Here is a 144179-nt window from a genome sequence, read left to right as displayed (position 1 = left end):
TATATGCAAACATATAGGCCTAACCAATGGACACAGACACCAGGGGGGTGAGGAAATAAGCGGGGGGGGGGGGGGGGGATAGGGGGTAATGTGGGGATAAGGACACATACGTAATAACTTAATCAATAAAGAAATTTAAAAAAATAATAAAGTCTTTCCACTCCAGGATAAATAACCAGAATTAAAAGGAAATAATCTTGATGTTTTCTGGCATATGGTAAAGGGAGTAGTAAAGACCTTTCAATAAAACCCAAAAAAGTAAAACAGTAGTTGACTCCAAACTAGAATCATGGAATTTTGAAACTAAGGATCCAGAAGAATATTTGATCCAACATCTCCGCTTTGCAGATAAAAAGTCTGAAGCTCAGAAAACACTGGAAAACAGAACCCAGAAATCAACCCAAGCCATTATGCTCAATTAATATTTCACAAAGGAAGCAAGAGCATAAAATGGAGTCAAGACAGTCTCTTCAATAAATGGTGCTGGGAAAATTGGACAGATACATGCAAAAAAAAAATCAAACTAGACCACTAACTTACCCCATACACAAGAATAATTTCAAAATGGATCAAAGACTTAAATATAAGTCATGAAACCATAAAAAGCCTAGAAGAAACTATAGGCAGCAAAATCTCAGACATCTCTCATAGCAATATGTTTGCTGACACATCTAGGGCAATGGAAACAAAGGGAAAAATAAATGAAACTACATCAACATAAAAAACTTCTGCACAACAAAAGATACCATCAACAAAATGAAAAGAGATCCCACTGTACGGGAGAACATATTTGCCAATGATACATCTAATAAGGGGTTAATTTCCAAAATACATGAAGTATTCATAAGACTTAACAAAAGGAAGACAAACAATTCAATTAAAAAATGGGCAAAGGACCTAAATAGACACTTCTCCAAAGAGGACAAACAGATGGCCAAGAGACATATGAAAAAATAGTCACTAATCATCAGAGATACAAAATTAAAACTACAATGAGGTATCACTTCACACCTACCAGAATGGCTACTATCAACAAATAACAAGTGCTGGAGAGGATGTGGAGAAAAGGGAACCCTAGTGCGCTGCTGGTGGGAATCAGACTGGGACAGCCACTATGGAAAACAGCATGGAGTTTCTGCAAATAATTAAAAATGGAACTGCCATCTGACCCAGTGACCCAATTCTTGGAATATAGCCTAAGAATCCTGAAACACCAATAGGAAAGAATACATGTCCTCTATGTTCATAGCAGTGCTATTTACAATAGCCAAGATCTGGAAGCAGGAAGCCCAAGTGCCCATCAGTAGATGAGTGATTTAAAAAAAAAAAAAAAGACGTGGTACATTTACACAATGGAATAATATGCAGCTGAAAGAAAATAAAGATCTCTTACCCTTTGATACAGCATGGAGGGACTTGGAGAGGATTATGCTAAGCAAAATAAGGCAGTCAGAGAAAGACAAGTATCACATGATCTCATTTATATGTGAAATCTAATGAACAAAATAAACTGTTGAACAAAATAGATCCAGAGACATTGAAACATGCAACAGACTGATGAATTTCAGAGGGAAGGGGGTGGGAGGCAGGAAGAGATTAACCAAAGAATGTATATGCACAGATGACAGACAATAGTGCAGTAACAGTAAAGGCCTTGGGAGGGGGCAGGAGAGGAGGGGGTCAATGGGGGGGAGTAATACACTGTAATACTTTCAACAATAAAGATAAATTTAAAAATAAAATAAAAGCTGGATGTGAGAAAAAATGGGCTAGGTTTATTGACAAATTACTATACATCACATGGGCTAAGATTTTTATTTATTATCCAATCTAATCCTCACAGCAATGCTATGAAGGAAGCACCATTATTATTCCACTTACAAACATGAAAACTGAGGTTTAGGAGAGGTTATCTCATTCAAGATCACATAGCCAGAGGATGACAAAATCAGGACTAGCACCTCAGGACTTCCGCCTGATCCCAAAACCTGTGCTCCTTATCATGGCCATACACTGTGTGGCTTGATGGGATGCCAGCCTGCACCATACACCTCTGTTTCCTGGCTGTTTTATAAACCTAAGGGCCGTCGATAAATTGGCAGTTCTTAAGCCTGCCTCTTCCCCATCCCCCTAGGTACACTGAGAATCTTCCAGGGCAGGGCACTCTCCCTTTTCCCGCAGACCCACAAATATATACAATTCCAAAAACTCTTTAAAATTCTGATCTTTCCACAGAACTTTGTTCACTGTCTAAACAGAAGAGTATCAGTAGATAAATTAACAGCAATAAGCAGGGAAACAAAGAATATGGAGTGCTGAATGCAGAAGGACCCTAGAGATCAGCCAGCTCTACAGCTTCGTCATACAGATGTGGACACTAAGATCAAGAGATGAGAGTTACTGCCCAAAGTCACACAGCTGGTCAGCAGCAGCATTCACCCCAGGTCCCCCATCACCTCCCATATAACTGACTCCCATTCACAATCCAATTTAAAACTCAAAGTTCAAAATCTTAAAGGATTTGCAGCCTGCTTTTCCTCTTCTTTCAGTAGTTGGAAGCCTGTGACCTATCACAGCTGCTGTGCAAGGGAGGAAAACACTTAGAGCAAGAAAATGCATTCTTGGTCTAGAAGAGGGGAAGGTGCCAAGGATCACCAAAATCAAGTCCTAAAGGCCATCATTTCAAGCCAATCGCTTAAAACCCTTCCAGGGCGTCTGGAGTAACACTGAGATCCTACAGGCAGGGTCTCCCCAGTGGAGGACCCATGTCTCAGGAATGGCCTTCCTCCTTAACAGCTCACAAAGCCAAGCCAATTAGCCTCTGGGGGTGGGTAAAAGCCAATGCTTTTCCTGAAGTGTGTTGTTCTCAGAGGCAAAAAGACAAGTGAAAATGCTTTCTATGAACTGCAAATCAAGACCTATTTTGAACATATATATATTGAACGCCAATCTTGAGACAAAACAACTCAAATTTCCTACCTATCTCTTTTATGTCGATCTTTTTCTTTTTTTTTTTTTTTTAATCAGACAGCGAGAAATCTGAATAACTCAAGTTTATACTCTGCCTCTGGTGCTGGGGAACTGAGCAGGGATTACAAACTAATCCTTCAGGGGACCTGATCCTGGGTAACAGAAAGCCAGGCCAAATCTTTAAATATGTGAGGAGAACAAGCAACCTAAAGGAATATCAGGTACTAATATGACAAGTAAATGTCATATGCAACTGATATACCAGCTAGCAGTGGCTGCCTGGGTTGGGGGTCCACATTGAAGAACTTCATAAGACAGACCATCTTGATTGATTAGCCATGTCTGTCAAGGCGCCAGATTAGAGAAATGGGGATGGGTGATAAATATATGAATTTTTAAAGTCAACAAAAGGGAAGCAAAAGAATTCTGGTAGAAATGCCCACACACTATTGAAAATGGCAACTTGCGGGAATCACACATTTGGAAAACATTTAGAATAACACAGAACCATAAAAAATGAATAAAGTTGCTGAGTAGAGAAAGGAATAAGAACACAGCCAAAACCTTGAAGAACATCATATTTAGGAAGCAAGACAAAGAAGTTTCGGGGGAGATGGGGGGGAGAGCCTAACAACAAGAAGAAAATTCAGTGACAGAGAGGTCAAATAAAGAAACGAGTTTAAGTTAAACAGTTAAATGCCACAGAAAAATAAAAAGGCATGAGGGCTGAGAAGAGGATGTCTCATTTGGTGACAAGAAAGCAGGTTCAGTAGTGGCTGGCTGGAACCAAGGAGTGGAAGCTGCTGAAGAAATGGAGGAAGAGAGAGAGAGACCGCCATGCTGAAAATCTGGTGGCAAAAGCAACAAAAAAAGTCAAGTAGGGGCTCATGAAATTACTCAGGGAGTAATTACAAGACTTAATTATGTGATTATTATTGTGGGGTAGTAGGTAAAAGAAATGAAATCAGATCATCTTTGTGGGTAGAGAAACTGATTACCAGATAGGGATTCTTTGATGAGTCAAAATCAACTGATGGAGCCAGAGCCTGGACTACAGAGGAGACATAGTAAGGAGGGAAGATGGGTGGAGTTAGAGACCATTTGAGAGGAGAGATGGGAATCTAAGCAGCACCCGTTTGATGGCCTCAACCCAGGGCAGAGGGGCATCTAGAGAGAGAGAGAAGGCAGAAGTGCTGGGAATGGCAGCGGGCAGGGAGGTCCAAGGAATGCACAGAGGACTCTAGCGAGTGTGCTGAAGGGGCAGCGAGAAAGGAGTGTGGACGTCCTTCCAGGTAGTGATGCTGTCGGAACTTCCCAGGAATGCTCAGGCTCTGAGGAAAGATACGCTGGTTCAGCAGGACAAGAGGCTCAGAGACGAGCAGGACGGCAGGCATGACAGAGAACGGCTGTTGGGACTGGCCGCTCTCGGGCCCTGTGGGCAGGAGGGAAGGCAGCAGAGAGAATGGTCCTTGGAGAAACTGAGGGGCTGGAGAGCAGCAAAGAATATGTTCAGGGCCTTCAGAGAGACCTCGTGGAAGACATGTATCTTCTCTACAAAAATACTTAAATGTATGGGAGAAACCTCTTCAAGAAGGTGCAACTGGTCAAGAAGACAGAGGTGAGCATCTTGGCAATGGCCCCACCGCGTCTTGAAGAGACACCCGGAAAGACACATGCCAGTCACCAAAGCATCATTGTGTTCCAACTTTTAGAGCACCTGTCCTGTGGGGAAGAGCAGGAACCACTCTGGGCTGTGCTGACTTTGTATGTCTCCTCCCTCCCTCCCCCAAGCCCTGGAAACACTCCCCCCAGAATCTTATTCGTACCCAAATCTCCATCCCCTCCTTCAAGGAGGCCTTCCTGGACCCCCCATCATGTTCACTCTGCTCTTCCCCTATTCACACACCACATGCTTGTAGCCCCTGTACAATCTGATTACCTGTAGACAGCTCTTGGATACCACTGTCTCATGCATAGCACATGGTGAGCCCTCACTATATGGTTGCTGAAAACATGCAAGAACAGGGGCAAGAATCACACACACGCAAGTTCTGTCCCTTGTGCCTGATCACACACTTACAAACTGTTTAAAAAGAAAGCCCAGCAGCAACTAGACTCATATTTGTTTACCCTTGCTGTGTGGCTCTTCCTGTGTAACCACAGCCTAGAAATTGGTTTTAAAAACCAAGCCCTTGAGTCTGGTATCAAATTACATGCATACATAATTTGAGCTAACTGTGCAAGCTAGAATTATAAAATTTTAGAGGAAAACACAAGAAAATATTTTTGTAATTCAAGGGAAGACAAAGATTTCTTAGGTCAGAGAAAGTAATAACCATAAAAGAAGGAAGTAGTAAGTTAAACATCATCAAAGCCAAAAACTCCTGTTCAATGATACCATTTAAAATAATAAATGAGCTGCACACTTGGAAACAAAATTCTAGCTGGTATCCAGGCTATATAAACATCACCTATAACTCAAAAAGACCCCCCCCCCAAAAAAATCAAAAGTTTTGAACAGACACATCACAAAAAGACATACAAGTGGAGAATAATATGTACAAAAGTGCATAACATCAGGGAAATGCAAGTTTAAACCACAATGAGATACCACTACACACGCACCACAATAACTGAATTTAAAAAAGACTGGCAAAACCTACTGTTGGCAAAGTGGGACAACTGGAATTGTCATTCGTTGCTGGCAGAATCGTGAAATGGCCCAAACCAATTTGACAGTATATGGCAGTTTTTACATGCTGGGCTACCACCTAGCCCAGCAATTCCATTCCTAGGAATTTATCAGAAAATAAACAAAAACCATACATGCATCTCAAAACAGAAGTTGAACAAGATTGATCATTGAAGCTTATTCATATGATCCAAAACTAGCACTAGCCCAGGCATCCATCAATGGGAGAGAAAACAGTGGTATAAGCAGTCGATGGAATACTACTTGGCGATGAAAAGGTAACTACTTGCAGCCAAACAGCATCAGAAACACAGTCTCAACAGCATGGATAATCTCAAGCACGTTTTGCTGAGTGAAAGAAGAATCAATGGAAAAGTATGTACTTTATGATTCCATTTATAGGAAATTCGAAAACAGAAGGAACTAATCCTCGGTGCAAAAAAAGCAGATCAGTGTTTACCACTGGGAGGGGGCCGGGGGGCGTTGATCAGGAAGGGGTGTGCAGGAACCTTCTGGGTGCAGGAACCTATGGTTCTATATCTTGACAGAGATTTGGATTACACAGGCACATGAATTTGTCAAAACTCAGCAAACACCCCCCCCAGATTTGTTCATTCCATCATAAATTTACCTCAAAAGAAGAAAAAGGTATCCAATATCAAAACTGTTGTAAATGATATGAAGGCTGAACTATGTCGGGGAGAAGTTTCCTGCTCTCAGTGATTCACTTTGAAATATATAAAAAAGATGGATTGATGGGCGAATGGATAATGGGAATGAATAGATGGAGAGATGTGTTGATGTTGATGATAGGATCCAGGCAGCAGAATCACAGCCATTCACTTTAAAATCCTTTCAGCTGCCCCAACCGGTTTGGCTCAGTGGATAGAGCGTTGGCCTGCAGACTCAAGGGTCCCAGGTTCGATTCCGATCAAGGGCATGTACCTTGGTTGCGGGCACATACCCAGTGGGGAGTGTGCAGGAGGCAGCTGATCGATGTTTCTAACTCTCTATCCCTCTCCCTTCCTCTCTGTAAAAAGTCAATAAAATATGTTTAAAAAATAAATAAATAAAATCCTTTCTACTTTGCTGTATGCTTGAAATTTTTCATAACAAAATGTTGGGGAGAAAAAAAAGCACATGAAAAAATCTCTAACAATCGCCGATCATAGAAAATGTTCGTACTTTTAAAGAAGCACAATGAAGTCCGTAGGGGTGAAATGATGTCTGAAATTAATGGATGAACCGAATTTGGCAAAATCTTGGTAATTATTGATACTGGGAGATGTGTGCTTGGGGATTCACCACCCTATTTTCTATTTTTTTGCAGATTACATTTTTTTAAAATTAGAGAAATGTTCAAACAAATCCGTAAGAGGTAGGACCGACATGAAACAAGCGTGTATCTGCTTAAGCAAGAGTTCCCTCGAGGCTAATACGGCTTTGGTCCAACCACCTGGGACAAAACAGGATTTTGATTTAAGCTGATGATAAGTACAGAGCCAACAACCAGAGGAAGCTTCTCCTCTCGCTCACACGCTCAAGTTTGTGTCAGCTGCACTGGGCTTGTTCCCACATGGCCTGCTAGTGTCCTCCAGCCAAAAGGCAGCGAGCTCCCATCCTTAACTGGAGTTTCGCTCTCTTCTCAAGAAATCTGGTAAGTACCCTGTGAATTTCGGACCAAACCCAACAGCTGTGCTAAACAAATCTTCCCCAGGCGCACTTCCAAGCAGTGCAAGAAAACAACCAAAGCCCCTCTATCTTAAAACAATAACTGTCTTTGACCCACCCACCTCACTCCGACCCAAGACTGGGTTGCTTGCATAGCACTCAGTGATTACTCTTATCACAGCATTTCTCCCACAGTATATATTTTGTTTATGTTTTATCCCATAATACTTTTTAAAATATTTTTATTGATTTCAGAGAGGAAGGAAGAAGGAGAGAGAGATAGAAACATCAGTGATGAGAGAGAATCATCGATCGGCTGCCTCTTGCACACCCCACACTGGGGTTCAAACCTGAAACCCGGGCATATGCCCTGATCAGGAATCGAACCGTGACCTCCATAGGTAGACATTCAACCACTGAGCCACACCAGCTGGGCTCCCATAATATTTTTAAATGCTTGTTTATGTGTTGCCCAGACGAGGTTCCTTGGGAGGGGTGGAAGGGGTATCTTGTTCACAACTAGAAAACCAGTCAGCACAGTGCCTGCAACTCCTACATGCTCACTAAAATGGTTTTGGATGTCTACATGAACAATCTGTGAAACACGGACGGTTTACAGAGCTTTCCCAGATGGTCTCGTGTTATTCTTCCTGCAACCTCAAGAGCTAACTGGGGCAGAAATTATTAACTTCCCACCAATATCCCAGAAGAGGAAGTGAGGCCTGGGGGTTCGAGACTTGCTCAATCCCACAGCACAATCAGTGGGTAAAACCAGGACGAGTGCCAGTATAGCTGATGCTTCGAGACGCTCTTTTCATTCTATCAAATTCCTTTGTGAGGAAAACGCAAGCTGATTACTCAGAATATGGGACACCTCTCTTTCCACAACCACAGAGCGTGGGGTTGGGGTGTGTGGCCTCTGACCTACTACCTTTAAGAGCAAACAGGACCCGATGAGCATGGATCTTACTTGGAAAGCAAGGGGAGTAAACAGTTGGATAAACGCCACCGCCCATAAAAGCCCAGATGTCTGGCTTAATGTTTCAACATGTTAAATATATCAGATAATTAATTAAGGTAGAAAGACAACAATTATGCTATACACCATGTTCATTTCCACCAGCCAGCTGACATCAACCACTCAACATGTATTAATTTGTTTCATAAAGCCTCCCTCCACACATGCCTCGTTCCTCATTTCGCATAAATAACCACGAAGGACCGTGTTTTCACAGCCTCTTCCTTGGGAATAATCAGGGACTGGCTAGGCTTCGCCTGGGCTGTCATCTACAAGCTCAGATTACCCCAAGCAGTAGTTCATCAAAGCCAACTCCTCCTCTCTTTGCTTCAACTTTGGGGAAAGAACTGGAAGTCTTGGGTGAATCTATAAATAAACACTGGCCATCGGCTGAGGTGCACTCCCTACTCAAACCTGTCAACATGCGCGTCCACCGCAGCCTGGGTGTCTGCTTCCAGCTGCGGCAGGTGAATGGCGACAACTTGCGTGGGGCCAAGGGGCCAAAGTGCAGGCGGAACCCCAGGCGCAGCTGCACTCTATCTTCTTCGAAAAGTGTCCCAGCATCCTGACATCCCACCCCTGGGGCACGGCCATGCCTTTTCTGTCCAATAAGGAGTTATTGAAATACCTGGAGCTGCCAAGAGTCTTGTGAAATGCTGTGAGTTACCAGACACTTCCCAGTGTTTCTAGAGGTCCCAGTGCCTTGCGCCCCATAACTTGGTGCTGAGTATTTCAGCCATGTCAGATTTTCAATGACAAGGTCTCTCTATGGCCACATTTCTGGGGGCCTTTCCTTCGCTAAACATGGACCTGTCTCATGCTGAGGGTAATGGAGAGGAAGTGGGGTTGGATCTCCTCCTACCCAATACCGCTTCTCCCCTGACTAGCCACAGAAAGGAGCACTTTGGTCCTGCACAGCAGCAAGTAGCAGCACAAGTTGCGCAGACGGAAAACTCCGAGTCTAGTAGCCAATGCCTCATTCAAACACTGAGAACGTTCTCTGCCGCTCGCTCCTAAGCTACCGGTTTTACCATCATAAACTGAGCCCTATTCCCCGTGGCCCTCTGCTGCTTACTTCAGTTCCCGAAACCTTCGGAATTTCAACCCACACAGAAACTACCACAACTCTTATCGTCTCCATCAAAAAAGATTTTCCAATGCAAATCTCCTTTTTTTTTCCTCTGCCTCAAACGAGCTATTTAAAATTTGAGCCAAATCTCCTATAATGTCATTAAAGTAAAAGCAAAATAATTTACACAATGAGTGGAATGATTTTGGAAAAATAGCCTATTGCACTAAATGTATTCCTTCATGTATCATAAATATTTTAAACAAGCAGTTGATTCTTAGGGGCTGATGTCACTGTTACAGGAGCCCCCCCCCTCCCCGTCCCCTCCCAAAAAAAAGTTTAATTATTACCACAACTGAGCAGCTGAAACGAAATTACTTCACTGTGCTGTGTGTTCATAATTCAATATATCAAAGCAGTCTCTGATTTCCTTAATAATTTTTCTCTACTTCTCATCAGATGTTTAGCTTAAGGGAACATTTTTACATGACCTCTTTCCAACTGTACTTCCAATATAGCCTTATCCCTAGAAACTTAAGTTTACTGATAGTAACTTTATACTCAATGTGAAACCCACTCTTTCAATAAAATACACTATAAAATGTACAAGGCAAGGCACTCTCTTATCTCTGAACAAATATCTTGCTTTATATTGATTGCGCAATAACCACTAACAAAAGATCCAGGTTTTGCTTCTTTACTTGACAAACACACAAAGATTTCTGGCATAAAGAACCAAGTTACAGAAAGTGTGGTTTTTTTTATGCTTTCGCTAAAATCAGAACTTGGTAAACCCCTTGGGCTTCTTGAAGAATGCGGAGGATTTAAAGAGCATTTCTTACTAGACCTCCCAGATGCTGGCAAAGTTCTAGGGAATGAGGAGGTGTTAGGAGAGAACAGGCAGATATACGCACACACAATGGGTGTTAACTCCATTCTTGATTTCTGGTAGAAGAGAAGCCTTCTTCACACACAAAAAAGAGAGAGACCCATGAAAATAAAATTATTGGCCCCTATAATCTTTTAAAAGTAACCCTCCTCTTTCTCTCATCTCAAACCCCTGAAGAGACAAGCACCATGCATTTCCATTAGACTGGCTGAAAACTATTCTCTGTGGGTCCATTGCCTTTTGTTCATAAAGGCATCAAATGTGTACACCAATAGATTTGTACTTGCAAAGCACAAATTCAAAACAATATGAATAGTTAACAGTTATCGGGCACTGACTATGTACCAGGCACATAACTCTTTATGTGTACTATCGCACTCAGCCTGCACAATAACCAGAGGCATATAAAAGTCTCAAACCCTAAGGTTGTCAGTCACACTGTAGAAAACCTGGGACTGCTAAGGGCTGTCAGGGAACCAACCAGCTCAGCTGCAAAAGTCTCACAAGGGCACTCATGGGGGAGTGGACTGGGGTCTTGGTCTCTGAATCGCTAAGCTTGGGGTAGTGTCAAGGGTAGAAATCCCCCAGCTTGGACCAAATTCCATCTCTTTCCTCCTGCTCTTCCCTTTGCTCCTCCCCCACCTGCTTTTCTCCTCTTGGTGACCACACTGAGCATCCGGTCCTTCGGTCCTTCGGGACCTAAGGCAGAAATCACATTCCACCCATAAGCCACCCCAGGAGGCACAATTCACTGATAGAGCACAGCATTAGCAGCCCCAGGTACTGGGGATCCTGCCCTCCGCAACCGGACAAAGGAAAAGAACACTTCCCATAAGCCCTCTCGCTGACTGGAACCCGGTCATAACGCCACCCCCAGATGCAAGGGGAACTTTAAAGTCAGGGGTCTGACATCTTTAAGTCACCACAGTGGACAACAGGCAAGAAAGATGGGTTTGGCCCAGCCGGCGTGGCTCAGTGGTTAAGCATTTACCTATGAACCAGGTCATGGCTCAATTCCCAATCAGGACACATGCCCAGATTACAGGCCCAATCCCCAATAGGGGGCTTGTAGGAGCAACCAATCAATGATTATCATGTTGATGTTTCTTTCTTTCCTTGTCCTTTCCTCTCTCTGAAATCAATAAAAACATTTTTTTTTTAAAAGAAGCTGCATTGCATGGGCTTTTATTTTTAATTTTCTACACATTTGAGCTGAGTCATGAGAGACTTAGCTTCACCCTCCTCCCTTCCTGTGACACCCCCACCCCAACCCCACTGGGCCCACCCATGCACAGGCTCAGGGCCCTGGAATTCTGTTTTCTGATTTGTTTGATGAATTTTTTTTTAAAGATGTCACATGGTGTTTTGAAGCCAACAAGTTACCACCCTCTGGTGTCTCTTCTCTCCACATCTGTAAGGAGTTTTTTCAGGTTTTATTTTCAGTTTTAAATTCCCAGGGAGAGAAGGTTCCTGTCATTCTCTAACATCATGTCCCTGGAAAAGACCCTCTGACCAGGGTCCAGGCATTCCCACTCCTCCCAAGAGAATTCAATGGCCACATCCCTGAAGGTCAACAGCATCTGTTAGATGTGGTGACATAATGACCTCAATGACTCCAGAAATTCGGAGCAATCCAAACTCAAAAGAGACATGGAAGTTCATAGGAGTCTCTGCTGTAGCAAAAGTGATGGAATCAGAATTTGGTTCCAGTCTCTCTGATAATATTAATAAAGTCCTCTGCTCCAGGGACATGGCTGATTTCAAAATATTTTTTACCTAAAACACCTCCATAAAGGTCCCAGCATGAGCACTGGGGTCTTCCGGGGACAGATGTGTTTGGAAAGAGTCATTTCTGATGCCTCTTTCTTTCCTCTTCCTCTAAGCTTCTTTCTCAGGTAAGATTATCAACACTAATAAAAGAGAAAAATGGTAATTGGCGTACGACGATACCCTTTTCATTGGCTAATCAGGGCTATATGCAAATTAACTGCCAACTATGATTGGCAGTTAACTGCCAACTAAGATTGGCAGTTAACTGCCAACAAGATGGCGGTTAATTTGCATATGTAGGCACAATGCAGGGAGGCGAAAGGGAAAGCAGGAAGAAGCCCCCTGCCACTGACAGTGATCGGAAACCCAGGGGGGAGCTAAGAGCTGGGGGGCAGGGCAAAGGCGGCCATGATCAGAGAATCAGGTGCCTTTGCCACCCTGGCCAGTGATAGCAGGAAGTAGGGGTGGAGCCAGCGATGGGAGCTGGGCACGGTCAAAGCTGGCAGTCCCAGGAGCTAGGGGTCCCTTGCCTGGGCCTAAAGCGGAGCCCACGATCGCGGGGCCGCTGCAGCTGCGGGTCCCCGCTGCCCGGGCCGGACGCCTCGGCCAGAGGCGTTAGGCCTGGGCAGGGGCGGAGCCTGCAACCGCGGGGCGCTGGGGGTCCCCTGCCCAGGCCTGACACCTCTGCCGGAGTCCTCAGGCCTGGTCAAGGGGCCGATCCAGTGATTGGTGATCAGAGGGTGATGAGGGTCAACTCCTCTGGCCGAGGCATCAGACCTGGGCGGGGGGCTGAGCCGGGGATTGGGGGGATATGATGGTCCCCTTGCCCAGGCCTGAAGCCTGGGTGAGAGGCGTCAGGCTTGGGCGGGGGGTGGAGCAAGCGATCAGAGGGAGATGGGGGTCCCCTGCCCAAGCATGATTCCTGGGCCAGAGGCCTCAGGCCTGGGCGGGGGCCAGAGCCAGTGATCGGGGGGAGATGGGGGTCCCCTGTCCAAGCCTGACACCTCTGGAGGAGGCATCAGGCCTGGGCAAGGGGCCGATCAGGTGATGGGGGTCTACGCCTCTGGCTGAGGCATCAGGCCTGGGCAAGGGGCAGAGCCAGCAATCGGAGGGGTCTGGGGGTCCCCTGCCCAGGCCTGACGCCTCTGTCAGAGGCGTCAGGCCTGGGCAAGGGGCCGATCCTGCGATTGGAGGGTGATGGGGGTCAACGCCTGAGGGCTCCCAGTATGTGAGAGGGGGCAGGCTGGGCTGAGGGACACTCCCCCACACACACACCCAGTGCACGAATTTCGTGCACCGGGCCCCTAGTATGTATGTGTGTGTGTGTGTATATATATATATATATATATATATATATATATATATATATATATATATATATGAATATATATGAAGTCAATATATATTATTGATTTCAGAGAGGAAGGAGAGGGGAGAGAGAGAGAAACACCAATGATGAGAGAGAATCATTGATGGGCTGCCTCCTGCATGCCCCACACTAGGGATCGAGTCCACAGCCTGGGCAAATGCCCTTGACCAAAATCGAACCTGGGACCCTTCAGTCCGCAGGCTGACACTCTATCCACTGAGCCAAAACAGCCAGGGCAGGTAAGAACACTCTTGACAAACCAATCCCAAATGTGTCTGCCATTCAACTCGATTCACTTCCGGGTCTCTGACAGGTGATGTTTTGATAAGGAACAGGATATTCATAGAATACAAGAATATCTTCCCATATTAATCAACTAAAAAGAAAAAAATGGTGGCTTTACAGTGGAGCCACCTGGCAGATCCCAACGTGACCAAATGAGCAAGGTTAACATCCCCCCATAAGATGGGTCATTCATCTTGATCTAATGCACCAGGAGGAGCTTAGCATCCTGTCTGTGGTTTCCTCCGCACAGTGCACAGCCTGAGCTGATCAATAGGAAACACTGGACGAACCCAGGTGGGAGGTGGTCCTACAGAAGGCAGGGCCTGTCAAGGGCATGAGATAGGGGGAAAGACGGAAGAACAGTTCCAGATTAAAGGATACTGATGAGATGTGGTTACTAAATGCAGAACTGTTTCCCAGATAGGATCCTGAACCAGAAAGGGAAAAAAAGACACTGTTGGAACAGTTGGCGAAATCTGGGTGGGGATGTGGATTGCAAGGTGAGTATTGTCATGTCAGTACTGACCCCCAAACGGGGAGGGCTGCACAATGACATTGCAGGAGGAGAGATCCTTGCTTGGGGCAGTGGTATTAGGGTGATGGATCATCATGTAAGATAAATGTGTGTATTGTGTCCTTATGCATATGTAGAGAGAGAAAGAGGGTGACCAAATATTGAGATGTATTGACACCTGGAAAATCTGGGTGAGATGAAATGTACACAGAATTTTTTGTACTGTTTTGACAACTTTTTGGTAGGTTTGAGACTATTACTGGTTTTTGTAAAAACACATATAAGAAAGAGGACGCTGGCCCCAAAGTCACACAGACCTGAGTTTAAATTCTAACTAAGTAATTTATTTGATCTATGACCCTATGGAAATAATTTGAGGCTCAAGTGCAACTCAAAAATTCCTATTATAGCTCACAGAATTGGTCTAAAGATAAACTAGCTAACCAATCATAATAGTTTCCATTTATTGAGGACTTACTCTATATGCTAACATTTTAGAAATACTATTTCTGAACCACTCAACAACCTGGCATAAGAATTATGATTCCCAATTTATAATATGAATAGCCTGAGACTCAGAGAAACGACATATCGTCTCCGCTGGGAAAAGAGCAGAAAGTCAGCTTCAAACCGTCTCTTTCCACCCGGCTGAGCTTCCAGAGGGCTGTGCCGCCCAGTGTGTTTAGGACATTGAAGGGTCTTAACCAAGATTGACTTTTCTATCCAGTAGTCTAGTAGGAGAGCAGACATATGATTACAGGGTTATAATATAATGTGTCAATAATATTATGTATATACAGAGGGCAACGCGAAACTAAAAAAAGAAGAAAGTGATTTTGTGAGGTCTGACTAAGGGGCAAAAGGTGACAAGGCTTCAAAGGCATTAATACTTGAGTCGGGTGTTGAAGGATGAGGCAGCAACGGACAAACAAAAGGCAAGGGGTTTCTGGGAGAAGTTCGGCAGATGCAAAGCCCCAGGCTGCATGCTGAGAAGTGATAAATGAGTCTGGACAGGTGGGCAGAAACCAGAAAGGGTCTCGTGTGCCATGCTCAGAAGTTCACACCTTGTCCTCTTGGCTAGGGATGACGTGGCACATCTGCTCCCACTGCCTCTCCCACACACATCAGACATTACAATTCATAGCACTTCATTACACTTCAGACAGCCCACACTTCAGGCAGCCACCGCCGATCACCTGGAATTGGCGCCTGAAATGGAACCATTTGCCATCCTTTCTCTAGGCGATGGGAGGCTGCAGGCTTTTAACAGGTGGCTGGAAAGACTGGCTCTGTGCATAACAATGCTCAAGCCGGACAGCAGTGAGAGTCAGTCGAGGGACAGACAGCAGGCACAGTGACCAGTGAGAAGGCCACTACCGCAGTCCTGTGCATGTGTAAATGAGAGGCGCACATCCAAACGGAGTCAGACCTGCGTGCAACTTCAAGCTTTTGTCTATTCCTTGCCAGAGGCATATTATGGTGGAGAAAGTGCTCAATGTGCTCTCCAAGCAATAAATCCAGCAGCCAGGGCAAGCTGACAGGAGCGCTCGGGTGACAGGAAGACCCAGGAGACAGGACTGAAGTGGGAGTAGAGCAAGCAACAAGAGAGATGTGAATGTGTCCACTGACCTTGAAATTCCCGGACAGACAGGTGCAACTGACCACAGCAGCACCGTCACTCCCTAGGCGCCGTCAGCTGTTGGTCGTTTCCTCCAACATTTAGGTGCTCAGTGGAGGAATATTATTAAAAGGCAATTACTCCCAGTCTCTACATCAGCGGTTCTCAACCTGTGGGTCGCGACCCCTTTGGGGGTCGAATGACCCTTTCACAGGGGTCGCCTAAGACCATTGGAAAACACATATATAATTACATATTGTTTTTATGATTAATCACTATGCTTTCATTATGTTCAATTTGTAACAATGAAATTGGGGGTCACCACAACATGAGGAACTGTATTAAAGGGTCGCAGCATTAGGAAGGTTGAGAACCACTGATCTACATCATGAAAAAGATGCATGATATTTAAGGACACAAGTTAAAACAAACACATAGATATACCCATGTGTGCACATAGACATATGACACAATTAGGAAGCATTCCAACCCAGAATATGGGGCAAGAAACTGGTTTCTAAAGTTTGAGGAGGAGCTGAGTACTGGGTGCAGTAAAAAATACAAATAAAACGTTCTAGACAGGCCTGGGTTTCATCTCTTCTCTCGGCCTCAGTTTCCTTGACTGAAAAATGAGAGGACTGAAAAAGAGAACCTCTTCTAACGTCATAATAATGCTGCCTCCAAACCCTCCTCTCAGAAGAAAATCACAGAGTCAGGCCACATCCTTCCGTGTGCGGATCCGGGGAGGGTAGCAACGTCAGACCCAGGAACATGGTAACACGATTAAGAAAACCGAAAACACATTGTAAGGGAAGGCCTGGGGAGCGTACACATTCTGCTTTAAGATGCTGACTGTTTTTGAAATAAAACTTTAAAACGTGTCATAAAAAGCAACTATTCCCCGGGGGGAAGAGTGGCCTAGAGTGTCTTTGATTGTAACGATGGGAAAGGCTTTCATCTTCGCTCTTTACGAGGTTAATTGTAACTCTCCCCCAAGCTCAGAAACCCCTCCCTGAATCTGCGGCTGTAATCTGACACGTTGCATGATAAACCTTCATTTTCAACAGGCGCATTCCAGAACGCTCCACGTCAGGCTCAGAAAGCAGTCAAATGAGTGAAAGCTGATAAGAAGCTATTTTTGCCAGCCAGTGTGCTCGTACACACATGCGCACACACACGTGCGCACACACAGCCTGCAGACCTCCAGCTGCATCTGGTGAAAGCCCGTATCTCTCGAACTTCTGCTCTTCTAGGTGATTAAGCTTCACCAGAAAGTTCACCAAAATACCCACAGAAATACGGGGGGGCGGGGAGGGCGCAAGCATAGGCTACCAGGTGTGAGTACGCGAAACACAGAGCTTATTCTTATATCATTATTTATTATTGTATTTATTATTAATTAATCCATCTACTTTTGCCCACCCTGTATAAAACACATAGCACAATGCCTGGCACATGGTACTCCCTCAATAGCTCATCCCTGTTATCATCTTACCCTCCTTTTTCTTCATTACTGCTCATGAATTATAACTCTGCTAATATTCAGCAGTCACTGAGAGAGATTTATTCCCTCCGATGAGGTCACCTTCATGGAATATATAACCGCTGGGCCCCTTTCCCCTCCCAGAATGCTGTTGGGCTGCCTTCTTTTAGAAAGAAGCATGAGACAGTTACCATAAATTCGTTGTCTATACAGATGGCAACCTGCACCGCGCTGCTTTTCACAATTCTTTTAAATACAAGACCTCAGTTGAAAACCGTGGTTCATACTTCCTTCCCAGGTACTAACAGGAATTAATCTCCTGCTATGCTTCCAAGACTCCCTCAGAGGGGGCTCATTAATAACAATTACATGTGAGCATTTATTGATCATTTACCACATGCCAGGTCTAGTGTTCATAGCTTTTCTGCTTATTCACTTCTTTCACCTTCCCGACAACCCCATGAGATGCTGCTGCTAGTATCCTCAGCTCTGTGAAACGGCTGAGACTTGGCCACGTAAATTATCTAAGATCATTCACTCATTCAGGGAGGTGCATAGCTAGTAAGGACTGGGACACGAACCTGAATCCAATGGGCTAATATTTCCCACTAGATTGTAATTACTAAATAAAAGGTTCTTAACTTAGGGTCCTTAAGTGAAATTCAGGGGATCCCTGAGCCCCTGGGAAATTGTATATAAACTAGTCCCGGCCCAAGTCAGAGCTGCTGGTATGTGTGTATGTACCCATTTTCCTTCTACCATAAAATGAAAAAGAGTTCAAGACTCACAAGCAAACAAAACAGACAGACTCGGGTGGGACTCTATCTTATCATCTTTGTATCCTATACCACCACTTCCATCTCTGCCTTCAGCACCCAAAGCAGTGCTTTCTACATGCTAGGTATTCAACTACCAGTTATCCAATTGACTCAGTTCTCTTCGCTGGTTCTTTACTTGTTCATCGCTGTACCCCCAAAATGGAGATGCCATGAGAGTGATGAATTTTCTAAAGCTCTGTTTTCAGTCACGCACATGCGAGAGCTCCGCCAGCACAGCCCAGAGCCCAGCCTTTCACACTGTTGCACTTCACAGCTTCACACTGTGAAAGAGCAAACGAGACCCCGATCTGCCCCTCATCCCAGGAAACCAGACATCTGCTTGTTTGGGCCGAAGAGCTCACCTGCTGAGGAGGAGATGCCCAGCATGGCCTAGCCCAGCACACCTGGCCTTCCTGCCTGGGCTCCAGCTCCATTTTCAGGGTCAGCTATCAAGTAATCCTCTGCTTTATAAACAATCTCACATTTTAATAAAAGCCATTGTGCAAGGTGAGCTTTTGCAATACGTGATTTCAGTCTGCAGCTGCACTTACAGATGGCCCACTTTCTAACTGAACCATGTGCAATGGCTATGAAAATAATTGCCCATAATTGCACTTGTGGCATGCCTACTGTGTGCCAGGTGCTATTCTAGATGCTTCCACCAACCATCCTGCAATCCATACAATAGCTTAGACAGATATTGTCAACATTTTTTCAGATGGAGAACGTGAGGTTCTATCAGGGAGGCTAAATTTGCTCAAGAGTTGAGATCTGACTCCATATTGGGCCAACACCAAAATCCTTATACCTCCCTCTCTCTCCACACCTCCTCTTTCTCGTGGATTCAAAATTAGTCTCATTTTTTAAAAAAAGAAAAATAAAGACTTCTAGGCCTAGCATCTTAAGTAGCTGCAAAACAATATCATTTCACAGCATCCCACTAAAATGGAACAGTATCAATTCTTCCTTTTCACTCTTCACAAATGAAAGAAAAACTAGTATATTTCTTAAACCTATTCTAGATGCTTCATCAATGGCCATTTTGAATCCCACTACGCTGGATAGTAAGTAGAAGCAGTGTTAATTTAGTTGAATATTCTCTAATGTATTCTTTTTATTCAGAATTGCAAAGATGATGGTACTTTAGAAGCACTATAATTTTATTCTCTCCCAATAAATACGTATTATATGTTACATTTTCAATTAGTAAATTGAATCAATATACCAATCCTACTTGGGGTGGTGAACACACAATACAATATACAGATGATGGATTATACAATTGTACACCTGAAACTGATATAATTTTATTAACCAATGTCACCCAAATAAATTGAGTAAAAAAACAAAAAAACAAAATTTTTTAATGGTTTTGGATCAGGAGAGTGACCTAATCAGCTCTATCTTCCAGGAAGATTAATCTGACAATAGGATATGGGTTAGAGGGAAAGGAGTGTAGAAGTGGGGAGACGGGTTACAGTTGTCTGGCTATGAGATGAAAGCCTAACGAGGTGGCAGAAGAAAGTGAAGAGTTAACTCAAGAGACATTTCACCAGGACTCTGACAGGCTGCATCCGAGGAAAGAAAAAATGAAAATCCCCACCAGATAAACACCCTCAAATGGGGTGGTTAGAAAGGGAAATTGCTTGCGAGAAAAAAAAAAAAAAGTTTTTGAACTTTCCAATTGGCCCACGTGCTTACACTTTGGGATTAACAAATTAGAATAATTACGAAGTTTAATTTGCCGTCGGGGCCTGAAAATCCGGTTATTCTGGAGTCATTTTCAGGCCTTGAGTTTGCTGAGTTCGTTCATAACGCTGTTTTCTGGCACAGTCTGGTTTAAACTCTCAGAATCAACAGTAGGAACTGAGCAGTTTGGGAGGGTGTGTTTAAGCACACAAATCACAAGTACAGGATAGCGGGAGGGATGCATAGCTGTGGTGGGTCATATTTGGAGTCTGTAGTTTGACAGGAAGCTTCAGGAGATGAAGATGTCAAGTTCGAGCAGCTCATGAATCCTCCAGACCCACGGCAACTGGTATGTGAGCTCACTAAACACCAAGGCGCTCATAGGAAGGCCTCGGCAGAAGAGAAGTCTTGTTCCCAGTCCCTGGCTCTGAGCAGCTGAGGGAGAGGCAGGAGGCTGTACTGCGCTGGGGCTCCAGGGAAGTCTCTCACCCTGGCTGGGCCAAGCTTACTTTGGGGGAATTTTCCAGATACTTGTAAGCAAACTGAAGATGACTAGTGTAACAAATTTCAAAAACTGTATTTTTTCTGATATTAAATAATAGCACTACATTTGATTTGTGGGAAGGGAAACAAAACCCATTGTTAAAAGGTTGGAAAGTACAGAAGGGTATAAAGAAAAAAAAAAGAAAAAAGCAGAACTCTCCTATGCACCAATCAGTTAGCATTTTGGTCTATTATTTTCTGGTTTTTTCCACCTGTATTTTTAACATAATCAAGAGATTTTTCACCTTTTAAATGTAGTTATCCTGGAGAGCATTATCTAAGAGCTAAGGAATAAACTGACTCATGGACTTGTGAAATTCAAATCAGACCAGCCGCTAGCCTGACAGCAGAGCAGGTGTAAAGTGTTAAAACAACTTCAAAGACTTTGCAAAGGACTCCAGAAATGGATAGAATGACACCCACAAGAAATCACTTTAACGGAAAGGCTTCTCCTGGGCTTCTAAGATATTTCTTTGTGATGGTGTTAATTAAAAAGCCTGTTAATGGAAGGAAGGAGAGGAAAAGACAACCCCTACTCACTCCCATTCTGTCATAAAATACCCTGTAGTATTTTCATAACAATTTCACATCTACATTATTTGAGGTAAGCAAGACTGGTCCACACCAACTTCCAGAAAGTCTGTAAACTGAGGCAAATAGAGGGCACATGACTCATCTAAGGTCATACAGGCGGTTGGTGGCAAAGCCAGGACTAGAGCTCAGCCATCCTGTCCCCCACCCCCTCCAGAGCGGCTCCCTGAGCAGATTCTCCTCACACAGTCAGGAGCCCTCTCCGAGTCAGGGTGATCTAGTCACCTGGCCGGCAGGCAAGAACAAATATCTATGCTCCCTTTCGTGCCTCCTTGTAGTTCTCAAATATTTTGTCAGAACGGATGCAAATGGGAGCCTTGACTCCTGAGCTCTGGCCATGTGCCAGGAGCACTACCAAAACGCTAGCACTTGAGTCCCCACAGCAACACACAGGAGCCTGGGCCCTGGTTTATAAGTATAAAAAAATAAAAGGGACTCGGCAACTTGACTCAGAGTCCACAAAGGCCAGGATCGGGATTCTAATTGGGCTCTGCACAGCTCGAAAACCTTCCTCCTCGACATGTTGCCACACGCGTGACGTTTGGAGGCACTTGGCTCCCAAAGGCTGAGCGAGCTGGAACTTGTCACCAGGAGAGGAGGGAACCCCATGACACGACAGACTCCACTCCACGGGGGCTCTCAGAACTCACAGGGCAGGAGGGGGAGCAGTAACCATGAAAGCCCCCTTCATGCCTCACCCCATTTCCTGGCTGTGGCAGGAAGGCAAGGGCTACATTCTGAGGAACGAAGAACCTCACTCGCAAGGGCAGCCTACAGGTTGGGGACACGGAGCCCTCTCCACCCAGCTCAGGCCAGACTGGCCACAGGCCACAATATGACGGTGCCAAGCAATGAAGACACAGGTGCCCCCAAATGTAGAGCAGTGTGAAGCCTGTAGTGTGAGACACCAAGACAAGAAAATCTCTATCAAAGGGAGCCTGATATTTACTGGGTAATAAAAATGCCCTTCCCCCAGAGGGGCACCCCAAAAAGCCTGAATGTGGGGCCCTGGCAGGAGCGGGGAAAACTATCCAAAGTACATTGCAACACAGAAGGCAGAAGTCCCAGGGTGGGAGCTCCTGCTCCGGCCTGCGGCGCTGGCTGACCATGGCGTGGGGGTGCCCACAGCAGAGCCTCCCTCCAGTGACTTTGTATTTAACATCAGCACAGGAGAGAAAGCAACCAGCACAGAGGTAGGCAAGGATGCTGGCCGGACGTCACTGCGACACCTGAACGTTTTCACCGCAGCCATTCCATTCTCCTACGTTAACGTGCTGGATTGTGAGATTTCTAAAGGATCAGCCTTGAAGCTTCGCTGAGCAGTAACTTGGCAACCTTCCCTGAATTCATTCATTGACCTTCTATATACCAAGTTGGTGATACTTTATGGAGATCCACATTAAAGGCTACCTAGTCCTTGACCTCAAGGAGCTCAGAGTCCTGTCAAGACCAACAAGCATGTATGCTACTTACTGCTTTGATGGCTGTGTTTACATAAAGCTCAGGGGGAGCCCAGAACACTGAGCACCCAAAACAGCAGAGGAAAGCAGGGTGAGGTGAGGTGGCCCTTAGGCAGATGGACCGTTAGCAGGGAAGACATCCAAGGAAAGGAGAAAAGGCAGAGGTACAGAGGTATGACAGAGCAAGGTTTATTTCCAAAGTTACAAATGGTCCTATACTGCTGGAACATAAAATGACAGGTGAGAAGTGTTGGGAGATTAGGCTGGACAAGGAGGTAGTGGCCAGACCTTGAAGGGCCTTCAACAACACGCAAAGGGTTGTCATTTCATGCCGTAGGCGATGGGGAACCCCAGATGAGCTCCAAGCAGGGAGGAGAAGTCAAGGCCAAGCATCTTGAAAAGATCGCTCTGGCCACCATGCGAAGGGCGGATTTGAGAAAGCAAGGGGCCTGTTAGGAAGCTACTGTACCCATTCAGGCAAGACTCATGGGATCCTGAGGCAGGCAGGGGGGTCAGGAGTGGAGAGAGGGACTGACAAGAGATGTTAGCAAGTAGAATTGTCAGGACTTGGAACGCCTGCACACTCCTCCGTGTTCGCTGCTGTTAATGAACCCAGGCAGGCGTTTAGCAAGTATTTCCGATGGAAACCGGGGTGTTGGAAATTTAATTACATACAGTAGAGCAATTGTAGCTGGATCGCACCGAGAGATGAGATTCATTTTGTGACTTGGCTTGTCAGCTGAACAGAGCAGCAATGGGCTTCGGTTCCCCCAACTGCACCTCCTGGCACAGCTGCCTGAACCAGGCCCGAGACGCTGCAGCTCAAAATGAAGCCCAGAGGCCTCCTAGCAGGAGAGAAGGTGAGCTATTCGCAGCCACCGCTCCCTGTCTCTGCCTCCCTTGCCCTTTCTGTTCCGGCAGCTGCATTCCAAAGACTAATGAGAACAAGGTGCAACGGGCTTTAACAATTTTGATACATTCCTTAGCAAAACATAATTTCTTTAGAAACACATAGGCTGCCTTACAGTGACTCCATCAGGCAAGACACATGTCAGGGAAAACGCATGAGAAAATTTGGCAGGTATGTATAATGTGTCAATAAATTAAAGTAAGTTTATTTTCACCAAACCAAATGGTCAGGCTCGCTCGTGGTTTCCTACCAAGGAATAAGAATTACTCCCCAGAGAGAGCAATCAAAGCGCAATTAGACCAGTCCTGGAACTTTTTTAAACATACTATCCTTTCTTCACACATGACTGCTCCTTCATGTTTAGCAAGGGTCCTTAACGCAAAGAAGCAGTAATGGGCTTTTCTAGGTCTGGGTCCTTCTGTGACAACATGCAGTTCGAAAACAAGTTTTTTTTTAAAAAAGCAATTGGCTTACAGTTAAGACTACCTGTCCTCCACAATGTATCCATTCATTTGTTCACTTAAGGAATAACAGCACTGCCTGTTGGGTTGTTCTATTTCAAATGCTGGCAAACAGAAAATCAATTTTCCTAATAAAGGCAATACTTTTTAGCCTCTGGGCAGGAATTTATCACTCTGAGGATATTCCATTAAAGTCCTATTTGAGTAAAAAAAAAAAACTTTTTAAATAAAGAAACTATTGTACTGGGGTGACTCCATATTCTCAAAATATAATAGATGGTCAAAGAATAGAGACACCAACAATGGATGAAAGTATGTATAGTTGGAAAACAAATCAGACTAAAGATAGATATCGGCCTCAGAATTCCCCACCATATTTGCAAAGATTGGAAAGATTTTTACCTGGGACTATCTGAAGAACTTCAGCAAGATTTAACAGTCGGAAGGAGGGGGAACAAAGCTGCCACATACCGTTGAGCAGGTTGTGTACGCACAAGGGAGATGGGGTGATATCTAACAGAGAATTGTCAATTTGAATATTTATTTTGACAATTTCTCAGGAGACAGTAATGGGGGAAATTGTCCTAAGAAACTCAGCGTGACCATTTTCTGGCAGATGGAAGTTAAATGCAATAAGGCAGGGGTGCCTGTTTCTGACGTGCACAGAGGCTTCATATGGACTGGCGGTGGCCCTGGTGTGAAAGTTATGATTCAAGTGATTGAAACACGATTCAAGTGATTCTTTGGAATCAACTGCTGCTTTAAATCAACTTGCCAGCACAATGCCTTGTGCACAAACAATCCATGAATGTTTAATAAACAAATAAAAAGCCACCAACATGATTGTCAGGCATGGTCAGGTCAGGTGATTAACCAGGATGGTACTGAAGACAGTCTCATGATTCTATTGCTGTAGAAGTCAAGAATCCCAGCACAGAGAAGAACAGTCGATCATGAGACCACACACCATACCCCTTAACTCAGGGGCAGACACGTTTCTTCCCCTCTTGCTCATACCTGGAAAACAGAAACTCCAAGATGGTGGAGTTGCATGATGGCAGCAGCCCAGTCCTCTGCACAAAGTCTCTGACTGTGTCTGATTGATAAACCTTTGTTATAAATAATGAGACTTGAGGATGTTTTGTTACTGCAGCATTGACTAGTATTGCCTCACTAATACACTGAGGCAAAGATGGGTGATCCCGCTTCCCCCATCCACGTGCACTCCTCAGGCGTCCAGCCTACCACGACCGCCTGTATTCAGTAATGCTACTGGGAGCGAGGAGGTCAAGGAAGAGCAAAGACTCAAGAAGAGTCTCTCCTCTTGAACCCTCACAGCTGCAGTCTTCGATGAAGAAGACTTACACACTGTGCTACGATCCCTGAAATCATTCTGATAGCATCTGCTTACTACCGGGGGAAATGTCAGGTTCTTATGGTGCATTCGAAAGGGCACTGAATGAAGAGTCAGAAACAACAGGCTTTAGTTGGGATTTTGCAACTTCCTATGGATAAAGTGGCTCTGAAGGTGCCATTTATCTTCTGGGAGCATCAGTGCCCTGCCTCTTCTTCAAAACGGTGTCTTCTCTTAAAGGTGATCATGAGGATTACATTCCAAACTACGCGTACACACATTTTGAAACAAAACGTGAGCATAAAGAAATATTAACTCCCAAAACAGCATCCATTCAAACTTCTCTACATATCCCAGCTCATGTGTCACCTGAACTTCTAAATTCTAAGGAAAGTAAAAATACTGCTATCTAGGCATCTAAGAATGTCTTACTGCACGTGTATTACGTTAGGCTATGCGCAAGGCTAATAAAATGTCAGCCTACATCTGTATAGCACTCCATAGTTTATTAAGTTCTTTCATGTATATTAAATCATGGCAGAGCTGTGCATTTTATGTGCTGAATGCATGGTTTATAAAGCACTCAGGCCTTTGGATAATCGATGTCTACACTATACACCAGCCCACAGTATGTATAGAGGAGTCTAATGCTATTATTCCAGTTATTACATGCTCTGTATTGCTGTATCTGTACTTTCCTAATATATTAATGGCCATGTTTATTACTTATATGATGCTGAGCTCTTTGACAGGGATAACATTTCTAATTAACACTAGACTCCTACTGGGAAATAGTCACTGTATGCTGATTCACTTCACACTGGTTTCCAGATCGTACAGCCGCTCAACCCAGGGTCCTGCCTGAACCCAGCTTGTGAAAATGATTATTAACCAGAGGAGCATAATCAAAGGCCTTATGAAATGTTCTGTTTTGAACTTGCCCCTATAGAATTTATAAGTTTTTTTCTTTTTAAAGGGAAATAAGATCATTTGTCTTTAAATACACAAAAAGCAGTTACAGAATGAAGCTATATTGATTATAATAAGATATAAATAATCTCTCACCCCATCATCTGTCATTGCTTTCCTGGAAAATGGCAACTATCCCACCCCCTTTTAATAGAATCATCTGAGAATGGCTTTGAGACTAGAAAATTAATAAAACAAATAAAATGATGCTGAAACATAACATTCTGTGCCTCTTTCCTTCCCTACCCCAATGCTCTTTAAATGAAACCGGAGCAGACTCCTCATCCAATACCAAACGACTAACTCAATTAAGCTCAAACTGAAGGCCTGTTTTATATGGATATTAATACAGTCTACATTGGTGTTTATAAAGAGCTTAGAGATTTTTAGGTTATTGATGTTATCTGAACCCTAAGTGCTCAAATAGCCATAGTTATTAATGCAGATTTATCTTAGAGAACTTCAAAAATATACATTTAATTTATGGAGATGACCAATTCATAATTAAAATTAGAAAAATTTACTTTTTCAGCCATCATGGGCACCCATGCGTACACGTCTCCTGATACCTCATTCTTCAAATGTTTGGTACTTTCAGACTTTATAAAAAATAAACAACTCAGACATTATACCATTACCCAAAGAACTATACGTGGAATTATCAGATCCACTTCAGACCATGCTGAAACGAAGTTCTGAATCTGAACTATGGCAGTCAAGGGTCCTCTGCATGTAGCTGGTGGCAGCTTCTAGGGAGGACAGCCTGGGGGGCACAAGAAGCTCTTACCTGTCCCGAAGGACCCTCCATATCATGTCTGAGTGGCCAACATTTGAGAGTAACAGTTGAGGAATGGGAGATAAGGGAAGAAAGGAACTGTTTTTGCATATGTACCACATGGAAAAGTTGTTTCTTTACCTACATTATCTTACTTAAACCTTAAACAGCCACCTGGGCAGGTACCATAACCTCAGTTTTACAGAGAGCAGATGCTCAGAAAGATTAAGTACCTGGCCCGAGGCCACACAGCTGCAGGTATCAGAGTGACGTCCACGTCTGATTCCAGATGCCCTCCACCTCCTACTTACCAAGGAGGGTGCAGAGATTTAAATTCACAGATTTTAATTTTGCTTCTAACGACTACCAAATAAACCAGGCCCTGCTTCCTATAGCCTATGATGACAGGCTTTTAAAAGCAAAGAAATCAATGGGCACTTAAAGGGTATCGCATATAACAAAGGCTCCCAGTGAAAATGGTTACCTGAGAGGCGGAGGCAGAGGCCTGTTAACACATCCTAACCTGATAGGGTGGAAGGCTTTGCAGACTGTGTGTGCCGAGTACTTGGTCAGGAAATGAAACCCCCATTAAACTAGATTCCCATGGGAATATACGATTTGCTTTACGCGAAAGCCTCAAGATCGAATGGCTACTGAAACTAGAACTTGGCTGAACACCTTCTGGACAAATGCAACTGGGTGGGAAGCGGGGGCTGCTAAGATCAGAAGTGGCCCAGGCTGAGGAGGGCCAGGAGTCTATGGAGTAACGGACAGGGACGCCACTCACACAGACCTTCCCAGGATCCAGGCACTATTCACTCCTCAGAAGAGCCCTGGGAGACAGGCAGGATTTATCACATCATTCCATTCTATAGCTACGGAAATGAAGCTCAAAGGATGAATCAAGCTTGCCTGCTTCACAGTGTGTTAGCCCCGAGGCTGCCATAATACGAACTAGGTGGCTTGAAATCTATCGTCTCATACATAGCTGCTTCTGAGGGCAGGAGGAAGGATCTGTGTCACACCTCCCTCCTAGCTCCCAGCAGCCTCAGGCATCCCTTGGTTTGTTGATGTTGTTCTATCTGTCCCTACACATTGCCTTCCCTCTGTACATATCTGCCTCTGTGTCCAAATGTCTCCTTTACTGAGGACATCAGTCATATTGCCCCCCCCCCCCCAAGGACCTCATGTGGCCAGAGACCTCTCGAAATATCCCATTTCCAAATAAGGTCACATTCTGAGGAATGGGGGTTATGACTTCAATGACTTCTGAGGGTCACAGTTCCCCCCATAACACACAGTATTAGGCAGTCAGGCTGGCCCTGGTTAACCACTGCTCCATACACCCGACCTCCTCAGGGCGGCCGGGCCTGCTCAGGGACAGAGCAGAGGCCTCCGAGCCAGGGGCCTGGCGAGAGAAACAGGTGGCCGGGAACAGCAGGATGCAGGATGCCACCACCTCGTGAGCAGGTACTATTCTGACTGGTTTTAGAAAGCACCCCACCCGTCTGCGGAGGGCTTGTCTGTGATCACACCTGCTGTGTGTGCGTCACGCACTAACGCCCCAGGAGAAATGCTGTCCTCGGACAGCCTGGGTGCAGCGGCGCGGCTGGGGTACAGGGTGGCGGGTGCACAGGCAAATGCCCTGTAACCACCCTAATGAAAACCATCACATCAAAGACCGCGTGGAGAGGCGCAAGGGAAGTGCACTGTGAAAACACAGAGCAGGGCGTATGCCCACTTCGGGTGGCTTCAGGAGAGAGCAGGCTTTGCTGTGGGCACAATTTCAACACAAGGGGGCACAGCACGCAAAGGCAGAAGGCGAAGAGGACCAACACTACTGAGAGCTCTACATGGGGAGCCCATGCTGGAGGCTCTCCTGGAAGCTGCCACTCTCCATCCTTAAAATAACCGGGAGCAGCAGGCATTATCAATCCCAATTTGCAGGTGAAGAAGCTAATGCTTGGTACATTTCACGGAGGGGACAAGGCCAGAACCCTAAGCCCAACTCAGCTGGAAAACCGAGGTTCAGAGAGCCCAGGAGCCAGGAACCTGTCTCTCACGAGGTAAAAAAAAACAAAACTACAAAATGAGCAAAACCAATCCCTCCTCTTATCATTTCTGACACTAAAACACAGGAGTATAGCCCAGCATGCAAAATCGAAGGGATTTTATTCCAAAAATATTAAACCTGCTCAGATTCACCGCAGTATAAAATAAAAGTTTCCCATAGCCAAGTAGAAGAAAAACTCAGGAAGATATAAAATAGGTGATTTCCCGAAACAGAAGTTATCATGTAGTCGGCGAGGGTGGCTCTGCACATGTGGGTGTGTTTGTGTACGTGTGTTTTTATGTGTACGTTTTTCCCCTTAAGCCATTAAAAACCTTAGGAAAATTTTATGACAACAACGCACCATGTACATAAAAGATGGATGGGTTAGAGTTACTGTTTTCTTAGGATCTGTCTGGCATTTGACAGCCACGCACCAGCGCACTATCTGGAAAGATTTAGGCCCTCTGCTGTAAAATTATTTATTAGTTGTTATTTATACTCCGTGCTCACTGGCAGACCACCCAGTGCTGGAACAACAAGAACAGTCACGCTGCATCTCTCCAAAACAAGCACAAGACCGCAGGGGCCGCCTGGGGGTGTCCCCACTGAAAGATGTGGCTTCCGGCAAGGAAGTAGGTTCCATGTTTTGAAGGCGCTGCCATCCGAACAGAGCCTGGGCTCGGCGTGAGAGGGCTCTGGCTCGGCTATCCCTTTCAGGCCCCCGTTCTGTCATCTGTACAAGAAAGGGCGGCACCCAAGTCTCTCAGACCCCTTCCCCTCTGCACGCTGGGTTTTCCGAAGCCTGGAATCTGCTAGCTGTTACACACCAAGCCCTGAATGTGATCTGGGACCAATCTCAGTGCCTGGGGGCCTCCGGATCCGACAGGCTGCCAGCATCGTGCTGACCTCCAGTTTGGCTTGGGTAAGCTAACAAGGCATATCCGAACGCTCTTATAGGCCTCGAAAGAAAAGCTCGCTGTACAATGCTAACTTTTATTAAATACGTGTATGTCAAAGTTGCGGTTCCACTAGACCATCCAAGAGATTGAGTTTTTCTTTTTGAAATGTAGACAGTAACTATAGAATGCCACGTTTCTACAACATATGCTGATTTAAATAAGTATAAAAATAAACTAATAAAGCAGGCTTCTCCTCCACCCCTACTCCCCACCCAAAAAGCCTTTGGGAATTTATAATTATTTTTCTTGTGCAACTAACATAGATACACAAACATCGTCTCTTTTGGTGCACAGGATTATTCCACATTAATCCCCTCCCTTCTAGTGATCAGCATCTCTCTCCCAGGCTGAAGCTGGCATCAGCCAGAATCTCACCACGGAATAACTCATTCATTCAGGGAGCTCACCAGTGGCATAGTTCAGTGCCCTATTTCTCCAAGGGCGAAGTCAACCTGTTCAACCAAGATCTCCTTGGTCCATGGCCGGCAAACTGCGGCTCGCGAGCCACACGCGGCTCTTTGGCCCCTTGAGTGTGGCTCTTCCTAAGCCTTAGGAGTACCCTAATTAAGTTAATAACAATGTACCTACCTATATAGTTTAAGTTTAAAAAATTTGGCTCTCAAAAGAAATTTCAATCGTTGTACTGTTGATATTTGGCTCTGTTGACGAATGAGTTTGCCGACCACTGCCCTAGGTCTACTGACTGGACTGGAACTTCTGATTTCAAGTCCTGCCCTCAGTGACAAACATCTCCTCGGGTGAGGATTAACAACAAAAACATCAAAAAAAGAAACTGGGGGGGAGGGGGTTTGCCATATTTGAAGAGTTGAAAATGCTAGCTACCTAACTCAACATACATATTTCCCTTCTTCCGTGATAGCAGAAGCTCCAATGTTTGGCTGGGCCAGTCGTGCATGATACTTCTGTGAGTTCTCCCTAGTGTACGTGCTGTGGGTGGGAGAGATTACTCCTTCTTGCTGCCTAGAATATGGATGCAATGACTGGAGGTTAAACAGCCATTTTGGATCATAAGGCAAAGCACTAGAAAGGACAAGACAGAAAGAGCTTGGGTCCCTGACGTGGTAAGCTGCCCTATCAGCCCTGGACTTCTCTTAAGTGAAGGAAAAAATGTTTATCCTTGTGTAAGCCATTGTTATTTCAGCTTTTCTAACACATGCAGTCAACCCTTACAGTGATGTAAAGAAATAAAGGTCTAGCTCTGGCCAGTGGCGCTCAGTTGGTCAGGCATTGTCCCATGCATTGAAAGGTTGCCTGTTCGATTCCCTATCAGGACACATGCCCAGGTTTAGGGCTCGATCCCCATTCGGGGAGCGTATGGGAGGCAGTCAATCCATGTTTCACTCTCACATGGATGTTTCTCTCTTTCTCTCTCCCTTTCTCTTTGTCTCTCTCTAAAAATCAATTTTTAAAAGTTTTTTTTTAAGAAATAAAAGATAAAGTTAATCTAAAACACACAATTCTGAATGAGATCTTTTTTAAGACAAATATGTGGCCTACTTGGGGATAGCTAAGGGGGAAGAGGCAGGTGGTCCATTTGGTCAGGGCCTTACATAGCAATGGGTATGACAATGGGCATATTATGTCTCATATTATTAAAGTCTGTTCCAATATGTAAACATATGCTGGTATACTTATAGAAACTCACAGAAAAGATACATAAGAAATCTAAAACAGTAGTTGGCTTTGGTAAAGGGGACTGGAGGACTATTTGAAGTTTTTAACCATGAACTTGTATTGCCTTTTACATTTTTTTCTTGCTGAAATAAACATAATAAGTTAATGGTACAAATGCTGCAAACTCAAGCCTACATTTTCCATAATGCCTTGAAATAGCATTGATGAAAGGTTTGAGAGAGTCATTTGTATTTTAATATGGGTTCGTTTAGTCAGATTGCTTTCCATCAATAGGCTAAAATAAATGTCCATTTACGCATTCAAATACTTGACAGTGTTATACATTACATTTGTTTAATAAGTTTTTTTAAATGCTATTGAGAGCCAAATATGTGCCATTGCCCTAGCGATGGCGAATACAACAAAATCAGTCATCAAACAATTAAAATACAATTTGCAACTGGCCAAAGAGGGAGTATGGAAGTGAGGAAGCAAGGAGAAGTAACCATGAAGCCTGGGACACAAGGGGCAGGCAGGGTTGGGGTCTCGATGGGGGTCCTGAGCCACAGGACACTGGACTCTTGAGGGAAGCAAAGAGCCAGCGAGCAGGAGATGCCAGGATCAAAGCAAGGAGCTGGGAGAAATTTTCCTGGATCCCACATCTGACCTCTCCGAGTCCACCACACTGACCTTCCAGCCCTTGTCAAGGCTGTTGCTCCAACCCCACTTCGCCTCTCTGCAGTGTCCCTGGGCGAAGGAGAAGAGAAATCAGAAGGGAGAGGGAGGGTGCCCAGCCCCTTTTTCAAGGACAGGCCAGTTCTCTGGGAGCATTTTTCAGCGTGCACACAACTTAGCAACTTGGGTAAACAAATGCTGATCACAGCACCCGAAATATATCAATCCCAGACTGAAAGCAATTCACCCAGCTAACTGATGGATCACTTCTGTCAAAATGGCCACACTCATTCATACATGCAGCAAACTGCTACTTTCAAACAAAAATCCTTATTTTTCCTTCAAATAAACAAGGATGCTTCATTTTAATCAGTGCCGCGAAGCCCTGGCAGACAGAAGTTAATCCATCTTTATGGCCTATAACTTTCCTTCTCTGTGTTCAGAGAATAAAAAACTGATACTGGCGAGATTGCGCTAAAGCAATTTTCTGTATCTGTGGGGGAAATAAAATAATCTTTACATGTGGGGAAAAAAATCTGCCCAATGAAGAAAATAAATCCCAGAAGAGATGACAAAAGTAAAAAGAGAGTTTCAAAATTAAGTCACCCCAAACCGTCACAGCAGAAAACTCTCCAAGATGATGTTGGTTTTAAGCGTGGGGAGCGCCGCCACTTCTGAGATTACAGTGTCAGCTGAAACTAAAAACTCAACTAGGAATACCCAGCGATACAGTGATGATGACATAAACAGCTCAAAAAGAAGCCCCCAGTTGTAAAATGTGGCAAAAGGGATGAGGGGGTGCAGAGGCTTTTTTGGCTCCGTGCAAACTCCTGAGACCACAGGTGGAAGCTATGAAGTAACAGAAGCAATTTGGTATTTAAATCTGTGAAGAGAGGCGTACACAGAACGAAATGGAACAAACATCAGGGAAAACGGAGATTTCTTGTGGTGCTATTCCCCAAGTGGAAGGACTCTGCCCACTAAAACAGCTGTGAGAAGTCTTCACATTCTTGCGCTCTTTCATGACCAAAGCCAGTCAGGTCTCCCTTTACCCACCTCAAAGAGAACAGTCACTTTCTTAAGGGGCAAAGTCCACTAAAATTGTCTGTTGGTGTGTTTGTTTTTTTACAAATAAACATTTTCACTTTTTAAAAAAACCTTCTGTGAAGTTGAAACCTAGGAAGTTCATTTTCACTCGTTCTGCACCTTCCTCTTCCCAGGGGGTCTAAGTGTTTCTGTAACTGAAGACCTCCCCCGGCAGCTGGAACCCGCATTTCCTACCTGCTTATGAATTAGTCTTTCCATCAAGCTCACTTTTTTTTCTTTTTCCTTTTTTCCATCAAGCTCACTTCTGATGGGAAATAAAGATGATCCAGGGGTTACTCATTGTTTCTTTACACCCTGGTCCTATAACAAACTCCATTTAGCCGGGTTCCACACTTGCAGAAACCCCCCGTCTTTTAGAACATGGCCAACAAGGTGGGAGCAAAAGGTTTGGGAGCACCCAAGACTCTGGGGTTACCCTGAGCCCTTCCTTATCGGTCCTAGTCCATGCCCTTTTCTTTATTCCTCTATATGTATTGTTTGGTGAGCTGATGCTCCCGAATAGAAGCAGCTGATAAAGAATTGGGGCAGGCACACTGGTTTTTAAAAAGACAGAATCAATGGGTCCCCTTTTCTGTTATTGGGGGGGAGGGGGAGTTTACAAAACAAATCAAGAAGGTATATAACAGTATTTTAGGAAATTTTCTTTCAAAGAAAATAACATAAGCAATGGACATGGGACACCCTTCCTTTCTCAATAAAACTATAGAAAGGAACATTTTATCAGACCCAGTCACTATGATTATCTACCAAACATTGAATAGTTAATCACATGTCAGACTAAGTACTCTATATACATTATTTCATGCAATCTTTACAATAGCCTCATTTTACATATCAAGAAATTAAAGCTGAGAAACGTTAAAAAAATGCAAGTCTGTCTAACCCCGGCATGTCATCTAACCTAATCACCACACTATGGTGTCCTGCATTGCTATCTGTTTTATGCATGTGTTCCAATTCTATAGATTTTTAAACTCCCTAAAAATAGGAATTAAGTCTTTTACTTATCCTAATAGCGCTATGAAACCTAAGCAAAATTCAGATCATTAAAAAGGCATCTAAATACATGCTGACTGGGCTTCAGTACCAAATAACTTCTTAATTACCTGATTTCTCCAAGTCCTATAAAACTACCCAACGAGGCATTTGAGCCCATTGCCATTCTTTCTGCTGGGAGAGGCAGGGATGGGCACAGCCACAACTTCACCACGCAGTCTGGTCTCCCTCCCTCCCTCCCTTTGCATTTGGGAACCCAGGTCCACGGGTGATGCTAATAACAAAACATAACTGAAGAGGATACGCCCCGGAGCACATGGAAGCTCTCCTTCAACTAGACCGTGTACATGAATAAAAACTGCCAAAACTTTTCCCTAATAAGCACTCATGCTCCTTGTGTTCTACCCGCAGCTAAGTCTTAGATTATAAGATTCATGTCTGAGTCGGCATCTTTTCTGACTGTAGGCAAATTAGTGGAAACTAAAGTCAAAAATAGGATTCATAGGCTTATATGTATATATATTTAATTCATTATTAGCTTTGCCTAATGGAACATGAATAGGTTATTCAACCCAAACTGATACAGGAAGAAGAAAAAAAAGCTTACAAGATTTTTAACAACCAAAGCCAATTTTTTCAAAAACCTAAGACCCAACTACACCATTTATGCTCTTTCTCTTCTTTTTTTCCCCATATTCCCACATTCTTATTAAACCATTTCAAACCTTACCAGTATCCAGGATGGATTTTAAAAAAAAAAATGAAAGAGAAAACAATGAGGCAATAATGAGTTGCTTTGTTTTAACCAAGGCAAGCAAAGAGACGAAAACCAATACAGAAAGTAAGACTTGGAACCTTTGTTTTCACTTATTATGCACTTAGTCACCATATAAGGGATAAGAGCGACTTTCATTTCTTAAACCCTGAGATCTCTTCAGGTGCTTAGAGGGGCTAAGGGTCCTCACCTCTAGCCCTGCCAAATCCTGAGGCCTAAAGGATTAAAATCATCTGTAACAGGTAAGATGGAAAGAGGCCCTAAAGTGAAAAATGCTGCATGTTCATATAGTCTGATTGGTGGCATTAGCTATTGACCTGTAATGTGGCATGGACCACGGGGGCAAGGGGGCACACAGACGGAGTCTGAGAGACAAATATGGCAAGGCCCCCACAGCCCAGTTCCCACGGGAGGCCTGACAGAGGTGCTCCACCATCCATCTCTCACCACTAGGGGGCGCCCTCAGAGCAGCACAGCAGGACCTCCAAACCATAGTGTTCCCCCTGAACAAAACTCAGACAAGCAACCAGAAGGCTATATTTTGGCTTCTACTGTTAATTTTTCTTAAAAGAAAGTACACCCTGGCCAGCAAAAATGAGTTTGTAGGCCCCCTCCACAGATATGTTTCATTCTTAATTAATAAACAGGCGTTTAGGCTAACACATCAATGTCCACCGACCTAGTTAGCGTTAAGCATGCCCAGAGCGACTGCTCTGCTCTCAGGGTGCTGACAAAAAGCAAGATTCTGTGCCAACGAGAAGCACCACCAGGGAATGGTAAGCCATGAGGCTGACTCTGCTATCAGGCAATTCCAGGGAGGGGAAGAGAGGGGGGACGCTGCCTCATCAGGACCCCGGCAACCTTCCACAGCCTCCACCTGGGCTGAAGGTAGCTGAGACGCTCTATGGGCCCGCTGCATTAGATTCCCTCCGGCTGGCTTTCAGGTGAGTTGAATTAAGATCATGGAGAGGAAACAGGCCAAATGAAAGGGTTTGTTAAAGTGTGAAAAGTAACAACACAGCGTGCTGGACACCCATTCAGCACACAAACGGGTTGGCGCCGAAATAACTTTTTCACCTCAGTACCCAAGTCAAGCTGGCAGCCTTTGCAATTCCAGTCCCTTCGACTTTTTGAGAGATTCTAATGCCCTCTGGTGGGAGATAGAAAGGTAACGAGTCCCAGTATTTCCCCCTATTTCATCCAAGGACACTCTGGAGAGAACAGGCCCATCTCCGGGCAAGAGCTGACTGCTCCATTTTGGAACGTGGGCACAGGGCTGTCACATCTTTTGATTTTTCAACTGGAAGCCCACGCTTTTTTAAAATCAGATTTTGCATAATGTTAGCAACCAATTCCATTCTTTAGACAAAATACTGGAAAGGCACCCAGTTTGTGAACTGGGTATTGCATAGTGGTCTGTAGAACAGTCTGGTGAGTCTGGAATCCAGGAATAGCACAGTCAGCGCACAGAGGGTACTTAGCATAGAGGGTGTCAGCACAGTTTGGGGAACCTGGAATACAGGGTGCATGGTCGGGAACAGCTGGAAAGGTAGGGTGGGGACTTGAATAAGTGAGACGTTTGTCCACTGATCACTGGACAACTACCAAAGGCTTTGAATCAAAGCCACAGGATCTGAGTTTTATTAAAAATGCTGTGGAAATAGCATTGTGACTGGTCCCAGCAAGAGCAGGAGTGAAAGCAGAACCAAGGAGCTCCAGGCAGCCCCCACACGTGGCAGAGAACTACCAGATCCTGTGTTACTGGGTGGAATCTTCTTGCTTAGATTTAAGACTTTCTGAGAGGAAAGGCATAGAAAGAGGCTGCTCAGAAGGCCACGGTTCTGTCACAGGTACACCAGATGTCACCTCCACCCCATGCAGGTAGAATGTGGGAACTCCCAGCATGGGGGCTCCTCGGGGGAAATAAAGCCAGTGGTGCTGAGAGATGTTCTCTGCTCCTGTGGGGGTAGGGAGTCAGTGAACATGGCCACAAAGCAGCCCAGTGAGAACTGGGAAGAATCAAAAACTTCCCTTGTGAATGTTAACTAATGCTTGAGGTGGGGGGTGTAGAGGGATGAGAGGTGCTTTCTCCATGAAGGACTGAGAGGCAAGTCAGAGCTCAAAACAGAAGCCACTTCCCACTGACGGGATGGAGGGCGATGAGTGCCGGCATCACATGTCCAGGCTGGTTCTAAACAGCCCTCGCCGAAAACCTGACAGGCCGAATCTTTACCTTCCTTCCTTTTAATCACCAACTGGAAAGATTTGAAAGCCTTAAAATTGTGTCTCTTGCCCTGGCCGGTTTGGCTCAGTGGATAGAGCGTCGGCCTGCAGACTGAAGGGTCCCAGGTTCGATTCTGGTCAAGGGCATGTACCTTGGTTGCAGGCACCTCCCCAGTGGGGAGTGTGCAGGAGGCAGCTGATCGATGCTTCTCTCTCATTGATGTTTCTAACTCTCTATCCCTCTCCCTTCCTCTCTGTAAAATCAATAAAATACATTTTTAAAAAATTGTGTCTCTTTTCCTTGAAGAAACACACTTTTTTGTTTTTGAGATCCATATTCAATGAAGCAGCTACATTTTGTGAGAGAAGTACCTCCCACTAAAGAAACCAAAAAGGTAAGACACCCCTTCCGACGCCCAATTCCATAGGGAGGATTAACCAAGGCCTGGCCAATCAGAAGCCCCATCTGAAAATTTTTAAGTAGAATAAATGATATAAAACAATTAAAGTGGTGACAGTGAAGAATTCAGTCCAAAGGTAGGAACATCAGCAGGGCCAGGGCTGTGTCCAGTGGCACAGGGTTACATCAGCAGATCCTCACCAGAGGGTCTCTTGAGACTGCTTTGGGCCATGGCTCTGGCTTCCTGACCTGCCCTTACATTCCCATCTTCCATCCTTGGCTCTCCAGCCTTCCCAAAAATTCTGTGAGGTGTCCTATACCCCTTCATTTATTTAAACCTACTTAAACCAGACAATGTCCATGTCCGTTGTTTCAACCAAGAATTCTGATAGCATAACCATTCTAGGAACTTTCTTCATACCAACATTACTATCGTTTCAAAATATCCACACCTAGTTCCTAAACCTTCTTATACAGGAACAGAAGCTTGAGAAGCTAGGTACGGCAAAACAGAAACCCCAAATCCCACAGGATGATGACTCAGAGCAGGCGCATCGTGTAAGGTTGGGACAGAAGACATGGAACCATTTCACCACGTTTTTCTTTCTTATTGAATTGTGCTATCTCACTTTTTCTCAGACTCTTCTAATTCCTTTTGGGGAAGAAAGAGCCTTAGTAAAACCCATTTTTAGACAGAGCCATGGAAGAGAAATGAGAATGCTTGATTAACAGAAGTATCAGGATTTTAGGAGCCACCGTGGTTGGCAGCAAGGAGCAAGGGGGGCTTCCAAGCCCAGAGCCCAGTTTAGAAAAGGCTCCAAGGTGGTGCGAAGTGGGATGTGTAAGAAAAGGGAGAAACATTCCAGCTTTGCAATGAGTGTTTCAAAAGTCCATACACTGGTTGTTAAAACCTTGAAATATGTATTTCCCCTAAAAGCATTGCCTCGATGGTGGCTAGAGTCCCAGGCTAGCCCACAAGCCTCCTCCATGAACTGCTACATGTAGACATGATCAGGAAAGGTCATGGAAATGACAGATGCTTTTTTATCCACTACCCAAGGGTCACCACAGGGCTCTCAGCCGAGCAGGGACACCAAGTGAAACGCAGGTTCAGTGGGAACGGTGGATACAGAAAGGAGGCTGAAGTCTACACATGTGCTTTATGTGTTAAATAGAAATGCCTTAACACCCCTCTTAACTTCCTTGGTTTTTCAGGCACATATGGATCTCAGCTTATCTTCATATCACATGTACCCATAGTTCTTTGCTCTGTAGTAGTCTTTCAAGTTCAATCATCATAGTAAAATAAATGCTCTTCCCCTTTTCCAGAAATCTGGGTTTTCAGTGTTGAAAGGGACCCTAGAGATCATTTTGTCAAACCTCCTGTCCGATGCAGGGATCCTTTCCACAGCATCCTGGCAGGCACACAACCTATGGTTCTGCTACAAAATTCTTCTTTATTTGTATTGACTCAAAATCCATTTTCATGAAGTGACCTTCAGTGGTCTTAATTCTACCCTCTAAATAACCCGGAACAAGCGCAGGCCCTCCTCTGCAGAATCCAGCCTTTCAAATGCTGGTGGACTATCTATCCCCTGATCCTATCAAGTTCAAGTTGTCTCACCTCCAGAATACATTCCCCTTAACCTGGCCCTCCTGGTCACTGGCTGGTATCCCCGAAAAATGACATTTCCAAATGGGAAAACATCCTTCAGTTGTGGTCTAACCAAACCAAAATCCAATGAAGTAATTACATCTCTGACCTGGACACCCTCCTTCCCTTCAGCCTGAAACAAAGTTAATGATTCTTAGCAGCCACGTCATAGCATCAGATCATATTAAACTGTGGTTAAATAAAACCCAAAGACCTTTTCACAGACTATGGCCAAGACAAACTTCTCCATTATGAATATGGATAATTGATTTTTCATCCCAAATGTAGAACTTCATGTTTACTCCTACGTTTCTGCTTGGTTTGGGGCCCGGCATTCCAGCCTGTCAAGATAATTTTGAATCTTGATACTATCATCTATCATTCTTGCTATATTCTTCCCATTTTGTGTTTTCAGTACATTAATAAGGGTGACTTCTACATCTTCATCCAAGTTTTGATAAAAATCTTGAACAAGACAAGGCTAACGATGGAGTCCTATGGCCTAGTGCTCGTGATATTTTTCCAAGCAGGCAAAAAGCCATCAAATGACACTGTATGGGCCTGCTTGTTCAATGAGCTGGGTACTACCTGACTATACTATCATCTAATCCATCTTTCACCAACTCTATCTACAAGGATGTTTTGGCAAGAGTCCTGAAGAGGCCAATCATTTCCTCTTCTAATCATTTTTTCCTACCTGTACCCCTATTACACAAAGCAGCCCCCTCCCCCAGATGCCCAGTTTATGTAACCCCAAGGCCCCCGAACTCGGTTGATTGGCCCATAGAAAGAACCCTGGAAGCCTTAGGAATCACATCATAAGCCGTCCCAACCAGACCCTCTTCTCCTTGAAGTGTGGAAATGGTGACTTGACTCTAATTAATCTCCTTGGTTACCTGAAACGAGAAGTGGTGTAAAGCTAGGGCTGGGCAGCCATACATGGCCAATGTGCAGAGGAAGTCAGAGCGCTGAGAGGAAACTGGATCAGGCATGCCCCCAAGAATCCATGGGGCCCAAAAAGGACATTCATTCATTCCAAGTGGCCATTCAATAATTTTTAGAAAATTCAGCTCTGGGACACACCTCCACTTCTCCCTCACTTCTGAGGCCACCAGCAGAGGCTCCAGAAGAACTCTGCAGACACTGTCAGAACCTTAGGTGGGAACTTTTGGGGCCTAGGAAAACACCATTATAGAGTTCGGGGGCTACCTCATTGTCTGATGATCATTAATTTTTTATTTTTATTTTATTGTTGTAAGAATACAACATGAGAGCTACCCTCTTAAAAGTTTCAATGAACAATACAGTATTATTGACTATAGGTGCAACATTGTACTACAGATCTCTAGAGATTATTCATCTTGTACAACTGAAACTTGATGCTTATTGATCAGTAACTCCCCATTCCCCCTGCCTTCAGCCTCCAACAGACCACCATTCCACTCTCTAATTCTATGGATTGGACTATTTTAAGTAACTCAGCTGAATAGAATCATGCAGTAGTTGTTTATGTGACTGGCTTATTTTACTTAAGGTTCATCCAAGTTGTCATATATTGCATGATTTCCTTCTTTTAAGACAGTATTCCATTGTATGCATATACCACATTTCCTTTACCTATTCATCCATTAATAGACATTTAGGCTGTTTCCATATGTTGGCTATTGTGAATAATGCTACAATAAACATGGGAATGCTAATATCTCTAAGATTCTGACATCAATTCTTCTTATAAATACTCAGAACTGGGGTTGTTGGATCATATGGTAGTTCTATTTTTAATTTTTTGAGGAACCACCATACTGTTTTCCACAGTGGCTGAATCATTTTGCATTCCCACTAAAAGCAGGAGGGGGGAAGGGCAGGCACCAATCAGTGATTCTCTCTCATCATTGATTTTTCTATCTCTCCCCCTCTCCCTTCCTCTCCGAAATTTATTTATTTATTTATTTATCCTATCTAATAATAGACAAACATGGTAATTGACCATACCTTCGCTATGCCTCCCATTGGCTAATCAACATGATATGCAAATTAACCGCCAACAAAGATAGCAGCTAATTTGCATACAGCAGGCAGGGCGGGATAGCGCCATCTCGCCTGCCCTGCCGCCATCTGGGCCTGCTATCTGCAACCCAGGGCATCAGGCGTCCGTGTGCGACCTGACCCGGGTTGGCGCCCCAACCCCCGATCGGCCCTGCCGTGTGCGCGACCTGGGGCAGCGCCCCAATCCCCGGATCAGCCCTGCCATGTGCGCGACCCGGGAAGGCGGGGCAAGCACCGAGGGATCAGGCCTGCCATCTGCCACCCAGGGAGCAGACCTAAGCCAGCAGGTGGTTATCTCCTGAGGGGTCGCAGACTGTGAGAGGGCACAAGTGGGGCTGAGGGACACCCTCCCCACCTCACCTCCCCCGCCAGTGCACAAATTTTTGTTCACTGGGCCTCTAGTATATATATGTGTATGTATGTGTGTGTGTGTGTGTGTGTGTGTGTTGTGTGTGTAAAAAGGCAACCTACAGATTGGGAGGAAATACTTCCAAATCATATATCTGATAAGGGGTTACTCTCCAAAATATATAAGGAACTCCTATAGCTCCATAGCAAAAAGAATGACCTGATTTTAAACTGACCAGTGTAGTTCAGTGGTTGAGTGTTGACCCATGAATCCAGAAGTCAGAGTTCAACTCCAGGTCAGGGCACATGCCCAGGTTGCAGGCTCAATCCCCAATAGGGGGTGTGCAGGAGGTAGCCCATCAATGATTCTCTCCCATAATTAATGTTTCTATCTCCCTCTCCCTTCCTCTCTGAAATCAATAAAAAATATATTTTTTTAAAAAAACGATTTTTTAAATGGGCGAAGGACTTGAACAGACACAGGTATGTGAAAAAATATTTAATGTCACTAATCATCAGGGAAACACAAAACACCACCATAATGAGATACCACCTCATACCTGTCAGGATGGCTATTATCAAAAAACAAAACAAAAAATAGATGGGTCATGATTACTGGTTTTTTTAAGTTTAGAGATGTTAAAGAACCTGTACAAGTTCGCAAAGCTTATAATGAATCAAAACCAGGACTCAATTCAAACACACTAACTCACTGCCCCATGCTCGTTCCCTGGTATACCCATTTGAAGCAGGACAGAAGAACAAGGTATTCAACTAAGTCTTTGCTTTTCATTTTGAGCTCATGTTCACAGATATTATGTACACTTTCATTTGGAGAACAGAGTTGAAATACATCATACTTGAAAGAGAAAATGACCAGTTAAGGGGAAAAGTTTTGACTTTTCAAAATAATCATCACATAAAGGATAGTGCTCCTAAAAGTAAGTAACTGACCAGCACAGGCAGAAATTAACTTAACCCCGACATAATAAACTCAGTTTGTTAACATTAGAGAAACTTTTATATATTCTCAATATCCAAAATATATGGAAAAGTGGTTAATTTGACAGCTATTTAGAAACTGCCCTTTCCTTTGAGAGAAACAATCATAGGCGCTCCACAGTTACTTTGAATGAGCTGGTGAAGACGACAATTGAACAGATGGTAGAGTATGCTAGGATTATGCCAGGCAGTAAGGATGCCTTTAATCCCAGGTCATTGCTTAAGACTTGGAAAGCTCTAAACCAGCGGTTCTCAACCTGTGGGTCGCGACCCCTTTGGGGGTCAAACAACCCTTTCACAGGGGTCGCCTAAGACCGTCGGAAAACACATATATAATTACATATTGTTTTTGGGATTAATCACTATGCTTTAATTATGTTCAATCTGTAACAATGAAAATACATCCTGCATGTCAGATATTTACATTACGATTCATAACAGTAGCAACAGTACAGTTATGAAGTAGCAACGAAAATAATTTTATGCTTGGGGGTCACCACAACATGAGGAACTGTATTAAAGGGTCGCGGCATCAGGAAGGGTGAGAACCGCTGCTCTAGACTGAACAGAAACATAACCTCATGTTTGTTTGTGTCCGTCTGAACTTGAGAACTACAATCATTGCTGGACTCAAGTGTAGAGGCTCTGGGAGGCCGAGGGCCCCCAGCTGTGTGAAGAGCAGAGTAAGTCTTGAGGGGTCATCCCTTCCCCACTTAACAAAGTCCCCAAGCACTTACTCGAGCCGCCCTGTTTTAATTACCTGCAGAGCATTTATGATTATCTGCCAGCTGGTAAACTGAATTAGGACTCTCGCCAACACAGCAAGCTCCTCATGAGAGCAGAGGTCTTGTTCGGCCCTTTTGAGGCCCCACTGCCTAGAACAGACTGGCATCTCTGTATTTTACTTATTCAGTAACACCTACCTGGCCTTACCACGGACTGTTCTATTGGTTTACTTAACACTGACTCAACCCTCACAACAACCCTATGAGCTGGGCTCTATTATCTCCATTTTACAGATAAGAACACTGAGGCACCCAGGTTTGATTCTGGGCAAGGACACATGCCTGGGTTGTGGGCTCGATCCCCAGTAGGGGGCGTGCAGGAGGCAGCCGATCAATGATCCTCTCTCATCACTGATGTTTCTCTCTCTCTCCCTCTTTCTTCCTCTCTGAAATCAATAAAACATATTTTTAAGTATATTTTTTTAAAAAGAAAGAAAAATAAGAATGGAATAAAAATGAGATACTTTTAAGGAAATATTAACAAACTACAAATCCATTCAGAAGTTCTAATTGACTAACAGACTTAAGTTGGCCTAATTCAAATATTGTATATTTATTTTAACAACAAAAAAAGGGAAATGCTACTTCTTTTGGGAAGAAGTCTGTTTTATCTATCTTATTTGCCTGCTCAAATTCAGAGGTCACATTCGGAGATATTTAAGGGTCCCCATGCAATTTGCCTCCATGGAGCTTCTGGCTCAAGCACTCATGTGGATGTGATGTCTCCATGTCTCTGAGACCACCAGCAGCTGGAATGGGCCCCTGCAGCAGGTATGCACAACCCTGCCCCTAGCATAAGCTTTCCCTTCAGAGTTCACCGGAAATGCCAGGTCTCTGCTCCTCTCCCACCTAATCCTCCCGCCTACCCTAAGAAAAAGGTACGTACTGTTATTATCTGTTTCACACAAAGACTCAATGACTTGCACAAGTTCACACAGTTAAAATGTGGCCGAGCCAGGATCTGAAACGGGCAGTCTGACTCTAGCCCTCACTTTCCTGATCACCCCAAGCATGTCCCCTCCTACAGTTCTCCCCGCTCCCCACTCCCACAGTGATCTCCTCCACCTCTGAAATCCAACATCACTTATTTTATTGGTCTCATTCATTTGAAGCTTCGTACCTTTCCCCCATGAGACATGTCCCCTATCCAAGTAAAATAAATCACCTGAAGGCCCGTCGAAAATATTTTAGTACCAGTGGAGGGAATGATGTTGAACCTTCCCAAGCAAGATACAATTACACCGGGGGTACTCTAAACTGACCAATTTGCAGACTATAAGATTTGGTAGATCATTTTAACTACAGTAATTTCAATCACTACTAAGTTCTCTGTTGTTTTATAATACCTGAAATTTAATTATACACACTACCATACTCATTTTATTAGATGAAAGGCATATTTGAACAATTAAACATTGATTCTTATATCACAAAAATGCAATCATTTTTAAGGAGATGTAACAACACAAAAAGTGCACAAATTCTACAACTATATTCAATGTTGAAGTGAAAGGGATTCTTTCTTTCCCTTGGCTTCTCTCTCTCTGGAATCTGCTAAAGATAAAAAGTCACCAGCAAGCATCTATTAAAAGCTGTGCTTTTTTTTTTTTCTTAATCAGAATTTATGAAGTCAATTTTATTTAAATTAAAAACAAGAATTCTTCTTGAAACATGTAACATCAAACCAATTCCTCGATTTTTTTCCTTCCTCTTAATTTGTAACAGAGACTCTAAGAAAATAAAATCGAAGGTTAAGGAAATTTCCATCAATGTGAAGAAAATATTTTCCAAAATTAAAATAACAAGTTCCTCCCTGGTTAACATAACTGATTTAAGTTGCAGATACATGGCTGCCCCTGAGATCACCTTCCTCCCCAAGCACGGTGCACGGTGAAGGGGCCAAATCCACATCCTTTTCAGCAATTTGCAAGTCCTCTATGGGACTACCTTTTTATGAAATGCTGTGCATACTACCAACGCTACATAAATATTTCATGATACATTAGCCAGTCCTGGAATTTCCTGCAAGATTGCACAAAGTCTTTAAAATAGTGCACTGCTAGCCGTAAAATAATCAGATATAAAAGTAAGCTATATCAATCCCTTGATTAACTGCTTTTTTTTTTTTTTTTTTTTGCACAAGAATTTCAAAGAAAGGGGGGAGGGGTGTTGCTACATTTTAATCTCAGGAGAGAGATTTGCCACTTATATTACCTTATTAAAAGGCTTTTAGAGTCATACTTTTTTTTTTTTACATCAGATACTATTGATCGATTGGACGAGAGCCTTCATATTGTAATCTGTAGTCAAAAATGGCCCCGTGTGACTAGAAAACAGACCACTGACTATAAGTTGTAAGCTCCAGCCCAGTGTCTGATACACAGGAGAAAAATGAAATTTAATTGATTGACCTAAATCGTGCCTGAATCTTAACAAAATGTGTTCCTGTACATTAAAATGAATCTCAATACTTTAATTTCGTTATCTGTAAAATAAAGGCACTAAAGGCCACTAAGATCCCTTTCAGCTTTAAAAGCTGATTAACATTTCACTTATCTACAGCTCCCCCAAAAACCTCTCCTCATTTCCAATTTAGTAATTTGGGACAAGAACAGCTCAGTAAACAGAAAACATCCCCAGGGAAAAATGGAAGCTAAGATTAAGGAATCAAATTTCCAAACTAAGTAATGCTTCCCATGTTGAGGGACCCCCCAGTAAGATAATAATATGTGAGAAAGTACTTTTAAATTTTTCAAGACACTACAGAAATGTACAGTGGTATAATACTGAAAACTGTGATGGGTGGCATTTTTCAGTAATAGGAAATGCTGGGGGTATTCAGATATAATTGGAAATATTATCCTCTCATACAAAAGTAGGATCACTCCAAACCACCAATGTAGCTCTTGTGTCAAGATAACTAAGTGGTAGAGTTTGATTTTTTTTAAAAAAAAAACTGCTCATTTTACCCTATTTCTACAACTCATGAATATTTTTGCTCATTGGCGCTGATTGTATTGAAAAGGAGATAACATTTTTGGTAATAATTTCAAGTGCCAGATTTTGATTGTCAAGTGGAGTGTCGTTGTGGAGGGACGACAGCCTTGAACTTGATACAGTAAAAAATGTCTGGTTTTTTAAAGCCAGCAAAGCTCATTAAAAAGTTTTATGAGTGGTTGGAATCTTTAGGCTCAGATACTTGAAACACCTTCACTTTGTAATCTATGATCTACTCCTCAAGGTATACCACTTCCTGAGTTCCTCTGGGCCTTAAATACTAATTGCTCATTTTAGAATACTTAATAAGGTAAATCTATAAAGGATTAAACTAAAGGAAAATACAGAACTCCAAGGGTGTTTTGTGTTGTTGTTTTTTCCATTTTAGGCTGGTCGGGTTTAAGAGAGTTGGTTGGGGAAAGGCTGCCATCTTGTGGCCAAAAGAAAAAACTTGCTCCAGGAGCACTAAGGGTTCCCAGAGTGACAACTGCTCCTACAGAAAGAAGGAAGCCTTCCTCTCCAAGCTTTCTGTGCATCCCCAGCATCCCCACTAACAACAAAGTCTTCAAAATTAAAGTTGAAAAGACATTAAAGAACTCTTTGCTCAAACAAAGCTTTAGGACAGGGGTGGGCAACCTTTATGTGAGTGCGTGCCAAAACCAGCAAAATCTCTGACTCAAAATTCTTCTGCGAGCCAACCCTAATTTTTTGAGAACATGTTATGCCTACTTGATATCTCTTAAGGTGAATGTATGTGAAGAACCTTGAAGAAATAATAAAATTCATTCGAGCGACAAAAACACAGTATATGATGATGGAAAATACATTTACTTTTTAATGTATACATGTACAGTGATAGTCTGACAGAAACTTTATGACTCCATTTGATATTGTCAGTGGGACTTTTGCTGCTGCATCACTGATGACAGAGATTTTACATCAGGTTTATATTTCGTGACCTTCAGAGATATGCACGAGCTACTACTTTCATCCGTCAGGCTACTCCTATTACGAGACTTAACAAAATTCATCACTGAGAACAAAGATTCACAAGCATATGTGGATGAAACCAAAACACTGGTCGGATCTAGGAAGGCAGGGAGAGGTAAGGCAGAGGCATAGAAATTGCTCTTCCCCTCTCTCGTCAATCCATGTCTATGGTCTTTAAGATAACTTGTTATGTAAAATTATTTATCTAAGATGCACCTACACTGAATTTATCTGAAAAATAAGAAAGTCGATATTAAGAAAAAAATGTAAATGGAAGATTATAAGAGAGGGTTTCACATGCCAGCAAAAGTTACTGGCGGGCCATGTTTGGCACGCGTGCCAGGGGGTTGCCCACTCCTGCTTTAGGAGAACGATGAAGCGGGTAATAAGAGGAAGAGATGTGGGTTTCTCTCCTTCCCTGGCAGCCCAGGAGCCTCCATTAGTTTTCAGTTCATTGCAGGAACTGAAGCCCAGAGATCAACAGACTCACTCAGAAACCCCAAGTCTCCCCTCTCCCACTGCTGGGCTCTCTCTTCTGACAAGCAGACTTCTTCCACATGATTTACCTCAGGCTGAAAAAGTCAAAAATCATCGACTTCTGGAACTTAGAAAACACCAATAAAATTCCTTTCATTCCATCCCAACCCACCTCAGAGCAGATCTGATTGGGGGGTGAGGACAACGAAGACTTCCAAATAATGAGACTCTCCATGAGTGTGACTTTGTGCCATGATGGAAACGTTCCCTGTCTGTACTGTCCAGTAGAGTAACCACCACACACACTGAACACTTGAAACGTGGCCAGTGTGACCAAGTAGCATTTCAATTTTTCTAATTTTAATGAATTTAGATAAATTTACCACATGTGACTAGTGGCTACCCTACGGGACAGAACAGTTACAGATCTTGCCTCCCTAATCCATTCTGATATTATCACCTTCACAAACAAAAACCTATTCATTCAAAAAGATGCATTTTGACTACTATATGAAGACCGGTGTGTATTCTGCAGCACACACACAAAAGCAGAAAATGCAGCCTCTGCTCTCCAGGAGTGTACAATCAAATGGGGCGAGAGAGCATGTAGACATGGAACTAGAGCCAAGAACACAGGGAGTGGGGAGCCCTCTGATGGGGAGCTACAGGGCAGGGTCAATGGGAGACTTGTGACTGAAACGGGGCCTCAAAAGGACATGCAGCAGAAGGAGGGGACACAGGCATTTTAGAGAGAGGGGGCAGCCAGGACAAGGAACAGAGCTGGGAGGTCATAAGGTTTGCTCAGGGATCCCGGGAAGCCCAGTCTGACTTGAGGGGCAGTTGTATGTAAGGGACTCACGGGAAAGTCAGAAAGGCACGTTAGAACCAGTTTCCAAACATAAAACTGAGAGACCCAAGAAGGGACCAATGGAGATGGAGAGTGGGGGAAGGACCAATTGAAAGATTTCAAAGGAGGAGGGCACCAGACTTTGGAAAAGAGTAAATGCTGGAGATGGGGAAAGATAAGAGATGACTCGAATCTTTAAACCCTGGATAAGTGGAAGATTGTTGGCACCAAAGAAGAGGCAGATAACTGGGGGAGTGGGACAGGTGAATGAAGGCTGTTGATGTTGAGGTTGATGAGAGAGTCAGATGAGTCAACAAGCACTTTCAGAAGTGAAATGAGAGTGAAAAATAAAAAGAGAGGCTGGTGGATGGGAGAGTCAAACCCAACTGTTGACTGAAACCACGGAGCAGAGGGGCAGACGCAGGAGGAGGTAGGAAAGGAGAAGAGGCCTGAGGACAGGCTCTGCCTCTGATGGCAAACAGCCCCTTTCCAGGGAGGAAAGAGGGGCAGAGTTGGGGAGAACATCCAGAGAAGTACACCTTCCTACAGGGGCGGGAGGGCGTCGCCTCGCTGCATATGCCTGCACCCCTTAAACACGCGTCGCTGCCTTCCTCACTAGATTGTCAGCTGTGCAGAAATGGAGACGATGCCATGTACTTCCATCTCAGTGCCTACAACAGTGCAAGGTAAACCCAGTCTGAATACCTCGAGAAGGCAGGAGATGATGCAAGGGGCCCCAGAGGAGGGTGAGCCTTCGAGGTTTTGCTAATTTGGACAATTAGTCCTAGACTAAAACACTGTGCTGGTCCCATCTCACAAAACTTAAAAGCAAGACCCATGTTTGTAATGTGAGCTAGTTCAGTGGGTCCCAGTCCTGGGAAGTGGTCAGAGTCAGCTAAAGACTGGTGCTTGGCCCCACCCTCAGAGAGGATGATTTAAACCACCTGGGCAACAGGGGGCAGTTTAAAGCCCCAGGTGACTCTCATGAGCAGCCAGGGTTGAGAACCTTCCAGAAATGGGCGGGGTTTCTAGCCCAGTATTGAGTGCCCTTTTGTTCTCCTAATGCAGCAGTTCTCAACCTGTGGGCCGTGACCCCTTTAGCAGTGGAACAACCCTTTCACAGGGGTCACCTAAGACCATCCTGCATAGCAGATATTTACATTACGATTCATAACAGTAGCAACATTACAGTTATGAAGTAGCAACGAAAATAATTTTATGGTTGGGTCACAACATGAGGAACTGTATTTAAAGGGCCAGAAGGTTGAGAACCACTGTCCTAATGACTGGTGCGATTTTTTATATTCATGTAACACACTACAGTTAACAAGCAATGTTTGCAGATTTCAAGATGCTGGCATATACTACACACAATCCACTAGCAGGAGTCCCACATACATTAACTCATTTAATGCCTAGAGAATCCTGGAGAAGTTCAGTTGCCTGCGCAAGACCCCACAGTTGGTAACAGCCCAAGGAGCTGACCCCAGTGCCCACTTCTGATCTGTTCCCAGACCAGCAGCTCCCATTTGTCCTGAAAATCAAGTGGGGTGGGGGCATCTCAGACACAGATACAGGCAGGGAGACAGCTACAGAACAGTGACAAAACCGAGGCCTTGTCCCTGGGACCACCTGCCTTTGCCCAGCTTCAGCCAGACTTGGTCCTCAAGGACAGCTGACCAGGAAACACACCTAGCAGGGCCAGGACAACAAAGTGCAAAAATAATTTCTTTTCCTTGCTCTCATTCCATGCTACGCCACCGTGGTAACAAGTTTTACAAACACCTTACACCTCTCTGAGCAATCATTTCTCTTTTTTTCTTTTTTTCTTTTTATTTTATTTTTTTAGAATTTTTGTGAGTTTATTTGAGCCAAACTGTCGACATATGCCAGGAAGCAGAACCTCAAGGAATTGAGATAGTTGAGCAATCATTTCTGAGTAAGAAACTCTGTTACAGTAAAGGACTCCTCTTCCCCAGCCCATCCCCTTCCAAACGCCCAACAAAAGTAACAAGACTCATCCCCAGCTGGCCAGGGGGTTCCTAGCCTCGGCCGCTACTTCCTGGGCTGCGGATAGGGGCTGGGACCATTTGCAACCTGCGCACAGCTCTGGAGAGAGGAAGAGTGGGCAAGGCCTGACCGCACCTTCACCAGCCTGCTGAACGCGGTGCAGAACGCTGGCTGACAGCACCGCCGCCTAGAAAAGGTTGACAAGTGGATGAATCCACCGCGGTGCTGCCCGATGCAGCGGCACAGGGTTAGAGCTCAGCCTGGCTTCGGTGTCAGGAAACCCAGGCTCCAGGGTCCTTGGCCCGGGCGGACGCGGTCACCTTACCCGCAGGAGCACAGGTCGCAGATGCACTTCCTCTTCATCGGGGCCATCGGAAGGCATGCCCCGCCCGTCGCCGCCTCGGAGACCCCAACCGCCTCAACGGGGGTGCTCAAGGTCTCAAGGGCCTTGGCAACTGTTCTGAATATTCACGCCAAAGACAACTTAAATGGCCTTTTGCAAAATCCTGTTGTCTGTTCCCCTTCCTGCTGGCCTTACGCGAGAGAAGCACGGAGCCTGGGCAGCGCCAGCCCCGCGAGCTCCCGGTCATGCACCTAGCCGCCGGCCTCTGCAGGCCCAACTGCGCCCGGAGCAGCTGGCCCGGCCCTGGAAGCCGCAGCACGGACCCGCGGGGCCTCTGTGACGTCTCCGGGGCCAGGAGGCTCACCTCTGGCGGCCATGATGTCACAGGGGCCGTCTGTGAGGTCAGAAAGCTCCTGGCGCCTCACCTGGCAGGCCCAGGACAAGGGCTCATCGGAACTTGGAGAAACTTGAAGTGAAAGGCGAGCCGACTTTGGAAAGCTCGTGGGTGAGCAGGTCAGCAAATGCCGTGGTCACTTGTGCAAAAGGGCTGTCACCACATTGGGTGGCATTTTCTGGCTCTAAGGACCATAGCGCCCTTTCTGATAGAAAGGGATCCTTTGACTTCCGGAAGGCTGGCCTTAAATACCGTTTCCAGGTCTTTCTTGCGGAAATCAATCCCTTTGGCTCCACCCATAGACCCCGCACGCCTGAGAACAAAGCGTCTCAGGGCACCTGGCCGCTGCTCACTGCTCGTTGGTAGGGTGTTCAATCACTTCCCAGGTGCTAACAATGCTGGGGCAGCGGGACCCGGGTTAAGTTTTGTGCATTAGAATCAGCTGGCTTGGTGCAAATACGATTACCAGGGCTCACCCCAGAGCCTCGGATTCAGTAGGTCTGGGGTGGGAGGAGAATTTTGTGTCTAACAAGCTAACAAGGGCTATTGATGCTGCCGGTGGAAAACCACACTTTTAGAAGCACCGCTTTCAAGATTCTTTGGCCTTCTCTAAGGAGCCTTCCCCTGGCATAGTATTTCAGCTTACCTGGTCCTGAGAACCACCACAGATCCTGCCCAGATCTCTAGCCTGGGACCCTAGTTTACACCGCTCTGGTAGGTTGTGTGGAATTAAACATTATGACTTCCTGGTTATAGGAAATGGGAGCTTAAAGTATTGATCATCCGCATGCTTATTTTTCTTTCCCACACTTCCTAACTCTCCCCCTTCGTTTAGTGAAGAAGTGTGTCAGTCAGTCAGAGGATTATTAGACTTGAGGATGCTTAATATTCAGAGGTTATTTGGGGGGGTTTCTGCCATGGTGGGCTGCAGAACAGAGGTCAGCAAACTACTGCCTGCCGGCCAAATTCAGCCGGCCACCTGTTTTTTGTTTGGCCAGCAAGCTAATAATGGTTTTTATGTTTTTTAGTGGTTGAAAAGCATTAAAGGAATATGACATGACAAATGAAATAATAAAATTCAAATTTCAGTACCCATAAATAGAATTTTGTCAAGAATTTGTGAAAATATTCCTGAATTTGCTTCCTGGCCCTCAAAAGTTAAAATGTTTACTATATGACTTTTTACAGAGAGTGTTTGCCAACCCCAACTGTAGAAAGTAAAAAAGGTGGATTAGAGGGGGAGCAAGCTTAATGATTGTTCTTAAGAACAGTGGAGGGGCCCTGGCCGGTTTGGCTCAGTGGATAAGAGCGTCAGCCTGCGGACTGAAAGGTTCCAGGTTCGATTCCGGTCAAGGGCACGTACCTCGGTTGCAGGATCCTCCCCTGCCGACCCTGGTTGGGGCGTGCACAGGAGGCAACCAATCAATGTGTTTCTCTCACATCTTTATTTTTCTCTGTCTTCCCTCTTCCACTCTCTCTAAAAATCAATGGAAAAATATCCTCGGATGAGGATTTTAAAAAAAAGAAAAGAAGAACAGTGGAGAGTGAAGCTGCTCCTTGCCTTCCTGGTAGGAGGTCAGGGTCCTAAAGGGGAGGATGGAAACCTGGTGGACAAGATGGTGAGGTGGGAGGTAGTGGAAGGCAAGGCAAAGCATGAATGCAATCCCTACCCACTGACAGGGAACATCAATCACATGGCCCTTACAGAGGAACTACAGTACTGAACACCAGCCTTCTCTTGGCAGCTGACTAAACATTGTCCATGAATCTTCCAGAAGGATGTCCTCTTCATGCCCCTGGACTGTGATGAGAACCACCCCCAAGCAAACTGCTCTTGTGGATAGCAGCCTTGTCAACAACCCATGGCACTCCCAACTTCTCCCATCCCTGCCCCCAACAGAGGGTGGAGATTTTGAAAGACAAAGGTGGTGCGGACAAATAAGCCTCAACACTAATTCACCATGGGCATTCCTGGAGAGCTGGTGCTAGGCAGGACAACTTCCCCTGCCACCCTTGTTACACTTACTGCCCATGTTTTTTTTAGTTCCAGCCAACTCTAACTCATTTAAACACCTCTCTCTGTTCCAAAATATCCTTCCCTATAAAAAATTTACTGTCTCTTGCTATGCATTATATACTCCGCTACTTTCCCATAAGCTACTTTCTCTTAAAATTAACATAAATCTATCAGACCCATATTACAAGTAAGAACACTGAACCTAGGAGGTAAACTCACTCAAGATGACACAGCTAGCCCTGGTTAGTGTTCTCAATGGTTAGAGTGTTGGCCCATGCACCGAAGGGTCTTGGGTTCAATTCCCAGTCAAGGGGACATACCTGAGTTTCAGGTTCGATCCCCAACCCCAGTTGGGGCTTATGCAGGAGGCAACCAATTGATGTGTCTCTCTCACATCGATGTTTCTTTCTCTCTCTTTCTGCCCTCCCCACACACACACACACACACTCCTTTCCACTGTCTCTAAAAAAATCAATGGGAAAAAAAATTTGTGGATGAGAATTAACAAAAAAAGCAAAACAGAAAAAAGATGATACAGCTATTAAGTATGAGAACTGGGATTCAGACTTTTCCAGGTCTTTCTTTTTAAACTGACCCACCCAAGAAAAAGAGAAAGAATGAATAAGGTAAGCTGGAGATCTTAGAGACCACTACAAATGGTATTTGATCTTAAAATTTTACATTTACTTCTCTATATTATTTAATATTTTCCCCAAAATCTTTTCATAAAATTTATACTCTGTGAAACTACACAAATTTTATCCTGTGGCCTTATAACAGGGGTGGGCAGACTTTTTGACTCGAGGGCCACACTGGGTTCTTAAACTGGACCGGAGGGCCGGAACAAAAGCATGGATGGAGTGTTTGTGTGAACTAATATAAATTCAAAGTAAACATCATTACATAAAAGGGTACGGTCTTTTTTTTTTTTTTTTTAGTTTTATTCATTTCAAACAGGCCGGATCCGGCCCGTGGGCCGTAGTTTGCCCACGGCTGCCTTATAACCTACCCAACCCCAAACTCATTGCTATATACTATCTGAAAATCTACTCTTTGTAGAAAATGGTTGAAAATCTATAGTTACTCCTCTCAGCATAAAGCACTTTAGCAAAACACCGTCTTTTTAGCATCCTTAACTGTTTTAGATTGCCACCCTTCATTGGCACCAACCGAAGACTAGCCCCTCATAATACACAAACTGGACCTCTCCCATTCGACCATTCATTTATTCCACAAACACCCTCAGATGAGCCAGGGTACTGAAGGCTGGAGACAAGGACAGTACCCTCATGCAACTTAGAGAGAGAAGCAGATGACCAAAATATTGCCAAAGTGTATCAGTATAAACTATTGTAAGTATCAAGAGGGAAAAATAAGGAATAAGTGAATCCTATCAAATATTTGAGGAATAAATAACACCAATCCTATGCATACTCTTTTAGAAAATAGAGAAGGGAAACTTCTCAATTCATCCCATGAGGCCAGAATGAATTCCAAAACCAGACAAAATTGTCACACAAAAACTACAGATCAATATCTCTCGTGAATATAAATATAAAAATCCTTTTTAAATACTAGCAAACTGAAACCAGCAACATATTAGAAGGATTATATGCCATGACCAAGAGAAGTTTATCCCAGGAATACAAGGTTGTTTTGACACTGGAAAATCAATTAATGTAATACACCACACCAATAGAATAAAGGACAACAGATATTTCATCTTCTCAATAGATATAGAAAAGGCATTTGACACAATCCAGTGCTCATTCTTGATAAAAATCCTCAAGAAATTAATAAAAGAAGGGAATTTCCTCAACCTGAAAAAGGCATTTACAAAAAAACTACAATTGCCATCATGCCTAGTAATAAGACTGAAGGCTTCTCCCCTGATGTAATGAACTAGACCAGATGTCTGTTCTCACCACTTCTATTCAGCACCCTACTGGAGATTATCACCAGTGGAATAAAAAAAAAACCAAACTTAAAGTCATCCAGATTGAAAAGGAAAAAATAAAACAGCATTTACAGATAACATAACCCTCTATGTAGAAAATACTAAACTGTATTTGCAGATGACATGATCTTATATGTAGAAAATCCTAAAAATTCTTTTTTTAAAAAAAAAACTGTTAAGAAACAAGTTAAGCAAGGCTGCAGGAGATAAGATCAATTACAAAAGATCAATTGAATTTCTATATACTAGCAATAAACAATCCAAAAGTTAAATTAATAAAACAATTTGATTCATAATAGCATCAAAATGATTAAAACATGTGAAATTTAACCCTATAAGTACAAAACTGTTATTGTGAAAGCTACAAACCATTGTTGAGATAAATTCAGATCTAAGTGAATTGAGAGAGATATCATGTGCATAGATCAAAATATGCAATATTGTTAAAAAGGCAATTCTCCCCAAATTAATAGATTCAATGCGATACCTATCAAAATCCCAGCAAATGTTTTAAATAGAAATTGGCATGCTTATTCTAAAATTTTATATAGAAAGTCAAAAGACCTAGAATAGCCAGATAATTCTGAAAAAGAACAATAAAGGGGACTTAAACCACTCAATTTCTACACATTATCAAAATTATAACTAAGTTAATCAAGATGGTATGATATTGACTAAAGAAATACATATAAATCAAGGAAAAGAATGGAGAGTTCATAATTAAATTCTTACAGTTATGGTCTATTGATTTCAAAAAAAGGTAGCAAAGCCATTCAATGAGGAAAGGATGTTCTTTCGATGATGCTGAGATGATTGGACATCCAATACAAGGAAAAGAGAAAACTTATACCATGACATCACTTCAGACAAAAATTAACTAAATAATTCATCACACACTGCCCAGTTGGTGTGGCTCAGTGGTTGAGCATCAACCTATGAGCCAGGAGATCACAGTTCCATTCCTAGTCAGGGCATGTGCCCAGGTTGAGGGTTCAATCCCCAGAAGGGGATGTGCAGGAGGCAGATGATCAATGATTCTCATCATTGATGTTTCTATCTCTCTCTCCCTGAAAGAAACAAAAACATTTGTTAAATGTTTCACATACTTAAATGTAAAACCTAAAATTATAAAATATTTAGATGAAAGCAAATAACTAAATCTTTGTGACCTTCAGTTAGACATAATCCATAAAACTAATAATAATTTACTCTTCAAAAGACCCTGTTAAGAGAATGAAAAGATAAGTACAGACTGGGAGAAATACTTGCAAATCACTTACCTGATAAAGAACTTGTATACAGAATATACAAAGAACTCTTACAGCTCGTAATAACACAACTCAATTAAAAAAGAGCAAGAGGTTTTGAGAGATTTCACCAAAGAAAATACATGAATGCCAATAAGCACATGAAAAGATGCTTGTGCAGAAAAGAGTTAACAAAGCAAGCCTGAAACTGCTATCCTTGGAAAGTCCTTGCAAGAATTGCCCTTGGCTAAGAACTTGGATTTGGGGAGAGTTCTCGCCATTCCCTGATAATAATGGCTCACTGTGCCTAAACTGTTCACAAGCAATGTGGTTTATACTGACCACCTACTTTCCTTCTGGGAACCTGGAATTCTGGTGCATGCTAGGTAAATGGTGCTGGTTAGGCCAGCCCCCAATAAAAACCCTGGGCCATGAGTCCCTAATGAGATTTCCTTGTAGACATTTCACATGTGTTGTCACAACTCATTGCTTGGAAGAATTAAGCACTTCCTGTGTGATTTCACTGGGAAAGAACTTTTGGAAACCTGTGCCTGATTTCCTCCAGACTTCACCCCATTCGCCTTTTCCCTTTGCTATGATCCTTTCACTGTAATAAATCAAAGCCATTAGTATGACAACATACTGAGTCCTCTGAATCCTCCTAACAAATCATTGAGCCTGGGGGTGGTCTACAGGACCCCCAACAAAATGCATGACATTAATAATCATTAAGGATCTGTAAATCACAACCATAATGAGACTCCCCTTCATATTCATTAGAATGCTATCAGTCAACATTGTTGCCAAGGATGTGAATAAAGTGAACTCTCATACATTCCTGATAAGAGTGTAAAATGGTACAGCTGCTTTAGAAAATAGTTTGACAATTTCTTAAAAAGTTAAACATATACTTACCAGATGACCCAGCAATTCCACTCATAGGTATTTACCCAAAAGATATGAAACATATGTCCACACAAAAACTTTAACATGAACATTCATAGAAGCATTATTCCTAATAACATAAAAACTGGAAATAATCCCAATTTCCATTAGCTGGTGAATGAACAAACAAAATACAGTAGTGTATGGAATACTATTCAGCAAAAAAAATTGGAATTTTAATACATGCTACAATATGGATGAACCTCAAAAACTTTATGCTAAGAGAAAGAAGCAAAATTTTTTTAACTATATATTGTATGATTCCATTTATATGAAATTTCTAAATAAGGCAAATTGATAGAGACAGAAAGTAGAAGTGACTGCCTAGGTCTCGGGGTGGGAGCAGAGACTGGTGGCAAAGACAAGGGAACTTTTTTTATTTTTTCATATATTTTTATTGATTTCAGACGGGAAGGAAGAGGGATAGAGAGAAACATCAATGATGAGAGAGAATCAGTGATCGGCTGCCTACACTCCCCTACTGGGAATCCAGCAGGCAACCCAGGTATGTGCCCCTGACCAGCATTGAAGCTGGGACCCTTCAGTTCGCAGGCCAACACTCTCTCCACTGAGCCAAACCAGCTAGGGCAGGAACTTTTGAGGGTGGCAGAAATAGTCTAAAACTGAGCTGTAGTAATGGAATATACACTTATATACATAGATGGATTTTATAGTGTGCAAATTATGCCTCAATAAAACATTTTTAAGTTAAAATTCCTTGCAAATAGTACCCCTCGGTATCATTATCAAAATATCATTTAGTTTTTTATCACCAGGGTGGAGCAAACAGAATTGGTTGCCAGTCAGCCCTGCGACCAGGGAGGGCCCAGCATAGGAACAATAATCCCTGCACCTTCCTCTGGGAGAAAGCTGCCCCCGAGTTCCTGCCCCAGGCCAGACAATCCAGTTCCTCCTCTTATGTGTCTGTGTCCCCCAAAGCCTCACCCTGCTGCTGGAGTTCAAAGGAAGCAGGGCCTTGTAAGTTCAGTTCCTGAGAGAAGAAGAGAGAGAAACATTGATGTGAGAGAGAAACATCCAGCACTCACTGTCGGGAGAGGGATAATCAAACCGCCACCCAGGCGGCAGCAGGCTCTGCACAGGCAAGCTCGTGACTCCGAGACTGAGAGGAGGAGTTGAGAGACAGAGAGAAGGAGGGGAGTCAGAGAGTGCGGCGCACTGTGGGCCCAGGATGAGTCGGCTGCTAAGCAACAGGCAGCAGCAGCAAAAACACCCAGCGGGCCGCATGTGGCCCGTGGGCTGTAGTTTGAGGACCCCTGTATTAGGAGAACACTGACTACACTGAATACATTAGAAAAATCCTTCAAGGTTTGTCAGTTTTGAAAATACACCACATCCTCTCATGGACATCTCATAGCTGGAAAAGGGTTCTAGGTCAGGAATAATATAATTATGGTAATTAAGGATTTTACAACCAAGACATTTAATATATGTTGTAGACAAAATTCTAAAATGTCCCCCCCACCCCATGATTTCCCATTCTCATATGAACAGCTCAAGCCTTGATTAGTTATATTTGGAAAGGAATTTTGCAGATGTAATTAAGAATAATAATCAATTGACTTGAGTTAATAAAGAAATTATCTGGATGGGCCTAATAAATCAGATGAATCCTTTAAAAGAAAGAGCTTTCTCAGGCTTGTGGCAGAAGTCAGAGAGATTTAAGGCACGAGGAAAGATTCAATACACCATTGCTGCATTGAAGATGGAGGGGTCCACATGCAAGGACTGAAGAGTCACTGTATGTGGCTCTGAGACCAACCCCTGACAACAACTGTAAGGAACTGAATTCTACCAACAATCTTAGTGAACTTATGAAGCGGATTCTTCTACAGAGCCTCCAGATAAGATCCTGCCCCACCCTGTTTTTTGGCTTGTGAGATCCTAATCAGAGAATCCAGTGGAGCCAACCCAGATTTCTGATCTACCCAACTGTGAATTAGTGTTTTATTTTAAGCTGCCCAATCTGTGGTAATTTGTTACACAGCAATAGAAAACTATTTTTCATTGATTGATTGACCTGTCAACATTCACTTTTTTGATCTACAGAAATAATGATTTCATTTGGTTCAACCTAATATTATTTGGATGTGTTCAATCTAATACTATTAATTTAGTTGATGGGTTCTTATAGACGACATCTTTGAAAGACAGCAAAAATAAATGTCCACAGACTTTACTATCTTGTCCTTCATTCCCCAAAATGCATATGCAAAAAAAAGTATATATGCTGATCTTGTCATCAGTCCTACACCAGAGAAAATGTCTCCCACCTCTTGTCATGTTATTTTTAACTGCTGTTGTTACCAATTATGAGCTATATTATAGTTTGTGCCTGTCCTCAAATGTGATCTTCAAGTGTTTGAGTTCAGAAACTGTATTTCTGTTTCCAGTAGAGTACTTAAGGTAATACTCATTTAATAAGTGAAAAAGAAATTTAAAAAAAATATCATTTAGTTTTGAATAATTTAAGTCAAGATTTCTCTCATTTCCAAAAAAAGGTGGTAGATTGAACACATGAATTTATCTTTCTCCAAAATTCCATTAAAATGAGAGTAATGGGATGAGAGTGTAAGGACAAAGTCAGGATATGAGATTATAACATCAAATTTGGGGAAGCAGAAAAGCACAAGGAAGAATGCTATTCACTTAGCTGACATAAGAAAGCTGAATCCTGAGCCAGCAGTAGGAAAGCCAGAAAGAAGCATTATTTTTGCCACAGAACCTCCTGAATATTTATGAATTGGCAACATCAGAGGCATAAAGATTGTTTGAAGGATTGTTTCAAACTGATTTTATGAGGCCAGCATCACCTTGATAGCAAAGCCAGATAGGTACCACAAAAAGAAAAGAAAAAAGGAAATTAACAGATACAAAAGTCCATAATAAAATAGTAGCAAACCAAATTTAACAACACATCAAAAAGATTATACACCACGACCAACAGCAATTTATCCCTAGAGTGCAATGGTGTTTTAATGTATTCAAATAAATGTGATTTACCACATTAACAAACTGAAAAATAAAAGCCGGTGCAGCCTCTGTGACAAACAATATGGTGTTTCCTTAAAAAATTAAAAATATAGTGCAGTGAAGGTCTGGGGGTAAAGGGTCTGGTGTGGGGTGAAAAGAGTCAACGGGGAATAAAACGGGACATCTGAAATACTTTTGACAATAAAAACAACTTTTTAAAAAAATTAAATAGAACTACCATATGACTCAGCAATCCCACTTCTGGGCATATATTCAAAGAAAATAAAATCACTATCTTAAAAAGATATGTGTAACACCCTCCCCCCACCCCCCATGATCAATGCAGGATTATTTATAACTAGAGGCCCAGTGCATGAAATTCATGCATGGGTAGGGTCCCTAGCAGCTGCTGACTGCTGGCCTGGGCCTCCCTTCCCTGGTGGTCAGCATACATCATAGCAAGCGATCGAGCTCCTGGCTGGTTGAACTCCCGAGGAGACACTTTGCATATTAGGCTTTTATAGAGAGATAGTCAAGATATGGAAACAATGCAAATGTTCATAGATGAATGGAGAAGAAAATGTGACAGATAATTTTTCAGTCATAAAAAGGAAAGAAATCCTGCCATTTGCAACAACAGGGATGAATCTAGAAGGCATTATGCTAAGGAAATAAGTCAGACAGAGAAAGACAAATACTGTATGATCTCATTAAAAGTGGAACCTGAAAAATAAAATAAAAAACTCATTAACACAGAAAAAAGATTGGTGATTGCCAGAGGTAGAGGTTGGGGAGTGAGTAAAATGAGTGGAGATGATCAAAAGGTACAAACTTCCACCCCGGCCAGTTTGACTCAGTGGGTAAAGTGTCAGCCTGCGGACCAAAGGGTCTTGAATTCAATTCCGGTCAAGGGCACGTACCTCGGTTGCAGGCTCCTCCACAGCCTGGGCCCTGCCAGGCCGTGTGCAGGAGGCAACCAATCCATGTGTTTCTCTCATATTAGTGTTTCTGTCTTTCCCTCTCTCTTCCACTCTCTCTAAAAATCAATGGAAAAATATCCTTGGGTGAGAATTAAAAAATAATAATAATATTAAAAGAAAAGGTATGAACTTCCACTTAAAGATAAGTTCTAAGAATGTAATGTACTACTTGGTGGTCATATTTAACAATACTGCATTGTACATTTCAAATTTGCTAAGAGTAGACCTAAAAAATTCTCATCATAAGAAAAATTTTAAATATGTTGAGGTCAGGGGTGTTAACTAAACTTATTGTAGTAGTTATTGGGCTATATATAAAATCATTAAGTTGTACACCCAAAATAAATGCAATGTTAAATGTCAACTGTATCTCAATAAAACTGGGGGGGAAACATCACTATAATCCAACATAAATACTAGAAGAATTTAAATAGCTCAAATGCTAAAAATAAAAAATGTTCAACCTATCCATGGGACAGCAGGAATTCTGCTATTGATACATTTTAGCTAAAATCTATGTTAATATCTGATCTATTTTTAGAATATGGTGTTAAAGAATATTCTAGGTGACTTAGACTGCAAGTGTATTAACTTTTAAACAGAAAGTAAGCTTTTTACATTAAAAGAGAAATGATGCTTTATATGAATAAATGTAATATTAGTATTATTCAGCCTTTAAGGGAAGGTAGGGGAGGGTGGGGGTAAGGAGGAGAGATCAACCAAAGGACTTGTATGCATGCACATAAGCCCAACCAATGGACACAGACACCAAGGGGGTGAGGGCATGGGGGGGGGGGGAGGAAGGAATGGGGGGATAAGGACACACATGTAATACCTTAATCAATAAAAAAATTAAATAAAAAAAGGAGATCCTGCCATTTGCAACAATATGGATGAAACTGGAGGCCATTATGCTCAGTGAAATAAACCAGACACAGCAAGGAAAAAAAGCTTGCATGGCCTCGCTTAAGGGCAGAATCTTATATATATAGTAGCAGAGAGCAGGCTGGTTAACGGGGGAAGGGAGGTGGGGAAAATGGGGGTTGCACGATGTAGGATGGAGAGCTCACCTAAAGCATGATGACTGTAGCTAATACTGTATCGCATACTGGAAATTTCCTACGAGTGGATTTCAGATACTCTCACCACAAAGGTATTATGTTCATTAGCTTGACTGTAGTAATCATTTCGCTGTATATTATCAAATCATGTTGTGCACCTTAAAGATATTATTTGTATTTTTTAAGTAAAATTGCATTTCATCACTTAACAGGTGTGTAACTTGCCAATGTTACTTAACCCCCTCTAAGCTTGATTTACTCACTGGAAATCGGGTTATTTATTCACAGGGTCATTGTGAGGGCTGAGCTAATGCTCAGGTTCCGTATGTTTCCTCGAGCCAGAGTCTGAGGAAACCGCTAAAGTCTGAGCTGACCGGATAGGCAGGTGTGAGGAAGGAACTCCCGAGTGGAAAAGGCACCCAGTGGGAGTCGGGAGGTCGCCCGGTGCGGCGTGGGAGCCCTGGGCCGTCACTTCACTTCTCGCAGGCTCACTTTCTTCATCGGTGCGGTAGTCGCTGGCCCCGCCCTGGTCCTCAGTAAACCCGGGACTCCGGGGAGGCCTGACCCGGCCGGGAGCTCCTCCCCGCGCGGCGTCACCGGCCTCCCGCCCGGCCAGACCACCCGACAGACACACCGCCCTCTTCCAGCCCCGCGTCACGGCGCAGGGTGGGCTGGCCGCGAGGTGGCAGCACTCTCCCAAACGACCGCCCGCGCACACCTTTGCGACCCTGAACCCAGCTGAAATAGAGGAACCGAACACTAGAATCCCGGGCTCCCCTTCCATTTCCTCGCTCCGGGGCCTCTGCTCGGTTTCATTAAAAGAGCAGTTGATCAAAGCCCCTGAGGCTGGGACGGCCCAGCGCGGCAGTTCTCGCGAGATCGCCGCCGGAAGTGGGCGGCCGCGGAGACGCAGCGGCTTTCCTCACCGGAAGGCGAGCGGTCGCCCGAGCTGCTGCAGCCGTTTGCTCCTCTCTCCCGCGCAGAGCTCACCCCGCCGGGCCTCGCCGCCCCCAGCTCGCTCTCCCGGCCTCCCCGCCTGCCCCGCCGCGCGGCCCAGCCTGCGGAGCCCCCGCGACGCCCGGCCGCTCCCTCCTTCCCTCCGCGCTGCAGTTAGGCCGCGCCTTGAGGCCCAGTCCGCGGCGGCTCCCGGCGGGTGATGCCCAATACAGCCATGAAGAAAAAGGTGCTGTTGATGGGGAAGAGCGGGTCGGGAAAGACCAGCATGAGGTCGATTATCTTTGCAAATTACATCGCTCGCGACACCCGGCGCCTGGGCGCCACCATCGATGTGGAGCACTCCCACGTCCGGTTTCTGGGCAACCTGGTGCTGAACCTGTGGGACTGTGGCGGGCAGGACACCTTCATGGAAAACTACTTCACCAGCCAGCGAGACAACATCTTCCGTAACGTCGAGGTGCTGATTTACGTGTTCGACGTGGAGAGCCGCGAACTGGAGAAGGACATGCATTACTACCAGTCGTGTCTGGAGGCCATCCTCCAGAACTCGCCTGATGCCAAAATCTTCTGCCTGGTGCACAAAATGGATCTGGTTCAGGAGGATCAGCGTGACCTGATTTTCAAGGAGCGAGAGGAAGACCTCAGGCGCTTGTCTCGCCCCCTGGAGTGCGCTTGTTTCCGAACCTCCATCTGGGACGAGACGCTCTACAAAGCCTGGTCCAGCATTGTCTACCAGCTGATTCCCAACGTCCAGCAGCTGGAGATGAACCTGAGGAATTTTGCCCAAATTATTGAGGCCGACGAAGTGCTGCTGTTCGAGAGAGCGACGTTCCTGGTCATTTCCCATTACCAGTGCAAAGAGCAGCGCGACGTGCACCGATTTGAGAAGATCAGCAACATCATCAAGCAGTTCAAGCTGAGCTGCAGTAAATTGGCCGCTTCTTTCCAGAGCATGGAAGTTAGAAATTCCAACTTCGCCGCTTTCATCGACATCTTCACCTCAAACACGTACGTGATGGTGGTGATGTCGGATCCGTCGATCCCGTCCGCAGCCACGCTGATCAACATTCGCAATGCCAGGAAACACTTTGAGAAGCTGGAGCGGGTGGATGGTCCCAAGCACAGCCTCCTCATGCGTTGAATGTTGCCAAATGCTCTCTCTGAAGATGCTGAAATGCCTTCCCTCCCCCCTCCCTCCCCGCATCCTTTTAGTATTCATAATGTCGTGTGCTTCAAAGTGGGCTTTCAATTGTGTGCTGCTTACTACTTCCATCTCTTCCCTGCTCCCCCTTCTTTAAATCTCGGGCGCTCTTTCCTCAGCTATCCAGTAGAGCTTTAAGATGGCCTTTCTGAAAAGTTGGTATGGTGTAACACTAAAGTAGGTGGTGTGTGTGGTGTGTGGTGTGCGTGTGTGTTCCGATTACCTGGTTGTAATAGATATACACATCAAAGCCTTTACAATATCTTCCTGTATTCCTTGCAAGATTGCAAAGGTGGAATGTTACTATTTTATCAGCAAGATATTAAAATGCATTTATAAATTCTTCTTGGCTTCAGTCATAAATAAACATTTGCTGTTAGCTATTTAAAATATGGTCTTATTTGAAATAATTTGAAGGGGTTAATATGTAAATCTAAAGATTCTGCCTGCCCACAAGTATTGGTTTACTGGTAAATTTGTTTTTGTGATCTTAGCCGCCCCCCATCACCTGAGGGATGTTTGATAGCAACTGTAACAGTGATTGAACATTGAATCCGGAGCTAGACCACCTGAGCTGAGTTGGTATTCTTTCTAGTGCCTTCACTTAACTAGCTCTGTAACCCGGGCAAGGTATTTAATTTTGCTGTTGGGTTTTGTTTTCTCATTTATAAAATGTGGATAAGAATAGCACTACAAAATAGGATTGTTAAAAGGATTCAATTAAAACATAGAAAGCATTTAGAATGGTGCCTGGCACATACTCAGTACTGTGTCAGCTAGCAATACCACCTACTAAGCCATTCTTTTTGCCCCAACCCCACACGCATACTCCAAAATTACTGGACATGGAGCCTAGCAACATATTGAACCCTTACTAAATGCCAGGTATTCTTAAACACTTGATGTGCATTTTCTTATTAATCCTCACAACCTATGAAGTAAATTACTTTTATCTCTACTTTAATAAATGAGAAAATTGGTATGGGCCTAATAGAGCTGAACCTAGGCAATATGATTACAGATCCTCCCCCTTTCCTATTACATCCCACTACTATCCCACTGATAAGTGTTAATCATAAAAATCCTAGCTTTTGAAGTGTATGTACATTACTTTATATAATTCCCTTTATAGAAGGAGGAAACTGAAGCCCAGTAAGTTAAATAATTTCTCTCAGTAGTGGTTAGGTCACGTTTGGGCAAGATCACTTTCCCATCTGCATTTGTCTGGAAATTGGATAATACTGAATCAGATTCTTAGATTAACTACTTTGAGGGACAGATAAGATTCCTAATTTGGACTGGCAATGTGGTATGGTGAAATCAGAAAACATCTAAAATGTCCCTTTCCAGTTGCCTTAAAGATTAAAGCAATCTACATATTTTAGAGCCAAGAAACCTCTGATCAACTCCTCTCACCTCTCTTTACAAATGAGACATTAGCTCTGTATACTCTGTATACAGATTAAATATAAGCAATACAACTTTACAGCTGTATGTGGATGACAAGGTCCCCTACCTGTGAAGAGCAAGAAGCTAACCAGATGCAAGTAATTAAACTCATCTACTTGGAGCCTTTGGCAATAAGTTACTATAAAGGTTCCAGATGAAAAAAACTCTGAAGGTAAAAATGTACTTTTTAAAGTACCACATTAGTGACTCTAATAATTAAAATGGCAGTAACAAAATGCTTGTATCTGAATCACAAATTTTTGTTGATCAAGTTACTGGTTATGTGATCATTTTGTGGTTTGAAGGGCATGGTTCTTTTTTATATCTAGCAAGTTCCATAGCCAAGTGATATAATATTGAATGTTTATTCAATACTAGAGCATATAGAACATATTTACAAATAGTCTCATAGGGGACCCACAAATATTTTAAATTTAGGATGTAGACTTGACATTCACTAGGGAGAACTATGCATATGTAACATTATGTAAAAGAGAATTTTACTTTAGCATACACTTTCCTTACATTGAGGAAAATGTCCTTAAACATATTTTAGTTTATTCAGAGTAGGAAAAAATAGGGTTTCCTTTTATACAGGTCTCAAGAATTCCTGTTTTTCCTTTAGATAAAATTGACTGCCCTGGTGGGGCGGCTCTGTTGGTTAGACTGGGGATTGAGCCCTCAACTTTAGCATATCAGGATGATGCTCTAACCAACTGAGCTAACTTGGCTAGGGTTAGCTCTTAAGCTTTTTAGTCTGATAATTACCAAGGAAGTATATTTAAAATGCAGATTCCTAATCCCCATTTTAGACCTATAGAATCTATGTATTGCAGGTGATTCCCTGAGTCCATTTAACCCTTTGAGTGCCAACCAATATCCTAGGAACTATGCCAAAATTACCAAGGCATTTTTGCTGCTTTTATAGCAGTTTAGGAAAAAAATTATGAAAATTAGGTAGCTAAATGCCAGTGGTCAATTTTAGAACTACAAACATTCGGCATCATAAGTAATCTGCACTTAGGTGCCATCTGTCCATAAAGAGTGAAAAACTAGCATCTAACAGTGACACTGCAGGAGGAGCGCGATAGCACTCCCACTCCTGGCACTTTTGGGGAAAGAGGAACCGGCACTCTAGAGGTTAAGACAAGTCATGTAAGCTCCCTGGCTTCAGCCCATCTACAAAACAGGTATAATAATCACTATCTTAACAGGGTAAGAATTAGATGAAATCATATATATTAAGTGACTAGTAATGGCTCTGGTACTTAGCTGATGCCCTATCCTTCCTAACATTAATTTTGGATTTACAGATACTGAGTTTTCTTTTTTTTTTTTTTTTTTTTTTATATTTTATTGATTTTTTACAGAGAGGAAGGGAGAGAGAGAGTTAGAAACATCGATGAGAGAGAAACATCGATTAGCTGCCTCTTGCACATCTCCTACTGGGGATGTGCCCGCAACCCAGGTACATGCCCTTGACCGGAATCGAACCCGGGACCTTTCAGTCCGCAGGCCGACGCTCTATCCACTGAGCCAAACCGGTTTCGGCCAGATACTGAGTTTTCTTAAGTTAGACTAGAGAACTTAGTTTCCCAGTATACCTATAAAGTCCCTTATTTGTTCTATTAACTAATAAAGGAATATAGCACCTTAGGAGCTTTTTTTTTTCCCACTGCAAAATATGTGCTTTTTTCTGTCTTTTCTCACAGACTGGCCTTCAAACTGGGATTGAACAACTTGGAGAAGCCCAAAATGAGTGAAAGATAATTAAGCCCACCTACTTCCAGAACTCTCCCCTCCCCTTTTCTCCTCTCCCTGTCAGTTTCTTGGCAGGTGGACATGATTTTAATGGTTAAGAGTTGGGACAAGATAGAGGGGTACTGTTGGTGCTATGTCTTCCAGTGTGTACTCATTCCTCCTGATTCATGGAGAGCTATGGGATGTACTCACTTGATTCTAGAGACAAGCCCTTTTCTCGGCCAGACACCATGACTGAGTGAGGCAGGGTTTTGTACAAGAGGCCTTACATCTGACTCCCATTTCTGAGCCATATCCTACTGTCCTGGCCTTTTAGTTACTTGTGGTTTATTAAGGAAAGAAAATAGGGTCAAATCCTAGCTTTACCACTGACTTAGCTGTGTGACACTGAACAAGTAATTTAACCCCAAATTCAGTTTTCTCAAGTTATTTTGAGACTGTTCTGTAGGCTTTGGGGAACTGAGGAAGAAAGCAATATAATCAAAATTAGCTCCTTTCCCACAAAACAGTGCCCTCACCGCCTCCCCCCCCCCCAATAAAAGAAAACACACAGACATTTTTTAATTTGCATTCTTTTCTGTTAAAATATAAAAGTAGGGTTAAGTTAAATTCTCATAGTCTAAATTAGACTAAATATAAATCTGCTATACAACCCAATGAATGGATTCAGTTTGATAGTATTCCTTAAGTGTCTAGTCATCTTCCATCTTTTTCCCTTATTAAATTCATTCTGCTCCAGTCTTCACATACCACATGCACTTTATTCCATAAAATATCATTTTTCAGCATCAACCTACTTGAATAATCAATCATGAAACCTATTTAGAGCTTTCCAAACTTTGTCCTTTAGACTACACAGCTCAAAGGACTATTTTTCTCTTTATTTTTTTTGTTAGTACCAGAATGTTTCATTAAGAAATAATAAAAGTTCTATATTTCCCTAAAATGAAAGATCAGTGTATTCAATGGCTATTATCTTAACCATGTAATAAATGTACATCAAAAACTACTCATCCTTATGTTAGTTCACTGAAATTATAGTAAATTTAACTACTACTTTGCCATTTTCTTAATGCTTATAAGATTATTCAAGAAATCAAAATGGCTTCACATAACTTGATGTTTGCTTTCCAAATACTTCACATTTCAACTCCACTTACCTAAAAACATTAGAAGAGGCTAAAGGGAATTATTTAAGACTTTTTAGACCTTGAAAAATGTCAGTTTTGGGGGTCTTTTAAACTTTTTTGGCTTTGTTTTTTTTTCATCACCATTTATCCCCCCTATAACTCCTCCACCTCCACTCACCCCTATAAGTCTGAGGTGTTTTTGTGTTGTTTTTATTTATTTTAGCGAGAGAAAAGGAGAGGGAGAGAAACACCAATGTGTGAGAGAAACATCAACCAGCTACCTCCTGCACAATTCCTACAAGCCAGCAACCGGGGCATGTGCCCTGACCAGGAATCGAACTGGTGACTTCTCATTTCATGGGAGGATGCTCAACCTACTGAGCCACATCAGCTAGGGCTATAAGTCTATTTTTAAATCAACTTGCTTCAACTGAAGTGTGCAACGTAAGTAAATTATCTCTTCAACTCAGACGGCGATTCTTTTGCATCAAGGCTCTTATTCAAGATTTCTGCTTCTGCAAAATTGATTTTAAAAAAGAGAAAAGGATACGCAAACATTACCAAAAAAATCAAATAGCACAGACTCCAAGTAGTAGCAAATTTCAGTCTTCTTAAGGATAAAGTTCACATATATATATTTAACTATGATAAAATTACCATCATTCTCACTGAGGTATTCTCCAGAGAATATCAATATATCCCTCCTAGAATCCTTTTTTTTTTACCCTCTTAGAATACTTTTCAATATACCAGTTTTTAATTATCATGGGCAAATCAGAGTGACATATAATGAATTATCACCAGACCCGTATCTGTTCTAACATGCTTTAAGAGCAGTTTTTTTAACTCTTTACGTTGAAAATTTTCAAACATATATAAAAGAGAATTATGGTTAACCTAATGTAGTTTGCTTCAATAATTCAATAATTATTTAATACTAACTATTAATGAGTTAAATTGTGTCCCCCACACAGATATGTTGAAGTTTCCAATAAGGTCACTGCAGATATGATCAGTTAAGATGAGGTCATTGTAGAGTAGGACGGACCCTTATAAGAAAGTGCAGAGACACACGAGGGAGAACGCCATGTGAAGAGGAAGGCAGAGCAAGTATAGAGTTTTGCTGCCACAAGCCAAAGAACACCTGAGGCTACCAGAAGAGGCAAGAAGGATCTTCCTCTAGTCTAGTGGCTTCAGAGAGCATGGTTCTTGCCAACACTTTGAGGCTGGTTTCTAGCCTCCAAAACTTATTGTCTGCAGAGACAATAAATTTCAATTTAAGCCACTCAGTTTGCTTTGGTAGACCTAGAAAACTAATACATTGACCTTGTTTTATCATCCCACCCACACCAAATTTATTTTAAAGCAAATCACAGATATTATATTACAAAAATGATATTTAACAGGGTTTCTCAACTTTTTTAGAACCATCTTCCAGTAACCAAGAAGATTTTGATGAAATTTACCTTTATTAGTTTGTATTACAAAAGCAATAGGTTTCAAGTTTTTGGTTTGTTTTTAAACCATCCCAGACTAATTGTAAACTACATACACATCACTAGAGATTCTGAAAGTACCCATAATAGTGATGGGTACACTTATCTCATCCTAGCCAAAAGAATGAGCATATTTTGTCACATTAACAAAGATCATATAGCATTCATTGTTTACTATTTTTATAAGAAGTTGAGAGAAACTTTAGTAAGTTAACACGCACAGGTTTATTTAATCTTACCTTTTAAATAAGGTGAAAGTTCTCCAAGACTATATGGCCTCGTGGTCCCCAATCTTTGTTCCACTGGAGAAAACTTAATTAGTGGTGAAAGAGACCGTTTTCTTTCACCAGGGGACATTCGTAAAGATGGTTTTGTATAGTCAGTATGCAAATCTTGAGTGTCCAGCAGGTTAAGCATATCATCTGTTTGCATGGTTTGAGGAGCAGGGCTCAGTTCTTGTTTGTGTCTTTCAGGTATTTCAGAATTAAAGAGGTAAGTTTCTTCCTTTTTCTTGATAAGAGATTTTTTCAGAGCCTCATATCTACTGTAAATAGCCTGTACATGGGAGTCTGATTTTGGAGTAGTCTGTCTTTCTCCCACAACATCTTCTGAGAAAACGCTACTGTTCATAGGACTATTTGGTTCCAGTTTGAAATTGGCCTCTGTACTATTGGAGCTATTAAGACTTAAATGACCAACATCTTCTGGAAGAGTTTCATGTAATATGCCAAAATCAATATCCTTAAAACCTTCTCTATGTTCAGTATCCACTTGAATTGATTCTGTACTTCTGTTATCTTCTATTTTAATAGCTTTTCTCCATGAGCTCCTAATATCACTGACTAATTAAAGGGGGAGAAAAAAAACCATAAGTTACCAATATTCCCAAACACAGCATGCAAATAAACATTTCATTTCTAGTGCTCAAGATAAAGCTACTGGCCGAAACCGGTTTGGCTCAGTGGATAGAGCGTCGGCTTGCGGACTGAAAGGTCCCAGGCTCGATTCCGGTCAAGGGCATGTACCTGGGTTGCGGGCACATCCCCAGTAGGAGATGTGCAGGAGGCAGCTGATCGATGTTTCTCTCTCATCGATGTTTCTAACTCTCTATCTCTCTCCCTTCCTCTCTGTAAAAAATCAATAAAATATATTTAAAAAAAAAAAAAAGATAAAGCTACTGAGTATATGTTCCACAGATATGCTAGTTGAATGATAAGGCTCCACAACATACCAAAGCCCAACAAGATCAAAGAACTTATCTCCAACTAATCACACACAAATAACAAAACCTATTCCTGAAATGTACATATACTTTCACACAGCACATACAAATTGTATGTATCAAAAAGATATTTTGGACAGAGTTCAGCAAACCTTTTCTGTAAAAGGCCAGAGAGTAAGTAATATTTTAGGCTTTGCAGGCCATGTGGTCTACATCAACTATTTAACTCTGCCACTGTAGCATGAAAGCATCCATAAACAATATGTTGACAAATGAGCAAGGTTGTGTTCAATATAGCTTTGCAAAACAGTGTGTTAGGCTTTGTGATTCAATTCAACCTGAAGTGATCAATTTAAATTTGAATATATTATTTCTAGCAGCAAAATGGAAATTATATTTAACCACTCAACCAGGGTGATGTGCCTACATAAGGACAGTATCAGAACTTTATCTACACAAATTCTAAGTTATTAAAAAAAATTTATTGGCCCCTAGCCAGTTTGGCTCAGTGGATAGAGTGTTGGCCTATGGACTGAAGGGTCCCAGGTTCGATTCCAGTCAAGGGTACATGCCTGGGTTGTGGGCTCAATCCCCACTGGAGGATGTGCAGGAGGCAGCCGATCAATGATTCTCTCTCATCATTGATGTTTCTATCTCTCTCTCCCTCCCTCTCTGAAATAAATAAAAACATATTTTTTAAAAATGTATTGGGCATTCTGGCCGGCTTAGGAGAGGTAGGGAAGATCTCTGAGCACACAGTTTTTGGCTGATGCTGCTGGTTACTGCCTGGGAGATCAAACCTCTATACTCTATAAATATTGATCACAGATCAGATGTGAAGGCAGAGGATTTTTTAAGTGATCAACTAAAATATTTTCCAGGAAAAAGTCAAGTAAAACAAAAAACAAAATTGTACAGTATCAGGGCAAAATAATTTTACTGAAGAGGACTGCCATATAAGTGACAGTGCCCACATGTAATACTTCGATAAAAATCCCTTACGTCAAAACAAAAACCCATTGCCACTAAACTTAAGTAAAAGAGTTTTTGTTTTTTAATATATTTTTGTTGATTTCAGAGAGGAAGGGAAAAGGAGACAGAAACATCAATGATGAGAGAGAATCATTAATCGGCTGCCTCCTGCATACCCCCTACTGGGATTGAGTCCACAACCTGGGCATGTGCCCTTGACCAGAACTGAACGTGGGACCCTTCAGTCCGAAGGCCAACGCTCTATCCACTGAGCCAAACCAGCTAGGGCAGTAAAAGAGTTTTAAAGTGAGCTTCCAAAAGATTTGTCAGACCATAGTTCTAATAATGGTAATGTATAAAAAAGAAAATAAATGATAGAAAACATTATTAACTTACTCAAGTTTTCTGGAGTTCGGGGAATTTGTTTCCTAGTTAAGAATGGGTTAGAAACTAAAGAGTCAATCAGTTCCTCTAATTTTACTTCTTTTCCCGTAGAGAGCTGTGGTGAATCAGATAATACTGTCCTCACAACCTAAAACAGAAAAGGTAAAGCAAAAATTACCCTCAAATTAAGCCCACTGGTAGAATGCAACAAAAGCCCTGATAGTAACAGAAAGCACTTTAGTCAGCAGCCCTTCCCACTGCAGAGGGCATAAAAGTACACTCAACAGTGTAGCTCCCAGATACTCCCTACAGACTATCTAGGCACAATCCTACAAGGCAGCCATTTTCAATCGTTTTCATTTAAAAGCACACATAAACTAATTACTAAAATTCTGCGGCACATCAAAAAATATGTTTGATGCCGATATGACAAAAATAATAAATATAATTTTTATTAATTCACATCAGATGGCTATTGTTGTACTAGCTGTTGTCATTTTTTAATTGACAATCTAAGAGAAAAGAGGTCAGTGGCCCTGACTAAATAGTCAGGTATTGCACGTTTTAAAAATCCTTGTGGCACCAGTTGAAAATTGCTGCTATAAGGTAACACAAAACAGTTTCCTCCCTTATTTTAAATGGATATCCCCATTATAAAGGAGAGAACATGTAAGACTCTTTATACTTAGGAAGATTTGGAGGTAGTTCTGACTACACAGTGACCTAAAACTAAACTACCATCTGCTACATCACTGAGCTTGACAACTCTATAGCTGCTAAAATGATAGTTTTAAAGCAAGCAGATTCTTAATTATAAACCATTTGCACAGTAACACTTCTATTAATAAATAGAATACATTCTGACAACATATTTCTTTGCCAGAAATCTCATTATCAAATATAAATTAGTGAACAAGGCATAGATACTTTCTAAAATAAAAAAAAGTATACAAGCCAAAACCGGTTTGGCTCAGTGGATAGAGCGTCGGCCTGCGGACTGAAAGGTCCCAGGTTCGATTCCGGTCAAGGGCATGTACCTGGGTTGCAGGCACATCCCCAGTAGGAGATGTGCAGGAGGCGGCTGATCGATGTTTCTCTCTCATCGATGTTTCTAACTCTCTATCTCTCTCCCTTCCTCTCTCTCCCTTCCTCTCTGTAAAAAATCAATAAAATATATTTTTTAAAAAAAGTATACAAAATGAAAATAGCACTCTGTATTAATTAAAAGTGAATAAATCCAAAAAATATGCAAATTAAAATATCTGCCCCTTGAAATCCATAAAGAATAAATTTCCAACAACCATAATCAAATTGGCCCTCCCTTGTGAAAACAGGGCTTTTTAGAATTCAAATACTAAATATTCCTGTCACCAACACTATTAAATAAGATTCATTTCACTTTATTTTCAGAGCTTTTTGAGGTTTTTAGGGCTCTCCTTTACCATCACATCCATTCCACTGCTACTATAAATACTTTTAACCAGAGAATGTGCCTTTCCTTCCATCGGGAAAGAAAAAAGACTGACCATCTTTTCTTTAGTGTAATCACCTAACAAAGAAAACAATAGGACTTTAGAAATTTAAAAATACTTAGAGCCCTAGCCGCTTTGGGTCAGGTGGGTGGGCATTGTCCGGTGCACCAACATGTGGCCACAGTTCGATTCCCAGTTTGGGGCACAAACCCAGGTTTCAGCTGGATAACCCAGTAGGGTGCATGCAGGAAGCAGCCAAACCATGTTTCATTCTCACATCGATGCTTTTCTCTCTCCCTTTCCCTTCCTCTCTCTCTAAAAATCAATAAAAATATTTTTAAGAAAAATATTTAGAGACCATAAAACTGGCCCAACCTCCTCATGTTACAAACAAGAAAAATGTGACATCCAGCTCTATTTGGACAATATTCATTTACTTTGATCAAAATTGAGATAAAAGAGAGAACTCCAATACCTGAATTAATATGTACTAAACTAGCCCTAGCTGGTTTGGCTCAGTGGATGGAGCACTGGCCACGGACTGAAGGGTCCCGGGTTCAATTCTGGTCAAAGGCATGTACCTGGGCTGCAGGTCCCCTAGCCCTGGTGGGGGGGGGGGGGGGGGGGGAGATGCAGGAGGCTGAACCAATTGATGTGTCTCTCTCACATCGATGTTTCTCTCTGTCTCTCCCCTTCCACTCTCTCTAAAAATCAATGGAAAAATAAATTATATATATATATAGTTTATTAAAAATAAACTATATATGTGTGTATATATATATATATATATATATATATATATATATATATATACACACACACACACATACATAATTTTTTTTTTTTTTAAAGAGTACTAAGCCAAATTTTTCTTTTAGTCTCTCAGGAGCTGATTTATTCTCTGAATGCTTATCTCAATTCAAACAATGCTAAGGGATGTTGTGGGAAACTGAAATAAAAAAAACATTAGAAATGCTTGAGCATTTGTGTAAACTGAGTTCTGTAATACTACTGAGCAATAGTAATATTGTAGACACTTGTCAATAAAAAGTAGAACAGCATTAAGTTAGGAAAACCTAGATCATGAACAATGATGCACTTAATTCTTTTGAAATACTTAGAAAGCAGGACAAAAACTTTGCTCAGTGATAATATCTTGTTCTAATATTCAAAAAGAGAGGAAGCTCAGCTAAGCAACAGACATCATTCATGAAGTATTTTAATAGAGCATAACCATTGGGTATATTTACCCAACAACTGATATGTAATGGTTAACTCCAAAAATAGCATACATGTTATTATTTTTATACTTTTGGATATTTATAGGATGGGACATGAGTTCTAAACCATGGGAATAATCTTAACTAAGTAAGTTTATATGAAATCTATTTCTACTTTGGGGAGGAGCAATTTTGCTTTAACCATGACTTTTATATATTATCTGTGACCTCCTTCCCCAAATTTCCCCCAGTAAATCAATAATTAACTGTGCTTCATTTTCAATCACAACACTATAGAGAAAATAACAGCTATTTCAGTATACTTTTTACAATCTTTTTCTAACCTCTTCTGCCAGGTGATCTTGCTCTTTCTGGAATGGATCAATTTTTTTAACTGGCAGAGGTCCTCCTAATGCACTGCTCTCTGTATTCTTTGCCATATATGATGATGGAAAGTCTTCCCCTTCACACTCTGGTGTTTTCTTAGAAATTGTTTCAGTTTTTTCTCTAGATGTTCCAATCTTCATGTCCTGAAGATGACAGACATATGTTAAAAACCTTAATAATTGTGCCTGATTTTCATTAGAGGTTCTTGAGTTATCATGAACCTATAAAAGTTTACTAACATTACTGTAAAATTGTATGTTCACTGGCACAATTAAATAATTCCAATATTCCCCTGTAGAAGCAACAGGGAATTGTAAATCGGAATGGTACATTATGTGCAAATACTGGGAAATGTGAAAATAAAATTTTAATTTAATTTAATTGGGGTATCAACAAAAATAATATTTGATACTAAATGTAATCAGAATTAAAAATTGTTTTAAAATGTACCTTTTCAAATATTGTAACACTATTTCCATCTGATGATGAAACTGGCTGAAACAGGGAAGAAGCAGGGCTAAATGGAAAAATAAAACAAAACAAATCCAAGTTATGAGGAGGAAAGAATCCCATACACTTTATATATCTGAATATTCTTAAAAAACTGTCTGCCCCGTATCTGTCCGTTACGATTTCTCTCAATTCGTCCCGGTCATCAAAAGGCAGTTTATTCTACGGAGGTATGGTGACAATTAGAGCAGCACTGCAGCTCAATTTGTGTATCTGCCTCCCAAATTATAAATATTTGCCTTACCTGCTATATATTTTAAGTCATCAGCATTTTTTACAAGGGTTAAATGATTTGATGAACACTCAAAAGCTTGAATAAAGGGTAAGAACAAATTCAATTAATTAGACTGGCATTATTACAACATCCTCAATCTTTAGATCACAGAATTTCATTGTAAGAGACTTTCAGATTCTTTTGATATTTCATGACCAAAATCAATCTCTTATGCTGAATTTTGCTCTATAGCAAATATGTTATACTAACAATAGTCCTAAGGTTATTCACTTTGTTGCATTCTACACGTAGTATTCCTTAATCTCTTACATTCCCTTGCTCCTTTGAATAAACATAAAAACCTTATGTATCCTGCCCAGCCAGTGTGGCTCAGTGATTGAATGTTGACCCATGAAAAGGTCTCTGGTTCAATTCCCAGTCAGGGCATAACCCCAGGTTGCAGGCTCAATCCCTGGTAGGGGGCATAGGAGGGAGCTGATAGATGATGTTGCTCTCTTGTTGATGTTTCCATCTCTCTATCTCTTTCCCTTCCTCTCTCTTAAAAAAAAAAAAAATCAATAAACATTTTTTTTAAAAAACCTTATGTACATTTTCATTATAATTATAAAATAAATTATTAAATGTCTAAAGCCTTTAATTAAGCACTGACAACTTTATCTTCATCTTGAAAGAACTTTCAAATTCAATCATGGACTGTGTCTTCTTGTAGCCAAAAGCTTTTCTATTCTAGGCTATATGAAAGGGAGGATTACCAGAGACCACTTTTCAACATCAACCATGTCAGTGCACCCGGCTGGCGTGGCTCAGTGGTTGAGCATCGACCTATAAACCAGGAGGTCGGGGTTCAATTCCCAGTCAGGGCATATGCTCAGGTTGCAGGCTCGATCCCCAGTGTGGGGCATGCAGGAGGTAGCCAAACAATGATTCTCTATCCTTGATGTTTCTATCGCTCTCTCCCCCTCTCCCTTCCTCTCTGAAATCAATACACACACATATATATATTTTAAATGTCAGTGCTTTACTTTCTGTTCATAGCCAGAAATATAAAATTAACACTTTGCAAATATTTTATAAAATAGCAAATATGCTCCTTCCAAACAATTCAAAATCACTGAAATTATTCATTTCAGCTTCTCCTAAACCGAATATAATCTACATATCAAAGGCAAAAAATTAACTATCTACTGCAATTTTATCTTAATTATTCCAAAAACTCAACATTAAAATGACCAAAAGCTGTGATGGAGAGCCAATAATCTATGCACCAAGGGCACTAAGATGCCATCACAAGATGGTGAGCTCCTTGAAGAAAAAGACTATTTCTTGCCAAAGGCTATTCCCAAGGGAGTATTTGATTGCTACTTAATAATGCTTAATTTCAATAAAAAAACAAATATATTCCCCAAGTATATTACATACATTTAGTTTAAAGATTTTTGCTTATAGCCCTAGCTGGTTTGGCTCAGTAGATAGAGAGTTGGCCTGCGGATTGAAGGGTTCTGGGTTCAATTCAGGTCAAGGGCACGTACCTCAGTTGCAGGCTCAATCCCTGGCCCTGGTTGGGACACGTGCAGGGGGCAACCAATCAGGCAACCAATCAACATATCGCTCTCTGTCTCGCCCTCTCCCTTTCACTCTCTCTAAAAATAATGGAAATATATCCTCAGGTGAGGATTTTAAAAAAAAATTTTTGTTCTTATATAATCTGGCATCAGTTTTATGGGCCAAAAAGGGGTAACAGAAAAAAACAGGCAATAAAAATATAAGAATACGCCTTAAGTTACAACAAATTAAGTAGGTTCAGTTTTTCATATGTTAAATTATGGGATTTAAATGAACCAGAAGCCTTTCTTTGTTTAAAAGAATGAACTTTTTATCAAATGGTATATAAAAATCCCAACATTAATAGAGATAAAAGAGCGAACTGCTCAGGTTGAAGTGGGAAAGGTGGGACTGCCAACAGGCTGAATTAGATTCAACCCATAGAACCAGAGGGTGCTGCAGAATACAGGCTGAAAATTACGAAGTGGATGATCTCAAAGGTTCTAAACCTTGGATTTAGTCAAAAGCTACAAGTGGTTTCAAAGAAATTCACAGACAAAAAAGACAAGAATTCAAATTCCCAAACTTACATTAGATAATCTTCATATATGTGTTTTTCATAAAAAATGAGACGATTCCCATGAATCCCAACATTTTTATAAAGAAGAAAAAAATATGCCCATGTATCAGAAATGTTGAATCTTTCCTGAAAATATAGACTCGCCGTGGAAAAATACTGTCTAAGAGAAGAAAATTATCGACTCTCCCACATTAAAAAAGCTTGGAAACTGGCTAAAGATGGGACTATTATTAACAAAGGGGGAAGAAAATCAATATGAAAATCAATTTTGTTTTACCTGTTTGTTAGATCATATACAGTTCCCAGTACATCACTGGCTCTTCTACAATCATTTTCCTGGTTATGCTGTTTAGGTATATCTAAAAGAACAGAAAAATTAATTACTCTGTATGTTTTTCCATTCTAATATGTTTTTAAATTTTAAGGAAAGCCATTGCTAGATTACAGAGGATGATATTCCAGGGGCTCCTCTTCTTTCAACACGTTAGATTCTGAAAGACTATTATACACGTGTCCAAAGTATCATCTACACTAATAAAAGAGAAATATGCAATTTGGTGTCACTCCACTACGCCCGCCAGCCAATCAGAGTGACTATGCAAATTAACCCAACAAAGATGGTGGTTACTTTGCACACACAGGCGCAGAGAGGAGACTGAAGGCTTCGGCCGGAGTGAAGACCAAAGACTGAAGAGGCTTGGCTTCTCCCCTGCAGCCGCAGTGGAGAAGCCAAGCCTCGCTGCGGCCGCAGTGGAGAAGCTAAGCCTTGCTGCGGCCAGACCAAAGGCCTGGGTCCGGGGTGCCGGAGGAAAACTGGTGCCAGCAGCCAGGGGAAGGAAGGTCTATTGCGTGAATCTTCGTGCAACGGGCTTCTAGTATATAATAAAGTGGTAATATGCAAATTGACCATCACTCCAACACACAAGATGGCCGCCCCCATGTGGCCACAAGATGGCCTGCAGGGGAGGGCAGTTGGGGGTGACCAGGCCAGCAGAGGAGGGCAGTTGGGGGTAACTACACCTGCAGGGGAGGGCAGTTGGGGGCAACCAGGCCTGCAGGGGAGGGCAGTTAGGGGTGACCAGGCCAGCAAGGGAGGGCAGTTAGGGACGACCAGGCCAACAGCGGAGGGCAGTTGGGGACAACCAGGCCTGCAGAGAAGGGCAGTTGGGGGCAACCAGGCCAGTAGGGGAAGAATTGGGGGTAATTGGGACGGCAGGGGAGTGGTTAGGGGGTGATCAGGCTGGCAGCAGAAGCAGTTAGGGGCAATCAGCCATGCGAGCAGTTGGGAGCCAGCCGTCCTGGATTGTGAGAGGGATGTCTGACTGCCCATTTAGGCCCAATCCCTCGAGGGGTTCCAGATTGGACAGGGTGCAGGCTGGGCTGAGGGCTGCGCCCCCCGCTCCCCACCCCCGCGCACAAATTTCGTGCACCAGGCTTCTAGTTACTATATAAGAAGCCAATGTACACTATGTAAAGCTTTCCTTTTAATTCATCATAATAGTATACCAACTTATAACATTTTCAATCTCTATGCTTTTGCAGCTACTAATTATAATGAAATTACTGAGATTATATATTATTCCAAAAATGAGCACAAATACAAATATACCACAAACTTACCAGACAACCATAAACTAAAATGATTATGCACAACTATAAACACCATCTGATGGAGGTAGGCACTGTTGAAATACATTTGTTGTGGTATATAGCAAAGTTTGTAAGGTAAAAGTTGCTAAGTAAAAAAGCATCTAGAGCCCTAGCCCAAGCATGTCAAACTTGTGGCCCATGGACCACATGCCTCATTTATTTGGCCTGTGTTAGCCTTTGAGTTTGACATGCTTACCCTAGCTGGTTTGGCCCAGTGGATAGAGCATTGGCCTGCAGACTGAAGGGTCCCAGGTTCATCTCCGGTCAAGGGCACATGCCCTGGTTGCAGGCTCAATTCCCAGTAGGGGGAATACAGGAGGCAGCGATCACTGATTCTCTCTCATCATTGATGTTTCTATCTCTCTCCCCCTCTCCCTTCCTCTCTGAAATCAATTTAAAAAAAATTTTTTTTTAAAGCATCTGGAACTTTGTTCTTTATTTTTTCCTAAAGGTGATGGATGATAGGAAGCCACTAATGTGTATTACACCAGGAGATGAAAAGGATCATATTTACACCACAGAAAGACCACTGAGAGCCATTTGTAATATGGAATAGATAGAGCACTGGAGGCTGAGTAGTTAGAACACAATTACAGGCAAGAAATTATAAAAAAAAAAACCTAAGCTACAGCACTTAAGATATGAGGCAAAGTAGGGGACAGACATAATAGAGCATTTATGGCATAGAAACAAACCTGAACTCACCAGTACAAAGCAAACCAAGGTGAAGCAGACACTGTCTCCTACCATAAACATACTAGAAAGTTTTCAGAACTAAAGAAAGACATGAGCCTTCATATAAAAAAGTACACACGAGTCCCAAACAGACTAAATAAAACAAATCTACATTCAGAAACATCTCAATGAACCTGTATAATACAAAAATAAATAAATGAAAGTCTTAAGAGCAACGTGGCATCAAATGTCTCAGAAACAACAGAAGGCAGAAAGCAACGAGAGCATATCATCAAATTCATAAGGAAAAATAAGTGTCTATCTAGAACAGTGATGGTGAACCTATGAACCTATGAACCTATGATTTAACAAAGAAAAATCAACCAAAAAAATGAGTCCCAAAAATGAGTTCCTACGCACTCTTTTTTAAAATTTTTCTTTGTTAAATGGCATTTAAATATGTAAAATAAATATCAAAAATATAAGTCTTTGTTTTACTATGGTTGCAAATATCAAAAAATTTCTATATGTGACACGGCACCAGAGTTAAGTTAGGGTTTTTCAAAATGCTGACATGCCAAGCTCAAAAGGTTCGCCATCACTGATCTAGAATCATATATCCAGTCAAACTATCATTTAGGATTTAAGTGAAAATAAAGGCATTATCCTAGAAAGACTAGAGATTTTACTAATAAGGGTCCAACAATAAAAGTAATGGATATACTTCTAGATATATTTCTCAAAAGGAAAAAGTAGAACAAAAGAAGTAATACTGATTTTAAAAAAAATCAGTAAAGTGTTGGTAAATCTAAACACAAAATAATTGTTGAAAACAATTTCCACCAATGTCATTTTTTAAAAAAGGGGTAGGGTCATTATTCTAGAATAAAAGTTAGGTAGACAGAACAACAAAATGTAATGAGTGAACTCTTCTTAAATCCTGGTTCAAAAATAAACATTTACTAAGGATAGTTCTGGGGATACGAGAAATCTTATTCATAAATTTAGAATGGCAGGACAATACTGTGTATTGTTAGATCCCTACATGAGTAAAACTATTTTTATAAACATACACCAGAACAGACATTAAGATTCAGGGTAGTGGTTACCTCTGCAAATTCAGGAAGAATGGGGCCAATGAAAGGCAGATACCCAAAAGTTAACTATGTTTGCACTTTTAAAAAAAAAAAATCTAAAGCAAATATTGCAAAGATTTGTCAAAAGAGTGTTCATAAGCAGATATTATCCCCTGTGCTTTTTAGTATGCTGAAATACCATCTTAAAAAATAACAAGAGAAAATTACTTCAAATAAGATGTATTATATAAGGTGGAGGGGTTGGACAGAAGTTGTTATACTCAAAAAGTATAAAATAAGAGTTCAAACTGTGCTGTGCGGGAGGAGAGGGCTACCACCAAAGCACTTATCCAACACCTCTAATGTGGACTTCCAACTGGACATCTTAAGCAGACACAAATATGCCCTCACTTTCAAGATAGAGACACAGAGATCTCTGAATGGACAAGAGGACAATTCCATGGTTTCACAGAGCCTAAACTAAGTCTGAGAAACGTAGAAAGGCCCTTTCCAAGCTGAAGTGACAACACAATGCCAACCAAATACGCCAAAAACTTTCAAACTAATTCTATCATCAAAAGCAATGCTCTACTGAAGATCCTTTTCATTCATCAAACCATGCAGTCCAAATGTTCTACTCTTCTCCCAGCACCTATTCTGAGACTTGCTCTCTGGTCTGCTATCCTTCCTAACCAGTGCCATCCCTATATACACCTGACTCCCAATCCAATCACCTATTCCACTTGTGTTCACCCATTTCTTAATAAGTCCTGCCATGACCTCTAGCCTGCCTGAATTCAACTATGACCTACACCTATTACCTTCCATTTGGCTATATAATTCATATATTTTTTATTCATGTATTCCTCCACCTATCCATATTATATTTACTGACCCAATAACAATTTAACACAGTACTGGGCAACTGGTGAAACTGAATATATATTGGATATTGTAAAGCAAGTAATTTTTAGGTGTGACATTGGTATGATAGCTAAGGAAACTTAATAAGGCATTATAGATTTACTAGTGGCCCAGTGCACAAATTCATGCACATTGAAAGGAATTTAATTAGAAGGAATATTTTAATATTGCCATTCACCCTTTCTCTATAATAGAAGTGTCAGAGATGAAAGAAAGTTAGTAAAATGTATATGAAAATACTATATTAATTGATTAATAAACAATATCAACATGATATAACAACAAAGACATATAAAAACAAAAAATGATATAAAAGCAACAAAAACATGATATAAAAACAACACTGATAAAAACAATGATAAATTGATTAAACTTATTCTAATATCTCCCTGTATACCACATTAAGAGTAAAAACACTTTCAGAGTGCTTGACTAATTTCCCTTGTGATGAAGTATTTACAACTTTAACTTTAATGTCTTTGAACTCAAGAGAAAGCAACACATAACTGACCATGTCCAAAAAACGGTTCAGGTAGGAATATTCCTAGTCTGTCTAGAGCAGGGGTCCTCAAACTACGGCCCATAGGCCACATGCAAATACAAATATTGTATTTGTTCCCGTTTTGTTTTTCTTACTTCAAAATAAGATATGTGCAGTGTGCATAGGAATTTGTTCATAGTTTTTTTTTAAACTATAGTTCAGCCCTCCAACAGTCTGTGGGACAGTGAACTGGCCCCATGTTTAAAAAGTTGGGAGGACCCCTGGTCTAGAGTTTGTCCTTGTGGTTTATTAATAGTTGTTGCAAATGCTGGTATCACAGGAAACTGTCTACGAATTAATTTAAATGGGAGGCCAGTGTAAGACGGGGACAAATCAATTCTTGGAATCAAAACAACCTCTCCTTCCACAGATCCTGTTAATACTTCAGCTTTGCTTATGTTAGGTCGCAATCTTTTAATAATAAATCTAGTACCATTACTAAGGCCCCATTTACTATTAAGATTTCTCTTTCAATTTTAATTTATGACATGACATTCCCAAACGAGTAATACTATTAAGAAATTCACGTCATATGTACCGGCTGGTCAGTCAGTCAGATGGACATACAGTTGGTCACTTAGCCTTTTATATATATAGACTAGAGGCCCGGTGCACAAAAATTTGTGCACTCGGGGGGGAAGAGGGGGTCCCTCAGGCCGGCCTATGCCCTCTCGCAGTCTGGGACCCCTCTGGAGAAAATGACCTGCTGGCTTAGGCCTGCTCCCGGGTGGCAGAGGGCAGGCCCAATCCCTAGGTGCAGCCCCTGGTCGAGCTTAGAGCAGGGCCAATTGGGGAGTTTGGGCACCGCCCCCTGTCATGCACAGAGCAGGGCAAATTGGGAGGTTGTGATGCCAACCTTCGCACTCAGGGTAGGGCCGATTAGGGGGTTGGGGCACCGCCCCCTGTCACACTCAAGGCAGGGTCAATGGGGAGGTTACGGCACCACCCCGTCACGCACAGAGCAGGGCCAATCAGGGGGTTGGGGCGCTGCCCCCTGTCATGCACAGAGCAGGGCCCATCAGGGGGGTTGGGGCTCCATACCCTGTCACGCACAGAGCAGGGCCGATCAGGGAGTTGGGGCGCCGCACCGTCACACACAGAGCCGCAGGGCGATCAGGGGGTTGGGGAGCTCCCCCCTATCAGGCACAGAGCAGGGCTGATCAGGGGGTTGGGACGCCTTCCCCTGTCACAAACAGGGCAGGGTCGATAGGGAGGTTGTGGCCCCGCCCCCTGTCACACAGAGTCGCAGGGTGATCAGGGGGTTTGGGCGCTGCCCCGTCACACTGATCCCGGTGCCAGGAGGCCTCTTGGCTCCACTGATCCCGGTGCTGGGAGGCATATTACCCTTTTACTATATAGGATAGAGGCCTGGTGCACGGGTTGGGGCCAGCTGGTTTGCCCTGAAGGGTGTCCTGGATCAGGGTGGGGGTCCCCACTGGGGTGCCTGGCCAGCCTGGGTGAGGGGCTGAGGGCTGTTTTCAGGCTGGCGGGTGACTGAAGCTCCCAACCGCTCCTTTTTTTCTTTCTTTCTTTTTTTTTTTTATTCTGGGCCAGCTTTAGCTTTGAGGCTTGGCTCCAGCTCTAGGGCCTCCGCTGCTGAAACAGGTTTCTGGCCTTTGTTTACCTTCTGTATTTGAAACAATGTTGCGATCCTGCTGGCTGAAGCCCAGCGACTAAAGCAGGTTTCTGGGGTTTTGTTTAGCTTCTATATTTGTAACATAGTTGCTTAGAGTTGCAGCTCAGAGGCCTGCAGCGGCAGGCGGGGAACACTGGATTCCTCCGTCACTGAAGCAAGCAAGCCTCATGTTCGCTTTAAGCTGCCTGGCTGCCGGCCGCCATCTTGGCTGGCAGTTAATTTCCATATTGCCCTGATTAGCCAATGGGAAGGGTAGCAGTCCTACGCTAATTACCATGTTTCTCTTTTATTAGATAGGTGTGATATCTATCATTTTTAGGTGTGATATTATTATGGTAGTTATATAGAGGAATGTCATTCTATGGGAAAGCAAGCTGAAACACTGACAGTATTTCGATGTCTAGAATTTACTTGGTTTAGCAAAAACACAAATATATACATTTAAAGCAAATATGACAAATGTTAATTTTTGAAACAGATTGTAAGTTTAAGTATTGAGGTAATCACTATACCATTCTTTCATGTTAAAAAATTGTGGGATTCCACACAAAAACTTGTAAAAGAATGTTTACAGCAGTATTATTCATTACTAGAGGTCCAGTGCACAAAATTTGCAGTCCTGGAGCCCTCAGGGGATGTCTGACTAACGGCTGTGGGGAGCAGGCCTAAGCCGGCAGTCGGACATCCTTAGCACTGCCAACGATGAGCCCTGCTTCTGGCTCAGTGGCACTCCCCCTGTGGGAGCACACTGACCACCAGGGGGCAGCTCCTGCATTGAGTGTCTGCCCCCTGGTAGTCAGTGTACATCATAGCGACCAGTCGTTCCACCATTCAGTCAATTTGCATATTAGCCTTTATTATATAGGATAGCTAAATGGTGGAACAATCCAAATTTCCATCAACAGACAAATAAAGCAAAATATGGCTTAATCATACAATAGAATGTATTCATAAAAAATAATTAAGTATCCCCTAGTCCAGTGATCGGCAAACCGCGGCTCGCGAGCCACATGCGGCTCTTTGGCCCCTTGAGTATGACTCTTCCACAAAATACCATGTGCAGGCGCGCACGTACAGTGCGAAGTTGACTTAAAAACTTTTAAGTAAAGTTTATTAAGTTAATTTTAGGGAACGTTGTGGAGTAAAAGAAGATGTAGTGTCGAGGATTGAGAAAGGTATGTTGAGATGGTTTGGACATATAGAGGATGAACAAAAGGAGATAGACGAAACAGGTATACAAGACGAGTGTGGATGGGAGAATTGGAAGGGGTCGACCTCAGCGAACGTACCTCAATCAGATTGAGGACGTTTTTAGCAAAGGCCAGCTTAGGAGTACCCTAATTAAGTAAATAATAATGTACCTACCTATAAAGTTTAAGTTTAAAAAATTTGGCTCTCAAAAGAAATTTCAATCGTTGCACTGTTGATATTTGGCTCTGTTGACTAATGAGTTTGCCAACCACTGCCCTAGTCAGTTTGCCTCAGTGGATAGAGCATCGGCCTGTGGACTGAAAGATCCTTGTAAGTTAAGGGCATGTACCTCAGTTGCAGGCTACTAGCCCTGATCGGGGGCATGCAGAAAACAACCAATCGATGTGTCTCTCTCACATCAGTGTTTCTCTCTGTCTCTCCCTCTCTCTTCCACTCTCTCTAAAAATCAATGAAAAAAATATCCCCAGGTGAGGATTAAAAAAAAAAAAGTAATAAAGTACTGATACATACTACAACTTAAAAACACTGTGCAAAGTGGAAAACTATACAAATGAGAAAAGCCAGACTCTACTTATACAATATTTCCAGAATAGACAAATGCATAGAGACATGAAGTACATTAGTGGTTGTTAGGAACTGGGGGAGGTGGAAATGGAAAGTGACTTTTCATAGATAAAAGATTTTCTTTTCAAGTAATAAAACTACTCTGGAACTAGATAGTGGTGATGGCACAACTTTGTGAATTTATAATATGCCACTGAGATACACACTACTATAGTGAAATACTGTGCATTTCAGCAAAATGAAAAATAACTGGGGGAAAAGAATGTAAAGGAACAGCTATCATAGTGAGAAATATTGAGAGGGAAATTTAAAAGAGAAAAAATAACCAACCTGGAAGCGAAGCAGGATACTGCAAAAGAATACTTCTTGCATATACTTCTTCTGAGGCAGGATCAAATGAAAGAGGAGACATAGGTGGTAAAAGATCCACAGCCTTAAAACAGAGAATTCATAATTTGAAATATACACATTTTACTCACTACCACACAACAATATTAAGTTAATCTATGACTGGTTGATTCCAACAAAGACAGAATTACTATGCATATAAATTATTCTATAATTATTTTTAAAACAAGGAATACTAAAAAAATAACAAGTAAAACAAGGAGTACTATATTAGGAACAAGGAGACTACTTTGCCTTCATCTATATCTCAAATGTAATAGTACTTCTAACATCAAGAGGAACATCTCATTTTTTAATACAATTCTCTGATTCTAAAAATAGTAACTATAAATCACAACAGCCACTTTATTAATACTCTAATATGTATTTAGAAGAATTATAGAAACCAAACATTTGATCTTTAGGATCAAATGCAAAATGACAAACATAAACACACACAGCATTTCTAAGTCATTCTGTAACATGATAAATCAAGAGATTGCTTTATATTAAATTACTCTCCAAAAGGCAAGTCAATCCCAGACAAGAAAAGGCTAAAGGAGTTCATCACCACCAAACCAGTATTACAAGAAATGTTTAAGGGATTCTTTTAAAGGAAAAAAAAAGACTATGAATAAAAAAATGAGAATAACTACATATCTATCAATAATCACTTTAACGTAATGGGTTAAATACTCCAATCAAAAGACATAGGGCAGTTGAATGGATAAGAAAAAAAAGACCCTTACCTATGCTGCCTACAAGAGACTCACTTCAGATAAAAAGACACAGACTGAAAGTAAAGGGATGGAAAAGATACTTCATGAAAATAAAAACAAAAACAAAACAGCTGAGGTATCAATACTTATGCAAGACAAAATAGACTTTAAAACAAAGGCTATAGCCCTAGCCGGTTTGGCTCAGTGGATAGAGCATCGACCTGTGGACTAAAGGGTCCCAGATTCGATTCTGCTCAAGGGCACATGCCCAGGTTGCGGGCTTGATCCCCAGTAGGGGGCGTGCAGGAGGCAGCCAATCAAAGACTCTCTCATCCTTGATGTTTCTATCTCTCTCTCCCTCTTCCTTCCTCTCTGAAATCAATAAAAATATATTTTAAAAATAAATAAAAAATAAAAGTAAGTCTATAACAAGACACATCTGGGTATTTGTCCGAAGAAGTCCGAAACACTAATTCAAAAAGACATATGTATCCATATGTTCACTGCAGCATTACTTACAATAGCCAAGATACAGGAGCAACTTAAGTGTCCATCAATAGGTGAATGGAAAATAGTGCAGCCCTAGCCAGTTTGCCTTAGTGGATAGAGCCAAACTGCAGACTGAAAGGTCCCAGGTTCGATTCTGGTCAAGGGCACATGCCCCGGTTGTGGGCTCAATCCCCAATAGGGGGCGTACAGGATGATCCTGATCAATGATTCTCATCATTGATGTTTCTATCTCTCTCTCCCTCTCCCTTCCTCTCTGAAATCAATTTAAAAAAATAGTGCATATATGACACACCATAAAAAAGAATGAAATCTTGACATCTGTAACAACATGGATGGACCTAAAGGGTACTGTGCTAAGTGAAGTCAGATAGAAAAAGATAAATGCCGTATGATTTCACTTATATGTGGTATCTGAAAAACCAAACAAACAAACAAAACAGAAACAAACTCATAGATATAGAGAACATTTGGATGGTAACCAGATGGGAGTGGGGGTTGGAGGGATGGGTGAAAAAAGGGAAGAAATTAAGAATTACAAATTGGTAGTTACAAAATAGTCATGGGGATATAAAAGATAGCATAGAGAATACAGTCAATAATATAATAACTATGTGCAGTGTCAGATAGGTACGAGATTTATCAAAGTGATCACCTCGTAGGTCATATAAATGTATAAACACTATGTGTACACCTGAAACTAATATACTGTATGCCAACTATAACAGAAAAATTAAAAACAAAACACAGCAAAAGAAATCATCAACAAAACAAAGAAAGCCCACTGCAGGGGAGAACATACTTGCCAATGTTATCACCAATAAGGGTTTAATCTCCAACGTTTACAGGGAACTCATACAACTTAACAAAAGGAAGATAAATAACCCAATCAAAAAATGGGCAACGGATTTAGATACTTTTCAAAAGAGGACATAAGGAAGGCCAAGAGACATATGAAAACATGCTCAAAGTCACTAACCATCCAAGAGATGCAAATCAAAACAACAATGCGGTACCATCTCACACCTGTCAGAATGACTATCGTCAACAAATCAACAAATGACAAGTGCTGGCAAGGATGCAGAGAAAAAGGAACCCTGGTGCACTGCTGGTGGGAATGCAGACTGGTGCAGCCACTGTGGAGAACAGTATGGAGTTTTCTCAAAAAACTAAAAATGGAACTCCCATTTGACCCAGTGATCCCATTTCTAGGAATATATCCCAAGAAACTAGAATCACCAATCAGAAAGGATATATGCACCCCTATGTTCATAGCAGCACAATTCACCATAGCTAAGATCTGGAAACAGCCGAAGTGCCCATCAGCAGATGAGTGGATTAGAAAACTGTGGTACATCTATACAATGGAGTACTACGCCGCTGTAAAAAAGAAGGAATTCTTACCATTTACAACAGCATGGATGGAAATGGATAACATTATGCTAAGCAAAATAAGCCAGCCAGAGAAAGATAAATATCACATGATCTCACTCATTTGTGGAATATAATGAACAACATAAACTGATGAACAAAAACAGATCCAGAGACAGAGAAGCATCAGACCATCAAGCCTCAGATAGAAGGTAGGGGAGGGTGGGGGTAAGAGGGAGAGATCAACCAAAGGACTTGTATGCATGCATATAAGCCTAACCAATGGACACAGACACCAGGGGGGTGAGGGCATGAGTGGGTTGGGTGGAGGGGCAATGAGGGGATAGGACACATATGTGATACCTTAATCAATAAAGAAAACAAACAAAAACTGAAAAAGGCAAAAGGCAAGCCAATATTACTTACTGGAGTCCAACCTTTTATTAGATTAAAAGGAGACAAACCAAGAAATTCTTTCCACTTTTTATGCCATTTTTCTTGTTTTTCAACAATAGAATGTGTTATAGTTGTAAGATCTTCTTCTAATTTATGCCTATAATAGCACAAAAATAATTATTCAAAACACAAATATATAATAAAAGTATTGAGTAAAATTTAAGAAGTCTGAGAAAAAGGAAAGAAATAAAGTCAATACAGCACATATAAGTTGAATAAACTCTCACAATAAACTCTCAGAACCTAAAATACCTTTATTCCTTTTAAGACTAGAAAACAACAATAGCCCAACTGGAGTTGCTCAGTGGATAGAGCATCATCCCATGGACGAAGAGGTTTTGAGTTCGATTTCCAGTTAGGGCACATGCCTGGGTTATAGGATCCATTCAAGACTCCATTAAATAACTGAGTAACTGTTAGGGGCAGCCGATCGATGTGTTTCTCTCATCAATGTTTCTATCTCTTTCTTCCTCTCCCTTCCTCTGTATCTAAAAATAAATATGGACACAGACAATAGGGTGCTGAGGGCCTGGGATGGGAGGAGGGCAGGAGCAGGCTGAAAGCAAATAAAAAAGAAAGCAATAATACACCTATTACTCCATTTATCTTTAAAATAGAATTTTTTTCAGCCTTGGGTGGTATGGCTCAGTTGGTTGAGCATAGTCCCATGCACCAAAAGGTCACTGGTTCCATTCCTGGTCAGGACACATGCAGGGGTTGTGGGATCAATCCCCAGTCTGGGTGTGTACAGAAGGCAACTGATAGATGTTTCTCTCTCACACTCATGTTTCTCTCTCTCTCTCCCTCTCCTTCTCCCTTCATTTCAGAGAGAGAGAAAGAGAGGAGAAACATCAATGAAGAGAGAGAATCATTGATCAGGTGTCTCCTACACACCACCTACTGGGGATTGAACCTGCAATCTGGGCATGTGCCCTGACTGGGAATTGAAAGGTGACCTCCTGGTTCATAGGTCGGCACTCAACCACTGAGCCACAATGGCCAGGCAAAAAACATATCAATAAAAAAATAAAATATAATTTATTTCCTGGTTCTGAACGCGAATCAAAATTCTACTCCCTTTATCTGTCCTGTCCATGCCTAAAGACAGCCCATACCTCTCAGTCACTCTGCTCAAATAAAAAACTTTTCTGAGCCCTAGTTTTGTTTTTTAATTTCTCTAGATCCCTTTTTTTTAATTGATTTCAGAAAGGGATTCAGAGAGATAGAAACATCAATGATGAGAGAGAATCACCGACTGGCTGCCTCCTACACACACCTTACTGGGGATCAAGCCAGCAACCTGGGCATGTGCCCTAGACTGGAATCGAACCTGGGACACTACAGTCCGCAGGCCTATCCACTGGGCCAAACCAGCTAGGGCCTGAGCCCTAGTTTTATTAGTAGATCCCACAAAAGAAAAGCAATAGACAAGTTAAAATTATTTCATAAAGAATGATCACTCACAGCAAATAATATATTCCAGACATAAAGAAAATTACATTAATTTTCCTTTCTACTTTGTGTGTCTCTCTGAAAGCTAATGACAGGTTTTTGAGTACTAGTAAAATGTTCACACTTGTTTGCCAAAGCTACAGAGTTGTTAAACTACATGAGTTGTGCTGAGAATTTATTAAAACCATTCTACTCCTCACCCAATAAAACAACAGAGAATCTTACTAGTGTACCTCATATGCTGCAGATCCAATAATCTTTCTCTCTGTAATTTGGCCTCTTTTTCAAGGAAGCGAAGGTCTATTGTCAGTTTTGCTTGGTCAGCCTGACAACATTCATATTTCATTATTTTCAAGACTTCATTTAATAACTGAATAACTGTCAACAGGTTCAATTTCCCAGCCTCATAAACATTTCCTATGTGCAACTAAGGGTTCAAAGGGGGGAAAAAGTAGTAAACTATAAGTTCTTAACATAATAAACTACTATATAAACATACTTATATGTTTTACTATTATAATAAAAGGTTACCTTAAAGAATAAAAAAAAAAAAAGTTAAATGTCTACCCCAAAATAACACTCAGGTGAGGATTAACAAAAAAAATAATAAAATAAAAAATAATCAATAAAAAGATACACAGCTTTATCAGAACCCCTGTGTATAAAACTTTTACTAGATATACTCAAAAATAAATTTGGAAAACATGTAATATATAAAATAACTGCATGAAGGGAGTCATCTCAAAAGCTTCTTTAATATCAAATGCTTACCTGACACATTTGTTTCTCAATTTTGTCAAGTAAGAGCCTTGGAACATCAATAGCAACGTTAGTTCCATCTAAAGTATACTGGTCAGCGAGACTGAGGACTGAACTAACAATTTCTCTCTCTTCTTCCAAAAACAAGAGAGTTTCATTCACTGAAGCCCACAAAGACCGAACCTTTGAAAACAGACAAACAAAACATAAAGTCTACATGTAACCTGTACATACATGAAAGAAATGTAAAACACAACTATACGTTCATTCCCAAGAACAAATGTATTCCTGGAATGGCTTCTGGTGAGGAAATTAGCTAACTATATTTTACTTTTTTTTTTTTTTAACTGTATTTTTAATAGTCTAAAAATCACTGGTAGTATTTCCAATGGGGATTTTTTTTTTTTACATAGGAAAATATTTATTGAACTTTAATAAGTTATGTGCACACAGCTTTTAGAAAAGATAGCATTTTGTAATGAATATATATTTAGATATCTTGGAGTTGTATTTTTTTATGCTGACCCTTAAATTGTGATCCTTTTTCAAGAACTAGAGGTTTAAGGCGCTTGTAAATTGTAAACCAGAAAATGTTTACTAACCATTATCGCCAAGCATCTCAAAGAAGAGGAAGAGGGAATTCAACATGGGCATATTTCAGGCAAAATGCCAAAAAAATTCAACAAAGTAAAATTAATAAAATAATTTAAAAATCTGATCCCCTAATTAAATTAGTTTCTTCTATTTATTCTTTTTAACATTCTCAAAGGGTTGTCAATAAACACTCTATCTCTGAAGCTGTTTTAATGATTTACTTGTAATTATTATAATCCTAAAATCCCAACATGCATGCAATACAGCATGTAGCTGGTATCTTTTCTTGAGGTAAATTCAAGTATTTTGGCAAACTAATAAAGTTTAATAATAACAATTAGCTCCAGCAGGGCTTTAAAACTAAAAAATTTCTCAGTAGAATCTAGCCCACTATGATTTTCAAAACAAATCTAAGAAGCCTTATACTACCAGGATGCGAGTAGTATTTCCTGTATTCTGACATGCTAGCAATCTAAGGAAGATTTTTTTCAGGAAGAAATAATAAAATATTTTCATGAGAAAACAAAAACAAGAATACTACACAGTAATCATAAGTCATTCAAGTTTCAAAAAGTTAAAAGGTTTGAAAAACCATGCTATTTTAAAAGTACATTTTTATTGATTTTCAGAGAGGAAGGGAGAGGGAAAGACAGGTAGAAACATCAATAATGAGAGAATCATTGATCGGCTGCCTCCTGCATGCCTCCCACTGGGGATCAAACCCGCAAACCAAGCATGTGCCCTTGACCAAAATCGAACCTGGGACCCTTCAGTCCACAGGCAGACGCTCTATCCACTGAGCCAACTCGGCTAGGGCAACCATGCTTCTTTAAAGGCATCAAAAACTGCAGTTAAGCCCTAGCTGGTTTGGCGCAGTGGATAGAGCCTCAACCTACGGACTGAAGGGTCCTGGGTTTGATTCCAGTTAAGGGCACATGCCCAGGTTGCTGGCTTGATCCCCAGTAGGGGGCATGTAGGAGGCAGCCAATCAATGACTCTCTCTCATCATTGATGTTTCTATTTCTCTCCCTCCCCTTTCCTCTCTGAAATCAATAAAAAATATATATGCATATTTTTTTAAAAGATGCTGCGTTCAATAATAAGAATATTCACATGCACTAAACTGGAAGCTCCATGAGAAAAGTGACTTTGCCTGTTTTTGTCATTCCTATAGCAGCTGTAATATCTAGAAGAACCCCTGGCAAATGGCAGATGATCAATTATTCACTGAGTGAATGAACAATTATTTCCTAAGGATGGCACTCACCTTTTCCAGGGACAAAGTGCCTGAGCAGCCAAATTAATACCCAAAGGAGCATGATGGCCACAGAATCAGAACAACGATCTTGAAGAGAGATGTCATCTGAACACAGAAGCCTAGGAAAACACTCCTACCCCACATCAAAGTCAACCTCTAAAGCAAGCACGTCAAGCTCAAAGGCTAACGCGGGCCAAACAAACAAGGTTTAAGTTTATGTGGGCCGCAAAAAAACAAAAGCTCCAATTTTCATAAAAACGTAGGTTTATTTCAATAGAGACATGCTGAATACAAAGGGCTGAAATAAATGAGTCATCGTTAACATAAAATAGAAGATTTTAATAAAAATTAATATTTTTTCTTGAGCATTAACTTACCAGACACTGAACAACTGCACAAATTAATAAGCATAATGCAAATAAACCTATTTTTCTTGTTCTCCGAAAGCAAAATATTTCCTGTTGCGTACACCAAACAAGTCAGTACAAGAGTAATGATGAGCCCTGACCGGTTTGGCTCAGTGGATGCAGGGGTTGGCAAACTTTTTGACTCGAGGGCCACAATGGGTTCTTAAACTGGACCGGAGGGCCGGAACAAAAGCATGGATGGAGTGTTTGTGTGAACTAATATAAATTCAAAGTAAACATCATTACATAAAAGGGTACGGTCTTTTTTTTTTTTTTAGTTTTATTCATTTCAAACGGGCCGTAGTTTGCCCACGGCTGGGATAGAGCGTCGGCCTGCGGACTCAAGGGTCCTAGGTTCGATTCCGGTCAAGGGCATGTACCTTGGTTGTGGGCACATACCCAGTGGGGAGTGTGCAGGAGGCAGCTGATCAATGTTTCTCTCTCATCAATGCTTCTAACTCTCTATCTCTCTCCCTTCCTCTCTGTAAAAAAATCAATAAAATATATTTTTAAAGAAAAAAAATATATGTATATTTTATATATATATATATATATATATATATATATATATATATATATTTTTTTAAGAGTAATGACGAGGCAATCGGCTGCTACAATATTTGCTGCTAGTATTAGTGGAGAGAAATGGTGCGCCAGAATGTAAGGCACATAAGGGAAAGGAATGCAACACGATTATAGTAATCAGTCATCAGCAAACATTGTAATTCGTTAATAATTATGTATAACAGGATATTGTAAGAATTAAGTTACAAAATTTTTATTAAAATGTTTCTTACATACCGTTATATTGGCTGGGCCGCAAAAATATTCATTGTGGGCCGAAGTTGTGGGCCGCATGCAACCCGCGGGCCATGAGCTTGACATGCTTGCTCTAAAGCCTTAGACCATTTATGTCTGCCAGATTACTCTCTATTACCAACCAGCTTCAATTTTGCTTCTCATTTTTCTTCCATACTTAACATCTCCTTTCAGTTAATATATTTTATTTTGATAAATACTACTGATTAAGTTACAATCAAACCGAACTTTTTTTGCTGGCATGACTTTAACCATATTTAAAGCTACTTCTGTATATATTTAGTCTTATAAATTATAAGCTGTTTTTTCCCCATCATATTCAAACCTTTTAGAGGCACCCTTGTTGATACCTTTACATATATAACACTTATAATAAGAATAAATACTATCACAAAAAATACTATCACAAAAGTAAGAAAGATTACATTTCTCTCTTCAAAAGCTGTCTCACCTTTTGAATTTTTTCTTGTATATCACTTTGGTCATCATAAGGTTCCATGCTAGTTAAAAATTAATCTCATTAGTCATATTTTTAAACTTTATTTTTATTGTTGACACTATTACAGATGTCCCCATTTCCCCCGTAATTTTTCCCCTGCTTCCCCTTCCCTCTGGTCATCATCACACTGTTGTCTGTGTCTATGGGTTATGCATATATGTTCTTTGGCTTCTTTCATCCTGTCCTCCCCTCCCCGCTTCCCTGACAGCTGTCAGTCTGTTCCAGTATCCATGCTTCTGTTTCTATTTTGTTCAGTAAATTCCACATATAAGTCAGATCATACAGTATTTGCCTCTCTGACTGGCTTATTTCACTCAGTATAACAATCTCCAGGCCCATTAGTCATTTTAAAAATCACATGGTAGCCCTAGCTGGTTTGGCTGAGTGGATAGAGCATCAGCCTGCAGATTAACAGGTCCTGGGTTCAATACCAGTCAAGGGCACGTACTTCAGTTGCAGGCTGTCTCCAGACCTCGTCAGGGTACATGCGGGAGGCAACCAATTGATATATCTCTCTCATATCGATTTTTCTCTCTCTGTCTCTCTCTCCCCTTCCCTTCCACTCTCTCTAAAAATCAATGAAAAATATCCTCAGATGAAGATTAAAAAAAAAATCACGTTAATTTACCATCCAAAGAGCTAACTGATCAGCAAAACCACCCACTAACAACCATTCCATTTAAAGCAAAAATAAAATTCTAGCTCAAAGCAATAATTTATTAGAAGAACTGGACTAGGAATCAGAATTATATTCTATACCTATCATCATCTAACTATCGCTATTATTTATGTTTCTGAGACTCTCGGTTTCTCACCTGTAAAATGCAATAGCTAAACTAATATATAAAGCAACTTCCAGCTCTACAAGTCACTTACTTTTTCATTTGGTTTTGCAGTCCTATATATTCTGATCTTAAATTTCGTACTTCTTCATCTAATAATCTGTAAGAAAACGTATAAAATGACAACTCTACATATGCTTCTCAACTTATGATGGGGTTACATCCCGATAAGCCCATCACAAGTTGAAAATATCATTAAGTCGAAAATCTATTTCATACACCTAACCTACTGAACATTATAGCTTAGCATAGTCTACCTTAAATGTGCTCAGAACACTTACTTTAGCCTACACTTGGGTAATTCTCTTGAGTTTTATCTTAAAAGTAATTGCCTTGCCCTTCTGCTTACCAGAAACAAGAGGCACAAATGGGCATTTTGTTGACATGATGGGATGTGAAAACTTAAAACACAATATCCAAAAAACACTGGCAACAGAGTTAAGTGCAGAGTATCAGTTATTTACCCTGTGATCGTGTGCCTGTGTAAGAACTGTGGCTCGCTGCCACTGCCCTCGCAACAGAGTATCATACCACATACCATCAGCCCAGGAACAATCAAAATTCGAAGTACAGTTTCTAGTGAATGCATATCACTTTCACACCATCATAAAGTCAATATATCTTAAGTCTAACCACTGTAAGTCAGGGTCCATCTATAATTCCATTACAATTAAACAGTATAGATACTTTACTATTTTCCACCTTCCATATGTTTGCTCAAGGCTTCTGAGGACTATTCTTCCAAATACACCCAGCAGCCAGCTAAAGGACTCTACACTCCCTTCTAGAGTCCCAGGATTTAACATACAGGCCGCTACTGAGATGGACCAAGGACTTTTTGACTCCTGTACTCTCTGACTTCACGTAAAAATGTTGGAGGTCAATAAAATTACTCTGCCCTCTTATCCTTGTCTCACATTCCTAGGGGATAAATTTTAATGTTATCTAAGACAGTCAAGCAATATTGCATCTTTAAGACAGTATCAAAAGATTTTGTATACTGATTTGGCTCAGTGGAGAGCGTCTGCCTGCGGATTGAAGGGTCCCAGATTTGATTCCGGTCAAGGGCACATGCCCAGGTTGCAAGCTCGATCCCCAGTAGGAGGTGTGCAGGAGGCCGCCAATCAATGATTCTCTCATGATTGATGTTTCTCTCTCTCTCCCCCTTTCCCTTACTCGCTGAAAGTCAATAAAAATGTATTTTAAAAAAAATAATTTTGTAGCTTTAATGATAAATAACACAGCATTTAAAAAGGTATCTTATCAGAAGAAGAAAAAAAGTATCTTACTGAAGTTGTTAATAATTGTAAAAATTAGACGCAAACTATTTTGAGACTAAGAACCTTGCCTATCTTGTTTAACACTGTAACCTAAAAACAAATCTGCTGAAGAGATGACCCTAAACATAAAATAGTATAAAATGGTTAAAGAAACTATGGAATACCTACTTAAAGGAATATCTACTTAATAGATACTCAGCAAACTATTAAATGGTCACTAAAAGTAATAACTATGGAAATATGGAAAAATTTACAGAATGAAATATTAAGATAAAAAAGGATACAAAATAGAATGAACAGTATACATCTTAAAAACATATCTCCAAGTTAAAAAAAAAAAAAACTCCTAAGAAATTAAAATTTTAAACTAAAGTGACCTTTTCCTTTTCTCTAAATTTTCATTTACAGTTTACCTAAAGTTTAAAACATTTTATTCAGAAGTTATCTGGCTTTAAAATGGAAAGATAACAGCACAGAGTTTTGAAGTAAACATGGATTACTACCACTGAAGGCATGCTAATGACATTTATACAAAAAGAAAAGAATTTTCCATTTCTAACTATCAAAGTATTACTTACTGTGCATTTTCTTGATACTTCTGGAAAACAAAATCTTGTCTTTGTAAAATCTGTAAAAATCTGTTACGTGCTACATGGGACCTGGCAATGCACATGTGCAAATCTTGTGGCTTTAAATTAAATGTCTCTGCAACATGCTTGAATGAATCTATATGGAACACAAGATCATAGAAAACTTAGACTTATAAGCTAATAAATATTAAAACTGCTGGCTTTTATTAATTATTATTTACTTTTTATTTTTAAAGAGATTAACAGCCTCATATAACAACTCCTTAAAAGCTGGCATACCACATACACAAATATTACCTATTCAAAATAATTAAAACCCAGAAATATATATGTATACTAAAAATAAAAATAAAAAAACTAAAAGAAAATAAACCAAAATGTCAGCAATGGTAATCTCTAGATATTTGAAGATGGGTACGGTTTACTGAATCAACTTTTCTGTATTTTCCTGTCCATGTTTTATTAGCATAAACCAAATAAACAGTATATTTAATACGCTACAAGTAGCATTCTAAGTCTCAGATTAAAAATCCAATATGTATTTTGTTTCTAAGAATTTGCAAATAGATCAAATCCTTTTAAAACTGCAACTTGTAACAAAAAATTCCCACACATTACCAGTAGCCAAAATAAATCTCCCACACATTCAACACAACATTTAATACAGTGTATTAGAGGCAAGCTATAATTTGCAGGTCTTATTTGGTCCACTGGCTGTTTTTCTGAGGTCAGCAACAAGCAAGGAATACTTTCCACATTTTTAAAGGGTTGTATTAAAATTTTTTAAAAAGTAGGCCCGGTGGATCAGTGACTAAGCGCTGACCTATGAACCAGAAGGTCACAGCTCAATTCCCGGTCGGGGCACATGTCCAGGTTGCAGGCTAGATCCCCAGTGTGGGGTGTGCAGAAGGCAACCAATCAATGATTCTCTCTCATCACTGATGTTTCTATCTGTCTCCCTCTCCCTTCCTCTCTGAAATCAATAAAACTATTTTTTAAATTAAATTAAAATTAAAAAATAAAACACAGAGAGGTATATATGACAGAGACCCTGTATGGTCTACAAAGTCAAAAATATTTACTATCTGGCCTTATATAGAAAATGTTTCCCAACCTCTGTATTAGAACATACTAAAATAATTTGAATTATTACTTATATCCATTATTTCAAACTATAATTCTAATAGAACACTAACCATTAGCCTTCTGAGGTTACTTAATATTTTTATCTTATCATTGATGATTTGCAAACTGCAAAGAATAAATACTTAAGAAACAAAACAAAAAGAATTCCTACTATAAGTTTAGCTTACTTTTGGAATGTGTTTTTATATATTTTATTGCAACAAATCTTGCGAAATGATACATCAGGTGAATAAACTTAGGACCACCAGGAGAAAGAAATAGTGAAGCAACAACTTGAGGAAAGTTATTTCCACATTCCACCTAGGAAAAAATAAATAATTTGAAGTACTTATCAACAATAACCTTTATATTCACATCAAACTTTTGAAGCATAATAGGATTGATGAGGATTATTCCATTTGAATCCAAAGTTTAATATTGGAATCATTCTAAAATTTTGGTGGACTTGTCACAAAAAGGTAATTACAATATAACCCTATAATTATTGACACTATTTGGGGACACAAGTTAAAATAATCTATAATCAAAAAGGTTTTCTTTAAATAAAAACTGACTCCAAGGAATCAAAAACCTATTTCCAATGCACCTAGCCAGCAAAACTAATTTTTTAGAAATATACAGAAATCCCATTCAAAAACCATAAAAAGTATTATTGTAATTAATCTTGCTTATACTGTTAGCATAAAAGCATTAAAAATATTTCACCTCTAGGCCCTGATGTAGCTCAGTGGTTGAGCATCGACCCATGAACCAGGAGGTCATGTTTGGATTCCCAGTCAGGGCACATGCCTAGGTTGCCAGCTCCATCCCAATTGGAGGCAGCCAATTGATTTTTTTTTCATCATTGAAATTTCTATCTCTATCTCCCTCTCCCTTCCTCTCTCTGAAATCAATTTTTAAAAAAAGAAAACACAATATATTTTTTTCACCTCTAAAAAAGATACAATTATACCTCAAGAAAGCCAGAAAAAAAAACTAATCTATTTTTTAACCTCTTAAAGTTTTCATTTTCCAGAAAGAGAATACTTACAGAAATTTTTTTTAACCATTCACAGCAAAGTTTCCGGAATTCAGTATCACTTTTTTGGTCAAATGGAGGCCAACAAACTCTTAAAAACAAAAATAAAATCATTAGAATTACGAACAAAAAGACAACTCAACAAAAATTTCTCTCCCATACTAAAAACAATAATGCTAAATGAAGCAAGGCTAGCATTCATAGACTTCAACTAATGAGAGACACCAACCTGTGAGAAAGTGGGTCTTTTTCTTTATAAATATCTATGGGGTTGAGTTCAGTTTCGTGTGAGTAACCAATAAATGTATATATTAAATGAAGGAATTAATCATTCTTATTATTACTAAAAATCAGCTAAAGATGAGAATACTCTCAATGGATTACTGGACTAACACATAAAGAAGGTATAAGTAAGTTAGTATGTTAAGCCTAGAAACAAAAGAGAAATATCAATGGTTACACATGAAGGCCACATGAGAAGAAAAGCCATAACAGCTTCTGACTCTTCTGAATCTATATTACAGTCAGTGGGTACTACTGTTTTGTGGATAAAAAAGATATAAAATTATTAAAAAAAAGAAAAACTTTGCCAGTGTTTTAGTTAAAAACTAACAGATTTAAATTTACCTACTGCTTTCCCCTAACAATCAATTTTATCTAAATTTTTATTCTGAGGTATTTTAGGACCCTATGTTTGTTTGTTTTTTTAATTTCTATAGCATATGTTATATATTAATAGAAAAAATTAGTATGCATAGAAAAAATAATGAAAGGCTGGAATGTCAACAAGTATTCTCTGGTTGGTGGGTTTAGGAATAATTTCTACATCCTTAATTACATTTTTTTGTATTTTCTGAATTGTTTAAAATGAGCTTTATTTTGTTTATAATTGGAGGGAGGAATCAGAAAGTCTGTTTTGAACAGAGGAAGCCCTATATCGTAATGATAAAAATTTCCAAAAAAATGTTTCAAATATATCTGTCCTCCTGATCATTCATAACCTTAACTGAAGGCGAAATATTAAGAAAAAATTATCAAAAATGAAACAATGCCCTAAACAATGTACTTACTTATTGCTTTTTTATGTTGAGGATGATGACAGAATATAAACACTGAAACAAATGTGAACACTTTTTCTGACAAAAGAAACCTAAATCACATGCAAAATAACTTGGAACCAAGGCTAGTGGGTATTACATTTTTATCTCCTTCCTAAACTACTTAATATTCAACACTATATAACAACTAGAGGCCCAGTGCATGGATTTGTGCACCAGTGGTTTCCCTGAGGGGTCCCGGATTGCAAGAGGGCACAGGCCAGGCCAAGGGGCCTCTAGTATGCATATAAGATCTTCTTTTTTTTTTTTTTTTTTTAAATATATTTTATTGACTTTTTACAGAGAGGAAGGGAGAGAGATAGAGAGTCAGAAACATCGATGAGAGAGAAACATCGACAGCCACCGCCTGCACACCCCCCACCAGGGATGTGCCCGCAACCCAGGCACATGCCCCCGACCGGAATCGAACCTGGGACCCCTCAGTCCACAGGCCGACGCTCCATCCACTGAGCCAAACCGGCCTCGGCTGCGTATAAGATCTTGAATTAATCTCTTCCCGTCCTCCCCCCAGACCCTTCCTTCTCAGATTCATCACTATGTTCCATGTTTCCATGCCTGTGCATTGAGCGTCTGCCCCCAGTGGTCAGTGGGCATCATAGCTACCAGTTGAATGGTCAAACACCTAGCATATTAGCCTTTTATATAGAGAGATAGGCTAAACTTAATAGAAATTATTTTTGCTTATAGCACTTGACACTTTAATATATATATATCAGTAACAAAAATAATAAGGATTTACAGAAACCTGGAAAGTAAAAATAGACAAAACAAATAACAGTGCCTACAATAAAAGGAATAAGGCAGGGGGTAATTAACAAAAAGAAAAAAGTTGCCAGACCGGTTTGGCTCAGTGGATAGAGCGTCAGCCTGCAGACTGAAGGGTCCCAGGTTCGATTCCGGTCAAGGGCATGTACCTTGGTTGCACGCACATCCCCAGCAGGAGGTGTCCAGGAGGCGGCTGGTCGATGTTTCTCTCTCATGGATGTTTCTAACTCTCTATCCCTCTCCCTTCCTCTCTGTAAAAAATCAATAAAATATATTTAAAAAAAAAAAAAAAAGTAAGCAAAACTGAGTATATAAATTGGTACCAGTTCATTGTTTTGCCTAATAATTAAGACTATGAAGTCCTAGCCGGTTTGATTCAGTGGATAGAGCATCAGCCTGCAAACTGAAAGGTCCAAGGTTCAATTCCAGTCAAGGGCACATGCCTGAGTTGTGGGCTCAATCCCCAGTGGGGGACTTGTGGGAGGCAGCTGATCCATGATTCTCTCTCTCCCTTTTTCTTCCTCTCTGAAGTCAATAAAAATATATTAAAGCCCTAACCGGTTTGGCTAAGTGGATAGAGCGTCGGCCTGCAGGCTCTAGGGTCTCGGGTTCAATTCCGGCCAAGGGCATGTGCCTTGGTTGCGCGCACATGCCCAGTGGGGAGTGTGCAGGAGGCAGCTGATCGATGTTTCTCTCTCATTGATGTTTCTAACTCTCTATCCCACTCACTTCCTCTCTGTAAAAAATCAATAAAATATGTTAAATATATATATATATTATAAAGAATGTTAGGAACCAATTTTATAAAACAAAATCTAACTTACCTATGAAGTATATGATTTTTAAGATTAGTACCAAACAAAGATTACTCAGGTTTATAAAGGTTAAGCACCAAATTTGTAAGACTCAAACCTGATTTATCAATTCAAAATAATACTGAAAGGCCAAAGTTGAAATCCTAGCTTTTATCAAGACATAGTCCCTTTTCAAGTTTGAGAATGACTAGTTACCAAAAAAAAAGAAGTTTTTTTAAAAAGAAAAAGTTTTACTCACTTGAAAACTTCTTTGGTGAGAGACTGGTCCAGCGTTTGAAACAAGAAATAAGACACTATTTGAAAGGCATCACGGTTTGGTTTGTCGAACATGTTCCTAATTGTTTAAAAAGAAGTAAAAGCAGGGGACAAAAAGAAAAATGGTTAATAAAACTAAATATCATCGAAAGCTTTATAAGAGTTGGACACAAATTAATATTTTTAATTCTCTTCAAGAGATCAAGGCAAATTAACTTTTCTCATTCATGTACATTTTTACAATTAAGAAAAACATACAAGTTTTATTTCTGATTCTGAAAGAACAGATCAAATAAAAGAAAACTTACAGTGAGAACATTCTAAAAAAAAAAAAAAAAGGAAAGGCTAATTAGGAGAATACCATGCATGGACCATGATACAAGGAAGCTAATGATACCAACCAACATTTACTGAATAACAATAAAAAACAGCTAATATTTATTGAATTTATTATTTCCAAGTATTACCTTAAGCCTTTTATAGGTAGTAACTCATCTAATTTTTAACACAATCATATGAGGTTAATTAAGTACTGTGCCAATTGCTTTAACATGGATTATTTTATTTAATCTTAATGATAGTAGAAAGTAGTTGGATTATCCCCATTAAACAGATGAAGAAATGTACAGAGAGCAGAGTCGCGCAGCGGAAGGGTGCTGGGCCCATAAACAGATGAAGAAATGTAAACTTTAGAGAAAATAGATAATTTGCCCAAAATTACATAACCAGGAATGGAAAAGCAGTGATTTGCAGTATGTTATCTGACCCCAGAGTCTAGGGTCTTTACTATTACATTTTATTCCTAGAACCATCCTTATAATGTAATTCTAGCAATCCCCTTAAGAGTCTTTATTGTCCTGATTTCCCTCACTAATCAAGACAAAAACTTAAAAAAAAAAATACAGTATGTAAAAAACAAAACAAAATCTAAGCCTTGTAAGAAATGTCACACAGGTACTGGCAACCTCTAGGTCAGCTACTGCTCTATGGTCCATGTCCCCTCCTCACACCCCTCTGGGGATCCCAGGGTTGTGGAGGTGGCTGGTGGGAGTGGGAAATTCAGGCTTTGGGGACTGCCCAGGCTAGGAGGAAGTTTTCTGAACTTCTTCTAGGGCAGAGAAGATCCAGCCCGGAAACCATGCTCTGCTGCATAGCCCGCCTGGAGGATTTTAAGCTTGACTTTGACAATTCCCAAGGCAAAACAACTCAAAATTGGCATGGAGGGAGAGCCACCATTTTTCAAAGTCTTGCCAGTGAAGTGTGGGTAGTAGTATGGAAAATTAACAAAAGCAATTTAAGATCTCTGGATAAGCAAGGGATAAAAAAGGAACATATATCCTAATAAAAGTTAATGCTTATACTGAAGAAGGAAAGAACCTGTGGAAGTTACAGATAAAAAATTATAAGTGCTCCCCCATTAACCTATTATGAAAAGGTCATTTGCTCCCCCGCCCCCCCCCCCCCCGCCAAAAAGTAATTTACATGGATACAACTCGAGTATCAAGAGAAGTTAAAAGCAATAAAATCAAATAACTATAAAGGAAAGGTCTCAGAAGAAACTGAAGCCATTATAATAAAGAAGGAAACTCATTAGAACATAATAAAATATACGTAAGGGAATTCTATGTGCTATTATAAAATAGTTTTAACATTTGGAATAGAAACCCGAGATATTTTCATGTTTAATACATTTTCAACAATGACCTAAAGGAATATCTCACTTGGGTAATTCCTTGTTTTCAGACTCTAAAAATAAACAGGATTAGGAGTTAGGCAATTAAAAATGGGCTGTGAGTTACTAGAATAAATGACAAATAGATGTGAGTATTCCTTCTATGAATACATAAAACTATTATCTTGAGATTTTAAAAAATAGAGTTAATGTTAAAGTTCCCATGCTATAACCATGTACAGTGACAAATGGTTACTAGATTTATTGTGTTGATCTCTTTGTAAGGTATGTTACTATTGAATCACTATGTTGTACACCTAAAACTAACATAATACTACGTCAACTATAATTATAAGTAAATTAATTTTTTAAACCATGAGAAAACATTTTTTCAAGTTTCCATACTTACATGTCAAACAACTCTTTGTCCTTGAAATGTTTGTACTCCTCAACACAAATCTTACCTCCTTATTATCTCACTTATTTTTATTTACAAAGTATCCTGCTTCTTCTCTTTGACAGTTATTTTAATTTTTAATAATATCTGTTGAAGATATTTGTTCACCCACTAGACTAAAACTCTATAAGGTAAGTTTGTTTATTCTGTTCACTACTGTATTCTGTTCACCCAGTTCCAATACTGTGTTCAACTAGTATTTGTTGAATTAACAAATGAATAAATCACCTTTTCTTTCCATTCCCACTGCTACCTTGGTTTAGGCCTACCTAACTCCAATGCCCTGAGTCCCACTTTAATCCATTCTCTGTAATGCAACCAGAATGATTTTTTCAAAATGCAAATCTTTTGGGCAAATACATAGCAATGAAATGGCTGTATTATATATTAAGCATATTTTTAACTTTTTAAGTGGCTACACAACTACATACTCACAGAAACTAGAAACTGACAAAACTGCACACCAAAAAAATGTATTTTACCATATACAAATATAAATGAACTAGTGACCCAGTGCACAGATTTGGGCACATTGAAATGGAAATTAATTAGAAGGTGGCTGGTGGGGCGGGACTGGGCAAGACAGGCCCTGGAGCCCACCTGGGTGGCACTGTGGCTCGAAGGGTGTCTGCAGAGTGAGCGGGGGTCCCTCCGGCAGGTGGGGTCTCTCAGCCTGGCCTGCAGGGATGGGGCCAAACCGGCTCTCAGACATCCCCCAAGGGGTCCCAGAGTGCGAGAGGGCCCTCTGTAAAGTTGCTGTTGTACAGGGTGTGGAACGCAAACACGAGTGTGCAGTAAACCAGATTCAGGCCCACAGCGCCCCAGCAACAACATAACCCACAGCCGAAGGTGGAATCCTCTGGTCCCACGAAAAATTGGGCTCCCTCCTCTCTGGTTTTGGGGTGCACCACCTGAGAACCACCACTGCCAAGTTACTGCAGCTCAGCAGCTCCTGTGTTGAGCGTCTGCCCCCTGGTGGTCAGTGCGCATCATAGCTATCGGTCAAACAGATATTTAGCATATTAGCCTTTTATATATAAAGATAAAAATATGTTTCAAAATAATTTGATGCCACATTCATGCTTAAAGCATTTCAAAGGGGACATCTGTTTCCAAATAACCCACTGAAATTACTCTAAAGACTCAGGGGAGGGGGGGAATCAATGACAGTGGTGGAAAAAGAAAGAAAAACTGCAGTCACTGGACCAGACTTGACAGATTTTACTAAATTTCAAAGGCAAAAGCAGATTACAATGGAACAAACCAGAGCAGAGAAAACTAAGATTGCTAAAACACTGGAGAGAAGGATGTAGTGGCAACGAGAACCATTCTCAGTGGAGGCCTGGAGAAGCTCTAAGCTTCTTTGACAGAACAGAGAAAATGAGACTGTGCCGTGGGGCATCAAATCATGCAAAATAAATGAAGTACTTACTAATACATAATCATAACCTGATAAATGCTATCCACTGCTATCAATTTTTAGAATAGACTCCTAAACAAAACACTTCTACATGGATAGCAGTAACTTCTAAACAAATAATCACCAAACAAAACTTAATCACATCTCTAAGCCTTAAGGGAGAAGGCAGAGGGGGGCAGGGAAAGGTAGGTGAGCTAATTATCTTATGGATAATAGCTTCCTTCCTGGTGAAATTACACAGTGGAGAATCAAGAGACATTTTTTAGATTGATACATCAAGAAATAGAGGTCTAGAGAACCAAGATGGCGGCATAAGGTATAAACCTGTATGTGCTGCCCCCCACAACCACATTAAAACTACAACTAAAAGACAAAACACCTATCATCCAGAACCACGGGAAAGCTGGCCGAGTGGAAGTTCTACAACTAGAAGAAAAGAAAAAAGTGCATTGAGACTGGGTAGGAGATGCAGAGGCAACAGGAGCAGAGGAACTTTGCAGGCCAGAAAGGAGTGACAAGAAATATTCAAAGTGATGAATAGCAAGAACCTACAACCAAGATTACTTTATCCAGCAAAGCTATCATTCAGAATTGAAGGTCAGATAAAGAGCTTCACAGATAAGGAAAAGCTAAAGGAGTTCATCACCACCAAACCAGGATTATATGAAATGCTGAAGGATATTCTTTAAGAAGAGGAAGAAGAAAAAGGTAAAAATAAAAATTATGAACAACAAAGTGACAACAAATAAGTATCAACAAGTGAATCTAAAAATTAAGTCAGAATAAACTGGTGAATATAATAGAAGCAGGGGCATAGAAAGGGAGTGGACTGACAATTCTCAGGGGGAAGGGGGTGTGGGAGGTGAGGGAAGAGATTGGACAAAAATCTTACACCTATGCATGAGGACAGTGGCGGGAGGTAAGGGCATGGGGTGGGGTGGGAACCAGGTGGAGGGGAACTATGGGGGGGGGGGGAACATCTGTAATAATGTGAATAAATATTTTTTAAAAAAAGAAATAGAGGTCTAAACACATGCTTAAAACACTGCCACTAGAATAACTGAAATAACATAATTAAATCAAGAAGATTTGAGAATGGGGGTAGCCAATGTACCCCAAATTTCTCTTGGCCTATAGTGGGAAAATCAGATATTGTCTAAAATTGGTAAATTAAGCCCTAGCCAGTTTGGCTCAGTAGACAGAGCATCCACCTGTGGACTAAAGTGTCCCTGTTAGATTCTGGTCAAGGGCACATGCTCAGGTAGCGATCCCGGTGAGGGGGAGGGGGAGGGGGAGGGGGCGTGCAGGAGGCAGCCAATCCATAATTCTCTCATCATTGATGTTTCTCTCTCTCTCTCTTTCCCTCTCCCTTCCTCTCTGAAATTAATAAAAACATATCTAAAAAAATAAAATTGGTAAGTTAAGACACAAAAATATAAACAAAATATTTAGATTTGTAAATCATAACCACAACATTAGTGGCAAAGTAGGGAAGAGGCTTTTGCTTTTCATCTTAATCCCTTCTCTGTTTTTTGCTAAGTGTGGCATGCCTGTTTGCAAATTCAAACGTAAAAATTATAAACTCCACAGCAACCCGCTCGAAAGGCTCCTTTGAGCGCTCCAGGCGTGCGCTAGCTATACTGTTCTCCGGTCCCTGCACTGCCGGCTTGCACCCCCGCCCCCCCGCCCTCCGAGCGCACAGACCGCGCAGCTTTACCACCCAAGCAGCAGGAAGGTGCCCCTCGCAGAGTCTATTCCCCTACGAAGCTCCCGGCACGGCTGCCTGACAGATGGTCTCAGCCACTGGGCGGGCAGCCACCGGGGGCAGAGGCTGTGTAGCCGGTGCCTGAAGGCAGGACCACTACCAGCCTAGAGACTCTTAGGGCAGCGGGTCCGCGCCAGGGCGGGTCGTCCGCCCGCCCGGCTCAGGCCCCCCGCCCGTCCCGCCCCGCCCCGCCCCGCCGCCGGCCTCCTTACACTCCGAGGTGCGCGTGTGATGCCACCTTCCCGCAGGCCGTGGCGGCTGGGCCTGGCTCGAAGCCGAGCGTCTGCAGATACATCCAAAGATGCTCCTTCTTGAAAGAGGGGCCACGGGAGAAGCTCATCTTCGGAGTCGGCACTGTCACTACCAAGGAAGAAAGGAAAGGCCCACACGACTCCGAGCGCCCTCAGGCTCCTTCCCTGCAAGCAGCCTGGGGTCGCGGCGGCCCCCGCATTGCCACCGCCTGGGCCCCTCTAGTCCGGGGCCATTTCGCCTCGCAGGGCCGTGAAGTCCCAGGGAAGCGGAGCCTCCCTAACTGTAGCTCAGCACAGCTGCCGAAGCCGCCCCAAACCAAGACTCCCGCGCTTCCAGCAGAACGGTTCGCGCGCGCCGCCTGGCTTCCGGGGGAGGAGGGAATTCCGCCGCCGACTCTAACTCCCGCCATGCAATGCGCTCTTCCCTCGGTCCCTTCCCGCGAGGCCCAGCGGAGAAACTACAAGACCCACAGTGCATTGCGTGGCCAGCTAATTTTTTTGCGCTTGCGCAATCGCTATAGGTCGCTTAAGCGGCTTTCCCTCTTCCCGCTTTCTGAATGTGAGGCATTGGGGCTCCTTTTGTTCTTATAGACCAGTGGTTCTCAACCTTCCTAATGCCGAGACCCTTGAATACAGTTCCTCATGTTGTGGTGACCCCCAACCATAAAATTATTTTCGTTGCTACTTCATAACTGTAATTTTGCTACTGTTACGAATCATAAATATCTGATATGCAGGATGTATTTTCATTGTTACAAATTGAACATAATTAAAGCATAGTGATTAATCACAAAAATAATATGTAATTATATATTCAATATGTGTTTTTCCGATGGTCTTAGGCGACCCGTGTGAAAGGGTCATTCGAACCCCAAAGGGGTCGGGACCCACAGGTTGAGAATCGCTGCTATAGACCTAGTTCCTCAGATAAAAGCCGTAGGTGCTGGACTGTGGCTCTGTGTAGTGGAAAAAGCGCTGGGTTCCATCCTCAGCTATTCTCACTGGCTGTGCGACCCTGAACAAGTCACCTAACCTCTGAGTCTAGGTCTAGGCGAGGTTAGCACACCTTTAAAATGCCACTTTTTCCGACGCCCTCAGAAATGCAACTACCGGAAGTGTAGCCGCCGCCGCGATGGCAGCCTTTGCCGTGGAACCCCAGGCAACCACGTTGGGATCTGAACCAATGATGCTGGGTTCGCCCACATCTCCAAAACCAGGGGTTAATGCCCAGTTCTTACCTGGATTTTTAATGGGGGATTTACCAGCACCAGTGACTCCACAACCTCGATCAATTAGTGGCCCTTCAGTAGGAGTAATGGAAATGAGATCACCTTTAATTGCAGGGGGGTCACCACCACAACCAGTTGTACCAGCTCATAAAGATAAAAGTGGAGCTCCACCAGTTAGAAGTATATATGATGACATTTCTAGCCCAGGACTTGGTTCAACACCTTTAACCTCAAGAAGACAGCCAAACATATCAGTAATGCAGAGTCCTCTTGATGGAGTTATGACAACTACTCCTGGAACAGGGCAAAGCATGTTTAGTCCAGCAAACATTGGTCAGCCACGAAAGACAACGTTATCTCCTGCGCAGTTGGATCCTTTTTATACTCAAGGAGATTCTCTGACGTCTGAAGATCACCTCGATGACACATGGGTAACTGTGTTCGGGTTTCCTCAGGCATCTGCTTCCTATATATTATTACAATTTGCACAATATGGGAATATCTTAAAACATGTGATGTCTAATACCGGAAATTGGATGCATATTCGTTATCAATCTAAACTGTAGGCTCGGAAAGCCTTAAGCAAAGATGGGAAGATTTTTGGCGAGTCCATCATGATTGGTGTAAAACCATGTATAGATAAAAGTGTTATGGAAAACAGTGACAGGTATGCTGTATCATCTTCATCTCTAGCCTTTACACCACCAATCAAAACCTTAGGAACACCATCCCAGCCTGGGAGTACTCCTAGGATTTCTACCATGAGACCTCTTGCTACAGCATACAAAGCTTCTACTAGTGACTATCAGGTCATTTCTGACAGACAGATGCCAAAAAAAGATGAAAGTCTTGTATCCAAAGCAATGGAGTACATGTTTGGCTGGTAGTATAGTGAGAGCTAAGAACTCAACCAACTACAAAGGAAGAGGCTGCTACACTAAAACAGCAGGGCACTGCCGGTTTTTCTTCGGTTAGTTATATAACCACTCTTGGCAGTGTTGGACAGCTATCTTATACTTCTTTTAGAAGCCTTTTTCTTTAAGGATACAGCATATTTGTATCTCACACTTTAAAAGATGCTTGAGACCTGTTTTAAAGAAACAAAAAAACTCTGTAAATAGGATTTTGTGTTTTCTGTGATAATGCATGTGTAAACACAAAACATTCAGCATTGGTAACTAAATTATGTAATTGAGTGCATTGAGGCTTTGTAGTCATGAGTTGGTGGGTGAATTTCTTGAAGGGGAACTATACAGCTGCTTCTAACAAGACAGAGATTGTTAACAATTTGAATTATGGCCTTTTAATTTAGATAGTATTTAATATTTTAATTATCCTTGTTTGTATATGTCTTATCGTGGATTGTCATCTTTCAGTATTCTTAAACCAAAACAGTCTTTTAAAAGACCTAATGTTCTTGATAATAAACTTTGCCAATTATATGTATTGAAAAAAAAAAAAAAAAAAAAGAAATGCAACTACCATGGAGAGAGCACATATCTTAAGTATCCAGTAATCCAGTCATAGTGATTTCCCTGCCTTACTTTTCCCCACCTTCATGTAATCTTCTTTAGGTTCCCTCCTTAATTCAAGATAAAAGTAACTGCAACACTGTCATTCTCCTCAGTATCTGAGATCTTGCTTTCCAGCAATGTCATCAGTGTATCTCAAACTCATAAAAAGTCTCTCCAGGTTTGGACATTTCTTATGTTGACAAAGTAAAACTCCGCCAGTCTCTCTGCCAAAAAGTAACCACCATTGTCAGTTTTGTAGGAATCACTTACTTCCCTTGTCTTGTAGCTTTACCGTCCAAGTGTGCTTCCCTACCCACTATAATTTGGTCTCGCCCTTTTTATATTCATCTTGGCGCTTTTTTTTTTTTTTTTGGTCTTTCCAAGGTTTGTTGGTTTGTTTTAATAATATAATTTAACATACAGAGAGCATCCTCACAGTGCAGTTCAACATGTTCCACTCGCTCTGTCCTCCAAATTTTCAAATTGGCAGCTGGATCCAGAGGTTGCTTAAACTCATGTATGATCCCTTTGGCAAGATTGGGTGATGGTCCAATCCCCATCAAAATCCCAATGACACCTTAGCTGGTTTGGCGCAGTGGATAGAGCGTCAGCCTGCAGACTGAAGGGTCCCGGGTTAGATTCCCGTCAGGGCACATGCCCAGGTTTCTGGCTTGATCCCCAGTAGGGGGCGTGCAAGAGGCAACTGATCAATGATTCTCTCTCATCATTGATGTTTCTCTCTCTCCCTCTCCCTTCCTCTCTGAAATCAATAAAAAGTATATTTTTAAAATAAATAAATACCTTAATTCACTGGGAATTGCAAAATGATGCAATTCTAATTTATCATTTGTCATGGACTGCATACTTGTGCCCATATCCCAAATTTGTTTGTTAAAACTCGAATGTGATTGTATTAAAAGTTGGGAGGTAATTAGGATTAGATGAAGTCACAAGGGTGGAACCCTCATTAATAGGATTACTGCCCTCATAAGAGTCACAAGAGTGTCCTTCATTACTCTTTCCACCTTGTGAGGCTAGAAAGAGAAGTTGACTTTCTGCACCCTGGAAAGGGACCCTTACCAAAACCCGACCATCCTGGCACCCTGATCTCAAGCTTCCAGCCTCCAGAACTGTGAGTAATAAATGTTTTTTGTTTAAACCCCTCAGTCTAAGGTAATTTGTTGTAGCACCTCAAACTGACTAAGGTATCATTTATTTTTCATTTGTTAGTGGGAATACATTTTTTAAAAAAATATATATTTTATTGATTTTTTACAGAGAGGAAGGGGGAGGGATAGAGAGTCAGAAACATCGATGAGAGAGAAACATCGATCAGCCGCCTCCTGCACACTCCCCACTGGGGATGTGCCCGCAACCAAGGCACATGCCCCCGACTGGAGTCGAACCTGGGACCCTTGAGTCCACAGGCCAACGCTCTATCCACTGAGCCAAACTGGTTAGGGCAGGAATACTTTTATGAGAGAAATTTTCCCTCATTTACCATTTGTTTACCTAGTGGTAAATATATAAGGAAGGCTAAATTCTTTTCCTTTATCAGTTTCAAGATAAAGAATTGGTTTGCTATCATCCCCTGAAGGTGACCAATTAGATTGTATATTTCAAGATTGTGTGGGGTTCACATTTGATGGGGTTCAATATATTGAAATTATTATCCTTATTGAAGTTCAAGATTGCCCATCTTTGGTCAATGGGAATCTCAACTTGGCTTCCTTGCTATCTGCAAAAACAAAAAGCTCAAAGCTCACTTTATACGATTCTTCAGACCTGGAATCAGCCATTTGTCCAGTAAGCCCTGATTTCTTTTAGTGGAAAAAGGTATTTTGAAACTACAACCTGGCCTGGCTGATGTGGCTCAGTAGTTGAGCATTGAGCTATGAACCAAGAGGTTACCAGTTCAATTCCCAGTCAGTGCACATGCCTGGGTTGTGGGCTTGTTCCCCAGTAAGGTCCATGCAAGGGGTAGTGGATCAATGTCTCTATCCCTCTCCTTCTTTCCCTCTCTAAAAAATCAATAAAAACATATTTTTTAAAAACTATAACCTGGACACTAGGGATGCTTATTGCTCCTTGGTTGGCCATTGTTTCTACAATTTACTTAACTAATATTTAAATAATGCTGCTTTATGTCAGCCATTACTCTAAGCCAGGGGTCCTCAAACTACGGCCTGCGGGCCACATGCGGCCCGCCGAAAACATTTATCCAGCCCGCCGGATGTTTTTGCCGCCACTGCCTGTCCTGCTTAGCAGCCCGCAGTGCGCATGTGTGGAATGTCTCAGGGACAGTGAACTGGCCCCCTGTTTAAAAAGTTTGAGGACCTAAGCTTTTTACAAATTTCAATTGATTTTTGATTATTTATGACAAACCTACTATTATCCCCATTTTACAGATGAGGAAATTGAGGTACACAGAAATTAAGTTACTTGTTTAAGGTCACACAGCTAGTAAGTGGCAGAGCCAAGATTAGAGCCCAGAGTCTAATTAAAAGCTCATAAATCTTTACCAATCATGATATGCTTTCTCCCAGTTGATCTGTTTTCAGTCATGTGCCCACACCTAAGCTAGGGAAAAGCAAAAACCCTTGTCTGAGACACCCTCCCCCAACCCAAAAGGTACAAAGATTCTGGCCTGGCCATAATGGCTCAGTTGGTTGGGCATCGTCCTGTGCACCCTAGAGTCATATGTTTGACTCCTAGTCAGGGCACATGCCTAGGTTGTAGGCTCGATCCCCAGTGGGGGGCGTGCAGGAAGCAGCCGATCAACGTTTTTCTCACTTTCTCTCTAAAATCAATAAAGAACATTTTTTTTTTTTAAAAGATACAAAAGTTCTCTGATACCACAAGAAGCAAAAATGAGTCCTGGGAGGCAAAACAAAACACACACACACAAAAAAAAATCTTCACTCTATTAATACAAACACACACAACAATTCACGAGTATACAGACCAATTTTTATTACAGGCATTTCAATGATTAAACTTCAAAGGACTCTATTAAATGATATATGATACAGAACTAGGATCTCTTATAAAAGTTTAGATCCAAGTTTCATTACAATTAAGCCCTGTAATTAAAAAAAATAGACTAACCCCCAAAAGATTAATCTCCAAACCCACAGGAATAAACACACGAGCAAACATGAAGTTTAATATGACACAAATTTTGTTTTCAGACAAAGAAATATTTTCTTGTTAGTTTTTCAACATTTCTCCCTGAGAGGACTCAGGGTTATTAGCGTGTGAATGGTTTGATCCATCCTCTTCTTCCAAAGCTATAATATCTGGAATTTCATCAGTCTCCGATGTCAAGTCTATGATCGTGAAATCAAATACCTGTAAAAGAAGAATATTGGATAGTAAAACAAACACTAATGAAGTAAACTGTTAGGTTCAGGTGAGTTCATGGAGACATTACTTACTGCATGTGGGTAAATCCATAGTTGTGCTTTCTGACAAGGTGTTGTAGTCTTATTTCCCAAGTTCATTCATATTATAAAAGTACTTAGGAAACTTCTCTTTAAAGGAAATTGACCAGTAGTGGACTTATGAAGTGAAAGCTTTTTTGAAAATATGAGATATAAAGCCTTTTTCGTTATTCATCTATTAATCTATTATTCTTTTAAAAAATATATCTTTTTATTGATTTCAGAGACGAAGGAAGAAGGAGAGAGAGAGATAGAAACATTAGTGATGAGAGAGAATCATTGATCGGCTGCCTCCTGTACACTTCCTACTGGGGATCAAGCCTGCAACCTGGGCATGTGCCCTGATCAGGAATCAAACTGTGACCTTCTAATTCATAGATTGATGCTCAATCACTGAGCAACACCGGCTGGGCAAAAATGGTAAATTTGATGCTATGCATCAAAATAGTGAAAAAAATTACAATTCCTAAAATAGTACACACACACACACACACACACACGAGGAATCTTGCTTTGGTCATTGGGACCCCTTATCTGGCTGTGGCCTTCATTGCACTTTTCCCTAAGAATCAGGTGCTCAAAGGATCGTCTGGTCTGAGGTACAAACGTCCACCATGCGTTCCTGGGGCGTGTACTTTGGAGAGAGCAAACTGCATTCTAGCTACTCGTGAATGTCCACTTTGCAAAGATGATATCCAGGCCAACACCCACCAAAGCCAGCAATATTTATACAAATGCATGCAGAGCATCCAGCCAGGCAGGTCAACAACTGTAATTTTAGACTTTTTAGGTTAAAAGCTCTCTAGTAAATGTATGTTTCAACATCCAATATCACTTTATTTGTTTTTAAATAAATGCAAAATACAACAGGAAGCTACAACACAAGAAGCTATGACCCGAGGGATTTTCTGGGCTCCAGACAAGAAAACAAGCTGCGGTTTTCTCCTAGCAAAGGCCTAGAGGCTAGGATAGAAAAAATACACACACACTTTGACATCAGTAAGACATTGTGCTAAATCCCCTCCCTGCCCCGTATCTCTTTTCTACCTCTTTCCACACCTCTCAAGTGAGGAAAATACCTGAGTGGGTTGCAGGTAAATAAAGGTACTATGAACCTAGCTTACAAAAGGTGTTCAATAAACACTAGCTTTTCTCATAAATTCCTTGAATACCACCACACATACAAACCTTCACAGTCACCTATAGGCCAAGTAACTGTTGGCCTAAAGTAGAGTTCTGCAATTGCAAAGGTTGGAAATTCCACACTTAAAGTTTTAGGAGAAAAGTTTCCATCACCACCACAAAAAAAATGTACCTCCAGTCCCTGAAATGATTTAGGAGAGGCATATGAATAATTCGCCTTCCATAGGATCAGAATGATTCAAAGTGTCTCATTTCCCTTAAATTCAAAGCCAGTGGAGAAAATAGGGGAGGGCGGAGCAGCTGAGAAGTAGCCACAGCCTACCAAGTTTCCATGGTAAGTTTAAAATGTAGCGGCTGTGCCTGACAATCGTCATGGGGATTTTAGAAATGTGGCAGAAATCCTCTCACAGATTTATAAAATGGACCCCTTTTTCATTGACCGGAACCAATATCAAAGGAGTGTAGAAGTCTCTTGCTGTGAATACCCATCACCGATGGAGGCCAAACTCAGAACCAGATGCTTATTATGAAACTAATGAGATAATCATAGTCCCTCTCTGAAAAGGACAGGAAACCAGCAATATATTCTTTTCAAGAAAATCAAGTGACCTTGCTAGGACTCCCTGGGCCCTGTGTACATTATGCAGGTTGTTCACCAGACAACCACAGTGGGCACCTTTTCTGTCATAAACTTCTTTGATTCGCATATTTATTATGACTTTCCAGAAGGTGGCACTACACGCATGAGGATAAGATACCATCTTCTAATTTGCATGAAGTTAAGCTAGTGGTGGCCTGGGGCCCTGGATTGGTGAGGCTATTACAGAAATAAAAACACCATTTTTGGAATTTAACTTGCTAGTTAAGGTGATGTGCATGCAATGCTGGTAACATGACACAGAATGACGATTTATTTTGAAATAAAGAATAATTATAGAAGAAATAATGAAAAGAAAAAGTAAGCCCTAGCCAGTTTGGTTCAGTGGATAGCATCGGCTTGCAGATTGAAGGGTCCCAGGTTCGATTCTGGCCAAGGGCACATGCCCAGGTTGTGGGCTTGATCTCCAATAGGGGGTGTGCAGGAGGCAGCAAATCAATTATTTTCTCTCATCATTGATGTTTCTATCTCTCTCTCTCCCTTCCTCTCTGAAGTCAATAAGAATATATTTTTAAAAATAAAGAAAAAATAAAATTTTGTTTGTTTGTATAAAAAGAATTCCTATGGCCCTGGCTGGGGAAGCTCAGTTGGTTAGAGTGTATCCCCATACACCAAGATTGTGGGTTCAATCCCAGGTCAGGGCACATACAAAAAGCAACCAATGAATGCATAAATAAGTAGAACAACAAAAGTTTCCCTCTCTCCCTCTCCACCCCATTCTTTCTCTCTCTCATCAATAAATAAAAACTTAAAATAAAAGGAATTCCTATGTATAGGGCCATAAAAGGATCATGCAAGAGGTAATGATTAGCTCTAACACCAAATAGGTAAGACTAATCCTATTGAGGGTTTGATTTTAACAGAATCCTCTCCCCCTTCATAATAGTTTGCATATTTAGCTTGATTATGTGCCTGCAGTTAGAGGGTCAGTAGCATCTTGGTGCTGCTTTACTCTCTCTTTACCCTTTACTTGAATAATTTGGTACAGTTTGAGAGAAGGCACACCCCCTGTCCTACAGTAGGAACACCCTCTTATACCAGTGTTTTATCATTGGCTAAAAAGAGTCCGTGGAAGTAGTTAGAACTCTCAGCCTAGGAAAAAGGTTGTCACTTACCACAACACAATGCAAGCGATTCTTGCTACCCATTGAATAGCAATGAACTAGTCAATGCTAGCACCTGTATATGTGAAACATTTACTATAAGCAGATACATCAACAGCAGGTCTTTTTAAAATATTTTATGGAGCCCACAGTGAGGGTCTTGTTTGAGGAGAGGGTACTATAGGTAACCCTAACCCTATTTTTGTTTCAGGTTAAAATCATTTGTTCCCTATTTCCTTTGCTTCCCAAAGTGGATCACCTGCAATAGAATCACTAGGGATGATGGGGTGGGACGGGGGGTGGGGGGCGGGTAAGGGTGGATGCTTTTTAAAAGTGGAGATGCCTGGTACTACCTGAAGACCTACTAACCAGATTCTCTGGTGGTGGAACCCAGGAACCTGCATTTTATCAGAATTCCTGGTTAATAATCCCTGGCATAGACAGAGAAGGTAGGGGAAGATGATGTGGTTCTATCTATGCTGAAAGCTCACTTGGGCCACTTTATATAAGGAAGTCAATCTGATAGCTACACTAGCTACCTCCGCAGCCGAGTTTGGTTTTTTTTGCTCTAACCTGTGTAAACAATGAAATAGGAAAAGTGCTTGATTCACACTATTCAACATCTACTCTTATTCACTTATAATTTAAATGGTTAGCTAGAATCAAAAAGTCAAATAACAACTGTTGGTGAAGATATGGCGAAATCAGAGCCCTCATACCCTGCAGGTGAGAATGCAAATGCTGCAGCCACTTTGGAAAATAGTCTGACAGTTCCTCAAGTAAACGTAGAGTGACCGTATGACCCATGAGCAATTCCACTCCTAGGTACATACCCAAGATAAATGAAAATTTAAATGGTAACCATTTTTCATCACTGATACACAAAAGAACCATTTAATCTACTCATTACTTTTGTAAAATGTCAACTAATAACACTCTTCTCTACTTTCCTACGTTCTGGAAGACATCAGACCTCTTTGCCCCTCAGAGGAGCTATAACTTAAGTGAGTGTTCTCTTTCACTTTGGTGAATAAAACTTAAAACTCAAATTGTTGCTCTGGACAGCCTTATGCTAATATGTCATATTTTGCAGGTTAGTTTTGTAATAAAGGTAGGGAATTTAAAAATTAGCAACTTGGAGCCATTAAAGGTGAAGGATAAAGAGTGTTCTGTATCAGGACAGTTCTTGAATATTCATCAACAAATTTCCCTAAGACTTTTATAAGTCTCTTGAGGACAGTTTCTGGTGTTTACATTCTCAGCAGGGCAGAGTTCATGCCTTACACTATTAGAAACTCAAATATTGAACCAAGTAATTTTTTAATGGAGGTACATATAATAATGTAAGCACCTCCATATCCACATTGTCTCTAACCAATGAATGTACAAATTAATTTTTAAAAAATTTTAACCCCAGCCGAAACCGGTTTGGCTCAGTGGATAGAGCGTCGGCCTGCGGACTGAAGGGTCCCAGGTTCGATTCCGGTCAAGGGCATGTACCTGGTTTGCAGGCACATCCCCAGTGGGAGATGTGCAGGAGGCAGCTGATCGATGTTTCTCTCTCATCGATGTTTCTAACTCTCTACCTCTCTCCCTTCCTCTCTGTAAAAAATCAATAAAATATATTTTAAAAAAAATTTTAACCCCAAAATGTATGTTATGATTTGGCTTTAATATCTTTTATATGGTTCTCTCAAATAGTTCTTTCATAAAACCAGTACCAAGCTAAATAACCTAAAGGTCCATTCTACATCAAGACTAGGCTCCCCTGTGAGATTCCAAGCCTTTCAGTATATTATAATCCATGTCTCTCTAATCTGCAAGCCTACTTTATTCGTTTGTTTGTTTGTTTATTTATCTGTAAACTCAGTTTAAGCAAATTAAGCATGAAAGAATCCCAGGCAACTCTGTCCCTCCTCCTTCAAACATTTGCCTTTCACACTGCCTTCCTATCATTTCACTTAGTCATTTTACTAACAATCTTAACTAAGGATGCATTGTATTATTTAGCAACGTTACAATCAAACTCAGTAGGCTGTCTGCTTCTCACCACCTCAGCAGCAATTGAGGATGTGATTTTCCTTTTCAGCCTTTTCCACCCGAGTACCCTGTCTCTGCCTCCCAGCTCAGCTTAGCCCCAGTTGGATGATCAAGAAGGCTTCATCCAAGCCCTGGCCAGGTGGCTCAGTCAGTTGGAGCTTCATCCCATACACCAAAAGGTTTCGGGTTCAATCCCCGGTCAGGGCATGCATGAGAAGCTATGGATTGATGTTTCCCTCTCACATTGATGTTTCCCTTTCTCTCTCTAAAATCAATAAAGAACATGTCCTCCCCAGCATGGAGGGATCTGGAGAATATTACGCCAAGCAAAATAAGCCAGTCAGAGAAAGACAATTGTCACATGACCTCACTTATATGTGGAATCTAATGAGCAAAATAAACTGATGAATAAAATGGGGGGGGGGGGGCGGTGCAGGGACAGGAAAGATTAACCAAAGAACTTATATGCATATATGTGTAACTCATGAACACAGACACTAGTTTGGTGAAGGCCTGGGGCAAGGTGGGGGGGAGCGGGGGGGGGGAGTCAATGGGGGGGGCGGGGAAAGAGGGCATCTATAATACTTTCAACAATAAAGATAAATTAAAAAAAAAAAAAGAACATGCCCTCGGGTGAGGTTTAAAAAAAAAGGTCTCATCCAAGAAAGAAAGAAAAAGATTAAAAAAAAAAAAAGAAGGCTTCATCCCTCACCAACCATAAAAATATAACCTGGGCCTATCCCAGTTGACAGCATTACTTTCAGGAATCAGTAACTTCTAAAACAGGGGTCCTCAAACTTTTTAAACAGGGGGCCAGTTCACTGTCCCTCAGACCATTGGAGGGCCGGACTATAGTTTAAAAAAAAACTATGAACAAATTCCTATGCACACTGCACATATCTTATTTTGAAGTAAAAAAACAAAACAGGAACAAATACAATATTTGTATTTGCATGTGGCCCGCGGGCCGTAGTTTGAGGACCCCTGTTCTAAAACATGGGAGAGTGACATCAGAATTTCAAAAGGTAAGCAAGGAGAGCAGGGAATACACCATAAAACATGTCTTTGGCTTAAGCTGACCTTATGCCTGAAGAGGCTTCTTCTCTATGAACAGTTGCTATTACCTTTTAGACTAGGAACTTAGATACTCAACAGTGGGATGATTCAGTATCTTTTCCTCACCATATGGTTACTGTGGAAACATAGGATACCTGCTGGGAAGGTGGACACCTAGAGCATGAGGGTGTTGCCCTGAGACATAAGCAACAAGTACTTTAGTTGATAGAGCAGGGATATCTTACAAGACCATCACCCATACAGGCCTCAGTGCTGGGTCACTCCTGAGACTGGATAAGGCCCCGCTGACCCAAGCCCAAGTCCATGAGCCCAGAAGAGGCCCTCCTTGCCATCCCCCACACCTGATAGGTATATGCACAGGTATCTACCCTGCTTTCTCCCTTCCCTCACTACCATCTCCATGAGCTGAATGAAACTCAAAGAGATATCTCGGGCAAACCAAACTTTAGCTTTCCCCTTTTCATTTTTTAGTCTTTCAATATAATGACTTAACAAAGTGGAAATATTTGACTAATCATGACCTCATAGTATATTCTCACACCCGAACTAGCAAGCTGAAGATATTACATGTCACTGTCCCATAGATGGTGTCCCCATGCCTTTAGTGCAAAAACAGAAAAAGACAGCCCATCTTCAAACACTTCACTTCCATCTGGTGAGGCATCACTAATTTTATAACAGATGAGAAAACTAAGGCTAAGAGATTAATGACTAGTTAGTTAATCTCAAGAGTCCAGTAAATGGGCAAATGAAGGCAACTCTCACCCAGTAAAATTCTTATATGCCCATTAGCTTTTTACTTTTTTAAAACCTGTCATCGAACATTCCATTTTTGACATTAGTCATCTAATGTTATCACACTGCCAAATTCCCTCTAACAGGCCAACTGGAATTCATGTATGTGTATTAATAACCCTGTCATGCAGGCCAAGCTGCTCTGTGAAAGCAACATACAAAGCACATGGAACACACAGCATAAAACTGATCTATTGTGCAGTGAATTTTATTGAACTCACAGGAGGCATTCCTTTATGAAAACGTTTAAAAAAACTAAAGTTGTACAAGCATGCATTGTGAGACACAACAATGATGAGGCCTGCGCAGATCAAACGGGAGCAGACGCCAGTTCGCAGGACAACCCACACGAAGGTGTTTTTATTCAGTACAGACAGGCAGCAACAGTGGCAACAGAATGAGACCATATATGCAGTGTAACTTTTTGTGACCTCTGACTAGGCTCTGACCAGTCTATCATTCTTTTCTTACCAGCCAGGTAAACAAAATGACTCATCTGCTAAGGCCAGAAACTCGAAAGGTCTTAATCCAGTTGGAAATGACTACAATGAAGGGGCCCTTTTTTTCCTAGCTCGCTGTTTCCCCAAGTCAGAGTTGTCTAGCAGGTTAATTGCAACATAACAGAAGATGTCATCTGGCTGGCTGCACCATGCACTGGTGACAGGGACAGGATTACTGTGTTCTGTGCTCAGGCTGCTGGGCCTGCAGGCTGGTTGTGTCCTTCTCTGCAACACAGTGCTGAGCATTCTGAGACTCGATTATCTGAGGATGAAAGGGACCTACCAGCCAGTTGAGGGGTGTGTTGTTAACAAGATAATCCATCACATTATCTAAAGACTCCTTCATTTTCTGCAGCTGCCCCTTGCTAGAAGTGAGGAAGCCGTCGGACACTTCTTTAAAAGATGAAGCATTGCGGAACACTGCGCAGATGTCGCCAGCCATCACCCCCACGTGATTGGCCTGATCTTGAATGTTCTGTGGTAACCCTTGGATGTTAGACAGGAGGGTGGAGCACGTGGTCTGCAGCTGCTGAGTCAGGTTTTTCGCAATAGCAAGAGTGCGTGACTCAATGTGCTAAAAATAAAACAGGTTTAAAATTAGCAGTGGGCCCAACAGTGCTATGTAGGAATTCGTTCACTTACAGTCAGTTGGTTACGTGTCACCGCACATGTGTGTATTCCTCAACTTTTTAAAATCCTTATAACAACCCTGAATGCAGCAGTGTTTTTATTCACATTTCTACACATGCATACTAGCTTTTGGAACCTCAAGAACCACTTTTTAAGTATTGCAATGTGCTATTTCTTCTGTCTGGAACAGTAGTCCCCTCACTGCCCTTTCACCTAATTTATTCTCCCATTCAGTCCCAGCTTAGCACACACCTCCTCCAGAAAGTCATCTGACTCATCCATCCTCACTCCAAGCCCAACTTAGGTACTTTCCTTATTTAGTCTCATAGTTCCTGTTTCTATGCTGTCAAAAACACCACCACATAAAAATGCCTGCACCCCCTGTTAGTCTGTACTGAGGGTAAGGCCCATGTTCTTCTTTAGCTGCATCCCACCAGGGGCAATAGTGGGAGGTTATTCAAGTTACTGCAGTTCTGCTTTTCTGTTCAAACTTTTGCTGGAGAAGAGTGTTCTAAGAGGAATAACGGGAAAATGTAAATAATAAAAGTCTGGTAGAACTTCTTAAATGGTCATGGATGACTGTGTCCTAGTCATCTCACCTCAGCACAGTGGGATTCATCGGTGTCGTCGTAGCCAATGCTTCTCTTCCACTCTACCCAGGAGAGGTAGAACTTGTCCTGAGCATCCTGAATTCTCTGGTTGGCACTCTGCACATTCTCCCTGGCAAATTCAATCTAGAGCACATTGAAATAAAACAAAGGAACTAGTCAGACCTTCGTGTCAGTCTGTTCTCGGATCTATGATGTAAATCATAGAACATAAAAACCAGGAATATCCATAAGAGTTTAAGATGTCAGCAATCCCTGCCATCATCGTTATTTGTTATCAAGTAATCGAACTTCTTTGCTGCCTCTACTTAAGCTATTAAGCCACTGTCTCCATATTTACCTCCAGTTTAGCATAGGTAAGGCAACTGAAATTCAACATTTATGTGTAAAGTATAAGAGAAAATTACAAAAAAGAAATTGAAACTTCCTCTTCCCTGTTGTCAGCCGTCATTTCCCCTCCCAAGAATGGCAATACAGTACATACTGTTCTGTAACTTGGCAATCTTCAATGGCTACACAATACTCTTTTGTGATATATCAATTTAATTAGTTCCTTATTAGTTGCCATGCAGTGTTTATAACCTTCAGCAACTCTAAACATACATAGCTGTGGGGTAAATTTCTACAAGTAAAACTGCCAAGGAATAGGTGTGCTTACACCCTTCTGAGAACTGCCCCCCAAATCCTCCAGAAATCCACAAGTACACCCCTTTCTCTACACCACTGCCCACACCATCACACTTCGCCAGTGTGTTCAGAAAAGATAGGCATCTGAAATTTGACCCCTTGGAGTGAGATTAGCATCGCTTCAGATATTTCAGCTATTTATACTTCTTTTCTGTTAAGTTTCTGTATACTCTTTGCCCATTTTTCTATTGGGTTGTTCATAAGGTAAAGTTAAAATTCTTGGATTTCATGATTACATTGACTCTCATCCCTTGAGATAAATAAACTCACTTCAGCTACCTTTATTTATTTATTTTTTAAGTTTCTCTATTGATTAAAGTATTACATATGTGTCCTTATCCCCTCATTACCCCTCTCCCCCCCTATGCCCTCACCCCCCTGTTGTCTGTGTCTACTGGTTAGGCTTATATGCATGCATACAAGTCTTTGGTTGATATCTCTTTAGCTAACTTTAAATGAGCTTTTACTCACCAGGTTCACAGTGGAATGGAGATGGGAAATGGTCTCCTGGCTTTTTTGCTTAGCTTCTTTCACCCTGCCAAGAGCCTGCTGGTAGGCACGTGAGCGGAGCTTGGTCGACAGCGATCCCAGCCTAATATAATAACTTGGCTTCTGAACAGTCTCAAATCCTTCCACCTTTTTTGCTTCTTTTTCTGAAGTTAGAAAGAAGGGACAAAAAACAAACAAACATAAGGGATCACAGCTCTAAGTGATAAGGACTGCACTCTAACCTGGATCTTGATTTGGCGCTTCTACCCACCCACCAGCAATTATGCACTCATTTTCCCAAGACAATTCATGTCTAGTGCTGGGCTTGACTACCCAGAGCATATCACTGCATCTGAAGGTTCATCTACAGATGTCTCTTCCCATTAGAGTGAGCTTCTTGGGCAACATAGTACCTGGCATACAGTAGCCACTAAATGTTTAATGGTACTGTAAAGCAGCCCATTAAAGACTATCCATTTGTAGAAAATATTTCTCCAGGCTAATTTCTCTTAAAGTTTCAAAACTACTATGTACAATTCAATGTGAAACTTAATATTGTCTTAAGAAAGAATGTCTATAAAGACCGAAAGAGTAGTGGTTGTCTGAGGGAGATAATGGAGATTCAGGCATGCGGATCTTTTAGGATGATAGAAATGTTCTAAAACTAAACTGAGGGGATGGTTGTGCAACTGTAAATTTAATATGAAAAAGGCGAATTTTTTGGTGTATAAAGTATACCTCAATGAAGCTGATGTAAGATATGCAACATTATTTCAAGACAAAAAAAACACTTACCTAGTTCTTCCTCAGTGAGAGGGAGGTACTGGTCTACCAGCAGCTCTGATGTGCTGAGCGCATTTTCCACTCCACTGCTCATCAGCTGCATCATCCGGCTGCCCATGACTGTGTTAATGCTATCATTGACCACAGACTTGGTCTTCTCCACACTGCCTGTCACGGCTTCTTTGGTCTTGTCCACCACCCCAGTGATCGTGCTGGTCACGGAATCCTTGGCTCCAGTCACGGTCGTCGTCACAGCATCTTTCGCCCCAGTCACCGCACCTTTGGCATTGGCAACCACCTACAAGCGGAAAAGGAGAGCACTTGGTTGGTGAGAAACAAGGGCATGAATAGAGATTTAAGGTCTTAACTAAGGTAGCATAGTTGAAGAGTTAAAGAAGGACTAGGGGACCAGCCAGTGTGGCTCAGTGGTTGAATGTTGACCTATGAACCAGGAGTTCACGGTTTGATTCCCAGTCAGGGAACATGCCCTGGTTGCAGGCTCAATTCCTGGTAGGGGTATGCAGGAGGTAGCCGATTAATGATTCTCTCTCATCATTGATGTTTCTCGCTCTCTCTCCCTTCCTCTCTGAAGTATATATATATAAAATCAACTAATTCTCACAATAACTCTAAAATTAAAAAAAAGGAAGAAACAATAGGGCTCTTTCACTCTCTAGCTTTATGACTTGGGCAAGTCACTAAGAATAGATAAGCCTCAACTTTCAGGTATATTTGCCCTACCGGACACCACTCAAGGGTTGTTGGAGGAACAAATGAGGTAAAGATATAAAATTTTTCAATATGCCCTAGCCGGTTTGGCTCAGTGGACAGAGCGTCAGCCTGCAGACTGAAGGGTCATGGGTTCGATTCTGGTCAAGGGCACATGCCTGTGTTTCAGGCTCAGTCCCCAGTAGGGGGCATGCAGGAGGCAGCCGATCAATGATTCTCTCTCATCATTGATGTTTCTCTCTCTCTCCCCCCCTCCCTTCCTCTCTGAAATCAATAAAAATATATTTAAAAAAATAAACTAAAAGCAAAGTTTTAAAAAAATTTGTCAGCATGTTATAGGTAGACATGCCTGTTTCTCCATCTTACTGGATGTGCGCTCAGGCACCAAGTGAGAAAGCTTCTATATACCACCTGTGCATTTACCGAACACCACTGGGAACCAGTTACGCTAAACAAATAGAACATGAAAATATGAGATGGAAAGCCTCAACACTTTTGTCCCAAGCTCACCTGCTTTGTTGGCTGATTCAGAATAGGCAGTTTCTCCTCAATCCTGTCTAGCCCCATACAGGCATAGTTATTGGCAACAGCAACTAAAAAAATCACAAATGGGGAAAATGTTAATAGTGTATGTATAGAATGCATACATATTATTATACCATAAACATGTAGCCATAAAAACAGCAAAATCACTGATCTTCATTTATCACACCATGCATTGCCAATTTCTCCAGCTCAGACAGGAAGAGACTCAGCTGGCAAGTTCTTCTACTGACAGGGAAATAAGGGGGTGGGAGAGCAGCAGGCAAGCCAGGTAGGAAGCTGGCCAAGAAGTTTCTTCCTCATCCCCTGGCTCCTGAGGTTAAAGCCAAGAGGAGCCAGGCTTCACCTGAACCCTCATTCTGAGAACTTTCAAAATTAGCATTTCCATGCTGGTTTAACCCCTACCTACACTTAATTCAGTATGTGGCAACGAGGAATGGTATGCTAACAGCACTCTGGACCTCCCTAATAAGGCCTAGATTTTAGTCCAGCTGTGGGCAAACTATGGCCCGTTCGAAATGAATAAAACTAAAAAAAAAAAAGACCATACCCTTTTATGTAATGATGTTTACTTTGAATTTATATTAGTTCACACAAACACTCCATCCATGCTTTTGTTCCGGCCCTCCGGTCCAGTTTAAGAACCCATTGTGGCCCTCGAGTCAAAAAGTTTGCCCACCCCTGTTTTAGTCCAACCTTCCAAGCCCTAATGATGACCAAGCCAAGCACTAGTCCTAAACTCATTTGGGAAGTAACAGAGATGGAAAACTGGTCTCTAAAGGTTCCTTATACTCCAGAAAGTTCATGACTTAACCATTTGGGGGAAGGATTTAACCCTTCATTAAAATGGGTTCATGTGGAAAGTCTTGATATACTACTAGTGGGAATGTAAGATTATAATATAAGCCACTTTGGAAAACAGCCTGGCAGTTCCTCAAAAGCTGAAATAGCTATTATATGACCTAGCAATACCACTCCCAGGTATATTGATGAGCCCAAGAGAACTGAGAACATGTGCCCACACAAAAACTTAGACACAAATGTTCACAGTAGCATTCATTATTCTTATTGCCAAAAAGCAAAAGCACCCAAATGTCCATCGACTGATGAATAAAAAATGTGATCTAATCACACAATGGAATATTAGTGCACAATAAAAAGGAATGAAGCACTAATATGTTGTACAACTATCATACCTATCATTCCCAGAACTTTTTCATCATCCAAACAGAAACTGGTATAAGGTTCCTTTTTGGGGTGGTAAAAATGTTCTAAAATTTATGGTGGTGATGCTTACATAACTCTGTAAATATACTTATAAAAAACCCAACATTGACAGTACATGTTAAGTGGGTGAATTGTATGGTGGTTAACTATACCTCAATAAAGATGTTATTTATTTTTAAAACAGTTCATGTACACTGTCTGGTCCTAAGGAAGTTAATTTCAGTTGACACACTGGCGCCCCTTGTGACCTGTTGCCAACACAGAAACATCTGTGGGGGATTTTTTTTTAATATTTATTTTTATTGATTTTAGAGAGGAAGGGAGAGGGAGAGAAAGATAGAAACATCAATGATAAGAGAGAACCACTGATCGGCTGCCTCCTGCACGCCCCCTACTGGGGATGGTGCTGGCAACCCAAGACCCTTCAGTCCGCAGGCCAACACTCTATCCACTGAGACAAACCAGCTAGGGCAGTGGGGGATTTTTTAAAAATTATCATGAGCCCTGGACAGTTTGGCTCAGTGGATACAGAGTCAGCCTGCAGACTGAAGGGTCCCCAGTTCAATTCCGGTCAACGGCACATGACTGGGTTTCGGGATAGATCCCCAGTGGGGACGTGCAGGAAGCAGCCAATCAATGATTCTCTCTCATCATTGATGTTTCTATCTCTCTCTCCCTTCCTCTCTGCAAGCAATAAAAATATATTTTATAAATAAATAAAGTTACCATGAACATCTGCCATTGCTATGAAGAAGCTTTCTATAACAATGAGGGTCACCTGGCAGCTTATGGACAAAGGCAATACGTGCCTCAGGAAAGGCTGCAGACTCCCTGTGTGCTTGGGCACGAGGCTGGCATTCGCCATATTCAAACCAGCTCCAGGCTCGCTCCTAACAGGCCCCTTGGACTAAATGTGGAGTGGGAATCAGAACTCACTTTGAGGCTCTAGCTTCTGGATGATGGGCTGAGCACTCATCACTGCCACAGACGTGATGGTCTTCACGCCCTTCTCCGCCATCTCACACACAGACTTCAGGTAAGGATACTGATCCTTTGTAGTGACGTAAGCCGAGGAGACGAGGTCATAGGTGGAGCTCACCAAGGGTAGGTTGGCCACCCTGGTCACCACACTCTGCAATCAAGAAGGGGAAGGGGATTAACTTCCCAAAACACAAGGGGAGGGAAAGGAATCAAAAAATACCTGTTCAAAATTCATACCGGTTGTGGGTCAACTGCAACAGAAGCCATTTTTCTTCCCAGGGAAAGGAGAGACCTGTGGAAGAGAAACTTATTTCAGATCACTAGGATAAGACTCTCCCAGATCAATTTCCCAACTCAAGCAAATGCTAATTTCAAGCAGAGAAAAATTCAAGATGAGGTAAGCGTAGTCTTCTGTGCTTTTTCCCACCCTCTAGCTCTGAGAGCTCTCCCCTGGCAAACACCTGGGCAAAGTTTCAGAGGTCCTGTGTAAACTTTCAATAGAAAACAGGCTCTGCAAGGAAAAGTTGCTGATATTTTTGTCTCGTTTCTTCACCAGGAAACTAAAAGTGCCTTTTGAAGGGGGGGAATATCTGTTCACAAAAACGCTAACCAAGTTAAAATACATGTTAAGGCCAGCCGGTGTGCCTCAGTGGTTGAGCATCTACCTATGAACCAGGAGGTCAGGGCGGTCAGGGCACATGCCCGGGGAGGGGGCGTGCAGGAGGCAGCTGATCTATGATTATCTCGCATCATTGATGTTTCTCTCTCTTCCATGGTGAAATTAACAACAACAACAACAGCAACAAAATATATATATATGTGTGTGTGTGTGTGTGTGTGTGTGTATATATATACACACACACACACACACACACACACATATATATATATTTTTTTAATCCATGTTAAGCCCTAGCTGGTTTGGCTCAGTGGATAGAGCATCGACCTGCAGACTGAAGGGTCCCCGGTTCGATTCCGATCAAGGGCACATGATGGAGTTTCGGGCTCGATCCCCAGTGGAGGCTGTGCAGGAGGAAGCCAATCAATGATTCTCTCTCATGGTTGATGTTTCTATCTCTCTCTCCCTCTTCCTTCCTCTCTGACATTAATAAAAAAATATTTTAAACAATAAAATAAAAACTTGAGCATACTAATCACTTGAAAAATAAAATAAATAAAAATCCATGTTAAAACTAGGAGAGATTTCAAGCAGAAGGCATCTCGGACAGTCAGGACTGTGTGGGAGCACTTTGGCGGGGATCCATTCCTTCCCCAAAATGAACTAGTTCGGTGGTGACTAAGCAGAGGAGGAAGGAGGTGCTCCCTGGAATTGAGAAACGTTTCAGGAGCTTTAAAATTTCGTGTTCCCAACGACCAGCGGTTCTCAACCTGTGGGTCGAAACCCCTTTGGCGGTCGAACGACCCTTTCACGGGGGTCGCCTAAGACCATCCTGCATGTCAGATATTTACATGACGATTCATAACAGTAGCAACATTACAGTTATGAAGTAGCAACGAAAATAATTTTACGGTTGGGTCACAACATGAGGAACTGTATTTAAAGAGAACCACTGCCAACGACCCACACCCACACAAAATTGCCTCACTGCTCAGCAACAGGGCTGGGAAGTTACAAGAAGCTGCTCAGCCCGCTGCCCACGACCTCGGGGCCCATCAGTTCACCCTCTGCCGCCCAGGGTCCCCATTCGACGAGGAAGGACTAAGAGCCGCGCCGAAGGCGGAAGGCAGGCGCCAGCATCGACTGCCCCCGCACCCACGGCGCACCCCATAAAACTCTGTTTTAAGACCAAGTTCCAACGCATTCCTTTTAAATACTGTCCTTTCGGGACAAATGGAAAATGTTACCCCGCAACCAAGCCAAGAAGGTACTAGAGTGGCTGGCAGAAAAGAAGACTCAAGGAACAAAGGCAAGTGTGGAAGGCGCAGGCCCAGGAGCCCGACCCCTGCCCCCCTCGCCCCCAGCCAGCGCCCACTCGTGGGGAGACCCCGTCGGCCTCCACCCCGCCGCCCAGCCCAGAGCCCGCGGGGGGCCGGCCAGCTCGCAGGTCACAGAGGGACGCAAACCCACCGACCGACTGCAGGCAGGAGGCGAAGATCAGGCGAGTCGTGCACACTCAGCTCCAGCGACAGCTACGGCGTTGGGAGAGCAGGGCGCGGACGCCCCGATTAAATACCCGCCGGCCCCGCCCCGCCCCGCGACACGTGACCCGCAGCCGGAGGTGGGGGCGGTGCCTGGGTGAGGGGTGCTCTGCGGGGGTGAGGGGTGCTCTGCCAGGGTGGGGTGGCTCAGCCCGAGCAGACGCTGGGCTTTTTGCAAAAGGCTACGGAGGAATCACGCGAACAAATGAACATTAACCTGATTACCATTGGCCCTCAAAATAGTTTGTTTTTTAACAAAATGGAAACAATGATTCTAGACTTATTTTTAGCAAACAAAAACGTAAAGTTTGTCAAATTGTAACCCGAATTGTGACAGACCTACAGAGATTTGGTTCACTGTTCTTTGGACTTGGAAGTTAATTCCTCATACATGTTTCTAATTTTATTTTTTTAAAAATATATTTTTATTGATTTCAGAGAGGAAGAGAGAGACAGAAACCTCAATAAATGAGAGAGAATCACTAATCGGCTGCCTCTTGCACACCCCCCCCCACCCCCACTAGGATGGAGCCGGCAACCTGGGCATGTGCCCTCCACTGGAATCTAGCCCGGGACCCTTCAGTCCTCAGGCCAGCGCTCTAGCCACTGAGCAAACCAGCTAGGGCATATGTTTCTGTTTTAAAGTTGAATTGGAATTTCCACAAGGGGCCTTGAATACTTTAGGTGGGTCCCCGTTTTGTTTTTGTTTTGGTTTTTTCTCAGCAAGATACTCCCAACAGCTACCTATGTTTGTTATGCAAGATGACTAATTTTTTTTTTCAAGTTGTGGGTTATGAATTATTTTATTTTTAAAAAGAAACTTAAGTCAACATCTGAGTCTCAGGATTTTTCTTGTGTAAAATTCCTGACTTCAACCTGATTATACGAGCAAACAGGTTGTGCAACCGGCCCAGGGCGGGGCAGGTGTTCAGGGACTTCTCCCCCAGAGAGTGAATCTCCAGGTGACTTGGCCGCAGGTGTCTCTCTGACACCGGGGGTGGCCGCCAGGTCCTCCGCCTCCAGAATGGAGAGCCAGGGGAGGCAGCGAATTGTGAAAAGCTCAATTACTCAACTAATGTTGCATGCACATAGATACTGTTTATCATAGTTAAAGCTCCAAACTGACCATTAAAAATGCGTCAGATGCCAGAACCGGTTTGGCTCGGTGGATGGAGCGTCGGCTTGCGGACTGAGGGGTCCCGGGTTCGGTTCCGGTCAGGGGCGTGTGCTTGGGTTGCGGGCACGTCCCCGGTGGGAGATGTGCGGGAGACAGCTGATCGATGTTTCTCTCATCGATGTTTCTGGCTCTCTGTCTCTCTCCATTACTCTCTGTGGAAAATCAATAAAATATATAAAAAAAAAATGCGTCAGATTACATCTGCAGGCCCTCAGCAAAGGAAAACAATTATGGTATTTCTCTTCCTCCCTCCCCATGTAACTCAAGATTAAATACGAGACTAAACTATAAAATAAATGTGAGGAAGTCCAAAAAACTTGTTACCCCCGTGTGATTGATAGCTTCAAAGCTTTAAGCATTAAAATTATCACTTCTTTTCTTCCCGGTGCTCTGGCTTTATTGGTGCTCTAAGCAGATGTTTGGTGTGCCTATCATGATTTTACCTCTGCCCTATGACACAGGAATGTACTGAATGATGGTTGGTTTTTTGTTGTTGTTATTTTTTTTTTTTTTACTTCTCACTAATCTGACCTATTTTGCAATAAGACTCTTGCCCTTTCACCTACAAATGCCTCCATCTCCCCCACCCCCTTTTTTTTTTTTTTTTTAAACTTGTGAGTCACTTGTCCTCTTTAAGGATGAGCAATGTCCTTTTGCTTTTCTGTTACATCACAGGGGATGAAGCCCCAAATTCTGAACCTACAACGCTCATCTTCATGAGTCTGTGAGAAGGTGGAGCTGGGGGCAAGAATGGTACCTAAGTCCTCAGGGTGATTTTGTTAGTCTCTAGAACAGCGATTTTCAGCCTTTTCACCTCATGGTACATGTACACTGATTACTAAAATTCTGTGGCACACCAAAAAAAATTTATATTTTTTGCCAATCTGACAAAAAAAAGAGGTATGATTTTGATTCATTCATACTGGACGGCTATTGTGTGGCTGTTGTCACTTTTTTTTTAATCATTTCTATCCATCCCATGCTAATCTAGGGACCATCATCTGGTCTGCTGGCTAATATAATCCACTTTTGTTGTTGTTGTTGTTAATCCTCACCTGAGGATATTTTTTTCCATTGATTTTTAGAAAGAGTGGAAAGGAGGGAAGAAAGTTGTGGCCCCTTTCATCCACATCTACAGTTTTATGACTAAGCAGCAGCTAGGCAAGACTAGATAGATCCCAGGGGCATGACCCGGGCTGGATACCTAATTTCTCTTTGCTTTAGTTCTCTCATCTATAAAATGGAATAATAATATTCCTTCATGTTCCAGGTAAAGTGTATTTGTGCTAGGGGCAAAAATAGAATATTGGGGACTAGCTATGGTTATGGGAAATATTAATCATGCTCTGTTAACCATGATTGCGTTGTATTGGTTAAAGAAAACATTCTGACCTGACTGGGAGTTGTACACCTGGGACCTGGGAGTCAACCTTGGAATGCGGTCCATTCTCATTCAAGAACAACTTTGTTGCCCCAACAACGGAGTCCCACCCCAGCCTCCTACTTCCCCATGTTTATAATCCCTACTTCCCCATGTAACCCCTGTCCTACCCTATATAAGTAGCTGGTTTATGGGGGACTGCAGAGCAGATTCTGGTGGATGACCTACTGTTCTCCCATACTGCTGGCAGCATTGGAATAAACGCTCATATGATTCAACCCTGTCTCTGCTTAATTAGCTCAAGTAGTGACAGGCAGCCCGGACCCACTGATTACATTTGGGCATTCATTGTACTATTTTTCAACTTTTGTGGGGCTTAAAATATTTCAAAATAAAAGGTTGAGGACATTATATAGCAACTAGAGGCCCAGTGCATGAGTTTGTGTACAGGTAGGGTCCCTCAGCCTGGCCAGTGATCGGGGCCAAGGGGCTGTCTCTTCCAGTCCTGATTGGGGCCAGTTGGGGCCTGTTGGCTGGGGGGAAGGGACCACGGGAGGTTAGCCGGCCAAGGGAGGTTGGCTGTGGGAGCACACTGACCACTGGGGGCAACTCCTGCATTGAGCATCTGCCCCCTGGTGGTCAGTGCACATCATAGCGACAGGCCGACCAGTCGTTTGGTTGCTTAGGCTTTTATATATATAGATAAGAGAATGAACACACCTATAACTATGTGGAGTATAATGTAAGTGAAAGAAGCTATATACAAATAATACTGTATAAGACTAGCAAACTAAGCTCTGCTATTAAAAGTAAGGATAGTAGTTGCTTTGGGAGATGGGAAGTGACTAGATGGGCCTCAAGGGGCCTTTTCAGTGCTGATAATTTTCTTTCTCTTGTCGTGGGAGCTAGTTACATGTGTGTGCTCTTTTTGTAAAAATTTATTAAACTGTACACTTACATATAGGTTTTTATTTTTAATATATATTTTTACTGATTTCAGAGAAGAAGGGAGAGGGAGAGAGATATAGAAACATCAGTGATGAGAGAGAATCATTGATTGGATGCCTCCTGCATGCCCCCTACTGGGGATCAAGCCCATGACCTGGGCATGTGCCCTTGACTAGAATCGAACCCGTGACCTTTCAGTCTGCAGGCCGATGCTCTATCCACTGAGCCAAACCAGCTAGGGCACATATAGTTTTTATATGTATGCTATACTTCTATTTTAAAAACTTTTGAAAAGTTGAGAAAAGAAAAAATAGTGGTGCTTCATAAGGTTTTCATGAGGATTAAATGAATCAGCCCATTCAACAGTATAATACCAGGTACATAGAAATGGTAGCTAATATTAATGTTTTCTAACCATACCCAGATCCTTTTTGCCCAAGACATCCTTGCTGGGCATTGTGCTGAAGAGAGCTCAGCTCACAGGACAAATAGAAGAGGCTCCAAGATACCAGCAATACCCCAGGCCTGCCTGGACTTCCTTCCTGGACTACAAAGTATGGGAGAGTGGTTGACAAAGACACATTCCCTAAAATTTGTAGCAACTCAGCCTTCTTTGGGTATATTAATGATACAAATAGATACTGAGCCCTGGTTGGTTTGGCTCAGTGGATAGAGCGTCGGACTGTGAACTGAAGGGTCCTGGGTTCGATTCTGGTCAAGGGCCCATGCCCGGATTGCGTGCTCAATCCCCAGTAGGGGGCATGCAGGAGGCAACCGACCAATGGTTCTCTATCATCATTGATGTTTCTATATCTCTCCCTCTCCTCCTCTCTGAAAATCAATAAAAATATTAAAAATATATAAATAGTGAAATAGCAAGGAAAAAATCTGGCAATGAATTTGTCTCTTCCAGAGGTAGGGTAACTCCTCCTTCCTCCTACAGCCCCAATCTTTACTTCCCTCTCGCATTAGCATTATGTGCTCCAGCTACATCCACCTGCATCTGCTCCTCCACGAAGCGCTCTCTCCCTCTCATACCTCTCTTATTGGACATACCCCCATTCCCTTTGTCGGGACTGTCTGCCCACTTTGGGGGAGGAAGAAAATTTCCTCTACCCTCAAGGTTCTTTCAGCTGGTCTACTAATCAGACAGACACAAGACAGATTAACAACAGAAAATTACCAATTTTTTTTATAGGTGTGAATCTTTTTTTTTTTTAAATATATTTTATTGATTTTTTACAGAGAGGAAGGGAGAGGGATAGAGTTAGAAACATCAATGAGAGAGAAACACCGATCAGCTGCCTCCTGCACACCCCCTACTGGGGATGTGCCCGCAACCAAGGTACATGCCCTTGACCAGAATCGAACCTGGGACCCTTGAGTCCGCAGGCTGACGCTCTATCCACTGAGCCAAACTGGTTAGGGCAGAAAATGACCAAATTTAATTACATACATATGTGGCATTCTGCACTAAGAATGAGGTAAGGTGCCTTGGGGGCTTGGAAGGGTCATGCAGGATGATAAGAGGAGATGTTTAGAAATTAGTAGTTTGCCCTACCCAATAGGTAAGTCATAAAAAGTTATATCTGGCTTGGCCGGTGTTGCTCAGTGGTTGAGCATCGACCTATGAACTAGGAGGTCACGGTTCTATTCCCAGTCATAGCACATGCCCAGGTCATAGCACATGCCCAGTGTGGGGCATGCAGGAGGCAGCCAATCAATGATTATCTCTCATCATTGATGTTTCTATCTCTCTTTCCCTCTCCCTTCCTCTCTGAAATTAATTTAAAAAATATTTTTTTTAAAAAGTTATTTCTGGAGACAACTCTTATTATGGGCAAGGCCCCTAATTTAAATTCTTTAAGGGAGATGTAAAAGTTTCTCATGAGCCTGCCGTCTGCTCAAAATAATTCACATGCCAAAGTGGCCCATTTTGGGAAGGCCTGTTCTGAACCCTCACACCATCTGGCAAACTCTGCTCACTCTGTATGACTCAGGTCTTCGTGTCTGTAAGGTCTTCCTCGGCCCTAAGGTCACAGACTAGTAAGTGGCTTCAAGCCAGGCGAATGTGACAATCTATGCTGCACACCTCTTCATGGTGTTTGCTCTTAAGTGATAAATACAAGGGACTCTCATAGACCTCAGAGCCTGGAAGATAAAGGAGTAGGAGGATATCTAGGGTTCCTTCCAGCTGTATTATCTTTTTTTAAAAAATATATTTTTATTGATTTCAGAGAGGAAGGGAGAGGGAGAGAGAAATAGAAACTTCAATGATGAGAGAGAATCATTGATCGGCTGCCTCCTGCACGCCTCCTACTGGGGATCAAGTCTGCAACCTGGGCATGTGCCCTTGACCGGAATCGGACCTGGAACCCTTCAGTTCACAGGCTGACGCTCTATCCACTGAGCAAAACCGGCTAGGGCCAGCTGTATTATCTTATTCCAAAAAATAACAATACCTTACCTTGTTTATAGCTTTACAATGCCCTTCTTTAAAATGAGACAGATGCCTTTTCCTACTTCCTTGTCACAGCCTCATGCAAATGCAGGGGAAATATTACTATGTTCATTTCCTCTTTTTACCTGAGCTGGAAAGCTACCTTTCTCATGAACCAGAGTCAAAGATAATGGGTAACAAGTAATGAGTCATGAGGCCAGATGACTTCTGTTTTGACCAGTTCAAACTCCATGCAAACTGGTCATCCAAAGGAAGAACCTCTTGGATGACCCCCTTAATCTACCTTCCTAATCACCCTGAACCTGATTCTCTGCCATTCTGGTTTTTTTAATTCTCACCTGAGGATATGTTTATTGATTTTAGAGAAAGAGTGCGGGGGCTGACTAGCAGACCCTGAGCGATGGAGGAATGATTACTCAGGCACAGGATTGCTGTGAAAGAGAGAGCTAAGGGACTGCCTGGCTAAAGGAACCAGACAACCTCGGTCGCCTGCCTCTTCAGGCTTTTATTGTAACAGCAGTTTGAGATAAAGTTTCTCTTTTAGATACAAGCAATAGGGTAAGTAATCTTGGGAGGACACATGTGTCTGCAGTGTCCTTTAAGCAAGGACACCTAGAGATTAAGCATAAAGATTCTGGTAAACACCGAGGGTCCACAGACTTGTTTGGAAAGGTCAAGGAACAATTAGGGGCAGCTGCCTTCAGCCAAACTCCCCTAAGTCGGAATTCCGATAAACAGGGTAGCCACCTTCAGCCCACTCCTTCTTTTGGAATTTTCCTCCTTGCAAACTTTCCAATCACGTCTCCCATGCTTCCCTACAAGAGAGGAAGGGCGAGTAGGAAGAGATCCTATTGATGGTTCCATCTGGTGGGTCCCTGTGTGCATGATACTTGCCTGGGACACTTGTTAAAAATATAGATTCTGGCCCTCGCGGGCTTTGCTCAGTGGATAAAGCATCAGCCTGTGTACGGAAGGGTCCCAGGTTTGATTCTGGTCAAGGGCACGATTACGGGCTCTATCCCTAGTGTGGGCTGTGCAGGAGGCAGCCGATCAATGATTCTCTCTCATCATTGATGGTTCTATCTCTCTCTCCCTCTTCCTTACTCTTTGAAATCAATAAAAATATATTAAAATAGATATAGATGTAGATATAGGGATATAGATATAGATGTAGATATAGATGATATAGATATAGATATAGATATAGATATAGATATAGATATAGATATAGATATATAGATTCTGGGACCTCATCCCAAGAGATTGATTCACCTGATTTAGGAAATGGTCCAGAAATGTTTAAAAAGTATCCCAGGACATTCTGATGCAGGTAGACCAAGAACTATCCTTCAACAAACACTGCGTTTACTAGACTCTTCTGAACGACAAAGCAGCTGAGTGATTTGCATTAAGGCAGCAATTTTCAACTGGTGCGCTACAAGAATTTTTTAAACAGGCAATACCTGACTAGTCAGTGGCACTGACCTCTTTTCCCTTAGATTAAAAAATAAAAAATGGTAACAGCCAATACAATGTTGAATAGCTATGTGGTGTGAATGAATCAAAATTATACCTATTTTTGTCAGGTCAGCAAAAAATATACTTTCTGGTGTGCCACAGCATTTTAGTAATGAGTTTATATGTGCCATGAAATGAAAAAGGTTGAAAATCCCTGGCCTAAGGCACCACCACTGGCAGAGTTGAAACCAGAACCTGAGATGCCTTTCCAGAATGTATAAAAATATACACCTCAACAATAAATCCGTTTCATCAAATTATTAGTCCTTTAAAGCACAGACATTAATTTAAACTCTAACTCAAGCTTACTGGCCAGCCTAACACTAGAAAGAGAACTGATTCCCAACGTCGAGGCCCTGAACCGCATCTTGGTATGACTTGGGAGCACGGCCTTTGTACCTGGTAACCACACAGCTCTGCCTGGAGGCCACAGTGCGCTGTGTATCCAGGTCACTGACAATCAGGCCTGACCACAGTAAAATCACAGAGGTCGACGTACTACCCGAGGCCCCTTCAGCTGCTCTTTCAGCCCCCTTGCTCCTCCTTAGACGGTCCTCCCTTCCCCTGGTGCTCGTTGCCTGCTTTGAGTCTCCTTGCTGCAGCATCCTCCCTAATGCACTCCAACCCTAATAAACCTGTGCTCTAGACTGAAAATTCAAATATACTTTATAACAAATTCAAGCCAGAGTGCTAAAGACTAGTTTATTAACTCCCCTCTCCTAGGGGTATTTAGAAGTTAATTAAAATTTTAAAAAAATAATTTGCAAAATATATTCTCATACCAAGTAGGAAGGACATGCTATTCCTATTCTGTGCGCTGACTCAAACTCTCTTGTCCAAGGTTACTGGGCTTGTACGTGATAGAGTTGGGTCTATAGCCTTTGAAGACAAAGCTCTTTCAGCTACATCATGTCTCCAAAGGATAACTGTCTAAAGGTTCCCAGTAAATATCTGTTGAATGAATATTAAAATAAAGAGCAAGGGGGAATGGCCCAGCCGGTGTGGCTCAGTGATTGAGCATCAACCTATGAACCAAGAAGTCATGGCTCGATTCTGGGTTAGGGCGCATGGCTAGGTTGTGGCCCAATCCCCAGTAAGGGGAGGGGGCTGCAGGAGGCAGCCAATCAACGTTTTTCTCTCATCACTGATGTTTATCTCTCTCTCTCTCTCTCTCTCTCTCTCTCTCTCTCTCTCTCCCTCCCCCCCTCCCTTCCTCTTTAAAATTAATAAAAATATATTTTTTTTAAAAAAAAGGGCAAGGGGGAATGAAGTAATATGAAACAGAAAAAAGAAAAACCAATGGTAGGGGCATTTCCTTAGGTGAACAGAAAGGAATTTTGCTTGGTAGGTGGGCAAGAAGTCTATATGAAGTTAAGAAAGTCACACACACACACACCCTCCCATATGCTACTTATGTATCAGTCCCCAGGCTTGTGGACAACATGTTTATTTCTTTTTGTGCTCTTTCTCAAGACTTAGGACCATAATTAGGTCATTTTGATTTGAGGCCAAAAAGCCCAGATGACAGCACTAGAATTTAAGAGCAGGAGGAGACCCTGGTGGTTATTTACTAGTAACCCAGTGAGTTGCTGCATGCTTCTGTGTGCATGGAAACGGCCTGGGCACAGATCCTCAGCCAAGCACCTTCTCCTCAGATGGCTGCTTCAGCAGTTTTATGAGAGGCAAGAGCTGTGGGCAGCCACCCTCGGAACTCGTCCTTTTGGCCTAGTTTCATGTTGTGAAGATGCCTGATCCTTCCTTTCTCTGAGTCCTCTTTATAAGTCCAGAGCAAGATGGGAGAGGGGATTTGTTTTTGGTTTTGTTTAAGTATGTTAATTTTGGAAAGATGACTGAGCCAAAAGTTTCAGGAGTGACTTAGCTATTCTATTTACTGTCAACATCCACATTCCAGCTCTGGAACTGGATTTGGCAAAGATTCTTTTCCTAGGTTGGCTTCTGACAAAGCCAACATTAGCAGTCCTTAATGACTCAACAACTGAGGAAGTTGGGAAACATGACTTTACTAACCAGTACCAGGGCTGTTTCTAGAATTATCCTACTCTCTGAGCTGTGGAATGAAACCCTCAAAGTCAGGATCAATTTTTGTCATCGCCACTATGAGTCATTTTGATATTTAATTTTTTAAAATTCATTTCTTTTATCTGAGCCACTTCAAAGTTCCATATTTTGATATTTAATTATTTAAAATTCCCCAAAAGCTTCACTAAGACAGAGGGATATATCATCATCCAAAGTTCAGCAGACATGCAGAGCAACACTAAATGTTTCATAACATAAATGTTATGAAATTCATCAAGAATTCAGAGTTGAGCCCTAGACGGTTTTGCTCAGTGGATAGAGCATCTGCCTGTGGACTAAAGGGTCCCAGATTCGATTCTGGTCAAGGGCACATGCCTGGGTTGCAGGCGTGATCCCCAGTAGGGGGCGTGCAGGAGGCAGCTGATCAATGATTCTCTCTCCTCATTGATGTTTCTACCTCACTCTCTGAAATCAATAAAAATATATATTAAAAAAAAGAATTCAGAGTTGATCTAAAACTTAAGATGATAATGGTATTGAGTAATCCTAATATTATTTAACATATCTGTACAAAGAACACACAAATCAGTCTGTCTTTGATGATCTTCAAATGTTAGGACACTGAAATGGAAAAAAGTCACAAAGTTATGCTTGTAAGAATGGCATCTAAGATAACAACATCACCGTTCCAAGGTTCCAGAAATTTTCATGTTTGTCTTTAGCAAACTAAAACCATCCAAGGTTGCCATAGGATTGAATAAAAATAATTCATGGTCAAATGTTTTTGAAATTTATAAATTAATCAAATATTTCTGTAAAGAAAAAAACAGAGAAACAAGGAAAGAAACATCATAGCTATCCCTAAATTGAAATAAAAGAGAGAAAAACTATCTCACCTATCTATAAAATATCTTATTTATTGAAAGCTTATTAAAGTATGGGGATTTTAAAAGGAAATGTACAAAAAATGTTAATTATAGTTATCATGTATAAGAATTACAGCTCATTTCTTCTTATTGTTTATCTCTATTCTCTAAAATGAACATATATTACTTGTGACAGAATAAAAAGGTTTTTTTTTAGTTAGTATTTTTATTAAATTGTAATTAATGCTCAAAAACTAAACAATTAGCCAGAGGAGTCAATCTTGATCGCTAAATTCTACCTCACAGCTTGATTACAGGTGCTGCTCACCTGTTCTAGAAAATCCAACTGTGAACTTTCACACATATACCTGAATCAAGAACTCCCACAATTGCTTGGAGATGGCCAGTTAGGGTGTTTCAGAATTGCAAGGCTAATTGATGAACCAAGACATAGTCTCTCAAATGTTCTGAAAAAGTGAGGATGGGGGTCTGGGACCATAAACTGAGCAGCGTCAGCTCCAGTATCACAGGAACCATTCCTAGTCACCTGCTAAACCTCTGCAATTGTCTTCTCCTAGGACACACACATGGAACTAGCCAGCACCAATCGCTGCAACTGCTTGGTGGGTGATATATCCCTGAAGGCACACAGTTTCACTTCCATGAGTGGTTCTAAGTTTAAATGGCAGGTTTCCAAACACTCATTTACAAATGGAATTCTCAAGCTACCATTCCTTCCTGGACATCTAAGACATGGCTCCTTTTCTTCATGTGCTCATAAGAACTGCAGAGATCCTTGGGCAGAAACCATACCTAGCCAGCTCTCCAACACGTGCGTGCATATGTGGCTCATAACTCATAATTAGTCTTTTATTTTATTATTTCTTGGATAATTCTGATAAGGACATTCTGGGATTGAACTAAATTTTAACATATTCTCATTAAAGAAATGATCTGACTACACAATTTCCTATAAAAGATAAAAATCAAGAACTGAAGAGCATTTCCCAGAAAAGAAGCAAGAGTGATTTCATAACATTTATTCTGTCTGTCTCTCTTTTGCACACATACACATACACACAACTTGGTACATATACTCTAAACTGCCAAGGAATCTGTTTGTGGTATAGTTTTTATTGTTGTTGTTGTTGTTTTTTTGGTTTTTTTTGAAGGGGTGAGAGATAGTGTGTGTTAAGACC

At 41.7% G+C, this 144179-nt stretch overlaps 5 protein-coding genes and 1 non-coding gene across 7 annotated transcripts in view; 2 read left to right on the top strand and 4 right to left on the bottom strand.

Moving 5' to 3' along the window:
• The window catches only part of SAXO1 (stabilizer of axonemal microtubules 1), a 77811-nt gene extending 26542 nt beyond the window's left edge, over positions 1-51269 (bottom strand). The window contains exon 1 of the mRNA XM_059658749.1: positions 51223-51269. Within this exon, the coding sequence (XP_059514732.1) occupies positions 51223-51269 (47 nt within the window). The remainder of the gene's footprint in view (positions 1-51222) is intronic.
• A 12445-nt stretch (positions 51270-63714) lies between these two features.
• On the top strand, positions 63715-65333 carry RRAGA (Ras related GTP binding A). The gene has a single exon (XM_059656580.1). It carries the CDS (start codon positions 63989-63991, stop codon positions 64928-64930), a length of 942 nt encoding a protein of 313 aa, XP_059512563.1. The 5' UTR covers positions 63715-63988; the 3' UTR covers positions 64931-65333.
• A 3583-nt stretch (positions 65334-68916) lies between these two features.
• On the bottom strand, positions 68917-110630 carry HAUS6 (HAUS augmin like complex subunit 6). Its single transcript, XM_059656578.1, has 17 exons — positions 110212-110630; positions 104669-104764; positions 101745-101823; positions 100882-101014; positions 99557-99704; positions 97733-97798; positions 96809-96857; positions 93292-93462; positions 92754-92947; positions 91039-91165; positions 87959-88061; positions 79628-79709; positions 76934-77000; positions 76441-76626; positions 73417-73552; positions 71066-71668; positions 68917-69845 (listed from the first exon to the last, which is right to left on the bottom strand). Exons 1-17 carry the CDS (start codon positions 110337-110339, stop codon positions 69784-69786), a joined length of 2430 nt encoding a protein of 809 aa, XP_059512561.1. The 5' UTR covers positions 110340-110630; the 3' UTR covers positions 68917-69783.
• On the bottom strand, positions 77086-77216 carry LOC132212894 (small Cajal body-specific RNA 8). Its single transcript, XR_009447833.1, has one exon. It is a non-coding gene; the product is annotated as a small Cajal body-specific RNA 8 (non-coding RNA).
• A 738-nt stretch (positions 110631-111368) lies between the features above and the next one.
• LOC132211887 (nucleoporin NUP35-like) lies at positions 111369-112924 on the top strand. Its single transcript, XM_059656577.1, is given in 1 exon segment — positions 111369-112924. A coding segment is annotated over 1 exon segment (984 nt). The 5' UTR covers positions 111369-111382; the 3' UTR covers positions 112367-112924.
• Positions 112925-115941: 3017 nt separating this feature from the next.
• PLIN2 (perilipin 2) lies at positions 115942-132658 on the bottom strand. Of its 2 annotated transcripts, XM_059656573.1 has the most exons (9): positions 132519-132658; positions 130667-130721; positions 130385-130580; positions 128189-128271; positions 126962-127247; positions 126149-126330; positions 124982-125116; positions 124036-124326; positions 115942-116344 (listed from the first exon to the last, which is right to left on the bottom strand). In XM_059656573.1, exons 2-9 carry the CDS (start codon positions 130694-130696, stop codon positions 116204-116206), a joined length of 1344 nt encoding a protein of 447 aa, XP_059512556.1. In that variant the 5' UTR covers positions 130697-130721; positions 132519-132658; the 3' UTR covers positions 115942-116203. The 2 variants fall into 2 exon arrangements, with proteins under 2 accessions (XP_059512556.1, XP_059512557.1); XM_059656574.1 differs by lacking the exon at positions 115942-116344 and having other exon boundaries at positions 123445-124326.
• Positions 132659-144179: the final 11521 nt, after the last annotated feature.

This window comes from Myotis daubentonii, chromosome 11 (assembly GCF_963259705.1).
Source record: "Myotis daubentonii chromosome 11, mMyoDau2.1, whole genome shotgun sequence".
Classification (NCBI taxonomy): Eukaryota; Metazoa; Chordata; class Mammalia; order Chiroptera; family Vespertilionidae; genus Myotis; species Myotis daubentonii.
This window is presented reverse-complemented; position numbering and strand designations above follow the sequence as displayed.

Coding starts and splice junctions, on each gene's coding strand:
- RRAGA (XM_059656580.1), top strand. CDS start 63,989: ATGCCCAATACAGCCATGAAGAAAAAGGTGCTGTTGATGGGGAAGAGC.
- HAUS6 (XM_059656578.1), bottom strand. CDS start 110,339: ATGAGCTTCTCCCGTGGCCCCTCTTTCAAGAAGGAGCATCTTTGGATG. Junction 88,062..91,038: donor TAATAAAAGGTTGGACTCCA/GTAAGTAATATT, acceptor CTCTGTTTTAAG/GCTGTGGATCTTTTACCACC. Junction 73,553..76,440: donor AAGATCACCTGGCAGAAGAG/GTTAGAAAAAGA, acceptor TTTCTGTTTTAG/GTTGTGAGGACAGTATTATC.
- PLIN2 (XM_059656573.1), bottom strand. CDS start 130,696: ATGGCTTCTGTTGCAGTTGACCCACAACCG. Junction 130,581..130,666: donor TTGCAGTTGACCCACAACCG/GTATGAATTTTG, acceptor TCTTGATTGCAG/AGTGTGGTGACCAGGGTGGC. Junction 126,331..126,961: donor TCTCACTGAGGAAGAACTAG/GTAAGTGTTTTT, acceptor TTCTAACTTCAG/AAAAAGAAGCAAAAAAGGTG.